This window comes from Lithobates pipiens, unplaced genomic scaffold (assembly GCF_037356315.1).
Source record: "Lithobates pipiens isolate NorthernLeopardFrog02 unplaced genomic scaffold, aLitPip1_a1.2 Scaffold_10, whole genome shotgun sequence".
Lineage (NCBI taxonomy): Eukaryota > Metazoa > Chordata > Amphibia > Anura > Ranidae > Lithobates > Lithobates pipiens.
This window is the reverse complement of record NW_027507686.1, coordinates 160,453,912-160,598,090: the sequence shown is the minus strand read 5'-3', so window position 1 is coordinate 160,598,090 and position 144,179 is coordinate 160,453,912. Positions and strand designations below refer to the sequence as shown.

Here is a 144,179-nt window from a genome sequence, read left to right as displayed (position 1 = left end):
TCCAAATCCCTATTGCACCCCATTATCTCCCCGATCAAGATCTGGGCACTTTCACTGGTAAAACGGGAATCTTCCTCCACATCACCTAGAAAAAAACAAAACAAACACACCATGTAATCCAAATATGGTGATATACATTGATGAGCTTACCGGAAGCTGTGTTCTCCGACACTCACCTGTTGTGGTGACAATTTGTCCAACCTCCACGATCTCTCCTTCCTCCTCCTCCTCCTGCTCCTGCTCCTGCTCCTCTGTTTCTTCTTTTGGAAGTTGCCCTTCTTTGGGAGGGGTGTGGTCCCTGGTGTCCTCATACTTGCCAAGTCTTCTCTCCCCTACGAGAATGTAAACAAAGATTAATTAGCACACAGAGGGCAGAAATAGGAATCTGAAACATTGCTTGGAAGTGTGGTACAATTGTGTTTTTGGGCCGAGTTACAAGGTGAGAACATTATTGGGTACACTTTGTTAAGCTGGAATACTTCCCTGCAGAATGATGTTTCATACGAACGAACGAAACCATGACCTTGAAAGTGGCCATTTTAAAATGCACAACATGAAATCAAAGCACATGGAGCAGTATGCAAGCAAGAATAATCATATGAACACACGACAACTACTTACTTTTTTTAAGAACACGCTTGATCCTTAGGTACTGCTCGTGCTCCCTCAGTTTCAGGTCTGACCAGCGTTTTCTCAGTTGATCCTTGGATCGGCGTACCCCAAAATTCTTCAGAAGACTCTTCACAACTTTATTCATGCTCTTGGCCTTTCTGATATTTGGGTTTGGGTAAGGTCCATACTTCCCATCATAGTCGGTCCTGTTCAATATGTCGACCATCTCCAACATCTCTCCAAAAGACATATTTGAGGCCTTAAATCTTGTCTTCCTGGATCGGGACGTTTCAGGCTCCGGGCTTTCCTCACCCTCCTCCTCGTTAGTGGAACTATTAGTGCGCACCTGCATTCTCTCCGCCATGTGCTCTCCCCACTGCGCGGGAAGCGAAAGGGCGGGGAATAGTCTGGAAAGAACGTCAGGGGCGGGCGGAGTTTCACGCATGCGCACTGTATATAAAACGCCACACATGTGTATCGTCCGTACGATCTGGGAGGAGAGTGTGAGTCACGGACGCGGCGAACGTCGAAACGAAGGTAACATTTTTAACTTTGTGCTTCACTAGACTAGACTGCTTGTATCTAGGTCGATGTTGGGACAAGATTAGGAGGGATTTTAATTGCATTATTAGTATTTGAGGGTTTGTCTTGTGTTGTGTCTTGCAGACAAAATTGACCCATTCAACAATGCCAACTTTATGGGGCTATTCCTCGAGCTCTACATGGAGATGCCCTGCCTGTGGCAGTTCCACAACAAGTTTTATAATGACAGATCAAAGAGCAACGCAGCACTGGAGAAACTGCTTGCTTTGGTGCAGATCAGGGTCCCCACGGCAGACATGACATATCTGAATCGCAAAATTGTGGCCATGAAGCTTACATATTTCAGGGAGAGAAAGAAGCACCTGGAGTCCTTGAGAGCAGGAGATCCAGATGCTGTTTATTACCCCAGGATGGTGCACTTTGACAGGCTGCATTTTCTGGTAGACCAAGGGATACCCAGGCCACCACTCTCCAGGCTTCCTCCAAGGCATCCTTCACCCCCAGCTGAGGCTTCTGATGTCCAACCTGGGCCTTCCGGGCAGCACCATGTGGTGGGGCCCAGCTTGAGACAGATATTGCATTGTTGAACATATTTCTTGTGTTACATTTAATGATGTTAACTAGATGTTCTTATTGATCAGTAAGTTGAGATTTCTCCAAGTGGTTTACATCTCAATAGACAGTAGTGACCAAAAATGATTGGGACGGGAAAGAAAAATGCTGGTGTCAGAATGATAGTGTGTTCTATTTGGTAACATTCAAATAGCAAAAGCCAGGAGCACAAAATGTTGTGATTGATGATCAAAAAACTAAAACTATGTCCCCTTTTCATACACAGGAAGACCTCAGTCAGGGGGAGGCTGTGGCAAGTGGCAGCCAGGAGTTCCACCAACACCCTCCTTTTCCTCCTGCCCCAGCTACAGGAGCCCAGCCACAGCCTGGAAGGATGCCTGGTGGGAAGTCACAAAGGAAGACCAGAGAGTGATGGCCTGGGTTGAGTCTGGTGTGCCAGAAGATGCAGCCTCTTGAAGATCACCATCCTGGGGACAGAAATGGCATCTGAATTTCCTGCTCTTTAGGACTTCAGGAGCAGACTTCTCTCCCTGAGATATCTACTCCTCAGGCCACCAATTTTTTTATATCTCATTTAGTTATGTCTGCCCTGGGGGCCAAAGGCTGCACCAAAGTTAAGAAGTTTCTCCAGTGCTGTGTTCCTAGTTTTATTTTCAAGCAAAAATTTTGTTTGATGAAATACTTGTTTGATGAAAATTTTGATGAAAATTTTGTTTGATGAAATACTTCTGTAATGTGTTTTCCTTCAAAAGGTAGAGTTTATTTGTGAGCAGGCAGGTACATTTCCAAAATACAAAGTGAACTAAAGAACAAGGGGTACCAACACTAAACAACCTCCTGTAGATTAAAAAAGAAAATGAAAATATAAAAAATACAATAATGTTGTTGTAAGTTTACACCCAAAAATAAAAATTAAAAAAAAAAGGAGATTTTTAGGGAATCCCCCCCCTCAAAAAAAACATCAAAAAAATAAAAAAATAAATCAAACATTGTGTAGATGTGACGCAAACTAAAATTGTATTGCTGAAATGGTTAAAAAAGAGTAAGCCCTTGTACACACGGTTGGAGAATCTGTCGGAATGAGTCTTATCGGACCGTGTCGTCAGATAATCCGACTGTGTGTGGTATGCATCGGACTGATTCCGTCCAAATCTCCGTCCGACCCAATTTTCCAACATGTTGGAAATATTTCCCGACCAACTGGGCCGGACGGACCTAATCCAATCATGTGTAGAGCATTTTCATCGGACCAAGTGCCACGCATGCTCAGATCAAATTCGTACATCAAAGCTATTGTCTACTAGCCTGAATGTAGTCCCATCGTAACAAAATTACGTCATCACGTTCTGAAAGATCAGATTTTTCGCCAACTTGGCCCGACCGTGTGTATGCAACAGTCGGACACAATCCGTCGGACTAAATTCTACGGGCAAAATCAGACGGATTTGGTTGCCAAAATCTCCGACCGTGTGTACGTGGGCTTATGAAATCCGTTCTGGAGAAGTGTGTGTGACTATGAGCATCAAAAGAAGTTGCTTCTTGCAGCATTGTAAAGAACAAGAGAATGCGCTTGATGAATGATTTTTTAACATTGCAGCGTGACGAATGTGCTATATCGCTTACGAGCAGTAGTTTTACCTGAACGAGCGCTTCCGTGTCGGAATTTGAATGTGAGCATGCGTGCCACTTGGTCCGATGAAAATGCTCTACACATGATCGGATTAGGTCTGACCGGCCCAGTTGGTCGGGAAATATTTCCAACATGTTGGAAAATTGGGTCGGACGGAGATTCGGATTGAATCAGTCCGATGCATACCACACACAGTCGGATTATCTGACGACACGGTCCGATAAGACGCATTCCGACAGATTCTCCGACCGTGTGTACAAGGGCTAAGCGGGGCATGGTGGTGAGAAGAAATTAGCAGTAGTACAAGCAACTTTCTGGAGGGGTGTGGTGTCATTCCTGTGTGCTGGCCACCGCTTCCGGGATTCAGATATGCGTCACGGGGACATGCATCTAGGTGCAGGCCCATAACTTTATTGGCGAATAATAGGAAAGCAGATGCAGATTTCCAAGACTGGACTAACAAATGTTTCTAGTGAAAGGCAACTGGTGTTTTCTATCAAGGTCTAAATGAGCCATTGACATGCATCACAGTTAAACTTAGGAATGTGTCTTTGCAAAGTTAAACTAAGTGGAATCCTTTCTTGTAGCGCAGAGTGGATTTGCCTTTAGTAAATAAATCCTAAAGTCCAAAATACCTAATAATTTGGGGTGCACACAGCAAAGTGCTAGAGAGAAATTTGCCTAATGGGGACACTAATTAGATTGACCTGTATTTCCCCAAGGAAAAACATTGGTAGGGTTTTACCCTCACTTCCTGTTTGGCTATGTGACAGACAATTTTCAGAAAAGGAACACACAGCCCAGCCTTAAAAGACAAGCAGGGATTCTAACACTCAGTCATTTTCCCTCAAATGCCCACAATTAGAATAAGATTGTTTTAAACTAGATTTTGGCTCAGTGCTCTAAATCAATGGTTCTCAACCCTGTCCTCAAGTACCCCCAGCAGGCCATGTTTGCAGGTTTCCCTTCATCTTGCACAGGTGCTTTAAATCAGAGTCAATGGCTTGCATAACTCCCAACATTTTGAGATGTGGGAATGAGGGACACCTACTAACAAATGAATGTAGGCATGGGGCACACCCCCTGCCACACCCCCTTAAAAGGAGAATTAACAAAAACAAGGTTAAAGCGGGAGTCCGCCGGGACTACGCGTTTTTTTTTTTTTAAAGCCAGCAGCTACAAATACTGCAGCTGCTGACTTATAAAATAGTGACACTTACCTGTCCAGCGCGCCCGCGATGTCGGCACCCGAAGCCGATCTCTAAATCGTCTCTCGGGTGCTGCCGCCGCCATCTTGGGTATGGGAATCAGGAAATGTAGCCTTTCGGCTTCATTTCCCGGTTCCCTACTGCGCATGCGCGAGTCGCGCTGCGCAATAAGGACGGTCCCTGCTGCCTCTGGGATCTGTGTGTTTCCCAGCAGGCAGCGGGGCACTTGCGGAAAGGGGTGGGCACTTGCGGAAAGGGGCGTAATCTACGCCCCTTTCCGCAGAGAGCTATCCCGGAAAGTGGGTGCAGATACTTGTACTGTACAGGTATCTGCACCCCCCTCCCCCCTGAAAGGTGCCAATTGTGGCGCCGGAGGGTTCCGATGAGCGGAAGGTTCACTTTAGGGTGGACCTCCGCTTTAATTAAATCCACAAGGCCTTTTTTACCACTACTATTCCTTTATATTGGCTTTTAAAATGTACAAATGCAGCCATTTAGAAATTGGATAAAAGGTTTAGCACTGAAAAAAACACTTTGAAAGATAAAAAGTCCATTTTATATACAACTATATGGATCAGACCAAAATGAGGGGGAAAGAGGGACATTGTTCCAAATCAGGCACAGTCCCTCGAAATCAGAGACAGTTGGGAGCTATGGGCTTGGTATTTAAGATAAATTCCCAAAACATGGCCTGTTGGGGGTACTTGAGGACTGAGACTGGGAACCACTGCTCTAAAATAGAAAATGTAATATAATGTAAAACAAAACAAGACTTGGAAAAGAGCAAGGAAAGCAAAAAAAACACATGTATGTTAATTTGAGGCACTGACAGAATATGGTTTTGTGGTCTGACCATTTTGCAGAAGAAATTACCAGGAGTTAAAAGGACTGTGCCCACAAACAGACAGTCTCTTAAGGATTTAACCACTTACCCACTGGGCACTTCCCACCCCCTTCCTAACCAGACCAATTTTCAGCTTTCGGTGCTCACATTTTGAATGACAATTATTCAGTCATGCAACACTGTACCTATATGACATTTTTGTCTTTTGTCCTTTTTCCACACAAATAGAGCTTTCTTGTGTTGTTCATTGATGGACACAGCATCTTCATCTTGACCTTAGGGTTATATCGCCCCTTTAGGAGAGGACTAGCCAGAAAGTGTTAAAAACAGTAACACTTGCACAGTACCACCCAGGGTGCAGTCCTACTGGCTATAACCCCTCGCACTGCATCCAGCAGCTCAGTTTTTTTCTGCCTATTGTAGGAGAAGGACCTGGCACCCGGTGGGACTATTGGTCCTGGGAATATTTTTCTTTTTTCTGCATTTTTGATTCCTGGATGATAAGCTGGATAATATAGATCCTGGTAGTCTCCCCGGCCTGGCCATTGAGCGTGAGCAGGCTCTAGCTACGCACTGGGTTGGCCTCTAAATGCCCCATCTGATCCAGGGGCGGCCGGTGAGCTTTATGCTCTGTGGCGCACATATGACTGGGCTACTGCTGTCTGTGTCACAGTATGCCGTGGCCGACGGGCACCCCATGCTGCTCAGATGATGGGTCAGTCTGTGGAATGCGTCCAGCAGTCCCTGCAGGAGGGGTAAGTATGGTTCCACCTGTCTCTGCAGGATGGAGCAGCTGGGCATTCCCTGGGAGGTCGACTAGAGGGTCTCTCCCTATCCCTTCTCTCCTCCCCATGCTATGGGCCACTGTGTGACTGGGCACGTGGGAGTACGGTGCACATACCTGGCCGGGGGGCCTTGGGGGGGTTCTGGGTCCTGGCAGGGGGCTGTGCTGGGTGTTGGGGGTCCGCTTGTCCTTTTCCCTGTTTCTGGGTCATGGTGGGGTGTTTGTGCTATGTTTGAGATGTGGGGAAGCCGCTGCACGCTCCACATCCATTTTCCTGGGGCCGCGCCCATTTTTTTGTAGCCAGAGCCAGTTTTTTGCCTTTCGAACATTTTCTCAGTGCCCGCAGAGAGGCTATTTGGAGCCTTGCTGGATGACATTATTAAGAATGTTACTGGGAGCAAGAGTATGTTGCTCCCACAGTTCAGAAAAGGTAAGGAGCCACGCCATAGGCAAGGGTCCTCCTTTTCCGCTCAGAAGCGGTTTTTCATCCGCCCGGGTTGACAGGTAAGCGTTCCCAGTCCGACAAGGTGCCTGCCGAGGAACAAAAGCATCCCTGGTTTCACAAGCCAAACAAGCCTGGGAGCAAATCTGTTACCGCATGAAGGTTTGCCGGCCTCTCAATATGCTAGCCGGACGGCGTTTTTTATGGATGTTCGTTTCTACTGGTTATATGTAAGTGCAATTTTTAATTGTTTATTAAATTAAGTCTACGGATTCACACTATGGTTGGCCTCTTTTCATTTGCATGAGCCTATGATTGATATATGGTTTCATACGCTTGCTGTGTCTCCGGGTTTAATGTTACTATCTGGCCATGGAGAGGTGACGCCGGTGGGTGCTGTTCCGGATGGTTTCTCATCTTACAGGCTGCAATAAGCTTGCCCTCTGGTAAGCGTTTTATCTAAACGGTGGTGGATCACGTGTTTATTGTTGTTTACTTATCCAGGATTTCTATTCACCTTGTGTCTTCTTGGATTCTATTGGATCACATATTGATTGCATGGACTTTTATATTTTTTAGTACACAATAGGTGATGTTTATATATTCACACATTTAACTAGATGATGTTTACATATTCATATATGTAACTTTTAGCACAGTTTTTTTCTATATTGTATTTCTGTTTTGTGTATATCTCACAAAGTTGAACTGCTGCTGGTTAGGGTTCACTGTGTTAGCACGGTATTCTTTTTTTCTCCACTACCAATTTGTAGCTCTCCCTTTTGACCTGGCTTTGGCACCGAGAGTCTTCACCAAGGCGCTAGCCCCAATTTTGGCATTGCTAAGGCAGCGAGGGATCGCAATTGTGAGTTACCTGGATGACCTCCTTCTGAGAGCAGCTTTCGCCTCAGAATTAAGGGAGGACGTGGCAATCACTATGCAAACTCTTCGGGAGTTTGGTTGGGTACTGAATCTACAGAAGTCGGTGTTGGTGCCGACTCAATGCCTAGAGTACCTGGGCTTGCTTCTGGACACCAAGGCAAGAGTCTTTCTCCCTTCGGACAAGCTGCAGACTTTTCAAGCTGCAGTGAAGTTGTTGGTGTCCCACAGGTGGCCATCGCTGCGTTTTTGCATGCGAGTCCTGCGTCTCATGGTAACCACTTTCGAAGCTTTACCATATGCTCAATTCCACACTCAAGTCTTGCAAAGGGAGATCTTGTCCAAATCGGACAAATCTCCATTGTCCCTGGAGTGTCAAATTTGGGTAAGCCAGCTAGTCAGGGATTCCCTGCTCTTGTGGCTGAGGTCACCGGCCCTTTGGTCCAGGAAGTCGTTCCTTCCTCTTCATTGAACACCAGCCTGACCAGTTGGGGGGAAGTTTGGGGTGTACAGTCAGCCCAGGGTCGCTGGACCCAGGAATAATCCCGCCTGCCGATCAACACGATCAATCACAGAGGCTGCCGGGGGCGCCCAGTCAGGAAGCAGCCGGACGACGCCACGGCGGTGGCGTATGCCAACCATCAAGGAGGAACAAGGAGCTCGGCTGCAACACTGGAGGTCGCTCACATTCTGCGGTGGGCAGAGCGGTGCGTACCGGCTCTGTCGGTCGTGCACATTCCGGGCGTAAAAAACTGGCAAGTGGACTACCTAAGTCGCCAGATGCTGGACCAAGGAGAATGTTCGCTACATCCGGATGTATTGTGGCTCCTTTGCCTAAGGTGGGACACACCAGATGTGGATCTTCTGGCTTCTCGACTCAAGCAGAAGGTACAGAGATTTGGGGCCAGGTCAAAGGATCCCTGGACGGACGCAGAAGACGCGTTGGTGGCCCCATGGGGGCATTATCGGCTGATTTATGTTTTTTCCCCCACTCAAATTTCTACCATGTCTGCTTTGTAGAGTGGAGGCCAAGAGGAATCTGGTAATTCTGATTGCTCCAGATTGGCCTTGGCGTCAGTAGTATGCTGACATAGTATGAATGGTGGCGGATGTTCCTTGGCGACTGCCGATGCGAGAGGACCTTCTCTCGAAGGGCCAATACTTCATTGTGCTTTACCTTCCCTGGCTTTAACAACATGGCTAAAAGCCAGGTGCTAAGGGACCGAGGTCTGTCGGATTTGGTAATATCCACTATGCTGAGGGCACGGAAGTCATCTTCTCGGAAGATTTATCGTCGTACGTGGAAGGCCTATATCTCAATGTGTGAGGAGATGGGGTGGTGTCCGCACACATACTCAATTTCCAGGATCCTGATGTTTTTGCAGCGAGGAGTGGATCAGAAACTTGCCTTAAGCACCATCAAGGGGCGGATATTGGCTTTGGCTGTCTTATTTCAGCGACCCTTGGCGACTCATTCATTGTTGAGTACTTTTGTTCAGGGGGTTCGACATGTGGCCCCTCCGGTTCCACCACCGCTACCTCCATTGGATTTGAATCTGTGCTCTCGGTTCTTCAGAAGCCGCCGTTTGAAAGCATTAGGGAGATCCCCTTATTGACACTCTCTCAGAAAGTAGTCTTTCTAGTGGTTATTACATCTGCCAGGAGGGTTTCTGAGTTTGCGGCCTTGTCTTGCAAGTCTCCCTACTTGATTCTCCACAAGGATAAAGCGGTTCTGTGTCCGCAGCCTTCGTTACTGCCAAAGGTTGTTTTGGCCTTTCATCTAAATGAGGACATTGTGCTTTCGTCCTTTTGTCCTGGTTTTGCATTCCTTGGACGTGGTCCAGGCTCTGTGGGTGTATCTGTCTGCAGCGGCTCCTTTTCGGAGGTCGGACTCGCTGTTTGTGTTGGAGGCTGGTCCGGAGAAGGGACTGGTGGTCTCATCGGCCACCATTTCTCGGTGGATCAGACAGATTGTGGTTCAGGCTTATGCCATAAGGAGACAGCCGCCTCCCTTTCCTGCCATGGCACATTCTACAAGGGCAATTGGTGCCTCTTGGGCTTTCTGACATCAAGCGTCCCTTTCCCAGGTGTGTAAGGCAGCGACCTGGTCGTCTGTTCATACTTTCACAAAATTTTACAAGGTTGATGTGTGCGCATCTTTGGATGCTTGCTTCGGCCGCAAGGTTTTGCAGGCGGCTGTTTAAGGTTGCAACTGCTCCGTTGAGGAGCTCTGGTTGTTATGGGTGGAGTTATTTTCTTGCTGTTCCCACCCCTCGTTTCTTCGACACTGCTTGGGGATGCCCCTAAGGTCAAGATGAAGATGCTGTGTCCGTCAATGAACAAAAGAGAAATTAGGATTTTTGTACTCACCGTAAAATCCTTTTCTCTGAAGTTCATTGAAGGACACAGGACCCACCCCTCCTATTTATGTTTGTACTGCTTTTGACGAACTGAGCTGGATGCAGTGTGAGGGATTATAGCCAGTAGGACCGCCCCCTGCGCGGTACTATGAAAGTGTTGCTGTTTTTAACACTCTCTGCCTAGTCCTCTCTTAAAGGGGCGATATAACCCTAAAGTCAAGATGAAGATGCTGTGTCCATCAATGAACTTCAGAGAAAAGGATTTTATGGAGTACAAAAATCCTATTTTCTTTTGGTGTTATTTAATCACCGCTAGGTTTTTTATTTTTTTTGCACTATAAAAGAAAGAAGACAGAAAATCCTGTAAAAAAAATAAATGCATTTTTCTTTGTTTCAGCTATAAAACTTTGCAAATTAGTAATTTTTCTTCATATATTTTGGGCAAAATTTATAGTGCTACATATCTTTGGTAAAAATAACCCAAATTAGGCCCCTTTCACACGGACGATCCGTTCAGTTCCGCCTGTCAGTTTTTCAGGCGGACCTGAACAGATGCTCCATAGAGGTCTATGGAGCGTCGGATGTCAGCGGTGACAAGTCCGCTGACATCCGACCCGCTCCGATCCGAAAAAGTGAAAAACTATTTTTCCATCTGTCATCAGATCGGATCAGGTGACAACGGACACTGCGGTCCGTCGTCACCCGATCTCCCATAGGGGAGAGCGGCGCTGTGACAGGTCCGTCCCAGCGCAGTGTGCAGAGACGGACCTGTCATCTTACTGCTCAGTGGAGATTGCTGAGCAAGCGGATATACACGGGGCGGATCAGCACTGATCTGCCCCGTGTGAAAGGACCCTTAGTGTATATTATTTGGTCTTTGTGAAAGTTATAGAGTCCACCAGCTATGGTGCCAATCTCTGAAAATTGATCACACCTGAAGTACTGATGGCCTAGCTCATTTCTTGAGACCCTAACAAGCCAGGAAAATACAAATACCGCCCAAATGCCCCCTTTTTTGGAAAGTAGACATTCAAAAGTATTTAGTTAGAGGCATGGGGAGTTTTTTGAAGTTGTAATTTTTTACCCACGATTCTTTGCAAAATCAAGATTTTTTTTGTCTTTTTTTTTTTTACAAAATTGTTATATTAGCAGGTTATTTCTCACATACAACATATGCATAGCACAAATTACACCCCAAAACACATTCTACTATTCCTCCTGAGTACGGCGATATCACATGTTTGAGACATTTACACAGCGTGGCCACATACAGAGGCCCAAAATGCAGGGAGCGCCATCAGGCGTTTCCAAAATGCTTCTTCCAAAATGTATTGCTTTAAGAAATCCTCTACATTGCAGCTGTGAAATCTTAAAAAAAAAGTAAAAAAAAAAAAAGGTCTGCCCCCCATACATACAAGGCCATTTGTGTCTGTTAAGGCTTTAAAGGCATTAAATGAGAACCCCACATAAAAAATACCACCTCAGTGGATGCTTAAGGGGCAGGAGGGGCTCGGGCACCCCAAAAGTTAACCACCTTGTTCTCATATTCAGGGGGACAAGGGCCTCTTCCACACAACCCGAGGCTGGGTTTGTGGGGAGCTGCAGACAGGGGGCTTTACAGAATGTGTAAAGCCGAAGTAGAAAAGATGTAGCTGGATAGCCGCACTCCGAATTATTCAACTTTATTTCAAAAATGTAATTAAAATCATAGCATCTAGGCTGGTAAACAGACTAACTGCACAGCCGCTGACATGTTTCACACCGAACACAGTGCTTAGTCATAGCTATGACTAAGCACCGTAAAAAATGAAATAAAGTTGAATAATTCAGAGTGCGGCTATCCAGCTACATCTTTTCTACTTCAGTTCCTGTTGCAAACAGAGCCAGCACCCTGTGGGATTGTGGAGACAGCTGTTTTGGGAGAAGTCATTACCTTAGAGCGGTAATTATTTGTAGTTAGAATGTGTAAAGCCCTTTAAACTAGTGGGTACAAGGTGCTTTGTGGTTGGTATTGGGCTGAGCCCAACATGCCCCAAAGGTAGCCGTATGTTGAGTGCATGTGGCCTGGTATGGTTCAAGAGGGGTTTGGCCACTCACTCTTCTTGCACCTTTCCTAGCTGGCCCTGTTGTATTCTCCTGAAAAGTTTGTGGTTTGGATTGGTGAAGGCAGCTCATGGCCTTTTCAGAATGGAGTGGAGAGTTCTCCTTTAAAAGCAAAAGCTAGCCCAAGAAAATCCAACGGATTGGTTGGGGGAGGGGCAAGAGTATTGTACAATGGAGTGGAGTGGGGAGTTCCCCTTTAAAAGCAAAAGCTAGCCCAAGGAAAGCTAAGGGATTCGAGGGGGGGAAAGAGCATTGGAGAATAGAGTGGAGTGGGGAGTTCGCCTTTAAAAGCAAAAGCTAGCCCAAGAAAATCCAAGGGATTAGAGGGGGGAGACAAGAGCATTGGTGAATGGAGTGGAGTGGGGAGTTCCCATTTAACCGATTCAGCCCCGGAAGATTTTACCCCCTTCCTGACCAGAGTACTTTTTGTGATTCGGCACTGCGGTGCTTTAACTGACAATTGCAAAAATTATTATTATTATTACTATAAAAAAATTGTTTTTTTTACTAGTATTGTCGGTGATTTGCGATTTTATTGTTTATTTTTTTATTTCGACTGCGACATTATGGCGGACACGTCGGACAATTTTGACACATTTTTGGGACCACTGGCATTTTTCAGCGATCAGTGCTATAGAAATGCATTGATTAGTGTAAAAATGTCACTAGCAGGGAAGGGGTTAACACTAGGGGGGCAATCAAGGGGTCAATGTGTTCCCTAGTGTGTTCTAACTGAAGGGGGGAGTGGACTGTGTAGGGGAAGAGGTAGATCGCTGTTCATACTCTGTATGAACAGATGATCTGTCACTTGTCCCCTCAGAGAACCACAAATTGTTTGTTTACACACACAGATTCCGCTTCTTCCGTGTGCCCTGAGCGATCGCGGGAGCCCGGTGGTGATTGGCACTCGCATGGGCTCTGTGGATAAGCAGGGGGCGTGTGTGTGCCCCTAATGGCAACAGGACGAAATGATGCTACATAATGTCATTTCGCCCAGCCGTGCCATTCTGCCACAGTACAACTGCGGCAGCTGGTCAGCAAGTGGTTAAAAGCAAAAGCTAGCCCAAGCAAATTATATGCATTAGAGGTGGGAGCCCATGCCGTTTAGGCTTTAAAAAAGGAGCTAGAGAAGCGAGAGAATTTTAGCATAATTTTAACACGATACATGTCACATGTTGGCAACGTAACATGATCATATGACCTGTGTGCATATCTATTAAAAAATTAAAGGTGAACCACCTTAAAAAAAAAAATGGCAAGATTAGAGGTGCATATACGTTGCTTAACATTTAATACAATTTTGGGCACGCAATGAAAAAACTCGTGAACGGGAGCAAGAGCAATGCTAATATGGATCTCAGTTCTAAACGTACTTGCAGGCGCAGGAGGCTATCTCTGAAAAAGCTACTTTATCATTCTATTTTGGACATGTTTGTTACTTGGGCAGTTGTTACAAAACTTCCTCACATCACCCCATAATATTGGCACCTCCATCTTATGTTAATATTGATTTGGAGATGCCGTGGCCCATGTCCACAGAGGTGCACAGATTGCATTGTCCCATGCGCCGAGATCGCAAGATTAAATGGTGGATTCGAGCTCTGTTACAGGCACACCATGTCGGAAATGGAACGCCTCACCATGCACCTCTACTAATGGTGCACTGCTTTAGTAGATCAACCCCAGTATCTCACAAAAGTGAGTACATTTTTGTAAATATTTTATTATATCTTTTAATGTGACAACAATGTAGCGAGTGTATAGCTCGTATAACAGTGTATATTTGCTGTCCCCTCAAAATAACTCAACACACAACCATTAATGTCTAAACCGCTGGTAACAAAAGTGAGTACACCTCTAAGTGAAAATGTCCAAATTGGGCCCAGAGTGTCAATATTTTGTGTGACCACCATTATTTTCCAGCACTGCCTTAACTCTCTTGGGCATGGAGTTCACCAGAGCTTCACAGGTTGCCACTGGAGTCGTCTTCCACTCCTCCATGACGACATCACAGAGTTGGTGGATGTTAGAGACCTTGCGCTCCTCCACCTTCCGTTTGAGGATGCCCCACAGATGCTCAATAGGGTTTAGGTCTGGAGACATGCTTGGCCAGTCCATCACCTTTTACCCTCAGCTCCTTTAGCAAGACAGTGGTCACCTTGGAGGTGTTTGTTATTATGTTGGAATACTTTCCTGCGGCTCAGTCTCCAAAGGTAGGGGATCATGCTCTGCTTCAGTACATCACAATACATGTTGGCATTCATGGTTCCCTCAATGAAATGTAGCTCGCCAGTGCTGGCAGCACTCATGCAGCCCCAGACCATGACACTCCCACCACCATGCTTGACTGTAGGCAAGACACACCTGTCTTTGTACTCTTCACCTGGTTGCCGCCATACAATCTTGACACCATCTCAACCAAATAAGTTTATCTTGGTTTTATCAGACCACAAGACATGGTTCCAGTAATCTATGGCCTTAGTCTGCTTGTCTTCAGCAAATTGTTTGCCGGTTTCTTGTGCATCATCTTTAGAAGAGGCTTCCTTCTAGGACGACAGCCATGCAGACCAGTTTGATGCAGTGTGCGGCATATGGTCTGAACAATAGGCACTGCTTGTTAGACATGTGCGGTTCGTTTCATTCTGAATTAACATTTCTGATTAATTTTATTTGGAGATTCAGAAATGTCCGAATAGCTGAATTACAATATAAACAAATTTTACCGAATGCTCCGAATAACGTAACACAATTCAGACTGAAATTTGAATCGAATTTTACATTGAACTTCAGTCGAATTCTAACTGCACATAATGCTGACATCAAAAACAGTGTGTATTATTTGAGTACCATTTCTAAATAATGCTGTTTTTGTTAAGCCAAAGGTGATTTAACCGCTCCCCAACCACCTCACGCAGATATACTGCAGCAGAAGGGCACATACAGGCAGAATCACGTACCTGTATGTTGCCCTTTAAGAGGCGGGTTGTGGGCGCATCGGGAGCTTTGTGAGCTTGATCGCGGGTCCTAGGTGCTTGATGTCCACAGGGATACCCGCGATCGTCTCACGGAGAGGAAGAATGGGGAAATGCTAATGTAAACAAACATTTCCCCACTCTGCCTAGCGACACTGTCACTGATCACAGCTCCCTGTAATCGGGAGCGGTGATTAGTGTTGTGTAACACATAGCCCCCCCCCCCACAGTTAGAATCACTCCCTAGGACACACTTAACCCCTACTGCGCCACCTAGTGGATAACCCCTTCACTGCCAGTCACATTTACACACTAATCAATGCATTTTTAATTACACTGTTTGCTGTATAAATGTGAATGGCCCCAAAATCATTCCAAAAGTGTCTGATCTGTCTGCCATAATGTCAAAAAATCGATGATCCCCGCCATTACTAATATAAAAAAAAATTTGTAAAAATGGCATAACGCTATCCCCTATTTTGTAAACGCTATAACTTTTGTGCAAACCATCAATACATGCTTATTGAAATTTTTTTTCTTTCACCAAATATGTAGAAGAATACGTATCGGCCTAAACTGAAATTTTTTTAATATATTTTTTGGGGATATTTATTATAGCAAAAAGTAAAAAATAATGTATTTTTTTTTTCAAAATTGTAATTGCTATATTTTTGTATATATCGCAAAAAATAAAAACCGCAGAGGTGATCAAATACCACCAAAAGAAAGTTCTATTTGTGACAAAAAAAGGATGTAAATTTTTTTAGTTAGTTAAAGTGACGCAGTGCCGAAACGCAAAAAGTGCTCTGGTCTTTGGCCAGCCAAATGGACCGGTGCTTAACCACTTCAGCCCTGGAAGGTTTTACCCCCCCCCCCCCCCTCCTGACCAGAGCACTTTTTACAATTTGGCACTTTGTCATTTTAACTGGTAATTACATGGTCATGCAATGGTGTACCCAAAGGAAATTTGCGTCTTTTTTTCCCCCCCCCACAAATAGAGCTTTCTTTTGATAGTATTTGATTGCCTCTGTGATTTTTATTTTTTATGATATAAATGGAAAAAGACCGAAAATGTTGAAAAAAATATATTTTCTACTTTTTGTTATAAGAAAAATCAAATAAACTCAATTTTAGTCATACATTTAGGCCAAAATGTATTCAGCCACATGTCTTTGGTAAAAAAAAAAAAAAAATGTCAATAAGCATATATTTATTGGTTTGCCCAAAAGTTATAGCGTCTACAAACTAGGGTACCTTTTCTAGAATTGACACAGCTTTTAGTTTATGACTGCCTATCTAATTTCTTGAGGTGCTAAAATGGCTGGGCAGTACAACCCCCCCCCCCAATTACCCCATTTTGGAAAGTAGGCTCCCTAAGGAAATTGCTGAGAGGCATGTTGAGCCCATTGATAATTTAATTTGATTGAATAAGGACAAAAAAAATAATAATAATTTTTTTTACAAAAAGTTGTCACTAAATATATAAAGATATATTGCTCACACATGCCATGGTTATATCTGGAATTACACTTCACAATACATTCTGCTGCTTCTCCTGAGTACGGGGATACCACATGTGTGGGACTTTTTGGGAGCCTACCCGCGTACGGGCCCGAATACAAGCACCATCTTCAGGATTTCTAAGGGCGTAAATTTTTGATTTCACTCCTCACTACCTATCGCTGTTTTGAAGGTCAAAAATGCCAAGATGGCACAAACCCCCCCAAATAACCCCATTTTGGAAAGTAGACACCCCGATCGTATCCAGGGTCTCCACAAGGACGACAGAGTTCATTGTTGTTGAAATGCTTGAACCGCAAGATCTGCTCGTATCGTGCCCTGGTCATGGAGGCAGAGAACACGGGCATATGGTGAATTGGGTCAGTGGACCAATATGACCGCAACTCACTCTTTTTAGTTATGCCAATGAGGAGAGATTGGCCCAGAAAGATCTTAAATTTGGAAAACTTGATTGGTTTCCAATCTCTGGGAAGGGAGGACTGGGGATTAGCGGTGATGTATTGACCAGCATACAAATTGCTTTGGTCCACAATAGATCTATAGAGATCTTCGGTGAAAAACAGCGAATAAAAATCAAGTGATGTAAAATCAACTGTTTCCACCTGAATATCGGGTGCTAGCAGGTATCTGGGCTGATCCCGCTAACACTGCATTTTTGGGAACCCTAAACTGCTGGGGACACTAGTATAGATCTGATCAGATCAGATATTGATCCGTTCAGATACTATATCACTAAGGGAGGTGTGTGCTGCATGCGTAGGTGTTAGCGGTATTGGCACTAACCTGACGCTGCCTGGGGCGACGCAGACCCCATCTGACACTAAAACCTAACTGATATCACCCGCTGGGCGATCTGGGGGTTAAACCTTTATTGGGTAATAAACGGCGGGTATAAAAAACAAACTAACTAGCGTCATCCGTAACATATATATGGTGATCCCAGGTGAAAGGGTTAACTAGGGGGCAATCAGGGGGTTAAAACCTTTATTAGGTAGTATATGGGGGGTACCTGACACTATAAAAAGCTGACGCTGAACCTAAATACTTACCTGGCCACCTAGCGTCACCTGTGACACTAATACAGCGATCAGAAAAAAGATTGCTTAGTGACACTGGCAACAGGGAGTGATCAAGGGGTTAAACCTTTATTAGGGGGGGGTAGAGAGTACCCTAGACCTAAAGGGGCCTACCACTAACTGCCCTAACACTTATATCAGTCACAAATGACACCAATGCAGTAATCAGTAAAAAAATAAAAACTGCTATTGGTGTCACTGTGACAGGTGGTGCAGGGGGGGGTTTTATGTGCCTATGTGTGCTAGTGTCAGTGTAGTGTTGGTGCAAACTCACAGTAGATGTCTTCTCTCCTCGGAAGCCGGAAAAAAAAGGCTTCACGAGGAGAGATGGCATCACTTCCTCTGCTTCTGTTTACGTTACAGAAGCAGAGGAAGCTTCTCATTTGCAAGGAGCAATCGTGAGGGGGTGGCCATGAATCAGTGGCCTCCCCATCAGGACGGATCGCTCCTGGAATGATGCCGACCACCTCGGGCACCGCCCACGGGAGGGGAGTAACGTACCCATAAGTTACTCTGCCTGCCTGTGCCATTCTGCCACAGTATATCTGCGTGAGGCGGTCGGCAAGTGGTTAAGTGGTTAAAGTTTCATTGTAATTCTTTGATGAAGATTTTCTTTTGTTTGTTCACTTTGCTGCATTCAAATAAACAATAATTTTTGTTTCGACCAATTTGAAAATGTATTGATTTGAACCTTTCGAAGCAAAGAAATTGGTACATTTGAATACCAATTCCAAATACGAATTGAAGGAATCAACCGAATTTAACTAAATTAAATAACTAGATTAACGAATCAAAACTAAACTAAACAAATTTTTCCGTCATGCACATGTCTACTGCTTGTCAGACACACCTATTGAGTTGAACTAGGTGCGATATTACAGGATTAAATCAGGCGGTGGGGAGGCGATATAACACCTCACTGCCTGTCTAATACCGTCTGAAAAGCACTGTGACTGCAAGGAGAGAGCCAGAGATCAGCACAGCGAGGATTTCTGCAGATCCTGACCTGAAATGAAAAACAGGTTCTTGCAGTGTGCAGGCACCGAAAAAAAAAAAATTTGGCTGGGTGACAGAGTGGCAGGAGAGCGTTGGGACGTCTCCTAAGCAATTCTCTACCACCAGTACCAAGCCCCCTATTGTACCAATGAGCTCCTCAGGCCCTCTTCTTCCAGTTCTTGCAGCTCTCCACACAAGCATCTGTCAACATGCCTCTCTAACCTTGTCAGCTTTCTTGGTGAACTGACAGGCTCAGAAAAGCATGCTGACAGTAGAGGCATCAAGGGCCTAGATAGAGACAGCCAAAGGGCCGGATGTGGCCCTGGGGCAGCAATTTGCCCAACTACTAGATTCATCTGTTTATAGTGGACTTCTGATGCCAGTGGTGCCATGGATAATGGTGAATGAACAGTCTCATTGATGGCATGGATACTGGAGAAACAAAAAAGAAAGGGAGGGGAGAAGGGACTGTTAGTAAAGGTACCACATCCCAGACTGAATATGCATAAAGAAACCCTAACAAAGAAAACTTACGGGCCTTTTAAGGTATCAAGTCACAACAATATTGATTATAATCAGATGTTTTTATTCCTATCACAAGAATTATATAAAAACGTGTTAATTGCTGTTCCACCTACTTATAACCTTAACATGCATAGATCTACCCCAGAAATCCCAATACTAATTTTAAAATTTTAATTATTTTACAGTACGATTTAATTTTTTGATTCAAATATGTATCCGGATAAGCAACATTCAAAGCGTTTCTGAGGTCTAAGCCTGCATTATCAGGAATAGTAGGGGAACTGTTATCTGCAATGCAAATTAAAGCATGTTTGGAAAATATCATAGTAACAATGGTTTACAATGATCGTATGGGGGTCAACAGACCTACCACCTGAAAAGCAACAACCCAATATTTCATTGATTACAAAATTAAATGCAAGGCAATATTTCTAATTATTAATGCCTACATCTTAGCCACAACAGGGGCCTCTTGGACCAGCCCAACTGGGAGCCACATGGTCCACAGGGCCACATAATTCGCTATCATTTATAAAAATATCATGATAAATACTGTATGTAAGGTGGCAAATTGCTTAAGGGCCATATACAGTCCCATAAATATGAATATGAAGTGTCTTAAAAGAGACGTTTGAGAATAAATTCTTAAGAATCATACTTACCTAGGTTGATGCACCATTGATCCAATTCTGCATCTATTCCCTGATGGCTTTAAGACTGAGAACTGAGCGATCAAAGACCACTGATTGCTCAGTCCTCATTGCTCTATGCTCCAATCTCCCCTGCCCCCCCGCGCTTACTGGAGATCTATGGAGGGGGCAGGAGCAACTGGCTGGGGCTCTCAGTGGCTCGCTGAGAGGCTGAGTCAGGTACCAGTCCAGGCTTCTGGGTGGATCCCGACCATATGGTTGCAATCTTTTCCCAGCGTGGACTGGCTCTGGGGAGTCAGCCGACAGCTGTCTTCAGCCCGCTGTTGGCTGAAAACGGGTCACAGGAATGTAGAACAAACTGCACTCCTGTGATCCACAGGTGAAGTACAACCAAATGAGCTTTGGCTGTACTTCTCCTTTAACGGTCAAATGTAAAAATCATATGTTAAAATCAGGATCAACAAAAAACACTATTTAAACAATTAACATCATACCATACTTCCCATTGTATACTGATAACAAGGGCTCCTTAACCACTTGCCGACCGCCGCACGACGATGTACGTCGACAGAATGGCACGGGCAGGCATATGGGCGTACATGTACGTCCCTGCCTTCCCGCGTGTGGGGGGCCCGATCGGGCCCCCCCCCCCGGTGCCAGCGGCGGTCGGTATCCGTGCAGGAGCGATCCGGGATGAGGGGGCGGCCATTCATTCATGGCCACCCCCTCGCGATCGCTCCTGACGAATGGGAGTGAAGCATTGCATCACTTCCTCTCCTGTAATGTAAACACAGGAGAGGAAGTGATGTAATCTCTCCTCTGTGTCTGTATTTTTCGTTCCGGCACCGAGGAGAGAGGATCGGTGAGTTGCACCAACACGACACTTCACAGTAGAACATGCCAGGCACACTCACACCCCCCCCTTTAACCCCCGATCACCCCCCAATTACCCCTGCCCCCCCAGTCACAGTGACACCAATTGCATTTTTTATTTTTTTTTGCATTGGTGTCATTTGTGACTGTAATAACTGTTAGGGCAATTAGGGTTAGCCCCCTTTAGTTCTAATGTACCCCCCTAACCCCCCCCCATAAAGGTTTAACCCCGTGATCACCCCCCGTCGCCAGTGTCACTAAGGCTGGGTTCACATTGCAGCGGTTTATGAGAACGGATGTGATTCGCACCGCACTGCAATGCAAATCACATCCGATCTCTGTGCGATTCGAGTTCAGCCATTCGCCGCACCCGCCGCAAATTCGCACGGGACCCTTTTTTGGGTCCGCAGCAGAATCGGATCGCATGGGTGTTCACACCATGCGATCCGAGTTTGCAGATCGCACTGCGATATGCGAACTGATCTGGGGGTGTCATTAACATTTCACTGACACTCCCAGCAGTTCGCATAGGGCAGTGTGAACTGCCGCCGGGAGGCATGCGATGCGGGAACCCGCCGCGGATTCGTGCCGTTCACGCATCACTCCAGTGTGAACCCAGCCTAATAAGCGATAGTTTTTCTGATCGCTGTATTAGTGTCACAGGTGACGCTAGTTAGGCAGGTAGGTATTTAGGTTCGCCGCAGCTTTTTATAGCGCCAGGGACCCCCATATACTACCGCATAAAGCCCCCTGATTGCCCCCTAGTTAACCCTTTCACCAGTGATCACCATATAACTGTTACAGGTGACGCTGGTTGGTTAGTTATTTTTTTATAGTTTCAGGGCACCCGCCATTTATTACCTAATAAAGGTTTAACCCCCTGATCACCCGGCGGGTGTCATTTGTGACTGTAATAACTGTTAGGGCAGTTAGGGTTAGCCCCCTTTAGTTCTAAGGTACCCCCCTAACCCCCCCAATAAAGGTTTAACCCCGTGATCACCCCCCGTCGCCAGTGTCACTAAGGCTGGGTTCACATTGCAGCGGTTTATGAGAACGGATGTGATTTGCACCGCACTGCAGTGCAAATCACATCCGATCTCTGTGCGATTCGTGTCGCACCCGCCGCAAACTCGCACGGGACCCTTTTTTTGGTCCGCAGCAGAATCGGATCGCATGGGTGTTCACACCATGCGATCCGAGTTTGCAGATCGCACTGCGATATGCGAACTGATCTGGGGGTGTCATTAACATTTCACTGACACTCCCAGCAGTTCGCATAGGGCAGTGTGAACTGCCACCGGGAGGCATGCGATGCGGGAACCCGTCGCGGATTTGTGGCGTTCCCGCATCGCTCCAGTGTGAACCCAGCCTAATAAGCGATCGTTTTTCTGATCGCTGTATTAGTGTCACAGGTGACGCTAGTTAGGCAGGTAGGTATTTAGGTTCGCCGCAGCTTTTTATAGCGCCAGGGACCCCCATATACTACCGCATAAAGCCCCCTGATTGCCCCCTAGTTAACCCTTTGACCAGTGATCACCATATAACTGTTACAGGTGACGCTGGTTGGTTAGTTATTTTTTTATAGTTTCAGGGCACCCGCCATTTATTACCTAGTCTCACTAGTGTACCCCTAAATTTTGGGGTGTCTACTTTCCAAAATGGGGTCATTTGGGGGGGGTTTGTGCCATCTTGGCATTTTATGGCCTTCAAAACTGTAACGCCCTTAGAAAGCCTGAAGGCGGTGCTTGGTTTTCGGGGCCCCGTACGCGGCTAGGCTCCCAAAAAGTCCCACGTATGTGGTATCCCCGTACTCAGGAGAAGCAGCAGAATTTATTTTGGGGTGTCATTTCACATATGCCCATGGCATGCGTGAGCAATATATCATTTAGTGACAACTTTGTGAAAAAATAAAATAAAATAAAAAAGTTTGTAATTTTCCCGCAACTTGTGGCAAAATATAAAATATTCCATGGACTCAACATGCCTCTCAGCAAATAGCTTGGGGTGTCTACTTTCTAAAATGGGGTCATTTGTGGGGGTTTTGTGCCATCTTGGCATTTTATGGCCTTCAAAACTGTAATAGGTAGTGAGAAGTGAAATCAAAAATTTACGCCCTTAGAAAGCCTGATGGCGGTGCTTGGTTTTCGGGGCCCCGTACGCGGCTAGGCTCCCAAAAAGTCCCACATATGTGGTATCCCCGTACTCAGGAGAAGCAGCAGAATTTGTGTGAGCAATATATCATTTAGTGACAACTTTGTGTAAAAAAAAAAAAAAAGTTTGTAATTTTCCTGCAACTTATGGCAAAATAATGGAAAATTCCTATCAAAATACTTACCGTAATTTTCCTTTCCTGATGGACTCCATGGCAGCAACGTGTGGGTTAAGTCCCGCCTCCACTACCCATAGGACACTACTCCCATAAATCTTTGCTCCCTGCCCCTGGCCGTGTTCGGTAACTAGCCTACTCCAGCCATTTGGGAGGGAACTCCTGCTGCCATGGAGTCCATCAGGAAAGGAAAATTACGGTAAGTATTTTGATAGGAATTTTCCATTTTCCTGACAGACTCCATGGCAGCAACGTGTGGGAAATAACTCGCCAAACACACCCGGGTGGGCAAAATGCTGAACAAAAGATTTATTTAACACTGTCGGCCGACAGGACTTTCAAACCAAAATCAACAGAGGATAAAGATGCTGGTTCAACACAATAGTGAGACATGAAAGTATGAATAGAAGACCAGGAGGCCGCTCTGCAGATTACATCAGGTGCAACGTGGAGCGAAGCCGCCCATGAGGTTGAGAGACTTCTGGTAGAGTGAGCTGTAACCGCCTCAGGAGGAGCCAAGCCCTTCTCTCTATAAGCCCATTGAATTGCCTGGACCACCCAAGCAGCGATGGATCTAACGGAGGCCTTGGCGCCTCTACTTTTCCCGTTAAATAGCACGAAGAGGAAGTCAGATTGACGAAAAGAAGCTGTAATATCCAGATATTGTTTTAGAGTAACTCCCAAATCGAGTGGATGTGGATCCTGACTTCCAGCAGAATTGAAGGTAGGAAGAGTGATTTCCTGGTTTTCATGGAAAACAGAGGTCACCTTGGGATTTGTCCCCAACATCGGAATTAGGACTACCCTATCTGTAAAGAAGGTGAGAAAAGGTTCCTTTGCACCTAGAGACTGAATTTCAGAGATTCTCTTTGCCGAAGTTATGGCTACCAGAAAAGAGGTTTTAAGGGTTAATTCTCTGATTGAGAGCGTTTTGTCAAGTTGAGAGAAGAAATCTAGAACCAATGGAAGGTCCCATTTGGGGAATCTAGGCTTCCTTTGTGGCCTAAGCCTGACTGCTCCTTTGAAGAATTGTTGGACCAAGGGATGATTGGCCCATGCGACTCCAGCAAAAGCTGAAATTGCTGAAACCTGGACCCGGAGAGAACTAACCGAAAGGGAGATATCCAATCCTGATTGCAAAAAGCTTAAAACGTCCCGGACTGTCAGGGTATTACAGGAACTGGACCTTGAAGACAAGTGATCTGCAAACTTCGCCCAAATTCTCTCATATACCCGGTTAGTACTGCTTCTTCGAGCACTAAGAAGAGTGGGAATGACTTCTTCAGGACAGCCTAAAGCCTTCCATCGTCCCCTTTCAAAAACCAAGCCTTTAGGCGCAGGTGATCCGGGCAAGGATGTAATCTCGACCCTTGAGACAGAAGATCTGACCTGGATGGTAAAGGTATTGGATCCCTGACACTGAGGAGCATCAGAAGCGGAAACCAGGGTCTGTTGGGCCAATAAGGGATTATGGCTATCACTTCTGCTGTCTCTGACCTGAGTCTCCTCAGGAACTGATGAATAATAGGAGTTGGGGGAAAGGCATAGGCCTTGTGGAACCACCATTTCTCTGTCAAGGCATCCACCCCGTAGGCTTGAGGATCCCTGTACCTTGAATAGTACCTCTCCAGTTTTTTGTTGCAAGGGGAGGCAAACAGGTCGACTTCTGGGGAGAGCCCCATTGTCAGGATCCAGTTGAACACTTCCTCGTGGAGAGACCACTCGTTGTTGTCCAGAAGTATCCGGGAAAGAAAGTCTGCCTGAACGTTCTGAATCCCTGGGACATAGGATGCTGTCAGATCCTTCAGGTTCCTCTGAGCCCAGGCCATGATCGGTTCCACCTCCTGGAGAAGGGATAGACTTCGGGTACCCCCTTGCCTTCTTATGTATGCCACTGCTGTGGTATTGTCTAGCCTGAGTGAGACTGAGGCTCCTGAAATCAGATGCCGAAAGGCTAGCAGAGCTTGAAAGGCTGCCCTTAACTCCAGGATGTTCGACACCGTCCCTCTGGAGGGGAGAATCCAGGTGCCCTGAGCCACTTCCGCCAGACAGTGGACACCCCAACCCCTGTTGCTGGCATCTGTTGTTATGGTGACCCATGAGATGGGGAGAATGGAATGGCAGTTGCAGAGATTTTCCCGTTGGAGCCACCACAGAAGGGAATTCCTCATGGATAAGGTGATCCGAATCAGCTGGGTTTTGCTGTCTGACCATTGATGAAGGAAACCCTTCTGAAAGGGCCTCATCCTCCACTGTGCCCACCTCACCATCGGAATTGTCGCTACCATAGTGCCTATAATTTTCAGGCACTGGAGAGCCTGGAGATGAGAGGCAGAGAGGGCTGGACGGATTCTGTCCCTGACCACTGACAACTTCTCTTCTGGTAATGAGATGGTGCCTCTGACAGTGTTGAATAGGGCCCCTAAGAACACCAGCCGCTGAGATGGGACCAGCTGGCTCTTCTCCAAGTTCAAGATCCACCCGAATTCCTGTAGGGTGGAGATGACCTGCTTTCTGTGTACCAGAAGTTGATCCTTGTCTTGAGCCAACAACAGAAGGTCGTCTAGGTAGTGATGTAGACGAATCCCTTTGGTTCTCAGAAGAGCTACCACTGCCAACAGTACTTTTGAAAATACACGAGGAGAAGTTGATAGCCCGAAGGGAAGGCAAGTAAATTGAAAATGGCTTTCGCCCACGGAGAAGCGGAGATACTGCTGGTAATTTTCTGCAACTGGGACATGAAAATAGGCGTCCTTGAGGTCTATGGAGACCATCCAGTCCCCTGCTTGGACAGATTGTTGAATTGTGGATAATGACTCCATCTTGAATTTTTCTTTTTTGATAAAACTGTTCAAGTGGGTTAGATCTATGACCGGCCTCAGGGCCCTGCTCTTTTTCCGGACCATAAACAAAGGAGAGTAGATTCCCATGCCTCGCTGAATGACTGGAACATGGATAATGGCGCCTTGAGCCAACAAAGATTCCACGTAGGCTAGAAGAATTAGCCTTTTTTCGTCTGAGGCCGGGAGAGAGGTGGGGACCCATCTGAGTCTGGGAGATTCCTTGAAGGTCCAAACATTACCTGAGGAGACGGTCTTGACGGTCCAGAAGTCTTGGATCGAGGCCGCCCAGACATGGCGAAAGTGGAAAAGACGAGCCCCCACCTGCCCTGTCTGAGCGGGCCCAACCTCAAAAGGATTTAGTTGGTTCCCTCTCTCCCTTCAAATCACTTTTTGTAGATTTTTTAAAAGAGGATTGTCTTGATTTCCAGGACCTGGAAAATTCATGGCCTGGTCTGTAACTGCGAGCTTCCCTGGCTCGTTCCTGGTACTGTCTCTTTGGAAAAGACCTTCTCTGGGCTTGCAAACGCCGGTCCTGGGGGAGGAACCCCGACTTCCCACCAGTGGCTCGGGTAATAGCCTCATCCAACTTATCGCCGAAAAGGGAGGACCCTTCAAAGGGGATGCGGCACCATACTTGTTTTGAGGCTGGGTCCGCCAGCCAAGGGCGGAGCCAAAGAGCCCGTTTAGCCGTAACAGAAGAAAGCATCACCCGAGCCACCAGGCGTATGATGTCGATAGAGGCCTCCCCAAGAAAGGCGGAGGCCAGCCTAAGCTCTTGGATAGGCGAGCTCTTAGCTGTATCTTCAGAGATATTTCTAAGTGTCTCATCTACACTATCTGTTCATATCTCCATTGCTTTGGACATAGCGGCCAGAGCTAGCGCTGGCTTACAGGCCATTCCTGCTGTGAGATACACTCTCTTCAAATCAGCATCAATTCGTCTGTCCAGAACGTCCTTAAAAGACACGGTATCCTCTAAGGGAAGAGTGACATGTTTCACCAGCCTCATGACTGCTGCGTCTACCAATGGCGCTGACTCCAAATGCTTCACCTCTTCTTCATTGAAAGGATAGAGTTTCGAAACCTTCGATAGCATGGAATTTTTCTTTTCCACCTTGCCCCATTCATCTGTGATAATCTCACCTAGCTCAGAGATAAAAGGAAAATTAATCTGATCCTTCTTTAATTGCTTAAAGAATTTTCTTTGTTTGGAAGGAGCAGCCACAGAATCTTCCCAGTTCAGTGTCTCTCTAACAGCTCTGACCAGAGGAGGCAGTAGAGCGAAATCAAAGCCCACACAGGGATCACTTTCATCAGAGTCACTGTCAGATATGGCAGCTGAGGGGTGGCTATGCGCAGAGGATTCCCAAGTATCCTGCAGCTGAGTCTCCCTTCCTGGAGAAAGTGGCGGCTCTGCCGGGGGAACATAGGACTGGCCCTCAATATTTCTGAGGGACTCCTTAACAACTTTTTCCACCAGGGTTTTAAGTTGTTGATCCGCGTCACCCCTTTCATTGGAAGCCTTGGCGTAGCAAGGATCGCATAAAGATTTTCCTGCCGGTACAAGAGCTCTGCACCCCCAACAGGCACTAGCTGAGTGACTAGATTGAGTCCTCGAGGAGTGCGATCTTTCTTCACTACAGTGTCCTGATCTTGAGGAGGAACCATAATGTTTAGATTTGGAAGAGGAGTGTCGGTGATGCGACTTGGAGGAGTCGCTCCCTCTATGAGAGCTGCGATGCTGTTCTGACCTGGAAGGGCTGAAACAAGAACAAGACAAGAAACCACAAGAGACAAGACATCAGGACAGAGCTAACAGATAATTACCCCTCCCCCACCAGACCTTCAGGTGAACATTAGAAATACCTTTTATGAGAGGGCTGGCCACAAACAGGCAGTAAAGAATCCATGTCCTCAGCGATATCCATACGCGCTGAAAAGATGACAAGGGATCAGTGCAAGGGACAGGGAAGGGATAGCCACCCTGTCCCAGAATGCCACTTACCAGTAGATGCAACACAGAGGCAGGGGGAAGTCACCGCAACAGCCCGCAAGCATTCCCAAAGCTTGCAGACTAATTCCCCGTTTAAATAGCCCGTCCCTGTGATGTCACCGCCGTACCTGTGCGCATGCGCGAAACAGCGGCAATTTGCCGCTATCGCGCATGCGCGAAACCAAGCCTCGATCTCAACCGCGTTCGCGCATGCGCAGTACGGCCGAAAACGCAAACCCGGAAGTAGAACGGCGGCTGGAACGTGGAAGAACCAGCCGCCATGCCTGCACATACAAACAAACAGAAACAAACGAAGACAGATAAAAAATACAAAAACTGCTGCCATAAGAACTTTTAGAACCTCTCACCACTCCCACCACGATCGATCACTCAGCCGAAGATAAGGTAAGATGACCCCGGACTTTCCAGGGGGCAAAACAGGTCACCTGCTAATAGCTGGCTATCCGACCAATGCGCAGCCTGCCTGCCAGTGGCCAGGACATGGGCTTCTTCACAGCGCCTCTTCCACTGCCCACTCCATACCCTGCTAATAGCTAGGGCTTAGCGGAGTAATGCGACTTTCCAGACCCAGAGTCGCAGACCGGCCGACCTCGATCGTGGGGATGATAAATCTTCAGGTAGAAAGACCACCTCTGGGTCCTTTGGAGGAGGACAAAAAAAGAACACGGCCAGGGGCAGGGAGCAAAGATTTATGGGAGTAGTGTCCTATGGGTAGTGGAGGTGGGACTTAACCCACACGTTGCTGCCATGGAGTCTGTCAGGAAATAAAATATTCCATGGACTCAACATGCCTCTCAGCAAATAGCTTGGGGTGTCTACTTTCTAAAATGGGGTCATTTGTGGGGGTTTTGTGCCATCTTGGCATTTTATGGCCTTCAAAACTGTAATAGGTAGTGAGAAGTGAAATCAAAAATTTACGCCCTTAGAAAGCCTGAAGGCGGTGCTTGGTTTTCGGGGCCCCGTACGCGGCTAGGCTCCCAAAAAGTACCACATATGTGGTATCCCCGTACTCAGGAGAAGCAGCAGAATTTATTTTGGGGTGTCATTTCACATATGCCCATAGCGTGTGTGAGCAATATATCATTTAGTGACAACTTTGTGTAAAAAAAAAAAAAAAATATTCAAGGGCTCAATATGCCACTTATCAATTTCCTTAGGGGGTCTACTTTCCAAAATGGGGTCATTTCGGGGGGTTTTGTACTGCCCTGCCATTTTAGCACCTCAAGAAATGAGATAGGCAGTCGTAAACTAAAAGCTGCGTAAATTCCAGAAAACGTACCTTAGTTTGTAGATGAATGAATGAATGAATGAAATATTTATATAGCGCACAATGCGAACTGAATCGCCTCTAGGCGCTGTGGCGAGCTTTGTTCATCTGCTAAAAGAGGAAGGTCTTGAGTTTTTTCCTAAAAGCCAGGTGATTTTCTTCTAGGCAGATGTTGATTGGTAGAGCATTCCATAGCCGAGGCCCTTGGACAGCGAATCTCCAATCACCCTTGGATTTATACCGGGCTTTGGGCACGAGGAGGAGGTTTTTGTTGGCTGATCGAAGACTGCGGTTTGGTGTGTAATGATTTATTTTCTCCATTAGGTATTGCGGAGCTTCTCTATGCAAGCATTTGTGGGTGAGGCAAAGGGTCTTGAACGTGATCCGATTTTTTACGGTTAGCCAATGTAAGCTCCTCAGTGAAGGAGAAATGGATTCCCAGGGTTTTTTTCCTGTTATCAGCCTTGCCGCCGTGTTTTGGATCAGTTGTAATCGCGCAAGTTGATATTGTGGTAATCCTATGTAAAGCGAGTTTGCGTAGTCCAGTCGTGAATTAATGATTGTTCCAACTACCACTGCTTTGTCATTCTTTGGGATAAAAGGGATGAGTCTGCGAAGCATGCGCAGCAGATGGTGAGATCGACTGACTACAGATCCTATTTGCGCATCCATTGACATTTGTGCGTCTAAAATAACCCCGAGACTCTTCGCTTTGGTCTTTGGGGAGATAGTCTGCCCAAAGACGGTTGGGGGAGACCAGGAGGTTTTGGTTGCGGGCTTATGATTTGGGTGTAAGATAAGAAGCTCTGTCTTTGATTGGTTCAGCTGGAGGGAGTTGGTGGTCATCCAGTCCTCTATTGATTTGAGGCAGTTTTCAAGTTGTTGTTGGTGATCTTTTTTTTCCATTGATCCGGAAATAAAGTTGCGTGTCGTCAGCGTAAGAGTGGAAGCAGAGATCTGAGCATCTGATGATTTGAAGGAGTGGGCGAATGTAAATGTTGAAGAGAACGGGTGACAACGGAGAGCCTTGAGGGACTCCGCAGGTGACTGCCCGAGTTTCGGAGAGGAATTTTCCTAGTTTCACTGTCTGTGACCGATTTCCTAGGAAGGACGCGAACCAATGGAGATCTATGTCTTGGACTCCGACTACTTCTGTGAGGCGGACGAGTAGAGTATTGTGATCTACTGTATCAAACGCTGCACTTAGGTCTAGCAGTACGAGGAGACACGGCTCTCCGTCATCTGCTGCTTCGAGGGCGTCATCCCAAATCTTGAGGAGAGCTGTTTCTGTTCCATGACCCGGGCGGAAGCCTGATTGCAGCGGGTCCAGGACTTTGTGAGTATCCAGGTGAAGTTGTAGCTGATGTACTACAGCTTCCTCCATGATCTTAGAAATGGTGTTGAGGCTTGTAATCGGCCTACGGTTGTTTGGATCCTGAGGGTCCAGGTTTGGTTTCTTGAGTAGAGGTTTGACGATGCCTTGTTTGAGGATGCTGGGAACAATCCCTTCGTGGAATGATCGGTTTATGAGGTGGGTTATGGTTGGAGCCACGATGTCGGAGCATTCTTTCAGTAGTTTTGTGGGGATGATGTCAATAGGTGAGGTACTGTCACGCAGTTTATTAATGATGTTTTTTGCGGTGTCTACGGTAATTGGGGATAGTGAAAATTTTGGCGGTTGCGGTATGTTGGTGCGGACATCCTCTTTATGTATTTGCTGGTTGAGGTTGGATGTTTTCTTCTGACCAATTGTTTCCCTGATGGTTTTGACTTTATCGATGAAAAAATCCGACAGTTTGTCACAGTAATCCTGGGATTCGCTTTCTGGGGGTTCTAGGCACACCGGATTCATTGATTGATTAACCAGTTTAAACAGTTCCCGTGGTTGGTTTGCGGCCGTTGAGATTGTATATGAGAAGTGGTCCTTTTTGGCTTTGAAGATTGCTTTCCGATAATTCTCTGTCAGACCTTTGTAGTTAAATAGGTTTTCCTCGGTGGGATTTCTTCTCCATGTTCTTTCCGCTCTTCTGCGTTCTTGCTTTAGTACGGAGAGGGAGCTATTAAACCATCCAGCATTTTTCTTCCTGATGAGAGCCCTGCGTTTTGGTGCTACCGAGTCTGCTGATTGCAGTAATGCCTTGTTCAGGGAGTTGAGTGTTTCCTCCGTGGTTTAAAGTTATTGTAGATATTTTTTTGGACAGAGTGGTTTTGAAGGCTTCGGAGTACAGTTTTTTATGCGATCTGGTCCAGTGCGTTGTTACAGGTTTCCGTTTTGCGTTGGTGATGTTGGTAGTGATTTTGAATTTGATGGCGTGGTGATCCGTCCATGGCAGAGTTATGTTGTCGAGTATGTTGACGTCGATGTTCTGTTTGAAAATGAGGTCCAGGGTGTGTCCTGACCCATGCGTGGGAGTCTTTATCAGTTGCTGTAGACCCAGTTCTTCTAGTTGATTGATGCAGGCAGTCGCGATGGGGTCTTTAGGCTCGTTTGCCCAAAGGTTGAAATCTCCGAGTGCCAGGAAATTTTTGAATTTTAGGGTGTGCATTGCAAAGGATTCCGTGAGGGGTGAAAGAAGATTGGACTTTGGTCCCGGTGGTCTGTAGCACAGTAGAATATGAGTGGTGTCATGGGGTGTTGGTTGAAAATGTAGCGTCAGGGTTTCCATAAAAGACACTGGGTTCTGAGATGATGGTTTAGTGAGATCCAGGTGACCTTTAAAGATCACTGCTAGGCCTCCTCCTTTTTTCCCTATCCGGTGTTCGGTTAGGATCCTGTAGTTTTCCGGCACAAATTCGGTGAGGATGGTGTTGCAGTCAGAGGTTAACCAGCTTTCGGTGATGAAGAGGCAGTCTACATTGTTCTCGATGATGAAGTCGTGTACTTCCAGTCTATGTTTGACTGCAGACCTGGCGTTAATCAAGGCGCAATCTAATTGTAGTGGTCGAGTAGATGTCTTCCTGTGGTTGGGAGCTGGTTGTCGTCCGGTTTTTAATAGTTGTTCTCTTTGAAGTATTTTTTGTATGGAAGATGGCAATGTGGTGTTGATGTTCCTTAGTCTGTGCAGAACTTCAGCTGAGTATTTGAAGTAGCACATGGTTTGTGGATGCTGTTGATGGTACTATGGGCCTAAGATGATGATCCTGATCAGGGTATTGATCCTGAGGTGGGGCTAGGTATCAGACTTGCCGCCGTGCTTGAGGCTATTAGCGCGCAAGTTGATCAGGGGATGCCTATATGGATGCGGAAGGAGTTGTTGTATTCGGTTGCTGGCTGTTCCAGCTGCCTTTACTTAAGGTGGAGGTCTCCGCTTAGAAAAGAAGTCTGGCTGTGATCTGGAATAGTCGTGATGTGACAACTTTTGCGCAAACCAATAAATATACAGTTATTGCCTTTTTTTTTACCAAAGACATGTGGCTGAATACATTTTGGCCTAAATGTATGACTAAAATTGAGTTTATTGGATTTTTCTAATAACAAAAAGTAGAAAATATAATTTTTTTTCAAAATTTGCGGTCTTTTTACGTTTATATCACAAAAAAAAAAAATCGCAGAGGCAATCAAATACCATCAAAAGAAAGCTCTATTTGTGGGAAGAAAAGGACGCAAATTTTGTTTGGGTACAACATTGCATGACCGCGCAATTACCAGTTAAAGCAGCGCAGTGCCAAATTGTAAAAAGACCTCTGGTCATTGACCAGCAAAATGGTCCGGTCTGAAAGTGGTTAAAGAACACTATAACCACCATGATGAAATTAAGTCTGCATGCTAATGTTACACTAATATAGAGCCCCCTTAATTGGCCTGGGCCCCTCCTGCTTCTGGGGCTTTTTACCATCAAAAAAAGCAGAAGAATTACATCACAATTCAATATACAGTGTCTCACAAAAGTAAGTACACCTCTCACATTTTTGTAATTATTTCCTTATATCTTTTCATGTGACAGCACTGAAGAAATTACAATTTGAATGTAAAGTAGTGATTGTACAGCTCATATAACTTATAAGTTTATAACATATAAATTTGCTGACCCCTAAAAATAAGTCGACACACAGCCATTTGTGGCTAAACCACTGGCAACAAGTACGAGTACACTCCTAAATGAAAATGTCCAAATTGGGCCCAATTATCCATTTTCCATCCTCGGTATCGTGTGGCTCGTTAGTATAACAAAGTCTCAGGTGTGAATGGGAAGCTGGTGTGTTAAATTTAGTGTTATCGCTTTCACTCTCTCATACTAGTCACTGGAAGTTCAACATGGCACCTCATGGCAAAGATCTCCATGAGGATATGAAAAAAATAATTGTTGAGTTACATAAAGATGGCCTAGGCCAGTGATGGCGAACCTTGGCACCCCAGATGTTTTGGAACTACATTTCCCATGATGCTCAGCTACACTGCAGAGTGCATGAGCATCATGGGAAATGTAGTTCCAAAACATCTGGGGTGCCAAGGTTCGCCATCACTGGCCTAGGCTATAAGAACCATGGGCTGCATGAGTGCTGCCGGCACTGGGAAGCTACAGGTCATTGAGGGAACCGTGAATGCCAACATGTACTGTGACATACTGAAGCAGAGCATGATCCCCTCCTTTGGGGACTGGTATTGTATATATACATATATATGTGTATATATATATATATATATATATATATATATATATATATATATATATATATATATATTAAAATAGAAAAAATGTGATGCGCTAATTTCAAACTATTCGATAATCGCAGTGAACCACTAATGTGATATTATAAAATTATATAAAGTGCAACTGTGCGTGAATAAATCAGAGAATGCCTCTGTGCATAAAATAGAGTGATAACTAGTGCATAGACCATAAAGTGACTCTATGTGCAAAAAACGCAAATTTACCATATAGACCAAGATGCATATATAGGCTGTGTAAACATATAATGTGTATATAATGAGGTAAAAACAGGTATAAAAAAGGAAAAAATATATATAAAATATTAAATATTAAATCCAAGTGACCAACGTGAAAAATGTCCCATACACAATCAAATCAAATCGTGCAATTCGGTAGGCACACTAAATTAAATGTGCAACGTGCAACGTGCTGGGCAATCAATCCATCCGTGATGATCCGTGCAAGAAATGCAAATGCTATGCAATTACCTCACTCCTGTGGGTAAACAGCAAAATAAGTAATGGACACCAGGATGATTGCAGGGACGGCTGTGAAACACAATCTTTAGAAGACTTCTCTAACTTCTTCATGGATGGTAGGTAAACTCAAGGAAATAGATTAAGGCCGCGTACACACGGGCGGACTGTTCGCCCAACTTTGTCCGTCCAACAGTTTCAGCAAACAGTCCGCTCAAAATTAGGTGTGTGAAAAAGTTACGAGGTGTAACGCAACGCGTCAGGGAAGGAATTTGGTGTCGCACATACCACTTCCGGTTACGGCCGAAACCGGAAGTCCGCGTCTGCTGCATGTTCTGCTGTATGTTTTCATGTAAGTGTGGTTTTTTCCTTTTAAATAAAATGGTTATTAATTACTACACATGAAAGCCCCTCTGTCTTCTTCCATTATATACCTGTTGGACATCCTGGAGTAATTGGGAGGGCATGCACTACATAGTGATATACAGTGAGACATTGACAGCGGTGGAGCAGTGAGACTGGATGAATAAGGAGCCAGCAGCTATTTTAATTATACACAGCGCCTATTTACCAGTTATTGGAGGTGAGAGGCTGGGGGAAATAGGTGGTGCACATAATAGGCACTGAAGTTTGCAGTGGATTGTCACTTCTGGAAATTATTTCTACACTTTCTGCATGAACTTTATTTTTGCAAGTTTTTCAGCCATCAGTGCATGTTTTTTGTGGACAATCACTTGTCAATATTGATCATTTTATACATAATCACTGGATTGATATTTTAATTTTTTCACCTATCTTCACTCTATATATATTTTTGCACTTGGATTATTTATGCAGATTCATATTTTTTGCACTATATATGCTGTATTTATTATCTAGTGGGATAGTATCTTATTTGCACTTTATTTTTGCTATCACTATTTTATTTTATATGTATATGCACTTTTAGGTAGCGCCGCATTTATTTATACTATTTTAAAAACCGGATATGGACGTCACTTCCGGGTTCCTACGCGTTACGTCGTGGAGACTTCAACTGGGATGTTTACACAGGGTACAGGAAGTGACTTATAGGTGTACTGGGCGGAGCTACGCCGCCCATTTCATTAGTATACCGATGCGCCGCTGTGTAGACCCAGTAATGTCAATAGTACACCTATAAGTCACTTCCTGTACCCTGTGTAAACATCCCAGTTGAAGTCTCCACGACGTAACGCGTAGGAACCCGGAAGTGACGTCCATATCCGGTTTTGCTTTATGCTGTCTGTCATATGTGCTTACCTCTACTTCGCTTGTGAGTAGTCTTAAATCTTTTAATAAAATTGATACATGTTTTAAATACTACACTATGGCGGTTCCTCTTAATCTATTTCCTTGAGTTTACCTACCATCCATGAAGAAGTTAGAGAAGTCTCCTAAAGATTGTGTTTCACAGCCGTCCCTGCAATCATCCTGGTGTCCATTACTTATTTTGCTGTTTACCCACAGGAGTGAGGTAATTGCATAGCATTTGCATTTCTTGCACGGATCATCACGGATGGATTGATTGCCCAGCACGTTGCACGTTTAATTTAGTGTGCCTACCGAATTGCACGATTTGATTTGATTGTGTATGGGACATTTTTCACGTTGGTCACTTGGATTTAATATTTAATATTTTATATATATTTTTTCCTTTTTTATACCTGTTTTTACCTCATTATATACACATTATATGTTTACACAGCCTATATATGCATCTTGGTCTATATGGTAAATTTGCGTTTTTTGCACATAGAGTCACTTTATGGTCTATGCACTAGTTATCACTCTATTTTATGCACAGAGGCATTCTCTGATTTATTCACGCACAGTTGCACTTTATATAATTTTATAATATCACATTAGTGGTTCACTGCGATTATCGAATAGTTTGAAATTAGCGCACCACATTTTTTCTATTTTATTTTTCCAGTAGTGAGAGACAACTCATTCAGTGATTGCTGCTTTTTTCACTAGCTATTTTTACCTTGTCATAATTTTTTCCATAGAGCGCAGAAGTCTTTAGATACACATATACAGTGGTGTGAAAAAGTGTTTGCCCCCTTCCTCATTTCCTGTTCCTTTGCATGTTTGTCACACTTAAGTGTTTCGGAACATCAAACCAATTTAAACAATAGTCAAGGACAACACAAGTAAACACAAATTGCAATTTGTAAATGAAGGTGTTTATTATTAAAGGTGAAAAAAAATCAAAACCATCATGGCCCTGTGTGAAAAAGTGATTGCCCCCCTTGTTAAAACATACTATAACTGTGGTTGTCCACACCTGAGTTCAATTTCTCTAGCCACACCCAGGCCTGATTATTGCCACACCTGTTCACAATCAAGGCATCACTTAAATAGGAGCTGCTTGACACAGTAAGGTCCACCAGAAGATCCTTAAAAGCTACACATCATGCCGAGACCCAAAGAAATTCAGGAACAATTGAGAAAGAAAGTAATTGAGATCTATCAGTCTGGAAAGGGTTATAAAGCCATTTCCAAAGCTTTGGGAATCCAGCGAACCACAGTGAGAGCCATTATCCACAAATGGCGAAGACATGGAACAGTGGTGAACCTTCCCAGGAGTGGCCGGCCGCCCAAAATTACCCCAAGAGCGCAGCGACGACTCATCCAAGAGGTCACAAAAGACCCCACAACAACGTCCAAGGAACTGCAGGCCTCACTTTCCTCAGTTAAGGTCAGCGTTCATGCCTCCACCATCAGGAAAAGACTGGGCAAAAATGGCCTGCATGGCAGAGTTCCAAGGAGAAAACCACTGCTGAGCAAAAAGAACATCAAAGCTCGTCTCAATTTCTCCACAACACATCTTGATGATCCCCAAGACTTTTGGGACAACATTCTGTGGACCGATGAGACAAAAGTGGAACTCTTTGGAAGGTGTGTGTCCAAGTATATCTGGCGTAGAAGGAACACTGCATTTCATAAAAAGAACATTATACCAACAGTAAAATATGGTGGTGGTAGTGTGATGGTCTGGGACCGTTTTGCTGCTTCAGGACCTGGAAGACTTGCCGTGATAAAAGGAACTATGAATTCTGCTGTCTACCAAGAGATCCTGAAGGAGAATGTCCGACCATCTGTTCATGTACCCAAGCTGAAACGAACTTGGGTTCTGCAGCGGGACAATGATCCTAAACACACCAGCAAGTCCACCACCGAATGGCTGAAGAAAAACAAAATGAAGACTTTGGAGTGGCCTAGCCAAAGTCCTGACCTGAATCCTATTGAGATGTTGTGGTATGACCTTAAAAAGGCCGTTCATGCTCGAAAACCCTCTAATGTAACTGAATTAGGACAATTCTGCAAAGATGAGTGGGCCAAAATTCCTCCAGGACGCTGTAAAAGCCTCATTGCACGTTATCGCAAACGCTTGGTTGCAGTTGTTGCTGCTAAGGGTGGCCCAGCCAGTTATTAGGTTTAGGGGGCAATCACTTTTTCACACAGGGCCATGATGGTTTGGATTTTTTTTCACCTTTAATAATAAACACCTTCATTTAAAAATTCCTTTTTTTGTTTATTTGTGTTGTCCTTGACTATTGTTTATATTGGTTTGATGTTCCGAAACACTTAAGTGTGACAAACATGCAAAGGAACAGGAAATGAGGAAGGGGGCAAACACTTTTTCACACCACTGTATATATATTCCCCCCCACACATTTTTTGTAAATATTTTATTATATATATTCATGTGAAAATGCTGAAGAAATTACACTTTGCTACAATGTAAAGTAGTGAATGTACAGCTTGTATAATACAGAATATAGAATACTTTAGTAATCCCAAAGGGAAATTGGGAAATTGTTACAACACAGACACACTTAAGAAAGACAACACAAGATCACAACAATAGACTGAACAAGATGCAAAAAGGCTATAAGAAAATTGCCAAGACCCTGAAACTGAGCTGTAGCATGGTAGCCAAGACCATACAGCGGTTTAACAGGACAGGTTCCACTCAGAACAGGGCTCAGCATGGTCGACCAAAGAAGTTGAGTGTACGTGCTCAGCGTCCTATCCAGAGGTTGTCTTTTGGAAATAGACATATGAGTGCTACCAGCATTACTGCAGGAGGTTGAAGGGGTGGGGGATCCGCCTGTCAGTACACAGACCATACACCCCACACTGCATCCCAAATTGGTCTGCATGGCTGTTGTCCAAGAAGGAATCCTCTTCAAAAGATGATGCACAAGAAAGTACATGGATTACTGGAACCATGTCCTGTGGTCTGATGAGACCAAGATAGAATTGTTTGGTTTAGATGGTTTCAAGCATGTGTGGCAGCAACCAGGTGAGGAGTACAAAGACAAGTGTGTCTTGCCTACACTCAAGCATGGTGGTGGGAGTGTCATGGTCTGGGGCTGCATGAGTGCTGCCGGCACTGGGGAGCTATAGGTCATTGAGGGAACCATGAATGCCAACATGTACTGTGACATACTGAAGCAGAGCATGATCCCCTCCTTTGGGGACTGGGCCGCAGGGCAGTATTCCAAGATGATAACGACCCCAAATACACCCCCCAAGACTACCACTGTCTTGCTAAAAAAGCCAAGGGTAAAGGTACTGGACTGGCCAAGCATGTCTCCAATTTGGACACACTTAGGGGTGTACTAATTTTTGTTGCCAGCGGTTTAGACATTAAATGGCTGTGTGTTATTTTGAGGGGACAGCAAATTAACACTGTTATACAATCTGTACACTCACTACTTTACATTGTAGCAAAGTGTAATTTGTTCAGTGTTGTCACATTAAAAGATATAATAAAATATTTACAAAAATGTGAGGGGTGTATTCACTTTTGTGAGATATTGTGTGTGCAATATATATATATATATATATATATATATATATATATATATATATATATATACACATACACACACACACACATATACATACATACAGTCACACACACAGTAACACAGTATCTCACAAAAGTGAGTACTCCCCCCCCCCCCACATTTTTTGTAAATATTTTATTATATATATTCATGTAACAATGCTGAAGAAATTACACTTTGCTACAATGTAAAGAAGTGAGTGTACAGCTTGTATAATACAGAATATAGAATACTTTAGTAATCCCAAAGGGAAATTGGGAAACACAGACACACTTAAGAAAGACAACACAAGATCACAACAATAGACTGAACAAGATGCAAAAACACAACAAAATTATTAATAACAGCCATTAACACCAAGTAACAAAATTAAAACTTCACTACAAATAAAACATTTATACAATTAAAATACAACATAGAATAAATAACACAAATTAAAATAACAGGCAAACTACCAAATACAAATAATAAACCACTTTGGGCCGGTTCACACAGGGGGCGATGCGAGGCGACACGACTTGCCGCGCCGCGACCTGCCGCGACCTCAGTGGCGACTTGCAAATGACTTCTGTATAGAAGTCAATGCAAGTCGCCCCGAGGTCGCCCAAAAGTAGTACAGGAACCTTTTTTCTAAGTCGGAGCGACTCAAGTCGCTCCTCTTAGAACGGTTCCGTAGTACAGAACGGGGGCGACTTGTCAGGTCGCGGCACGGCAAGTCGTGTCGCCTCGTGTCGCCCCCTGTGTGAACCGGCCCTTACTCTAACACCACTCCAGATAATAACCAAAACAATACCAGCATACTATAAAAACAACACAGAACCCTGATCATAAACAACCAGAATTAAATCTTCACCTCCAGCCCTCACTGAAAAGAATTATTTATCTTGATCGCCAATGGCAAAAATGATTTCCTATGTCGCTCTGTGGTGCATTGTGGGTGTCAACAATCTGTCACTGATGGTATGCCGCAGACTGACCAGCGTATTGTGGAGTGGGTGGAAGGAGTTGTCCAAGATAGAACATAACTTGAACAACATTCTCCTCTCAACACTGTAAAAGACTCCAATTCCAATCCAACAACATCACTGGCCTTGCGAATCAGTTTGTTGAGTCTGTTGGTGTTGGACACCCTAAGCCTGCTTCCCCAGCATGCCACTGCATACAGGAGAGCGCTGGCCACCACAGACTCATAAAACATCTTCAGCATCGTCCAGCAGATGTTAAAGGACCTTAGTCTCCTCAAAAAGTAGAGGCGGCTCTGGCCCTTCCTATAGAGCACCTCAGTGTTCTTGCTCCAGTCTAGCTTATTATCTATGGTTACCCCCAGATACTTGCAACTCTCTACTACCTCCACATCCACTCCTCGGATAGAGATTGGGGTCACTGGTGGCTTCCTCCTTCTGAAATCAACAACCAGCTCCTTTGTCTTTGTCACATTTAGATACAAATGATTAACCTCACACCTTGTGACAAAGTTCTCCACCACAGTCCTATACTCAGTCTCTTCCCCGTCCCTGATACAACTACCGCAGAGTCATCATAAAACTTCTGAAGATGGCAAGACTCTGTCTGGTAGTTTAAATCAGTGGTGTAGACAGTAAAAAGAAGGAGAGAGAGAACTGTCCCCTGTGGAACACCAACAGTGTAACAGTGTAAATTTTCTGTCCCCTCAAAATAACTTAACATACAGCCATTGATGTCTAAACCACTGGCAACAAAAGTGAGTACACCTCTAAGTGAAAATGTTCAAATTGGGCCCGATTAGCCATTTTCTCTCCCCAGTGTCATGTGACTCCTTAAACTGAGCTGCAGCATGGTGGCCAGGACCATACATCGGTTTAACAAGATAAGTTCCACTCAGAACAGGCCTCACCATGGTCTACTAAAGAAGTTGAGTGCACGTGCTCAGCGTCATATCCAGAGGTTGACTTTGAGAAATACATGTATGAGTGCTGCCGGCATTGCTGCAGAGGTTGAAGGGGTGGGGGGGGGGTCAGCCTGTCAGTACTCAGACCAGAGAGGTAGAGCAGCGCCGCTCTGAGAGTAGTATGTCTATTAAAACATGGCTTTATTTATAATTTAAAAGATGTGCACTCACATTTGAGTAGATAAAAACAGGCATAATAGATCTCCATGGCCGTCCTCAGCTATCATCCGGTGTGTCTTGCTGGGCTGTAGTAGGGGATCAGACCCCAGTCACTTCCGGTGGTGTCCGTCGCTCTGGGGTGTTTGTGTCCAACAATGAGTACGTCAGCAGGTGGAGAACGTCAGCAGGTGGAGAATATCAGCCGCTTGAGATCGGAGGGCGTAGCTACAGTGCTTGCATTCGGCGCATGTGTGCTCCTTCATCAGGCATATCTATCTATCTATCTATCTATCTATCTATCTCTGTATATTTACATACATCATGGCATAACGACTTGAAACATAATGTTATGACCTGCTCCAAAAGCTGCCCACCTCATCTCCGGAAACTCCAGAGCATTACAAGGCAGGAAAGCAGCCCAACAAATGACCACTGTGAATAATCAGTGGCAAACTTAAAAGGGAACTCCCTGTCTAAAATGGAATATGGCTCACCATTGATTGAATAGGGAACTCAACGGTGGACTATGGATGATGTTAGACAAATGAAAGCACAGCCCAGTGAACTCCATCCTCAATACAAAAACATTTACATACATTTCAAATAACAAATATTTCATTGTAAACTGGATACTGGGGAGTGTGCTGTGTGCTGGACTGCAGATGCCACTGATGATGTAGATAATTAAAATGTTTTGCAGGAAGGATGTGGTCCTTGTGAAGGAAGCAAACCGGATACATGGTTACACTATAAAGCATACCTTATTGAACATACTAAGCTGCAGAAGATAGTGTACAATCAGGTTGAGGAGCTCCCACTGCTGAAATCTCCTGATGATGATTGGACAAGCAGTTGTCAGGCACAGCTTTATTTTAGCCTAAGAGAGAGCAGAGACAAAATCAGGGTAGAATACCTTTAAATACAGGTAGGCATGATAATATGCTAAATGATGCAGGTAATTGGTTCCACATTTTCTAATGCATTATATATCAGTGCCTAATAGCTAAAGAAAAGAATTCAGAGTGCAACGGGTGGTAGTAAACACAAATTCTATGTTTAAAGTAGAACTAAAGGCAAGTTTTTTTTTTTTTTATTTTGGATGGAGTAAATGAGGGTTTTTAACTCTCAATAATATTTATGTATTTTAAAAATATATTGCATGTATACTGTATATTGCTTCCTAATTTGTATGTGTGTAGCGCCGGTACTCCTGAAGAGTACGCGCTATGTCTGTAAATTTATTTTTTTCCCAAGACTATAGTTGAGTCTTGGGGTTAATTGTTCTAAATTGTGGTTTTGGCATCAGTTTGGCTGGGCTGTACTAATGTTCTGCCTGGTCATAGGTGTAGGTAGCACCTTTGACAGGCATTGGAACGCAGTCTGGTTGGACGCATTGGGTACCAAGCTCTCTCTCTGAGCCAATCAGTGGGTGTGTTGTCTCTCTGTGTATTCCAGGAGAGGGTACTTAAGGTGCTGAAGTCACGTGGTTCTCGGTTCCGGTCCAGAAGTATGTTTTGACTCCATGGTCCTGGTCCTCCTGACCAGCCCTCAGGGGCCCTCATGGCATGGGGTGCGGATCCATCCGTTTCTGAGTGTTGGAACTGGCTAGTCTGAGGCACAGTAACTGGAAGGAGGATTCTAAAGTGGTCCGGTGCCATCTTGGGTTTTGGAGAAGCCCAGCAACTCGTCATGCAACCAGGGGAGGACTCTTTGGAAGAGGGCCACACACAAGGCTGGCTGCTCGGTAAGAGCCTGGATGCTGAGCTGTATGGACACTAATTGAATCCCCATTTCTTACGGTATCGCCAGACCGGCTGCAAGATACTGGTACCGTAAGAAGGTTCCTGTTTTCATTCTTCGGTTACAACTAAGTTCCTGTGAGAGACTTTCTGTGTTCATCTAAAAGTTTGCAACCAAGTCTGTGGCAGAGACTTTGCTAACTTTGAGTCATTTGTCAGCTGCTAAGTTCATAAACCAGGACTTATCCGACAGTGGAAATATCCAGTTGCGAGTGGCTATTCCCTGGATTACCTAGAGAGAGACATTTATTAAGTGTCAGTAGTATCAAAGTGCCTGAGCTTCCATACCTATACCCTCTATTCCCAACTGAGAGACTGTGTTTCTGTTCAACGTTTTAAGCAAATAAAAATTCCTAAAATAATTCAAGTGTCGGTCTCTGCAGTTATTGGGCTATCAACCTTGGGAACCCCTAGACAGGAACAAGTTACAAGGCGGAGGAGGTAAACGGTAAGCCCAAGAAAACCAGCTGCTCCTTCGGGGGTCAGTCCTACATTATGATCTTTGCATATCTTCTCGATATAGTTGAGGTCTTTTAATTTCACCATGATTTTTTTTAAGAGTTTGTGTATTAATAAAGTATATATGTTATATTTAAATGTTCACAGAAGCCATCCTCTCATGTATTATGAATAGAATGTTGGTGGGCTTGCTGATCTCTAATTAGGCTTTTTCTGGTTGGGTTACATATTGGTCTTTACCGGGAGCTCATCTACTTCTGACTTTGATCCTTTATGCAAATTATTATGGACATCAGCACAATTATGGCTGCCCATCAATATCTATCTCTGATTGCTAACTATCGTATATGTTAATTCAGATCTATTTGTCTGTTGGTATCTATCTACCTAGGTCCATTTGTGTCTATTTCTGTTGTTATGTTTGTGCCAATGCCAAGCTCATTATCAGTGTAAATCATTCTATGAATATTTATGTTCCTCAGTAACAGTGCCAGTCTGTCTAATAATGCAAAACCAGGCATCATTGTCAATTAGTCTACATCTGTGTTAGAGCCACTGTGTCTATCAACCAATGCCAGAATTTCCATCAATTACCTGTTAATCTTCCAAAAATAAATCAGCATATCTTTCTGTGTCCTATGTATGTCTGTTTTTGTAGCACTTAACCCTGAAGGAGCTACAGTTTTTTTGGGTCCCTTGTTCCTGTTCTCACCACTTTGAAAATAGCACCATGCACTGTGACACTCCTGGCTGGATGGGGGATATTTACTGCAGATGTACTGTATATGCAGTACCCTGGTTCCAAACAAGACATGAACAACAGTAATGACACAGCAAACAGTTAAACAATGGCAAGAAATATGCTGCAAATAGGTGAACAAAAGCAATAAGTATACCACAAAAACAAACATTTGGTGTAGAGAGCAACCCCATCTAAGCCTTATAGTGGGGCAATCCTAACTACGCCACCATATAGTTCAGCAATCTATAACATACCCTCTCTTTGCTGCTGGCCACCTCATTGGTCACATATGTCAGAGTGCTTAGCATATGGTCCCTTTAAAGGCCCTGGCACTTTGATACCTACAGGCAACACTGTTCCTCTTTTGTCAAAATGTAGTGGGGTCTGGCCAGTGGCCTCTCACCAACTTCTGTGGTAACAGGTGTTCCCCCTCTGTTTTCTGTTGGCAGCACAACCGGGCAGTTCCCACAATTCCCTTCCCCTTGCTCAGGCAGTAGGCTCTGTTAACATATATGGCACTCTCTGGTGTTCTAGGACATCTGGCACTGCTCCTCTCTCCCTCTAAGGTGCGGTATGGTCTGCTGGAAGCCTTAAGCATACTCAGTCCCTCTGAAAATCCTCCATATTCACTGTGTCTACAGCCTGGGAAAAGTAACAGAAAACCACCTCTCCTCTGAGCCCCAATGCCTTGTGGGATCTGTATTTTCCTTTTACTCAGTCCATAATGCAACTTAGGCCGCGTACACACGCGCGGACTGTTGGCCCAACCTTGTCCGCTGAACAGTGTTTGGGCGGACAGTCCGCTCGTGTGTGGGGCTTCAGCGGACAGTTTCAGCGGACAGTTGGCCGAACAAGGTCTTACGGAAATTCCGAAAAACTGTCCGCTGAAACAAGGTTTCAGCGGACTGTTCGCTCGTGTGTAGGCTTGTTCGGCCAACTAAGTCTCGCGCATGCTCAGAAAGGATTTCCACGTCGGAAGGTTGCATTGCAGTGTATAGGACGTCGTATTTTTCGTCCCGTCGTACGTGCCGTTCACGTCATCGCGCACGGTTTCAGCAAACTGTTCGTCCGTCGTGTGTGGCCATGTCCGTCCATGCTAAGTTTGAGCGGACTGTTCGCTCAAACTGTTGGACGGACAAAGTTGGGCCAACAGTCCGCGCGTGTGTACGCGGCCTTAGTCCATTTGGATCTACTTTTCAGGCAGTCCACATTCCTTTCCTATACATTATCCTATTGGGCAGAGAGTGGGCTTAACACTGACTGTGCACAGTTCTATAATAGCAATCTCATCGCTGAACAGACAGAATCCTCTCGACAGAAGCATTTGTCCAAAATATCTCTCTGCAACATAAATATATATGGGGAGTCTATCTTTGTCACAAAGCACAATTTGGCTTAGTCTTTCTGTTTATACCTGCCCATTTATCTGCCTATAAAAAGCCAATCACTAAGGTTGAAGACAAAAGAAAGAGAGTAAAAGTAAGAGAATGGATTATCATGCAAAAGAGCAGCTAGGATCAAAGCTGTAAATGGATATTTGGAGTGAAGAAGAATTTTTCCTCCCTTTTAAGATTAAATCGTCTGAAATGTGTATTATACATATCTGTCTGGGGCACCTTGGTTTTTGGATTCAGTGTGGTTTCTTATTATGTAAAATCTGCAAAGTATTTAGTTGCACTGCATTGTGCTAAACCAATATAAATATAAATACTTGGATCATAGACCGAAAGTGTTGATGCTTGTCCCCCCCTTCATGTACCTGTAATAGAAAGGTACATGAACCTGTTTATGTTTGCACTGGGGAATTAAGTGCCCACACTGTACACTCCTTCCTCAGTACACTCCTTCCTCAGTGCACTCCTGCCCTCCCTCCCTCCCCAGCCACTGCTCCCATCACACTGACTGGCACATGGCATGGCTGACCTTGACAGGGAACTGAGAGACGAGTGCCCCATCAGGTCTGCTTCACTTTTACATAGTTAGTAAGGTTGAATAAAGACACCAGTCCATCCAGTTCAACCTGAGTGAGTGTCTACAATTGTCCCTATTCCTGTACATTCTACATTGCACACTCACATTGGTCCCTGCCCTCAAGGGGCCCACAATCCAAGGTCCCTATTCATATACTAGGGCAAATTTTGGACAGAAGCCAATTAACCTACCTGCATGTCTTTGGAGTGTGGGAGGAAACCGGAATACCCGGAGGAAACCCACGCAGGCACAGGGAGAACATGCAAACTCCAGGCAGGTAGTGTTGTGGTTGGGATTTGAACCAGTGACCCTTTTTACTGCTAGGCGACAGGGCTAACCACTACACCACTGTGCCGTGCCACTTTTGGTTGACAATGCATGGGAGTGGGTGAATCCATAGCCGCTATTCAGTCGAATAACGGTTTTTTCATCTGCCTCCTGCTGTGCACTGTCAATCAAAATGAAAGCAGACCTGATGGAGAACTAGTCTCTCAGCTACACATCAGTATTTACTGCCTGTTCCTTGACTGTTGCGTGATCCCAACCTGAAACCACTCGTTACCAAACTTTGGCTTGGTTACTGACTATGCTTCTGCTTGATCCCTACCTGCTACTGGACCACTGCTTGCTCACCTCCTGGTGGGGCGAACCTGAGGACCATGACCTGGCACTAGCATGCAGGGAAACTCAAACCATCATCAGGATCTCTGGCGAAGTCCGAATAGTGGTTGGATCCTGCACCTTGGGTGAGCCCATGTCATCCTCCAAGGTGTCCTGTTTGTGTACTTACCTCAAAACTTTTTGACATGTGAACGAGGGAAACTTATTAGCAGAAGTATGTAGGCATAGGAGAATTATAACAAAAAATAAAAAAGATTCGTTAAACCCACAACTGCTTTTTTTTACCACTACATTTCCATTATATTGGCTTTTTAAATTTACAAATGCAGCAATTTAGAAATTTGATGAAAGGTTCGGCACTGGAAAACACTTTTTAAAAGACAAAAAGTGCATTTTATATACAACTATATACATCAGACCAAAATGAGGGACAAATGAGGATGAAAGAGGGACAGAGGTACATGTGTATGTTTTGTAATCCTCAAATAAAGCTTGTTCAAAACAAAAAAAAGAAGGGAGCCGAACAATGTGCTGAATCACACACACCACACTGCCCTCGGCAGCTGCCTGACACAGCACTTCAGCAGCTGTATGTTCCTGTATGAAAGGAGCCTAAGGGTTAATGTGCACACCTCTGTTGTTTTGTGAGATCCCCCATAGGCTGGGAGGATCCTTACTATCCAGCTATGAGCCATTAATATGATGAAGGGGGTAATGTTAGATGGATTGATGTTATCTTGAGAATTTGTAGAAGGCATGTCCTAAGTCAAGAGGAAGCAGAATGTCTGAAAATAGTACAGGCATACCCTACTTTTAAGTACACAATGGGTATTATTTACTAAAGCTGAAAAGTGCAAAATCATGCTCACTTCTACATAGAAACCAATGAGCTTCTAACCCCAGCTTGTTCAATTCAGCTTTGGTAATAAAATCTGGAAGTTCATTGGTTTCTTTCAGAAGTGAGCCTGATTTTGCATTTTCCAGCTTTATTAAATAATACCCACTGTGTACTTAAAAGTGGGGTATGCCTGTATACATGCGACTACAAGGCAATATACTGTTGGGACGTTTTCACCTTTCTAATGTATATTATGCTTTCCAATGTTCTCTTATGATTTTATCTGACAACATTATGTCGATTTAACAGGTAACCTATAAAAAAATGTAAAGCATTGCCTATGGAGATTTTTAAAGAAGTCCAGCCTGAGCTCATTTGGCTGGGCGTCTCCTATGGGTCACAGGAGTGCAATTAGTTTTGCACTCCTGTAACCAGTTTCAAGCAGAAAGTGGTCTGAAGTCCACTCTCTGCTGACGTCACCACGATCAGTCATCCCGACTCTCGAAGTCTGGATCCGCCAGGTGCCTGGACTGATAGGCGTCTCAGCGAGCCGCTGGAATGGCTGCTCCCCGCCCCTCCACAGCTCAGTTCTCCAGTGAGTGTGGAGGAGCAGGAAAGCTGCTGATTGACAGGCAGCAGCTCTCTGCTCGTTTGGGGGTTCTAAGTAATTTTCTAGCAAAAAATACTATTTTAAACTTGTAAACAACAAATTTCAGAAAAAGACCTGGTCCATAAGTTGACCGTAATAGCTTGAAGTTGATTCTCCACTTGCAGCTCCCTAATCTCTTACATAAGTGTTTCTGCAGGGGCCCAGCCTTTCCACCACTATCCTCTTCTACCCCAAGCATGCAGTGGCAGTAAGCATCCTGTGCAGCTGGGACGAGCCGTGATTGTTGGGGAAGGGCTGGGCTATGTCTTATGATAGTGTAAGCCCGCTTCTGCTTGCTGCACTTCCTCAGGTTGTCTCCTTTTCTTTTGGTCAGGACAACAGAAAGTTCTGAGAGTGGAAGAGCAGCAGAACATTATGAGGACCGTGCATTGGCAGTAATAAAATGCATTGATATAAAGCTGTTGGTAAACTGGACATTTCTATCTTGCAATCAAATTATGTTGGCAAGAGAAGTTGGTGGAGGAGAGTGGAGAAACATTTATTTCCCAAAACAAAAAATGAATTAGCAGGTACAAAAATATATGTTTATTGCAATTGTCAAATAAATATTCCTAAAGTGTGTAATGTCCTCAGCTATGCCTATTTCACACACACTACAGTACTCACAAGGGACAATTCAATAAGAGATTCATAATACATTTCTCGCAATGCAGATGTATTTAGAAGCCTAGCACCAAATTTAGGAAAACACTGGGACATTTTCATAGTTAGTAATGACGGGTGTCATGGGGACGGATAGCCTCATGCGTATCGATGCCACGCATATGCCGCGTCCTTTTTGGGCACCGCTTGGTTATCGCTGTATTTTTCCGTCTGGCTGATGTACTGGTGGGAATAGGTTTGACGCTATTGGCGGGCAGACGCTTCCCGCCCGTTATCACATTTGCGTGACATTGGTGTGTTCAGCCCTATTTGACTAGCCCACCTGGGCATCCCCACTCACAGCTGACCAGATGACCGGTCTGCTTCACTGCACACCAATACTCTGTACCTGCTACTAAAGGGTAATTCTATATGTCACGGTCTGTTCATGCTCTATTATTTCACGCCTTCCACTTTACACCTACACTGATTTCCCATGAACCTCACCTAACAGGTGTATGTTCCTTCAGGATTCTTCAAATGGTACTTGTTCACTTTTTTTCTGGTTTGTTTATACTTTTTCACAATTTTCACTGGTCCACCTTATTTAACTTCTATCTCTGGTTTGCACACTATCCAGTAGGTGTATTTTTACCTACGCCTTATCTCGTATTTTTAAGCCACTCTCTTTCACCCTTTCTCCTCTACATATTCCAATCTTCTCTGCACTTGGCAGTGCTGTTGGGTTTATTGTATACAATTCTTTTGATTTATCTTGCAGATTTACTTGCCATCATTGGCAATATACTCAATACACTACATTTGTTCACTGGTTGGGGACTTTTCGGTTTAGGCCTGTTGTTACGGGCGGACCTTTACACCTCAGCTGCAGGGGAGGCTTGATGTGGTGACTCCTGCATACCAGGGTCTTTCGAGTTCAGCATTCCAATGGGATGTAAGGTTGTGGACTTGATTATCTCTTTTTTCTATATAAACCTCTTTACATATAATACTTGCCATATCATGGGCTTTTTTTGATTGAGAACATCTGCCATTACTTACAGATATATTTAGCATCTGCTCCTGACGAAACGCGTCGAGCTTTTGAGGATGTAACCCCTCACATTTCCATCAACATCTTATGAATTTAACTGTATATTACTAGGTCTATTTTTATCATACTTTTGAAACGTACAATTATTCCCCTGTTATGGTAATCATGTTTTACATCCTGTTTATATGTATGCTATGTACTCTCTAAGATGTATGCATATGCATTAAGTAACTATTTGTCATATACAACGTTACGCAATTTGACATTTATGTGCAATAAAAAATTCTTTACTTTTACGTTGTGTTTGAGCCTACCTCATCTAAAATCCCATACTCTTTTATTATTTATTGTTGCAACAAAGTCATAAGGAAGTATTGGAGATATAGATAGATAAATAGATTCCCTGACTATAAAACTCTGCCACCTCACAGGAGAGATGCATGCGACAGTTGTTGTGACAGATTCATCAATATCTTATTGACACGTAGGTGTATCTATCAATCACAATTGCCGGCATTTGTTGCACTACCGTGAGGCAGATTTCTAATGAGTATCTACAACATTCTTTATGAATTCCAGGGATTGTGTCTCTGCATACATATTTATGGTTGCAAACACAAGAACAAATGGAGTGCTGGATTCAGACTTTCTAAAGCCTCGTACATACGATCGGACTTCCATCTGACTTTTCCGTGGATTTTTGTCCGAAGGGGTGTTGGCTGTGAACTTTTTCTGCATACACACGGCAGAACTTTTTCAGCCAATATTCCCCAAATCACATGGTTTTTCAGCTCTTAAGCCGCCACCCTTTGGGCAACTTCTGCTATTGTTGTCTGATCTTTGGCATTGGTTCTGAGCATGTGTGTTTGTACTTTGGACTTTAGTCCGATGGGCTTGTGTATCGATCGGATAACCCTCCATCAGACATTTGTTGCCAGAAAGTTTGAGAGCATTCACAGCAAACATTTGTCTGATGAAAAACCGAAAACAATTGTCCGATGGAGCATACACACGGTCGGATTGTCTGATAAAACATGTCCATCGGACCGTTGTTGTCAAAAAGTCAGATCGTGTGTATGGTCCTTTAGAGTCACTGAAAGTGTCACTGGGAACACTTGCTCCAACTCTATATAACAGGACTCCCCTCAGCAGCAGGGAAAAGACCCAGAGTTGAGAATCCACATACATACAATCCAAAAGAGAACACAAAACAAACATCCAAGAGTCCAAGGTTTTTATGATAAAGTTTATTTCTAAAAGATAAAACCAATGCGTTTCAGGGGCCAAACACACCCCCTTCATCAGGGCTTAGGCATTTTGACCATGCTTAATTGAACTCAGGTAAGCAGACACCAAAGAGATCTGAACTGCAATTTTCTGCTTGGAATAGTTTCAGAAGGGAAGGTTAGGCCAGTGTTAGTGAATACTGCAAATACTACAGTATGTGTGTTTATGCCCTGAAACACAATCTTCATCACTTAAAGTGATTGTAATGTCTTGTTTTTTATTTTTTTTCTATAAAAATAACAAACATGTCATACTTACCTGCTCTGTGAAGTGGATTTGCACAGAGCAGCCCAGATCCTCCTCTTCTTGGGTACCTCACTGGCTCTCCTGGCCCCTCCTGTCAAGTGCCCCCACAGCAAGCAGCTTGCTATGGGGGCCCTGAGCCGATCTGCAGCTCTGTGTGTCCATTCAGACACGGAGCCCTGGTTCGGGATAAAAATATAAAACCTTCTGCCTTTACAACCACTTTAAATCCTTGTACATTTGTTCAGTGATCTCATGGAGCTGTTTGTATATTCATAGTTGCATCATTATGGTACTATTTACATATCTGGCTATGTCAGTATATTAACAATTGTCTCTGTGAATGTCAGTCAGTATGAGACTGATTTCATCTCTGCGGATATGTTTCTATTGTGTCAGTATGAGACTGTCTCAGTAGCAGGGGCACAGATAAGGGGGGGTATTAGGGGGTCCAAACCCCCTCAGAGGATCCACACTCAGCTCAGATAGTTGTGCACCCAAAACACTGCTGCTGCCAATCCTGCTACTTGTCAGAACTCACAGACAGGCTCATCTCAAGTTACATGACAGCTGAGAAAGGACTCTGTTCTCTCTGAAACGCCTTGTCTGGTGAGTGGATTTTAAGGAGACGGGGAGCTGTAATGGGGGCAGAGATCTGTACTAGGAGATGGATCTGTAATTGGGGGAGATCTGTACTGGGCAGGATCTCTATTGTGGGAAGGGAGATCTGTATGGGGGGGGGGGGGTAGGCTTGGGGGGAGGTACATTTTTTGTTGTACTGTCTCAAAATTTGCACGCTATGCACTCCTGACCCCTGTGCTCTGTATGTTGCACACTCCTGACTCCTGTTAGACTTTTGCATCTGACACAGTAATTAAGGAATATTTTTGGGTACAATGACTGTGCATATGTTGCCTTCTGCAGAGTGAGTAGGCTAAAGTTTTAGGCACTGCCCAATATTAGTGCAATTTGGTCACCCCCACAATTCACTGAATTAATTTCCTCTAGATATCTCTGGCTGAACCTTCCCTTCAGGAAAACAAAGTGATCTACGGCTTTGCTCTCTAGACATTGTTCTGAAATCAAACAAATATCCTGCAGTGCTGCACATGCCATTATACCACCAATGCATATTTTTGGCTCCAAAGACCCCAATTACAGCCTCGCTGTGCCCATCAATTGCAGCCACTGTGTCCCATCGAATGCAGCCACTGTGTCCCATCGAATGCAGCCACTGTGTCCCATCGAATGCAGCCACTGTGTCCCATCGAATGCAGCCACTGTGTCCCTTTAAATGCAGCCACTGTGAAATCATATGCAGCCACTGTGTTCATCAAATGCAGCCTCAGTGTGCCCCATCAAACACAGCCACTGTGCCATATCAAATGCTGCCAGTGTGCCCCCTGCCCGTCACCTGTACTTACCCTGTCTCTGTGGCAGTGGGACAGCTCCCCGATGTCTTCTCCAGTCCTCTGCTATGATTGGATTCCTGATAGACGTCCAATCACAGCGCCTGTTGTTTCAGCCAATCAGATGAAGGGTAACATATATGCGCACCTGATTGGCGGAGAGGCGGTTTAGTGTTAGGAAAGCAAATATTAATTTGCTTTTCTAACACACCTGAGTGACCTGTGAGTGCCCAGCATGACGTTAGCACCTGCCTTAATGGTGTGAAATGCATTAGTGGTTTTATCCCTGCTGCATGGATTTGCATCAATAAAGAAATAGTTTTTCATCGGAGTGCGGCCATCCGGACTTTTGTTCTGTTCTTTTCTTGCATATGGTTGCATATTGAGCAGCACCCATACCTGAGGAGGGAGGAGATTGTTTGGAATCAGACACCTGGAGCGGGTTTTTCTATTTTTGCTGTTTATGTGTCTAGAGGAAGGATGGGGGTGGGGCTGGGCAGGTCTAGGCATGTCTGTCTAAAAAGGAGAGGAGGGATAGGGGTGGGCATGTAGAAGAGAAGAAAAATGTTTTGAGGAAGTGAGAGGCCCCCATGTGGTACAGTGGGCTTCTGATAACTGTGACAGCCAGCCCAAGTACTCACCTGACTGGGACCACAGGAAACACGTCATTCGTTTAGATCTGGCAGCAGGAAGGGCTTTGAAGTGGTTGTAAACCCTGTACAACCACTTTTACCTACAGGTAAGCCTATAATAAGGCCTACCTGTAGGTATTTTGAATGCAGATACAGTGAATACCTCCTAAACTATGCAAGTTTAGGAGATATTCACTGTATCTGCATGTGCCGACGCCATCAGCACGTGCGCACTGAAAAAACAGCTCGCTAGTGCTGTTTCTTCAGCTGCTGTCATATTACCAGTGGCTCCTTTGCGCATGCGTGGGTGTGATGTCATCATGGTTCTGGCCAATCACAGAGCCGGAGCGTGCTAACCCTGAAGTAACTCCGGGACAACATGCCGCCTGTCACAGCGGTGTGCCGGGAGCGCTACAATGGCATTGTTCTATTGTGAAGTATTTCATAATGAGCTAGTATGCATGGATACCAGTGACGGCAACCCCCCCCCTCCCATGGGTCGGTCAGGTGGGCAGTCACACAGCTGTCGACAATCGCACGCTTGACTTCTACAGCGCCATATCTATAGAGGTCACGCATTGCCTGCGAATGCACGATGCAGTCTCTGGGACTTGTAGTCCCCCTGGGACTGTACAGGTCAGGCTCAGTATACACACCGGGGACTGTTGCTCCTCTCTGCCCATTAAGGATGAGCTCCAGCGTGTTCGCACACTCCACATGCAGAGCCCGACAGGAAGTTGGTGTAGCGCTGCGCTAATCACAGGCAGTGAGAAATTTCCTGATGTGCAGCTGCAGAGATTGGGCAATGTCTCACTGCCTGGGATTAGCGCAGTGATGTGCTGACTTCCTGGCGGGCTCTGCACGCGCAGTGTGCGAACACGCCGGCGCTCATCCCTATCATTAATACTCTGCGCGGCTCTGATCAGCAGCTCCTCCTCCGTAAAGCTCTGCTCTCCCAGGGGGCCACAAAGCTCTCCAGCACCCGAACCACTTGTAGGACAACCCCGACACAGATAGGACACAGATTCTGGCAACTGGGCCGTACTGCTTGGTGAGGCTCTGCAGCTCTGGGCCCAGGCTCTTGGCCGTGATGTACACAACCTCCAAGGACAGAGCAGTAGGAGCCCATCACCTTGCTGTCCCCAACCTCCTAGGGCAATGGGCTTGCTTCTCCTTTCGACCAATCGAGAAACGGGTCTCAGGACCCGCTTCCTGATTGGCCAGGAGGAGAATCAGTGTGACATTAGCGAATATTGATTAGCCACTGCTGGTTACATTGATGATGCTGACCAATCAGAATCAATCTGGTTTGCCCTGAAAATGCTGAAGGAAAAAAAAGAGCAGAGAGTTCAAATTCTTAGACCGTTGATGCTGCTGCATGGTGGGCTCTGAGAGTTGGGCATCCCTGGAGGTAGGCACAGTGAGGAGCAGGAGGAAAGTTTTGATGTTCACATTTATTAATTCAAAGCAAATCTTTATACTCTTCAATGAGGCTGCTGCTGTGAAAATATATCAAATCAAAGATTATTTATTCATATTATAATAATAAAAGCCAACTAGGGGAAGAAGGCTCATATCAGGCAAAACAAATTCACTACAACCAAGCAGTTCACAGAAAAGCTTCCACAATATGCTAAGCCTCCTGCGGCGCATGCGCCACGAGAAAGAAGCTCCTTTGCCCTAACGTAGCGCGTGCGACTCAGCGGCACCGCGCATGTGTACGAGTGAGGTCATGCTCCATGTGCGCAGGCGCCTTGTTAGAGTGCTTGTGTCGCGGGAGAGACTGAGAAGATGGCGGCGGCTGTAGAAAAGATGTAAGTGAAGGAAATGGGAGAAAGTGAAGTGGGTAGGTGGCGGAGTTAAGGAAAGAGAGAGGCGGCTGTTCCCAGAGCGGGAAGGCAGGGCTTTCTTCAGAGAGGCTACTGACATAGAGGGAGTGGAGAGTGTGTAGTTGTGAGGCAGGCTGGGACATGTTGTACCTCCATGTAGCACTACAAGGCCCAGCTTGTTATCCATGGGTAGAGAAGAGCGGCGCCCCCTCATGTAGCCCTGACACAGAAGTCATGTGACCGGCACTGTGGGTTCTCCATACAAACCTCTCCCGGGGCTGTGATTGGTGCATTGTGATTGTTATGTAGCAAAGCATCCCATACATAAAGATAACAATGTTTACTGTTCACAGGCAGCGATCACTTGTGTCTGAGACAGTCCGGGGAGAGGAAGCTGCCTGATCCCCCGGCTACCCATTGTTTACCTTTCTATCAATGGCCGATCTGTGCTGCCACATCCAGATAACCACTCCACTCACTCCTCTTATATACCAGCACTCAGTCCTGCTATATGTTTCTTATAGTATTACATCCGCAGGCTGCTCATAGACCATTCATTAGACTTGTCAAAAGAATTTACTTTTAACTCTACACAATGATTTTTTTATTTTTTTTATTGCTAAAAGTACATATAGTAATCTGCAATATCCCTACATATTGTCTTTTCACAATTTGTTTTACTTTAAAGTGGATGCAAAGGATGATTTGGTGCAGTTTGTCTGCACTAGGGGTGCAGCGCACTTTACTTGGTGCCGGTGTTCTGTAAAAAGAGCCAACTCCTCAAAATCTCCAATTACGTCACTTCCGGTGACTCTCCAGCAGCAGTAATTGCAGATTTTTGACAAATTGGCTGTTTTCGCACAACACCGTCAGCATATACACTATGGCAATGTTTCTCAAGTACCCCCAACAGGTCATTTGTTCAGGATTTCCCTCAGATGAAACGGATGTGGTAATTACTAAGGCAGTGACACTGATCAAACCACCTGTACAAAATACTGCAAAGCCCGAAAACATGACCTGTTGGGAGGAACATTGCACTATGGTGTGCAATATAATAAGTGGACATTGTTAGTCTGCCCGCTAGTAACATGGCCGTCTCCAAGGCGGCAACAGCTTTTTTTTACTCCTTAGCTGGTATTCTTTGAAAACAGCCAACTCGTAGTGTATACAATGCCAGTGTTCTGTGTAAACAGACAAGTCATCGAAATCTGCAAATACTGCTTGCCGGAGAGTCACCGGAAATGACATAATTGGAGATTTTGAAGAGTTGGCTCGGTTGGCTTTGCTTTCTCATTGACTTCTATTAGGTCCTGTTGTTTTGGTGGTTTGGTTTTGTTTACGCTTTCTGAAAGCGTACCAAAGATGCAGCATGCAGGAATATTGGTGCGCTTTTCATAAAGTGCACCAAAACCGCAGGGCCTAATAGAAGTCAATAGAAAAACACAGTTAACCTGCTCGAAACCCATGGGTACATTGAGCCGCTCCCCACAGTGCGGTCAAACCTCAATGCATCGGTCTGAAGGCAGCCTAAAGGTTTTTTTTACCTTAATGACATACTGTGCATTAAAGTGGCTTTAAAGACAGAAGGTTTTTCATCTTAATGCATTAAGATAAAAACCTTCTGTGTGCAGCAGCCCCTCTAATACCTGATGTCCATTTAGATTCAGCAGTGTTGCACAAGTGACTCGGCTGTCCACGACTCCCCTCCTCATTGGCTGAGAGAGCTCCTGCTGTCAATCAAAGTCAGTCAGCCAATGAGGAGAGAAGTGGAGTGGGGCCGGACTACGGCTTCGTGTCTGAATGTACACAGGGAGCGGTGACTCGGCTCGGGTGTCACCATAACAAGCCGCTTGCTGTGGGGGCACTCAACAGAAGGGGAGGAGCCAGGAGCACTGAAGAGGGACCAGAGAAGAGGAGGATCTGGGCTGCTCTGTGCAAAACCACTACACAGAGCAGGTAAGTATGATATGATTGTTATTTTTAACAAAAAAAACCAAGACTTTATCACTTAAAAGTGATAGTAAAATCTTTTTTTTCTCTAAAAACAACAAACTTCTATATTATACTTTCCTGCTCTGAGCAGTGGGTTTGCACAATGCAGCACAGATCCTACTCTCTTCTTGGGTCCCCCTTTGCCTCTCCTGGACCCTTCCTCCTGTTGAGTGCCCTCACAGCAAGCAGTTTGCAATGGGGGCACCCAAGCTGAGTCACAGCTCCCTGTGTCCATTCAGGCACGAAGCCCCCATTTGTCCTCTCTCTCCTAATTGGATGACTGACTTTCACAGCAGTGGGAGCCAATGGCGCTGCTGCTGTGACTCAGCCAATCAGGAGGAGAGTCCTGGATGGCTTAGGCACCCGTGGACATCGCTGGAGAGAGATGGGGCTTAGGTACGTATTAGGGGGTGCTGCTGCAAACAGAAGGTTTTTTATCTTAATGCATAGAATGCATTTCCAGTACCTATCCCATTCTAGCTCTGTGAGTAGACTGATGTAAACGGACACAAGTCTGTATCCATCCATCCACAAAGCTATCGCGGGTCTACCAGGCACAAAAAACAAAAAAAACCTGACATCCATCCTTTTCTACTCCAATTCCACAGGGAATCAATCACAGATTCCCCACTTAATAAAGCAGAGTGGGAAATAGCCCTTAGTCCTGGTTCACACCAGTGCGATATCGCGTGTGATTCTCTGCGCACTGCAAGTTACATATGCGATTTCAGCCATACAGATAATATGGCTGAATTCACATCGCATTCGGACCAAACTCGCACAGGACCCTTTTTTTGGTCCACACCAGAATATGATCGCATGGGTGTGAACACCCATGCGATCCGATTCATTTCCGAACTGACAGTTTGCACTGTGATATGTGAACTGATTTGGGGGTGTCATTACCTTTCTATTGACACTCCCAGAAGTTCACATAGGGCAGTGTGAACTGCCTTTGCGAGTCAGGTGCAATGCTGGAACCCGCAGTGGATTTGCAGTTTACCCCCATCGCACCTATGTGAACAGGGACATAAAGCTTATTTAACTAATGTCAGTTGGTAAGTTAAGTGTTTCAGCTGGTTCTCAAAAAATACCGTTAAATTCTTTCCACTTATCTACAGAAAGGGGCAGTTTATTCATGTTTGGACGCTATCTGAGGGTTGTTCAGAAGCTTATATTAACAAAAAACATGCTATATTGCAATTTGCAACTTAACAGTCCCTAGATGTTGTGGTTGCAATCATTTTCTTTTTTTTTTTCAGGCCTTTTCTTCATTTCACCTGGTAATACTACAAACAATACAGTCCCTTTAAGGCTATGCTTATTTATGGAAGGGGCCGTATTTGTCACTCAGGCTGGATTTAAAACCTTGCTGGCTTTATTTATCCCCATGACATGGTAGATTGATGATGCTAGTAATTTACACCAGAAACATAGGACAGTTTGCCAGTTACACTGCGTTTTTTTCCCTAGATCAACAGATATTTTTTGTACCTGCTGAAAATACTGTTAACTTGAAAACTGAGAACTAATTCAAAACTCATGTTTTAGGACTGGTAAGCTGCAATGTACTACGTTTTTGTTTTTGAGTTAAGATATGCTTTAAGGCTGGGTTCACACATATACTAATTGGATGAGGTTGTCTCTGCATCCAATTTGCATGACAGGCAAGTGTGGCTGGCTGTAAATGGAGCTGGTTCACACATGTCCGGGGTGGTAGCGGTCCGTATTTAAAGCGGGATTCCACCCTACAGTGGAACCTCTGCTGATCGGATCCCTCCCCCCCTCCGGTGTCACAATTGACACCTTTCAGGGGGAGGGGGGGTGGAGATACCTGTCAAAGACAGGTACTTTCACCCACTTCCGGGCATAGACTCCCGTGGGAGTCTACGCCATTTCCTGCCCTGCCGCGCTGTCTGCTGGGACACACACGGGTCCCAGTGACAGCGCGGAGATTTCCTATTGCGCGGCTCACGCATGCGCAGTAGGGAACCGGGAAGTGAAGCCGATTCGCTTCACTTCCTGATTCCCTCACCTAGAATGGTGGCGACAGCAGCCGAGGGCTGAGCGATCGATCGGCCTCGGCTGCCGGCATCGCTGGAACGCGGGACAGGTGAGTGTCCATTTATTAAAAGTCAGCAGCTGTAGTATTTATAGCTGCTGGCTTTTAATATTTTTTTTTTTGGTGGAATCCCTCTTTAAAAAAGGGTCCGGTGCGTCTTTGGGTCTGGTTTAGGTGCGAATTAAGGCTAAAATTCAGACCTGAGTCACGCCTGAATTGTTGTACAGGAATGCATCGGACCCCAGGCACGAACCAGCGGCTGCACATGTGTGAACCCGGGCTCAATCTGAACTCTGGGTGAGTCTGGGTTTACACTGGTACAACAAACGCTCTGACATTGGGAGCTCATGTCGCATGACATGTGAAAAATCAATATTTCCCTATGAGAGCCTAGGGAGCAAAATTTTATCTTGTTCATTCAAGTCGAAAGGGAAGTAGGACCGATGTTGCAGGGAAAAGTAGGGTGACAGTCATGTTGTACCAGTGTGAACCCAGCCTCAATCTAAACTACACTGATTAATGCCGTTCTGTAATCATTAATATATAAAATGTATTTTTTATTGCAAGCAGTATAAGTACCTGAATTTGACTTGCAAGCAGCCTCTTGCAGACCCAGTATAGCAGAGCTCGCATGGAAGGAGAGACGGTCCATAGAAGGTGACGGTTGTATTGCAGTGCAAGATGCACACTAAATGGAGGATAGGGCTAAGAGAGAAAGATAACTTGTCAGTTCTGCACAGAGCAGCCTCCCACTGTTCTTGTAAGTTATGCCATTGTATACTAATATATCTATGTATGTAAATTGTTTTAACTGCAGCATTGGTGAACAATATTACAGAGATGCCATGGAGCAATGCCACAATTACAATGCACGTTTGTGTGCAGAACGCAGCGTTCGAATGCCTTTCTTGGATTCCCAAACTGGGGTGGCTCAGAGCAACTGTTATATATGGATGGAGAAAAGGCACAGAGGTCCAGGTATGATATTGCAAAAAAAATAAAAATATATACAATAAATCTGGTAACCTGCTAATGAGCACACTGCATCCATCCAGTATGAATTGTGTCTCACAGCACTTGATTGTCAAAGGTACATTTACCACTATTCCTGGAAATTGCCTAGGGGAATTGTATTGGACAGCACACCTCCTTACACAGCAGAGCTCAGAGAAACATTCTTTGAAAACACTGAACTGAACATGGGTCACAATATCCTGCCAGTCAATGTATTTTTCTTATAAGGGCTCTTCTGGGTGCATGCTAACTTCATTAGTGGATTCTGCTTTTGGGTCTTAGAACTTGATATACAGCATTCATATTGTACACTCTATATTACTTTGCAGCCATAAGATGGGAATAGGATTTCTATATATGGTCGGTATAGAAATCCTGATGATGCATTGGAGGGCTGAATCAGTTTCTCTATGATCGGAGTCAGCCGATTTCCAAACCAGTCACAAGAATTGGTCATTCTCCTTTTTTCCTTAAATGTTCCAAACTAAAGCCAGAAAAATAAAAATAGTTACAAGGTTTTATGTAAATTAAGTATATCTGTCTCTTGAAATGAATGCTTGGTTTAATAGGAGGGGCTATAATAAGTTTGTATAAAACCAGCAGACTTGCCAAAAAAACAAAACAAAAAAAAAAGGTTGTGTGTCCAATCATGAAATGGATAATTTAATTTTATCGTGCTCTATTGTAATAAAGGTACAGCTCCTGGACAGCTTTATACGTATCCATCTCGGCGGTGGCGTAAGAGGCGGAGGGCACACCCTCCTGAGGACCCAAGGCTTACATTCCCTTCTCTGAAACCAGGTAATGTCTGTTTTCATACTTTGGGATATGTCAGTAGCAACAGTCTGACACCTCTAAGGTCATTCAAAACGTTGTATAATACCTGCAGGTTACCTTCCTTTGGCATTCCCATAGACTTGTAAATGTGTAGATTAGTTTTTATGGCCATCAGAAGTTGTATAGCTAATTTACATGTAGATGTTCTAAAGTAGAGCTCCAAGCAGACAGGCTATTACATAGATGAAATATACTGTATATGTGGCTAAGTTTTACTTGTCAAAGCTTTTGTCGCATTTTAAAAACAGCATAGCTGTGTCATTCATTCACAGTACCATCTGACAAAGCATCAGATGGCTTGTAGTTCTCAGTGGACTGCAATGGCAAATATAAGTGTCATTGTAGTTAGTTTACAAACCCAGCAGCTTTCAAACTGATAGCTTGCACAGAGGTGTGGGTTGAAAACTAAGGTTTGTCTGCAGGAGCCTGACATTGCACCATAAATCCACTGATCACAGGTGCAATGCTTTGCAGGCTTGTGCTGGGAAAAAAAATACACTTTTTTTTTCCCTGCAAATATATGTGCAAATATATTTTTTTCCCAAAAGTTGAACTTTGGCTTTAATCGAGATTTCTACTCTTTTGGAGGAAAGTGGAATCCTTCTGTTCTTGTACCCATACACCAGTTATGGATAAACTGTTGTACTTTTTAGGAGGCAATCATTCTAATCTTAAGCCAGCAGTGAGCTTCCTTTTGATATTAGAAATCGTCAAAAATAATTAGGCCCAGCTATAATTTATTTAGCTATATTAGCCATTTGGCTTCTAAGATTTCTTGCGCACCATCATATGCTTTATGGCAGTAGGAATCCTGCTCATCAGCTGATGGCCATTTTTCAGCGGATTCCACTTTAAGTAACCTCTTGGTGCGTTTGACTCAAAGAATGTCTCATACATGTGCTTTTTAATGCACAGTTTTCAAATACACTGCCATGGGAGAATCGTGGTGGCTGCTATTACTTATAATTGTTAGCTCCCCACAGGAATGCATTGGCTAGTTCCTCCACCAGTCACTACCCTGCAATGAGCATAGAGATGAGAAATTCTGACACACATATACAGGATGGACAGCAGGGCAATAATGTACAGTCTGTAAATAAAAATAAAGCTGTCTATTCTAAAAGGAAAATTCACAGGAAAACCCTACTGCTTAAACTTGTCATATCATATTAGGGGGTCTTTTAGGTTTGGTGTTTTAGGCTCGGTTCACACTGGAACTGGCTGCGGATCAAACAGGAACGCTGCGTGTCCCATTCTCCATTTCAGGGGTGAATCTGGGCCTGAATTTGGCCCTGAAATTGAGCCAAAATGCACTGCACTCCGCAGCCGCCCCGGAGATATGTGAACCGGCTCCATAGAGAGCTGGTCATATTCTCCTGCTATGCGAATTGGATGTGGAGAAACTCTCAACCAATTTGCATAGGTGGGAACCCAGCCTAAATGGATTAGGTCACATAAAACTGATTTTATTTTTTACAATACTGGAATGAGAAATTACAAGTTTTGTCATCTGTGTATTCAGTGGCCAAATCTCCCTGGCAGGGTGTTTTGGTGCTTCTGTTGAATTCTTCTTCAAGGTGTACACTGAGACTGTTATAAACAGGCAACATAAAGTCAGAAATCCTTGCACCTTAAAACATCTTGCCAACTGTTTTTTACATTACAATGAAATCTTTTAACTTCTATAGCTTCAGGTTTGCAGCATGCCATTTTAGCCTCCAGTAAAAAATGAGAGCGGAATTAGACTGATTGGAGTACAGAAAAGACTGTCTAAATGTGTTGTGTTTTTTTTTTTCAGCTGACTCAGAACAGATTCTGAAGAAAGAAGGACTGATTCCACAAGATGGCAGCAGCTTAGAAGCTCTCCTGCGAGCAGAGCCCGTTGAGAAGAGAATTGTCCCTGACCCTCGTGATGATGACAGTCTTTCAGAGTTCCCGTCTGTTACTGGCCGAGCACGGAAGGTACAGGCATGAAGCAGCGTTATGTAGCTAGCAGGATTATTACAGTAAATTCAGGAGGCTGACACGTCGCCTGTGGGGAGGAAACAATGAGGTCATCCTTAATATTATATTTTTTTTGTTTACTGTTTTCAGATATATGGTCTGAATGCAGATAAAACAACTCCAGTTTAAATTTTAGACCTATTTGCGTATTTTCCGTATATGCAAACCTTTTCACCCTATAGTTAACTTGGCATAGTACTTCTTCTGTCCATGCACATACATATTTGATAAACAAAAAGGATGGCAAACTTGCATGTCAAATTGGTTTTAGGTCAAAAGGATCAATACCACCGAAAGCAATTTTATTTTATTTTTGGGTGAAAAGCATTCAGTCAAATTTGTGTTTTATAGCCCCTAGAGACTTCATCAGTGAGATTTTTTTTTTTCCCCCCTAAACGTTTCTCAGGACAGCCACCTTTTGAGACCTTGGCTTCTCCCTTCACAGGTTAACACTGCTTTAGCTTCAAGATTTAAGCTCCTCCTGCCCCACTGGACCCTCAGTTTGTTTTTTCCTCTGGGGGGAAGACATCACTGGGAACCAGAGCTGATCAGCTGGGGAGGTTGAAAGCCGGTTTTTACTGTGGGCTCTCCCTATCTCTCAATTTTTTTTCTGTTGACGGAGCCTTGGAAAAGTTATCGTTGGGACCGCCACTTAGCAAACCCATCTTCTGCTGAGGGTGGGGAAGAAGCTTCAGAGGCCCCGGTCTCATTCTTTCCAGGGGGGGCATTGTCGGAGGTCCACCGTTCCCCACGTTCTGTGTGGCCTGTGAGGGAGCTTGAGGCTGCACCGGAGGACATAGTAACGTTCCGTCCGGTGGGGGTGTGCACTTCTGCCAGGCCGCGGCTTTCGATTCCAGCCGCGGTTTGAGAGAGGGCCAGGCTCTGGCTGGTGTGAGCCTGTAAGCGCTTTAGATGTCGGCGAGCGGCTCAGGAAGGTGGGACCACCACAATCCTCAGCAGGAGATGTCTGGGGCAGATGCGGTCCAGACTACTCCTGGTAATGTAAAAAGTAAAAGTAAACTGGAGGACTGCAATGCCCAGCATGCCCTTTGTGCAGTGAGCCTGAGGAATTGCAGTGCCCAGCATGCCCTTTGTGCAGTGAGCCTGAGGAACTGCAATGCCCAGCTAGCCCATTTTTTCAGTTTGTTTCAGCCCCAGGCTGGCCCCCCCACCAGTTCAGCAGAGTATTGCACCTGCGTGCCGGTCTTATCCTCAGCTAATGAAGGGGCTTGGGGGGGGGCACTAGTGAAAAGCTGAGGAGGAGCCAGTTAGCACTTCTACAGGCTCCTAGGTGGAGTCATAGGGGAGAGGGGTTGGATGGTGAGCCCTCTAGATCCTCTTGCTACAAGCTTTCCCTCGAGGGGGTGGAGGATCTCTTGGGAGACATCGGTACCACCCTGGGAATCCAGGAGAAGAAGCAGCTATTGCTCCATGAACAAATGTATCGGGGCCTGGGGGAACAGAAGAAGTTGTTCCCGGCCCAGGAAGGTCTGATAGAAGCCATCAAATATTGGCCACATCTGGGGAGGAAACCCTTTCTTTCAAGGGCCCTGAAGCCTAGGTTTTCTTTTACACAGAGGATGGCCTGTCAGTCAGTAGGGTACCCAGACTGGATGCAGCCTTCTATCAGGTTTCCAAGCATTCAGACCTTACCTGGGAGAGATCCCATGGACCTGCTCTTGAAGGACACCTGGGACTCTAACTTGGGGCGCACATAGGGGCAGGAACCCATGCTCTTGTGGGGGGGGGGAGGGGGGGGTTGGGTGCCTCGACTGATACACGGCATATGTCTGCCCGATCCTCAGCCCTAGTCATCTCCGTTTAAGCTTGGCGGTAGGACAGTGCATCCAAGGCTTAGCTCTGCGGGATTCTCACCGAGGGCTTGTTTTGGTTAGGTCCTGGTCTGGAAACCGTTTAGATAGGATGGCTTATGGGTGAGAGTCCTTTCCCGTCTGGTGTAGTACCAGGAAGCAAGCAAGGAATACGTTTCATATGATTGGCGTTACGATTATTCAGGACTATTGACTCGGTTTTTAGGGATGCTGTGTGGAAGAGTGGAAAACCTAGAATTAGATTTGAAACATTACAACAGGCAATAGATAATGGGGGAATTGCAATACCTAATGCAAGACTATACAATTGCAGCATTGGCATGGCTGGGAGTGGACATGCAGGACCACTGAAGATAATATCCCAATTTACCCTTTAGCTCAGTTAATAGTAGCTCACCACTTTTATAATAAAATTTCCCACTTTTTATTCATAAGGTATGGGAAGCAGTGCGAACTGTTACTCGGCATAAGGGCTTCCGGATAGACTTCTGGAATTTTTAGATTGGGGGAAAAAAACGGTATACAATTTATTTTTATTTTTTTGTATAAATTGTATGAAGGGAATGTTTTACTTTTAATACATTAAAAGACTATCAGTTAACGAACAATAACTTCTATCAGTACCTCCAATTACGCCATACATTACAAATCCAGACCTCAACTACAATAACAGTATAAATATTCTAAAATATTATAAAGGGTTTTTCGGTAAGCTGCAAGGAATGAGGATTAATAGACCTTTATTCTAATTTACAAACCGTAGAGAATACTGGAAAACAAATGGTTTTTGTTTGGCAAAGAGACATAGAGGATCTAGATGAGGAGAACTGAACACGGTCCCTGGAAACACAGACATCCCTCTTGCCCTCCCAAAGGCTATCTCAGCTCTTTATTTTACATAGGGCTCATTATACCCCACGTAAACTTTATGCTTGGGGAAACTTTATAACACCGCTATGTCCTTGATGCTACGGAACTCTTATCCACGTGCTTTGGCGTTGTCCAAAGCTTCATCGTTACTGGGAAAAAATATTTATAACCCTACATTTATTCTCCACTGAGATAACAACAGGGATGCACAAACTTGCATTATTGGGAATAATCCCCGATGAAGCTTTACCAGTAGAGATGCATGCTATGTGAATAAGATTCTTATATTTAGCAGGTAAAGTTATTTTACAGTAATGATCATCTGTTGATCCTCCAACCCATAAACAATGGGGCGAGAAACTTACTCAAAAGAGAAAAATTAACATACAAGCATAGAGGTACACCCCAAAAGTTTGAAAAAATATGGTCATGTTAGATAGAACCTAGTAATCAACTATATGATGGTCTACCCAGCGGAGAGGAGTGAAGGCAGAGGAGATGGATGGGAGCAGAGGTGGGGATGGGGGGGGGGAGAAGAGTATAAGAGAAGAAGTTAGTACGTAAAAGAGAGATAATTGGATGCTGCGTAGAGGAGGTTGCCATAGTCTGATGCTTGATATCGGGGTGAACAATTTAAAATTTATCCATGTCTCTATGTAATATTATGTTTTGTTTGTTATGCTATTTTAGGTGTCCTTTTATGAAGTAGTGAAATCTATTCACTGCTTCATTCTCCGGCATTCACAGAGGAAATCTTTCTCCCCTGTGTGCCAGTTTATAAAGCGGAGTAGATCGCTTCACCCTTGGAGAAGTGAAGCGATCTACAAACGCTTCTAACACTGGAGAACGGCCCCTAATACTGGAATCTCGTGAGACTTTACGAGATTACAGTACTAGAAATTCACCGATACACAGAGATGTCAATTTATTAAGCAGTGATAAATTATCACAGCTCAATACACTGACACACGGTGCGATTAATGTTAGTAAAATAAAGCGTCCCCCCTACATAATATATACATGTATACACACACAGACATTATATATACATGTATATACACACACACTATATATATATATATATATATATATATATATATATATATATATATATATATATATATATATATATATATATTATATTATACACATATGTGTGTGTGTATATATCATATATACACACATATATGTGTGTGTGTGTGTGTATAATATATATATATATATATATATAATCAGTGCCTTGCGAAAGTATTCGACCCCCTTGAACTTTTCAACCTTTTGCCACATTTCAGGCTTCAAACATAAAGATTTAAAATTTTTATTTTTTGTGAAGAATCACCAACAAGTGGGACACAATTGTGAAGTGGAACGAAATCTATTGGATTTTTGAAACTTTTTTTAACTAATAAAAAAATGAAAAGTGGGGCGTGCAAAATTATTCGGCCCCCTTGCGCTAATACTTTGTAGAGCCACCTTTTGCTGCGATTACAGCTGAAAGTCGCTTGGGGTATGTCTCTATCAGTTTTGCACATCGAGAGACTGAAATTCTTGCCCATTCTTCCTTGCAAAACAGCTCGAGCTCAGTGAGGTTGGATGGAGAGCATTTGTGAACAGCAGTTTTCAGCTCTTTCCACAGATTCTCGATTGAATTCAGTTCTGGACTTTGACTTGGCCATTCTAACACCTGGATACGTTTATTTGTGAACCATTCCTTTGTAGATTTTGCTGTATGTTTGGGATCATTGTCTTGTTGGAAGATAAATCTCCGTCCCAGTTTCAGGTCTCTTGCAGACTCCAACAGGTTTTCATCCAGAATGGTCCTGTATTTGGCTGCATCCATCTTCCCCTCAATTTTAACCATCTTCCCTGTCCCTGCTGAAGAAAAGCAGGCCCAAACCAGGATGCTGCCACCATCATGTTTGACAGTGGGGATGGTGTGTTGAGGGTGATGAGCTGTGTTGCTTTTACGCCAAACATATCGTTTTGCATTGTGGGCAAAAAGTTTGATTTTGGTTTCATCTGACCAGAGCACCTTCTTCCACGTGTTTGGTGTGTCTCCCAGGTGGCTTGTGGCAAACTTTAGAGGAGACTTTTTATGGATATCTTTGAGAAATGGCTTTCTTCTTGCCACTCTTCCATAAAGGCCAGATTTGTGCAGTGTATGACTGATTGTTGTCCTATGGACAGACTCTCCAACCTCAGCTGTAGTTCTCTGCAGTTCATCCAGAGTGATCATGGGCCTCTTGGCTGCATCTCTGATCAGTCTTCTCCTTGTCTGAGCTGAAAGTTTAGAGGGACGGCCAGGTCTTGGTAGATTTGCAGTGGTCTGATACTCCTTCCATTTCAAAATGATCGCTTGCACAGTGCTCCTTGGGATGTTTAAAGCTTTGGAAATCTTTTTGTATCCAAATCCGGCTTTAAACGTCTCCACAACAGTATTACGGACCTGCCTGGTGTGTTCCTTGGTCTTCATGATGCTCTCTGCTCTTTCAACAGAACCCTGAGACTATCACAGAGCAGGTGCATTTATACAGAGACTTAATTACACACAGGTGAATTCTATTTATCACCATCAGTCATTTAGGACAACATTGGATCATTCAGAGATCCTCGTGAACTTCTGGAGTGAGTTTGCTGCACTGAAAATAAAGGGGCCGAATAATTTTGCACGCACCACTTTTCAGTTTTTTATTTGCTAAAAAAGTTTAAAATATCCAATAGATTTCATTCCACTTCACAATTGTGTCCCACTTGTTGGTGATTCTTCACAAAAAATTAAAATTTTTTATCTTTATGTTTGAAGCCTGAAATGTGGCAAAAGGTTGAAAAGTTCAAGGGGGCCGAATACTTTTGCAAGGCACTGTATGTATATGTATGTATATATATATATATATATATATATATATATATGTGTGTGTGTGTGTGTGTATGTATATATATAACAGGGGGACATGGTTACAGTGTTGGGGGGGTCTGAATGAGGCATAAGGAAGTTAATTATCTTCCTCTTTCCTCCTCAGATCCCCCCCCACATTCTCTCTTCACTCCCCGGTTCTCCACGTCTGAGCTGGTGAATCGGGGAGTGTGAATTCTGACACAGATCGCCAGTGAAGCGCTGAGATCCCAGCTTCATAAACTGGCCGTTACTGTGTCATTCAATGAAGATTCTCAGTGTGTGCAGATAATCGGCGGGAGAACAAATTCAAACACTTCTCCCCCGATTATCTCTGGTTTATAAACTGTTTATGGGCTGTGATCAGCGGCGATCCTCTGGATCTCCACTGATCACTGCTTCATTAACGGACACCTCAGTCCGAGAGGTGCAAGGTTTGTTTTTGTGTTTTTCTATTTTGATACTGTATAGATTAATTTGATATAATTTATATAATTGATGAGGACTGTAAAAAGGGGTCACCGGCTTGAATTTTCAAGCTCACCATCCCCCTGCCCGCTCAACACCAGTTTGCCAAGCTCCACAGTAAAAGCGTTCGCCTTACTACCCTCCCTGAAAAAATCCTAATTATCGTGTCAACAGTGGCTTTAGTAGCTGGCACACCATACTAGCAGCACTCAAACCATAGGTGGAATCAGTATGCTGTTTTAAAAGGGTATTCCTGGTCCTGGAAGCTTGGGTGGAAGCCATCAAAGGATGGAAAGACCCAGTGAGGAAATCCTTATTTTCAAGGGGAGGTAGAGGAGCCAGTTAGCACTTCTTCAGGCTCCCAGGTGGAGTCAAGTAGAGGGGTTGGACAGTGAGTCTTATATACCCAGTGCTATAGGCTGTCTCGCTTCGTGCCTTCCCTGAAGGAGGTGGAGGATCTCTTGGGAGCCATCCATGCCATCCTGGGAATCCAGGAGTAGAATCTGTTATCACTCCATGACCAGAGGGATAAAAGTGTCAGAACAGTGACTATTGGGCTAGCATTTATGCCTACCAACACTGAGTTTCTGGGTTCGCACCCCAAACATGCCACTTCATATAGAGAAGGTCTGTTCTTCTGTTTAAATGCATCCAACTCCCTGCAGTAGACTGACATAATTTCAGCCTAGGCCAAAGTCACTAGACTAGAACTGAAGGGGTCCGTTCTTTAACCACTTCAATACAGGACACTCCCCCCTCCCCCCCCCCCCCTTCCTGCCCAAGCCAATTTTGAGCGCTGTAGCTTTTTAAATGACGATTGCGTGGTCATACAGCACTGAACTGTACCCAAACAACATTTTTTTTATCATTTTGTTCCAACAAATTGAGCTTTCTTTTGGTGATATTTGATTGTTTGCAAACAAAAACCAAAAATTTTGGAAAAAAACTAACTTTTTTTTTTCTTTGTTTTATAAAATTTTGTAAAGTACGTTTTTCTCTGACGGGCAATGATGGGGCACTGATGGGTGGCAGTTATAGGCGACACTGGCAGGCATTTATGATGGGCAATGATTGACATTTATGGGCACTGATTGGCATGTCATGGGTGGGCATCCTCGGAGGGACTGCACTGTTAAAGTGGTTCTGCACCTAAAAAAAAAAAAAAAAAAAAAAAAAAAAAAAAATTAAAAGCCAGCAGCTACTAATATTGCAGCTGCTGACTTTTAATAAAATCACACTTACCTGTCCCAGGGTCCAGCGATGTCGGCGGCAGATGACGAGCGATCGCTCGTCTCGCTGCTGCCCCCGCCGCCATCCTCTGTCAGGGAATCTGTCGTGGCTTCACTGCCCGGTTCCCTACTGCGTATGCGCGAGTCGCGCTGCGCGTCTCTTCTGGTCCCCCGCTGTGTCCTGGGAACTGTGTGTTTCCCAGAACACAACGGGGGGGCGGGGCATCTGCGGGGGTCTGCGGCGGTCTGCCCGGAAGTGGGTGCAGATACCTGGATTATCCAGGTAACTGCACCCCCCCTCCCCCCTGAAAGGTGCCGATTGTGGCACCATAGGGGGGGAGGGGATCAGATTAGCGGAACTTCCCCTTTAGGGTGAAGAACCGCTTTAATCGCTCAGTGCAGACCTCCCTTGTCAGGAGAGCAGCTGATTGGCTCTCCTCTGCTCGCGCCTGTCACACGCGATAGCTGATACTCAGCTTTTCCTGTTTACACTGCGATTGGACACAGTTGATCAAGTGGTTAAGCACCTCCATCAAAGGGACTTTACCTAGATCGGCATTGTGGTGTGTCAGGTTGACACACCATACCACCAATCTCCACGCTGTGTCAGCTTGTTGTCCTGTTGGACGTCTTATGACACTCAGGATAACTGAACCACTTCTTGGCTGTCAATCTGCTATAGGCTGGGTGGGAAGTGGTTAATGTAGTCTTAAAGGCTTAAGGTTTTTTACCTTCATGCATTCTTTGAACCTGTAGCTATAAAATCGCACTACTTCCACGTGATTTTTAAAGCTGTCGGTCAGTGTGATTTTTCATGTGCGGCTTGCAGACATCTGTGCAGCGTAATGCACAGATGTCAAGTCGCACATGAAATCTGCAAAAATTGTGCAGAAACCTTTTCAAAGTCAGTGTCACACCAATTTGAATAATTCCATTGCCAGACACAGGGTGTAACTTGATATTCCACTATGATCTCTCAAATTGCATGACAAGTCGAACCGGTGTGAACAGGGGCTTAACCACTTGCTTACTGGGCACTTATACCCCCCTCATATCCAGACCAATTTTCAGCTTTCAGCAATGTCACACTTTGACAATTGCGCGGTCATACAACACTGTACCCAAATTAAATTTTTATATTTTTTTCCCCCAAATAGAGCTTTCTTTTGGTGGTATTTGATCACTTGTGCGATTTTAATAAAAAAAATAAAAATAAAAAAAAGGACCGAATTTAAATATTTTATTTTTTTGTTTTAAAATTTTATAGCGGTAATTTTTGTCTGTCATTGATTCTGAGGTGGCACTGGGCACGATAGATGACACTGGTTGGCAGTGATGGGCACTGATCGATTACACTGATAGGCAGCACTTCTAGGTGTTACTGATTGGCACCACTGGTGGGCATCGATAGGTGGCACTTGTGTGTACTATTGTTCGGTATAAATGAGGCATAATTGCCTCTTCCTCTTATGGACCGATGTCCCTTTTAAGATAAGCGGGTGATCGGGAATTCACATCCGTGCTGTGGCCATCATTCGGCCATAGCGCGGATGTCAGGTGGTTAATGTAATTTGATAATGTTGATTTTTTTTTTTTTTTTTTTAATCCTGATGCTTTATTCTGTGACATGTCAAAAAAACGTTATACTTGCGTGTAAAGTTGCTGAAAAGTCCTGCATACTCCTAAAAGCGAGACCTCTTTTCCTTATTTCCTAACTTTTATCTTGAGTGTTCCCACCTTCTTTTGTGTAAGGTATAGCCTGCCATCTCCTGTTTTTAATATAAATGATAAATCTCCAGCAGGGAGAAAGGAAGCCCCCCCCCCCCTTTTATTTATTTTTTCAGGCAAGGGTTTGAGATGTCACAAATTTATACAAACAGACATTAAAAGTACATGTAGTTCACATCAGATATTAAATTGGCATACCAGTATTGTAGTTCACTTCATGAGAATGCATTAAGTGTATCTAGGGTTGTGCACAACCGGGACACTAGGGCCACCATATAAAAGTAGGTAGACGAGCATTAAGCTTAGGCATACAAATTCCAGCTAGAACATTATCGGCTAAATTAAACATATCAATTTTTGTGATAAATTTCACATTATTAACCTGTCAATTACTAAATCAGCTGGGGCCAAAACCAGGAGAAGCCAACCACCTACCCCATACCTTCTCAAATTTGGAAAAGCTGTCCCTATGCTGATATATCAGCTTTTCTAACCTCAATGTTGTGCCCATCTTTGCAAGCCACATTTGAGGTGAAGGGGGATTAACGGAAGTCCAATGAGGTCAAATGAGCCTACAAGCCTGAAACAATTCTCTGGATGCAGCCTCTTCAACACACATATCTGCTATTATAGTATCAAGCAAACTTAGTATACAGTGTTTAGGATCCATGTCAATGTAGATCTGAAATGCAGAGTTCACCGTAGTAACCACGGCATTCCAGTAGTGATGAAGCGTCGGGCACCTCCCATAGCAAGTGTATTAAGTCCCCTACGTCCCTGTTACATCTAGCACATATGGGGTCAGGGTGTACGCCCATGGAATGTAGCCTGAGTGGATTACAGTGAACCCTAAATAGAATGTGTATAATTGTGAGATTAAGAGAGCACCTCCACACTGCCTCCTGAGCCTCCTCCCATTGGTCTCCTGGGATATTGGCCAAGTCCCTCTCCCAACTTTCACATGCAGAGCTAGGGAATTTCTCCAGATATACTCCCAGGAACATAGCATAGCAGTTGGATATGAGGCCTTTGTTAGAATGGGATTGCTGCATAATTCCAAAGACTTGGGTCGGTGACATCTCAGAGGTCCCCAGAGACTGCTGAGCATTCACTGCATGTTTCAATTGCAAATAATAGAACCTATTCGAGGCAATGCCATATCTAGACTGTAATTGTGCAAAGAAGATTAAATGACCATTAGTCATGATGATATGTTTGATATGGTCAGCCCATACCCTTGCCACATGCTGTAACTTGGCCAATTCGGGGAAGGTTTGGTTATCCTAAATAGGACTGTGCCTTGCATAACCCGTAACCTTTTGTAGTTTATTCTCCTGTATTTTGTATATAAGCCTGTAAGTTGGGTACTGTTTATTTGGTTTAGATAAAAGCTGCGCCTCTAGACCCTCAGCTAAGTTATTGGTCCCACTAAACTGCAACATTACAGACAGCGTGGAGTCATGAGTTCCATCCTTGGAGGCTGTCGTCCTTGCTAGGTCTCCCAAATGTTGAAGTTGAGACTCGATGTATTAGAGCCAGGGGTTCGGGAGAGCCAGGCCTCCCCTATACTTTGGCTTCTGCAGTTGTTCTTGTTTAATTCTAGAATTGCCACCTTTCCGCAACAGGGACTGGAAAATAGTGTTGACCACACAGAATTTTTTTTGCGTGATATGCATCAGGGAGTTATGCAGATGGTAGAGAAGCTGAGGCATCAATCATTTTGACCAGATTGGACCACCCTGCCACAGAGAGCCATAACTTGGTGAAACTCCTCTTTTAATATGGAGTGCATGTGCAGACCCTGAAACTAAACATCTGTGTTTGGGGTGGCCTGATTTCCCAATAGAAGATACAGTATAAGAATTCCTTTGTTGTTTTCTGAGAAGCACATTAAAATGATGGCTGAATGAGGTTTTTTTTAGTGTTTAGTTTAAACCTCTGAATGCCCGCGATGTCAAGGAGTATATACTATCTGCACTAGAATGACATACATGCTTTACCGTACTCATGTATTTACAATGCTTTTCATTATACATTTTTATTCCTATTTCTCATGAGACAAACTTACCGGTAATCATTGGCAGTCAAGTTTTCTATTCACAAAGAGAATTGAGGCATTTCTGTAGAATTTTATTTGTAGTACTCAGATTAAGTGTGTTTTTAATTTAGGTTGATATCGTCATTTACAAAGTATATTTCTCTTTGTAAAGTGAAGTAACATTTATAAGTGCATCAGTCATAACAATACAGCTTGTTATTTTCATGACTACCCACTGATGATTTAATCTTGTTGAAGCCCTATGGGGAATCACATGCTCATTTGAGACTCTAGTCACTTTCCAGTAAGCATAGCATCTGTTTGAACATTTTTTTTTTTTTTTTCCTCTCTGCTTCAGATAGGAGTCTGAGCTGAAATGAATGCTGTACTATGTTGGCTAGGAACAAGTATGTAATAGCAAATGCTTTCCAGTGCCAACATGTAAAATATTTAGAAAATGCCTTGAATGGTAATTTAAATAGGATAATGTGCTAGTTTACAGTACACTATATAGAAATGCAATTATTTTTGTTATATTTACTATCCATGTTCAAAAAGTGTGGTGTGTGTGTTTTTTTTTTTTTTTTTTTTTTTTTTACTTGGTTCAATTGGGCTTCGCTTGTAGAACAGCAGTGAAAACTACAAGCTTTTATGAAGCTTTCACCAACCTTTTGAAAAGGGTTCAGCTTCTGTTTGGAAATGCAGATCTTGGTGGGAGTACTGATTATCCCTTTAAACAAGCTGCTAGTAGGTTTCAGTAGACTTTAACCACTTCAATACCTGGCACTTTTACCCCCTTCCTGCCCAGGCTAATAATCACTGTCACACTTTGACAATTGTGCAGTCATGCAACACTGTACCCATAAGAAATTATCATTTTATTTCACCCAAATGGAGCTTTCTTTTGGTGGTATTTAATCGCCACTTTTTTTTTTTTTTTTTTTTGCTTAAAGAGGAACCTGCAGTCTGACATTTGTAATAAAAACATCTTTGCCATTCTGAAGCTTCCCTCCAACCACTTTGCATATTTTATATATACTGGGATTTTGTACTTGCCAAATATGCTGCAGAAATATCCCTCCACTAAGTCTGGGTGCATCCCTTTTAAATGTGGGCAGTTGAAGCTGCTGCCTGTTCACTTACTGTATTTACACAGAGGCACACCTCCAGCTCTTCAGCTCTGGGCTTCTTATGACCCCCCCCCCCCCCCCCCCTCCACAAGAGAGAGAGCTGTGCATGATGTCATAGGCCTAGGCTTTTTACCAGACATGAAACAGGAAGTGAGCTGTATAAGGTATTTACTGTTAGAAAAAAAGTTTTACTATCCAAATTTAAAACGAGCAGAAGAAAAAGTGTTTTCTTTGTTTCTGTTATAAGGTTTTGCAAATAATCTTTCTTCAGAAATTTTAGGTCAAAATGTATTCTGTTACATTTCTTTGAAAATACCCTAAATCGGTGTATATAATTTAGTCTGCAGGAAAGTTAGAGTCCACAAACATGATATATGTATCTGAATCCGTTCAATCTTGATGTACTGATGACAGCCTTTTCTTGAATCTCATTTCTTAAAGCCCAAAAACTGGGACAGTACAAATATCCCCAAGATTACCCCTTTTCGAAAAGTAGACGCTGAAAAGCATTTAGTAAGAGGCATGGCGAGGTGTTTTATTATTATTTTTTCTTACCACTTCAGCCCCGGAGGGATTTACCCCCTTCCAGAGCACTTTTTGTGCTTTGGCACTGCTTCGCTTTAACTGACAATTGCGCGGTTGTGCGACGTGGCTCCCACACAAAATTGGCATCCTTTTTTTTTTTTCTCTCACAAATGGTGTTCTTTTGGTGATATTTGATCACCCCTGCGGTTTTTATTTTTTGCGCTATAAACAATAAAATAGCATCAATTTTGAAAAAGCATTGTTACTTTTTGCTATAATAAATATCCCCCAAATATATATATAAAAAAAAATGTCCTCAGTTTAGGCAGATACATATTTTTACATATTTTTGGTAGGAAACAAAAACGCAATAAGCGTTTGGTTTGCGCAAAAGTTATAGCGAATTGCATTGATTACTGTAAAAATGTCACTGGCAGTGAAGGGGTTAACCACTAGGACGGGTTAAGTGTGTCCTAGGGGAGTGTTTCTAACTGTCTGGGGGATGGGCTTGTGTGACGTGGACACTGATCGCTGCTCCTGATGACAGGGAGCAGATGATCAGTGTCCTGTCATTAGACAGAACGGGGACATGCTGTTACATCAGCATCTCCCCGTTCTTGAGCTCCGTGACACAATCACGGTATCCCTGCTTGTGGCAGTACGGGTACGTTACTTTGCCCAGCTGTGCCATTCTGTCAGCCAATATATATGCCGACAGCGGTCAGCAAGTGGTTAACTTACTGTCACCAGTAACTGGTGACTGTATGTAAAGGGGGGAAAATATATATATATATATATATATATATATATATATATATATATATATATATATATATATATATATATATATATATATATATATATATATATATATATAAATATAATTTTTTTATGACTTTTTTTCTTTTTTTTTTTACACTGTGGCCATTGTCACTATAACACTGTACTACTTTGGGGAAGTGGATTTTTTTTTTTTTTTTTTTTTTCACTTCATCACTTTTATACCAATGAAATTAATTGGCATAAGCAACCATTTTTACTGAACAAAACTGTGTCTTTTGTTGTGGTTAGCTCTGATTCGTCAAAGCTAATTACATGGTACAGGCGAGCTGTGATTTGGCCCTGTCTGTACCAAATGATCATTGTGGTCAATCATAGCTGGCAATTTAATTGTATACAATAGATGGCATGAAAGGAAGCCATCCATTGTTTACAACTGTTAAGCGATTGGTCAAAGTGATCATGACACTGGCAGTGGGCTGGTATAGTGATTAGTCATTGGCTGTGTCCGATGGATACAGTCAGTGACAGATCACGCTGCTGCATGGTGTCTTTTGAGTGATCGTCCTATGACATTCAATCAGAAGGAAGAAAATCTCGCCTGGCCATCAATCTGCTGTAGGCCAGGTGGGAAGGAAGGTGTAAGGGAAAGAAGCTTGTTTTTAAAGTGAAATCTCTCTATTCTGTGTTCAGCATTCCCAAACTGGAGCTAAATTGTACCTTACAGGCTGAAACAAAGCTTGCTGAAAGCTCTGTAAAAGTTTTCTGTTCACCCGGCTCACATACAAGTTTAAAGCCATATTAATTCCATAAACACAAAAATTCTATATATTGTAGCTTACCAATTCTTTTATTTAAGTTTTTCTAGGTTTTCTTTTCCTTTTCACCATTATTTTCATCTGTTAATCCAGCCAGTGAGTCTTTTTATTATGCAACCTCCTTTTTAACAGTTCAAAAGTGTCAGTTGGTGGGTTAAGACAAACCATTTAACCACTTCAGCCCCGTAAGATCTGGCTGCTCAATGACCAGGCCATTTTTTCGATGCGGCACTGCGTCAATATAACTGCCAATTGCGCGGTCGTGCGATGTTGTACCCAAACAAATTTGACGTTCTTTTTTTTTTTCCCCCCCCCACAAATAGTTTTCTTTTGGTGGTATTTGATTATCTTTGCATTTTTTATTTTTTGAGCTATAAACAAACAAAAAAACCCCCACAATATTTTGTACTTTTTGCCATAATATCCCTAAATATTTAACCACTTCCCGCCCGGCCTATAGCAAAATGACAGCCAGGCAGTGGTTCAGTTATCCTGACTAGGCATCCTATGACGTCCTTCAGGATAACCGCCTCCGTCTGACACATCGCTACATCAATCTCGGTAAAACGCCTCAGACTGAGGGTACTCGCATTAGCTCTGGGCGCGTGCCCCTAGTGGCCAGAAGGAAAAGCGACTTAAGATAACGTTGTTTCGCCCAGCCATGCCATTCTGCCGTAGTAAAACTGCAGCGGCTGGTCGGCAAACAGTTAAAATGGAACTTTACCCATAACAACTTAATAAAAAAATAATGTTCTTTGGTAAAGAACATACATTCCACATTAACATTTCTGCTCCAGAAATTAGTGTGTGCTTTAAATTACTTCCAGCATTGTTTTCTCTTGCTGCCATTTTGCTGATGTCCAGAGTCCCTGAACAACAGTAAATCACAAAGCAGAACTAAACCTGTCAATTTAACAGTTACATTCCTGGAAATCACATTTGCTTGTGTCCTCAACTAAACTGCCAAACCAGCAAATGGTTGGCCTCCTAACTGATCAGGTGCAGCACCATGGCAGTTGCAGATCAAACAGAAGCAGCTTCCTTGGCTGTAAATGATAGTAGGGCTTAAAGCAGAGTTTGAGTTCCACCCAAAAATGGAATTTCCGCTCTTTGGATTCCTCACCCCCCATGTTACATTTGTCTCACACTTTCGGCAAAAGATCGCCACAGTATCCGCTGCAATCTACGCCATGTCTGGCCCCTCCTCCATCTCAACCCCCCCCCCCCCCCCCCGCTGTCTACTGCGAGATGCACATATCCCAGAAGACTGCAGGGACCACTCAGAACGCGCAGTGTGACTTGCGCATGTGCAGTAGGGAGCCAGGCTGTGAAGCCGCAAGGTTTCGCTTCCTGATTCCCTTACTGAAGATGCTGGCGCTTCCACCCGGAGCCGTGGGGTTGGTCTGCTTCAGATGAGGCCATCGCAGGCGCCCAGGACAGGTAAGTGTCCTTATTTTAAAAGTCAGTAACTTCAGCATTTGTAGCTGCTGACTTTTTTAATTTTATTTTTTTGCTGGGGGAACTCGGCTTTAATTCCACTTTAAGGCTGTCAGCGGTTTGGCCTCTACAAACTTGGCAGTGCCTAAAAATGGAGAGCAACTGAGCAGGTGCAGAGCAGTGCGAGACAGTGTATTATTAGATTTTAAACTATATAGATGCTTTTTATTGTTATACCTGCAAAAGCGGCCAACCTGAAGTGATCTAGCAGGACTTAATTTTCTGACTAATGTTCCACTTTAAAGGCAAACTTAAGATGGATTTTTAGTCAGAAAATTAAGTCCTGCTAGATCACATCAGCCTAAAGCAGGGATATGCAATTGGCGGACCTGCAGCTGTTGCAAAACTACAAATCCCATCATGCCTCTGCCTCTGGGTGTCATGCTTGTGGCTGTCAGTCTTGCTATGCCTCATGGGACTTGTAGTTCTGTAACAGCTGGAGGTCCGCTAATTGCATATCCCTGGCCTAAAGAGTTACTGCAGGTCCTCTGAGCTTCAGGTAATATACAGCACACACAGAATTTAGTAGCATAATTATTAATGTGAAATGTATGTTTCTTGCTAAAAACATAATTTTTTTATCATGGTTATGGGTAAAGCTCCACTTGAAGTCGATTTTTTTTTTTTAAAAACCTTGTGTGCTGGAGTGCTATGTCTTTACTGCAATAAAATACATGCCTGCTCACATCCCTCCGTACAAGGTACACTGAGCTGCACATTTGCAACTTGGCTTACATTTCCAGCACAGTGCTAGCGTGTCATGATGACTAACTCCTGTACCTGAGTTACATCATCTCATGCCTGCAAATCAAGAAGGCAGAATTCCAACCCCCAAAAGAAGCCAAGGAGAAGCTGTCGGCATGGGTGAGGGACCTTGAGCATATCTGATCGTTGGAGAGGAGATTAGTATTTGCAGCTGTAGCTCTACTGCTTAAACTCTGGCAAGGGTTCTTGCAATGCTCAACTTTTAAAAATATATTTGTGACAGCGCTGCAATAATATACCAAAATACAACTTTCCAGTGATTAAAAAAAAAAACAGTATGAGAACTATAAAATGATGATGCTACAAAAATATTATGCCAAAATTCAAACTTAAGATGAAAAAAATAAATACAAAGTCCAATAGTCAATGAGAAATCCTGAACAGTGGTTCTTCTAACAAAAACCTATATCCTGAGTGTTCCCATCACATGCAATGGCCGCTCATCTCAGTTATGTGACCCCTAGGGGTCAAATACGCTTTTGTGCGAATATGCCTTTAAAGGAAAACACAGTCAATGGACGACATGGGTCTCATCCACTGTACTCCTTTCACGTTTTTAAGACCAGTGTTGCATATGAAAGAACAAGAAGAAAAAATGCCTCCTATAGTGCAGTATCTGAGGGGTTAAATAGTAAAACCTCCACCCCAGCTAGCAATAAACTCATTTATTAAAACGATAAAAAGCATGGCATATAAAATTGAGAACACTGAAAAAGAGGAGCACACCAAGACGGACTATAGCAGTACCCAAACAGGATTTACATCATAAGTTAATCTCTAATAATTTTATTACTCAAAACATATATTAAATACATATAAAAATTTAAAATTGCAGACATATCTTCATTTACAGCTGAATAATCACAGTTGTACATCATGTCATATATGATGGTTGACACGTTTCGCCGTTAGCTTCTTAGAACCACACATGTATGACCAAAAGAACCTTAAATGAAGGAAAAATATGGGAGAAGCAGAATGTAAGCAAGCAGAGTCATTAAACAGCATGATATGCCTTAATGCACAGACATACTTATGCCTTGCGTCAATATTTGTATGTAGAATATTAATTTGAATTAAATAAGGCTGAAAACACCATAACTTGCATATGTACAGCCCCCTAAAAAGACCAACCATGCCAAGTCAGACCGTAGCGGTGTGTTCCCCCTGAGGGTGAACAATCGGGGGTAGAATGGATGGTTTCACATTCAGGACCTAGGTAAGTGTTGGGATAAATCTAATAATAAGTCAAAAAATACAAACCTATATCAAAAAGTGCCTATAGTAACTACTTCAATCCAAAACTTTCAACAAAGGCATAAAAAAAATATATATTTTTTTTATAGGAGGAGGAAAAAAAAGGGGGGGGGGTACTTACACCTTTGTCAGAGACGAGGGCTTCAACTAGGTGGCTTGGGTGCCCTGAGACCCTTTAACTACAAACAGACCACCTAGAAGTTCCAGATACAATTTATTTAATTACATACCCCCTCATCTTAATTCATACATAAATATAGAAACAACCAACAATCAAAAGACAAAGAAAAATGACAAGGGGTATTACCCATTAATGGCCACCAGGGGGGCTTCTTGCAAAAGGCAAATTCCTAGGACTAACCTGATCTAGCCAAAACACATCTGACAAATATCCTATACAGGAGAGGACAATGTAGATCCCACACATGCAGAGTTCCACTATAGAAAAAAAGACAGAATATGTCCATTAACATTAGAACAAAAGTTAAGTCCATAGAAAGATCCATCAAGGCTATCAAAGAATGCAAAATGGTCACCTGCAAGGTCCATCCACACAGCATATACACCGCTCACTAGCCAGCTCAACCACCACTGCTTAAATAAGTGCATTGGCGCCAAAAAGACCACCAGATTAGCTAATTAGTGAAATCGCCATCAGGTGGATACTAATACTAGTGGATACTAATGAAGGACAAGTGGCATCCGCAATGGCGCACAATAATAGCGTATAGGCACACGCTTATGAATCATGCTCACTGGCGCACAGTAATAGCGTGTAGGCGCATGCTTACGAACCTGGCGCACAATGATCTCGCCAATGTGCGCGCCCATCGTATATGGCGCCCCACTCATGCGCATGAGCCTGTATAACATTGCACAATGCACCAACAAGCCTACCCTGCGCCATTGGTGTCCCCATGGAAAGCGGACACCATGCGCACTGGCGCACAAAAAAATAATAATGCATTCACTTATCAGACAATAAGCCCCATAAATGCGCATATGGTATGTGACACTGTACACTGCACCAATACAAGGGCGCTAGTACCACAGCCATGCGCATGCACTCTCATCAGTTAGAAAAAACAAACAGCACGCGCATAAGGGCAACAGGAAATATCACCCCGCCAGGCTTACAACAAATGACCAGCGATTTCCATAATGGCTATAAAAGATAAATTGCACTGATCAAGCCCAGCAGCTTTTAACATGACTAGACTTCCAGAACGATCAATGGAATTTATCGGGAGCTTACTTGTATGACAACCTAAGTTAACTTGCCAGATCAAACCAATCCACAGCACCCTACACCAAAGGGTGATAAATCATGGTCCCCCAAAAACCACCACCGCAGCGTGGTAAAGGAGGGTATAACAAATTGCCCACCCATCCCGATATTGTCCAAACCAGATGAGACTCCCCAAGTGAAAAAACAGGTCCTGTAGATGCAAACCATCATATCCATATAGCCTACATAATAACATAGGAATAAAGAAATTCCAAACAGAGACCTAGCTTGTGTTTACCTTCTTATCTCGCCCATATCCTGTACAACATATATACAAATAAACAAAGAAACACAATTTTCTTAATAAACAATGTACATTCTATTTACATTTATTAGTAGATTCACATCTACAGAAAGAGCCCTCCGACAACAAACCAACAGATTGTCAACATCAGACTCTAGCTTTAAAAATGAAACCGACTGAAGAACATAGAAGCTACTTTATTGACTTTATCACAATTTGATCAATCAAAGAAACGATCTATAGCTGAGGGAATCGTTCAGGCCCGGTGCTTTAGTGGCATTTAGGTTAAATATCCAACTAGCTTCGCGTTGAACCAATTTTTGGTCGATGTTACCGCCCCCTAGGGTTTTCATTGACCCTTTCCAGGGCTGTAAAACAAACCATAAAAGTGTCATTTTTGTGTTCTAATGCCACATGCCTCCCTATCGGGGTGTATAGCACATTCTTCCTAATATAATAGATGTGATCATAGACCCGTCGCCAAAAATTCCTAAATGTCTTTCCAATATAGAATATATAGCATTTTGCAAATGTGGTTCAAACTATACCTTTTAGTCTGACAGTTGGCAAAAATGTCATATTCTAAACCTCTCCATTAGGTAGCCTGTAGGAAGAACTTTCTAACATCCAGCCACAATATTCGCACTCGTGGCACCTGAACATCCCCACTGGCTCATCCTCACTCCTTGTCGCTTCCTGAAAATGAGTGTGGACCAACCTATCTTTTAGAGACTGGCATTTCCTATAGGTGATTTGGGGGACATCCCCAATATATTTGTTGATAATACGATCACCCTTAAATGCCAGTGTCTATTAACCACTTGCTTACTGGGCACTTAAACCCCCCTCAGTCCCAGACCAATTTTCAGCTTTCAGCGCTGATGCACTTTGAATGACAATTGCGCGGGCATACAACACTGTACCCAAATGAAATTTTTATCATTTTTTTCCCACAAATAGAGCTTTCTTTTGGTGGTATTTAATCACAGCTGGGAGTTTTATTTTTTGCTAAACAAACAAAAAAAGATGCAAAAAAAAAAATCATGTTTAATAGTTTGTTATAAAATTTTTGCAAACAGGTAATTTTTCTCCTTCATTGAAGTGCGCTGATGAGGCGGCACTGATTGGCTGCACTGGTGGGCACTGATTGGCTGCACTGGTGGGCACTGATTGGCTGCACTGGTGGGCACTGGTGGGCACTGGCGGCACTGGTGGGCACTGATAGGCATAGTTAAGGCGGCACTAATGGGCAAAGACGGGCACAGATAAGATGGCACGGATGGGTGGCACTAAGGGGCACTGATAGGTACCACTGATAGATGGGCTCTGATAGGTGGCTCTGATGGGCGGCACTGATGGGCACGGATATGTGGCACTGGGGTGCAGCACCTTTGTTGAGGCAGATTGTGGGCACTGCTGGGTGGCACTGTGGGCACTGCTGGGTGGCACTGCTGGGTGGCACTGTGGGCACTGCTGGGTGGCACTGTGGGCACTGACGGGGGGCACTTATTTTTTTATCATCTTTATTGATGAGGGGGCAGGTGGGCACTGGCAGGGCTGGCCGTGATCGGGACTGATGTCCCGATCACGGCCGCCGGTGATCGGCTTTTTTTTTTTTCTCCTCGCGCTGTCAGCGCGAGGAGGAATAATAGCCGATTACCGGCTCCGTTATATCACATGATCAGCTGTCATTGGCTGACAGCTGATCACGTGATAAGGGGTCGGGATCGACCCCTTGCACGGATCGGTGATCAGGCGAGTCTCGTAGACTCGCCGATCACAGAGCGTGCCGTGCGTGCCCCTCAGGGGGCGCGCAGGCCGCTCGTGCACGGGACTACGTCAATAGACGTAGTCCCGGCAAAGGAGATCCGCACTGTAGCCGTCATTCGGCTATAGCGCGGTTCTCAAGTGGTTAATTACATCCAGCAAACTCTTATGATTACACGAGTACGTCGTTATTATTCTAGTGATGTAACTGTTTATTCTGATGTTTGTCTTTATCAAATATCTTTTCAAGAGCTTTTTTAAAGGCCTTTTTGAGAATGGATTTACTGTAGCCCCGTACGCTGAGATGATTTCTCAGCGAGTTAGCTTCAGCTCTAAAAGAGTCTCCAGTCAAACAGTTTTGTCTGAGATGCAAATATTGTGAATACGGGATACTTTGGATTAACGGTTGAGGGTGTGAGCTTTCGGCATGGAGTACAGTATTTCCCGCCGTAACTTTTTTCTATTCATAGTTCCATCCTCTTCCTTAATGATTGGTAGGTCCAGAAATGGCAAGGAACTAGAACTACATTCCATCATGAATTTTAAATTCAATTCATTAATGACTAACTGATCCATGAATCTTTGTAGATCTTCAATACTCGCATCCCATACCATAAAAATATCATTGATATACCTGTACCAACATTTAATGTTGGCCAGGTATATCGATAAATCCTGAATGGAAAAGAGGCTCCCACCCCCCCCCAGGTACAGGTTGGCGTACGATGGGGCACAACATGTCCCCATCTTTGTAGATCTTCAGTACTCTCATCCCATAAAAATATCATGAATATACCTGTACAATCTCACTCTGAGTCGATCAGTCCACCACTAGGGTCCACCTCTACTAGTTTTGCCACCTCTCACATGGCTTCATCTGGAGGAGACTTTCTATTTATTTTTTTTCACATTATGCAATATCACTGAAAGTTATATTTTGGTATATTATCATTGCAGCGCTGTCGCACGTAAAATTGTATATAATTTTTTTTTTTTGTGTGAGCACAATAGTGACAGCTGCAGCAAAATTTGAATCGCAATATAGTTGTCACTTTTTATATAACTATCAAAAAATGTTGCTTATTAGCACGCCACTACTTGCAATTTTTATCATGGTCAACCTTTATTTACTTATGTAAGGGCTGATTCACACTGCGTGCTTGACAGACATTTTACAGCATTGTAAAATGTCTAGCACTGTAAGGACACTTGGGCTGGATTCACACCTAATGCAGTTTTAGTGCTTTTTGCATTTTGCAGATTTGTACTGCAGTCCATTTAACATGGTTTCCTATGGAACACGTTCTGCAGAGCAAATCTGCAAAATGCAAATAGAACAAAAAATGCATAGGTGTGAATCCAGCCTTAGGAAGCAATTGTTTCCTATGTTTCCCATTCACACTGCAACACAGCCTAGGGCCACGCTGCAGCGTGCTGCAATAAAATGCAGACATGCTACATTCATAGCACAATGTACAAAACTGCATGGCACTGTATACAGTTAAAGTGTATGGTTTGTGCACTTCAAATAAAGTTTGTACAAAAAAAGAGCAGTGTGATATGTTAAATTGCTTACCACACTCCCCCCTACTGCAGCCAGCAACAGACAGCTGCTGGAGTCGTAAAGTGCCCTGACAGCTGTCTGTTGTGTGAACCAGGCTAAAGTTGGGCTGTTACTGATTAAAATTTTCGTGTTCGACTAAAATTTTTTTTTTATCGATCAACTAATTTCAATCAATTATAACGCACATACAGATCCAACTACATTTAGCTGATCTCCTTGGATTGCAACTCAGCATTAGTCAGTGGTAAATGTGGTATACACTATATACAATCCAACACTAGTTAGTTTCCACAATCCATGACTTAACTTCAAAGTTCACACAAATAAGTTTTAAATTAAAACTGTTGCACTGACGTAAGTAATTTTTTCCTCCACCTCTGGTTTAACTAATCACTCTCATCTTATGGCATGCACCCCTGTACAAACAGGTGGTCATGCAAGCGGGTATCAAAAGGGTTAACGCAGACCATAAACTTCTCTCACGTCTCCTTAGATCTCAGCAAGGACGCCAGGTCATGGGTAGAAAGAAAAGATCTAAGTGCTCACCGCTTAAGTATAAGATTTAATTTTTGTGTTCAAACACAAACTACTCACATAAAGATGATAAAAACACAGCATGTAAATCCGACAATCGTGTTAGTTCCATAGGGCAGCAGTGGGTGACATCATGCTTAGCTCCTTCCCCGTACGAGTTACGTTCAATCATAACTTCAATGTCACCGGACTCCTCCCCCCTTCCCTTTGCTAGCAGACGGAGGCACTTGGTGAAAGGGGGAGGAGTCCAATGACGTTGATGTCCGTGATGTCACCGGATCTCCGATGGAATTCTTTTGATCGATAGAAATTTTATTGATCAAACAAATTATTGATTTAATCAAGGAATTTTGATTTCCAAAGCCCTACTTTAAAGTGTAACTAAGTCTACAATACTTATATCTGGTGCAATGCCAGCAGCTTCCTTACTTCACCCAGGTGTTGTCTTCTGGCATCTTGATTGGCCTGTGTGGGATGACCTAACTCCCATGCATGAATGGTAGTTTGTTCATCCTGGCACAGACGCCAAGCTGATAACATAAACTGAGTTGCACAGTGTACATCCTACAGAAGACTGCCGGCAGGCAGGTAAGGTTTATTTGTTATCGCAAAAGTGATATTGCATGTCTGTGATGCAGTGAAGAGTCTGCCTGCTTGTAATTTTTTTAGACATTAGTTCCTCTTTAGATATTACAATCCATCTAAATCTGCTAGTGCACCTAACTTAACCCTCTCCACAGGCGTACAATACTGCTGTTTAAAGGTGTCTCCATTGATCCTCCAATGGACTGGAGACAGTCCAAGGTGGAAATGTGTTATTGACCTGCTCATCAAGGTACAAATAAAGAGAAAAGGCATAAAAAAACAAAACAAATGCCGCTGCCACATTTAAAGTGGATGTAAACCCAATGTCATCCTTTCTAAACTACTGCCATAGGGGTTATCTATAAGGATATACACGCCTCCTGCATGTTTCTTTACTTGTTAAATGTCTCCCCTCTGTTTTGAGAACCGAAAATCTGCAGATTCTGTGGGTAGGTCAGTTGTCTGGAGCTCGGTGGGTGGAGTCGTGATGTCAGTAGTCTCCCCGCCCACCTCTACACTCTTATCAATATGCATTTTTTCCTGTGTATTTCTTACACTGAACTTCTGCTATGATCTCTGACATCCAGTGAAAAGACAGGAAAGTAACCACATGACTTCAGCGTGCCCAATTATGCTGAGGTGGGGAACATCCAATCCTGGCAGAGCAGCAGAAGAAAGGAGTGGGAGGGAATTAAAAAATAACATGTCTCTTAGGCTAGTGCACAAGATATACAGCAAGAGGGAGGATTTGACAAAGTTTTTCTGTTTGTCAAGATTTATCTCACTGAACAATAAGAGGATTGCTCAGAGCTGGATTAACTCTTTGTGGCAAGACTGGGCTCAAATGATAGGAAATCTTATACTCTACATTATGACATAAAAAAAATAAAAATAAAAAATTCGAGTTTACATCCACTTTAAAGCTTGGGTGGCTGCAATATGTTAAATTTTTCAGAGTTTAATACTGTTTTCTTATGTAGCAGATGGAATCTTAGTGATTTGGCTGTTGGCGTTACATTATTTATGTGTTATGTTTTGTTTTGTTTTTTGTTTTTTGTTTTTTTGCATCCAATAGCGAATTCTGGAGCCGGAGGATTTTTTGGATGATTTGGATGATGAAGATTATGAAGAAGATACTCCAAAAAGACGAGGGAAGGGTAAAGCCAAAGTAAGAGTCACCAGCATTATTCCTTATTTTAACCATAATTTTGATTTATTCTAGTATAAAAAACAAGGGCAAAGTTCGGAGGGAAGTTCTGCTATAAAATGATTTTTCTGAATGCATATTCTAATTTCAACACTATTATTAATGTACATTATTTTTTGATTTAATTTATTTTTCTTCATTGACCTTGTTTTTGAATCCAGACACTCTTGCAGTATACCATAGCCAGGTTTTGAGGGTTTACTTTCATGGATGTCAAAGCAATACAGTTAAATCAAGCCTGTGATTGGATAGTAAAACAGCAGCAGTTTACTGATGGGTGCTCTCTGATAAAGGCTTACAATGCTGCTCCTTCCGCTTCTGTGATCTAGTGATCTAGTGTTAAGCCTAGTACAAAACACACGTTTTTTCCATTCAACCCAGCAGTGGGTTGAACAACAAAAAACTGAAAGCTCCGGTTGGAGCTGTTGTACTAACAATCCGATGTTAGTACAGTAATCTTTTATGCTGTGCTATTGTGTTCTGACAGGGGGACGGCCCCCCTGCCAGAACACTCCAGTCATCGATCTCAGCCATTGACTGAGAGCGCTGACTGGGAACCAGTGTGTAATGCTTTGTTTAACTGTAAACATCATTAACCACTTAACCGGTTCCCGACCAGCGCACGCCGATGTACGTCGGCAGAATGGCACGGGCTGCCATATTGGTGTATAGGTACGTCCAATCTTCAATGCCGCCCTGCCCCCGTGAGTCCGGTTGCGGGTCCCGCGGACTCGATCGCCGCGGGCATACCCGCGATCGTCTCACAGGACGGCTGAATGGAGGAAATGCCGTGTAAACAGCATTTCTCCATTCTGCCTAGCAACTAGTGACGCTGATCTCTGCTCCATGTGATTGGAGCAGAGATCAGTGTTCACTAAATGAAAGCCCAGCCCCCCCACAGTTAGTAACACACCCCTTAACCCCTACACTGCCACCCACTGGTTAACCCCTTCACTGCCAGTGTCATTTACACAGGAATCACTGCATTTATATAGCAGTGATTACTGTATAAATGACAATGGTCCCAAAAATGTGTCAAAAATGTCCGATGTGTCTGCCACAATGTCGCAGTCACAATAAAAATCGCTGATCGCCGCCATTACTAGTAAAAAAAAAAAAAAAAAAAAATTAATAAAAATGTCATAAAACTATCCCTATTTTGTAAACGCTATAACTTTTGCGCAAACCAATCAAACGCTTATTGCGATTTTTTTTTTTTTTTGTTTTGTTTTTTATTTCTTTTTTTTTTTACCAAAAATATGTAGAAGAATACGTATCGGCCTAAACTGAGGGAAAAATCTTTTTTTATATATTTTTTGGGGGATATTTATTATAACAAAAAGTAAAAAAATGCGTTTTTTTTTTTTTTTTTTTCAAAATTGTCGCTCTATTTTTGTTTATAGCGCAAAAAATAAAAACCGCAGGGGTGATCAAATACCACCAAAAGAGAGCTCTATTTGTGGGGAAAAAAGGACGTCAATTTTGTTTGGGAGCCATGTTGCACGACCGCACAATTGTCAGTTAAAGCGACGCAGTGCCGAATCGCAAAAAGTGGTCTGGTCTTTGACCAGCAAAATGGTCCGGTCTGTAAGTGGTTAAGGACCAAGCCCCCCAAGCCCCTTTCAGAGATTTGTTGCTTGCAAGTTAAAAACTGTGTGTTTTTTTTGCTAGAAAATTGCTTGGAACCCCCAAACATTATAAAAAAAATTCTAACACCCTAGAGAATAAAATGGCGGTTGTTGCAATACTTTCTTTCACACCGTATTTGCGCAGTGGTCTTACAAGCGCACTTTTTTGGAAAAAATACACTTAAATTAAAAAATAAGACAACAGTAAAGTTAGCCCTTTTTTTTTTTATATTTTGAAAGAACCTGTCACGCTTCAAAATTGTGCCAGCTCGTGGAATGGTGACAAACTTTTACCCTTAAACTCCATAGGCGACGTTTAAAAAATTCTACAGGTTGCATGTTTTGAGTTACAGAGGAGGTCTAGGGCTTTAATTATAGCTCTCGCTCTACCGATTACGGTGATACCCCACGTGTGGTTTGAACACTGTTTTCATATGTGTTCGCTTCTGCATGCGAGCTTGTCAGGACAAGGTGCAGTTTAAAAAAAATATTATTTATATATATAAATCTATATCTATATCTTTTATTTTTACACGGCTTTAAAAAAAAAGTCACTTTTATTCCTATTACATGGAATGAATGTAAACATCCCTTATAATAGAAAAAAAGCATGGCAGGACCTCTTAAATATGAGATCTGGGGTTAAAAAGACCTCAGATCTCATATTTAGACTAAAATGCAGTTAAAAAGAAAGAAATTGTCCTAAAAAAAATGGCGCTTTAAAATCTGTTTTGACGTAGCTTCCACCCTGCATTTTTATGGAGACTGGTGGGGGCCATCTTTCCCTCGCTCATCTCCATGCCCAGCAAGGGTGAAGATCCGATAGCCGCTGCCGACGGCTTCGGTAAGCGGCGGAGGGCATCGGAGAGCGGCGGGTGGGGGCAGGGCCCCTCTCCCGCTGCCGACAAAGGGGATCTTACTGTGAATCTGCCGCCAAGACCACTTTTATCTTAAACCGGACTCTGAAGAAGAGGATATCAGGGTTATGGCAGCTAGCTATAAATTTGGTGTTATCGCTCTCTCTCTCTCATACTGGTCACTGGAAGTTCAGCATGGCACCTCATGGCAAAGAACTCTGAGGATCTGAAAAAAAAAATTGTTGCTCTACATAAAGATGGCCCAGGCTATAAGAAGATCGCCATGGCTCTGAAACTGAGCTGCAGCACAGTGGCCAAGACCATTCAGCGGTTTAACAGGACAGGTTCAACTCTGAAGAGACATCGCAATGAAGTTGAGTGCACATGCTCAGCATAATGTCCAGAGGTTATCTTTGGAAATAGACGTATAAGTGCTGCCAGCATTGCTGCGGTTGAAGGGGGGGCCTGTACACAGCCTGTCAGTGCTCAGGCCATACACTGCATCAAATTGGTTTGCATGGTTGTTGTCCCAGAAGGAAGCCTCTTCTAAAGATGATGCACAAGAAAGCCCACAAACAGTTTGCAGACAAGCAGACTAGACATGGATTACTGGAACCATGTCCTGTGGTTCGATGAGATCAAGATAAACTTATTTGGTTCAGATGGTGTCAAGCATGTGTGGCGGCAACCAGGAGAGAATTACAAAGACGAGTGTCTTGCCTACAATCAATGTTGGTGGGAGTATCATGGTCTGGGGCTGAATGAGTGCTGCCGACACTGGGGAGCTACAGTTTGAGGGAACCATAAATGCCAACATGTACTGTGACATACCGAAGCAGAGCACGATCCGCTACCTTTGGAGACTGAGCCGCAGGGCAGTAATCCAACATAACCACCAAAAACACACCGCCAAGATGACCACTGCCTTGCTAAAGAAGCTGATGGTAAAGGCGATGGACTGGCCAAACATGTCTCCAGACTTAAATGGAACCCCACACATCTGTGGGGCATCTTCAAATGGAAGGTGGAGGAGCGCAAGGTCTCTAACATCCACCAGCTCCGTGATGTCATCATGGAGGAGTGGAAAAGGACTCCAGTGGCAACCTGTGAAGCTCTGGTGAACTCCATGCCCAAGAGGGTTAAGGCAGTGCTGGAAAATAATGGTGGCCACACAAAATATTGACACTTTGGACCCAATTTGGACATTTTCACTTAGGGGTGTACTCACTTTTGTTGCCAGCGGTTTAGACAGTAATGACTGTGTGTTGTTATTTTGAGGGGACATCAAATGTACACTGTTATACAAGCTGTACACTCACTACTTTACATTGTAGCAAAGTGCAATTTCTTCAGTTGTCACATGAAAAGATATAATAAAATATTTACAAAAATGTGAGGGGTGTACTCACTTTTGTGAGATACTGTATATTTTACATTGATATGCTCCTTCGTTTAGTTATACTTTCCTCTTTAAATTTTTACAAGGAGATTTTTTTTTTGTTTGTTTTTTTTTCCAGGGAAAAGGTTTAGGTGGTGCCAGGAAGAAGCTGGATGCAGCTGCACTGGATGACAGGGACAAGCCATACGCCTGTGACAGTGAGTCAATTTCCTGATGATTCTATTTAATTTTTTACGTTCACTTGCCCAGTGTTATAGTTCACTGTTTGATCTGTGTTTCAGATACCATCTTCTTCCTTTACTGGATGCTTTTTATTTTATTTTTTATTTTTATTTTTTTATACTGGGCATGTGTAAATCTTTCCTTCTTGTCTGCCTTTTTTCTTTCTTAAAGGGGTTGTATCAGAGTCATAGTACTATTTGGTATACCTTTCTCTCTCCCCACCCCCCCCCCCCCTTTTATTTTTTTTTTATTTTTTTTTTTTTAAATTAAGTCTGTCAATATGAAGATCAGTACTGAAATACTGCTTATACAATAGTTGTTGTCTTTTATTATCCCATTAAATATAGTATTGCTACAGTGTTTCAAACTGACTTTAAAGTGAACCTGTGTTGTTGTATTTATGCAGGGCAAATCAATAGGTTCACTTAGCAGACACTTTCCCTGGTTATATATGCTTCCTTTCCTTTCGCTCCATTTGCCTGTGGGAGTGCAGAGAAGCAGCTTTGTAAGAGCTCCGGTTCTCATAGCCCTGACATGACGAGTGGTGCCTTTTGAGTGGTCATTCAGGCATCTAGTGCTCCTCTAGTCTGGAAGTAAAGGGTAAGGCCCTTCTTCTAGCAGAGGAAAATCACAGAGGGAAACATAATCAATGGGCAGGGGGCAGCAGTTTTAGCAGACCTATTGCTCTGCGCTACATGGGCAAAGTTCAGGTTCACTTTAAAGAGATCTGTCTGGTAATAGCTTGTGCTTTACAGGGAAGGGTTTCTCTTGTCACTTGTGCAAGCATTATGCCTTTATAAAATATTGTAAGGCGCAAACTATCAAACCTATGCTAATTCTTCTTTCTATATAAGTAGTATGATTTCTTAATAGGTCTAGTTCTGGACTTTTCTTTCTTGTTAATTTGACCTAATTCGTATGGCTGGTTTAGTAATAGCATGACTTAATAAAACATGCAGGACAACTTGAACACGATGGACGTAATCATGCTCATTTTTGCTACTACAGAAGATCTCTTTAGATACGGAAAGGAAACAGTCACTTTAACAGTCAGACAATTATATAGGCTTATTCACTAAAGTAGTCCATAGAGTAATCAACATTTAACGTGTAATGGCTAACAGCAAACAGATTTAATTTTTGCTCTAATCGTATCGTTTAAAACATTTTTATTGATTCTTGCTTTTTTTTTTGGTGGTTTTGCCCTTTAAGGCCTGGTTTACACCTATGCAGGTTGCAGTTTGCATATTCCAGATGCATTTTGCATTTTTCAATACACATTTTTTGATCCATTGAAGTCTATGGAACCAGAAAAAGTCAGTTTCCATAAAATGCACAGATGTGAACATGACCCATCGGGAACTATGTTAAATGGACTGTAGTGTTTCTTCAAAACTGAAAACGCACTAAAAAATGCATAGGTGTGAACCAGGCGTAAAAGTTTTTTAAACAAGTGTCATTGCTCTTAGTTTCGCTAAAGGCAAAACCTTTTTTCTTTTTTGGATACAGTAAGAGAGGGTTATAACTCCTGCCAGTTTTTTTTTTTTTGCAATCTCTATCCCATCAAGGATATTTCCCTTCACTTCCTGCCCCATAGCCAAAATGGAAAATGAGAAAATCCCTCCAAAGTGACTTTATCTTGGTGTGTCACCGGAACTAGCATCCTCATTGGACAATTTCCCCTCTATTACTGTTCTAATGTTAAGCCAAAATTTGGGTTTTTCTATCACATTCACTTTCAATAACCGTAAACAGGACAAATAGGGTGACTCTCCCAAATGGAGCCACAGACAGCAATAAAGCCCAATAAGTGTTCTAATCCCTGTCCACTCTATCCAAAGCTAAAAAAAAACTTTCTTTATCGTACATCACAAGACACAGAGCAGCCATAGTAATTACTATGTGGGTTATACACCACCTATAGGTAAATAGACACTGGCACACCCAAAGACAGAAAGTCACCCTCTATATAACTCCTCCCATACATAAAGTACCTCAGTTTTTTCACCAGTGTCTCAAGGTGATGATCACAGTGGATTGAAGTGCTATAATATGGATAGCCCTGTTTGAGAAATTCTTGCCAGGATCACGGGGCTATGCAGTCGGATCCATTCAAAATGGCAAGGCCAAAATGGATGGTATCCGAGCCTCGAGGAAGAAGCAAGATTTTGCCTGTAATGCTCCTCTTTAGAGGGCTGGACCCTGGGATCCAGGCCCTTGGATACATGACTAAATCAAAGGTTGTCCTTGCAGGGTGCTGTACAGGTCCAAGGGTGTGGACCCCAATATGCAAGGGGGACCCGGTCCTTGAAGGTCTGTTCAAAGACCCTGCCCGCCGTGATGGTTGATGATTGGGTTTGGCTGTGATTCCAGCAGAATCCTGCGGTGGAAATGGTAGTTTTTTTTTTTTTTTTTTTTTTATAAAAAAAAAAAGCAAAGAACCTGGGAAAGGAACACATTTGGTTCACTTCAAGGGTTTTCTTGAGTAGTGAAATGCCTTGCTTGTTTTTCACCACTAGAGGGTGTATTGTAACATACCTGGTGTTTTACGTGTCATATTTTCTGTGTCTAGCAGCGCTCCTTTGGACACAGCATTACCCCCTCATCCTGGTCTGCCGAGGCCCTGGGTCCGCCTGCCTCCTAGCTCATGGCACGCAACTCTCCCCTCAGAGGCTGGTTCCGATGACGGGAGCAGTATCCCCTCATGGGAACGCAGCCCCTCCCCCCAAAGCTGTCCTGATAACGGAACCGCCTCGTCCACGCCGAAGTCACAGTTAAAGGCATGCCTACTGGGCATTAAGCTGAGCAGTGATAGCAGCATTGTTTTGCTGGACTACAGCTCAGCAGTGGATGCATGTTGTGAGTACCTCCTGCATTTTGTGCTTAGGACTATGTCTTCCCGAAAGAAAGGTGGGGGAAATGCAGCAGGGAGGAGCACAAGGCGGCCGCTGTCAGGATCTGAAGATCCAGTCATGCTTCCACAGTACTATCCTCCCCTGAAAGGCCAGGGGCAACTGGCCAGTCTGAGCCATTGAGGCTGTCAGGCATAGTGGCTACATCCAACATTTCAGCGTCTGAATACGTCACCAACATGATTGCGTCTGTCTCCCAATCCAGGAAAAACGCAAAAGGTCCTCTTCTCCCCCTCCTGTTCAGTTTTGGAACAGGAATGGGCAGATAACATTGAGGTACCATTGGGTGACCGGGAAGAAGGGCAGACAGATGACTCATCTTCTGAGGGCTCAATCTCAGGGGAACCCTTCTCAGCCTTGTAATACCAAAAAACTGCTGGTCCAATCTTACTTCACCATATAAGTTGCCCCCGGCAGAGGTGGCCGAGGCCCCATTTTCTTATTTGTGGTCTTTGAGGCCTTCACAGGGCCCACATGCCTTCCCTTTACACCACTGCTGGAGCAACTAATATGTGCAGACTGGGATCACCTAGATAGGCATTTTCTCCCCTTTACCCAATGGAGGAAAAATTCACTAAAAAGTGGAGTATGCTAGCAGTGGATGCTGCAGTTTCCTCTGTAAATAGGAGTCTAACTTGTCCAGTAGACCATGTCCAGGTTTTTAAAGATCCAGCCGACAAGAAGCTGGAGTCTTTACTTAAAGCCTCTTTATTTATAGCTAGGTCAGCAGTACAGCCTGCAGTAGCAGCGATAGGGGTTTGCCAATCCTTAAAAGACCAGCTCAAGCAAGTCATTAAAGTGTCCCTGCCCAAGGGGAAGCAGCCCGCGAGTTGGCAGAGCTGTCAAGGGCCTTATGTTTTGCTGTGGACACCCTTAAAGATTCTATTCAACAGGTATCCCTCTTATCTGTGCATATGCGCAGAATTCTCTGGTTGAAGCATTGGCCAGCTGAGTTGCCATGCAAAAAGCTATTGGCAACTTTTTCTTTTCATGGGGAGCGGAGATGACTTTGATAAGTATATCCCAAAAATTTCAGGTGGTAAGAGTGCCCTTTTACTGGTTAAAAGGAGTTAGACGTCCTTCATTTAAACGTTCTTTACCAGCACCAGTTGCTGCAGCCTCCAGGCAGTTTCAACAGCCTCCGCCGTCAGGTTCACGAGGTAAGCCTCAAGGCCAGAAGAAGCCCGGGGGGGGGGGGGGGGGCCAGAAGCATATAAAACAATCCTAAGGCCTCCTTATGAAGGGATGGCCCAACTCGCTCAAAATGAGGGAAGGCTTCTGCAGTTTTCAGGAGCCTGGCAGGAAGAGATCCAGAACAGATCCAGAACAGATGGGTCATCTCCACAGTATCTCTAGGCTACAAGCTAGAGTTTCGGGAGTTTCCACCATTTCTGTTTCTAAGATTGAATGTTCTCACAGACCCGTTAAAAAGAAGGTAGTTGTTCCAGGCACCGGACCCGTTGATATCCCAAGGTGTGATTACAGAAATTCCAACAGAGGAGCAGGGCATGAGTTTTTATTCAAATTTCTTCATGGTGCCAAAACCGAATGGAGATGTCAGACCCATTCTATAGCTCAAAGATCTAAATCCATTCCTAACCATCCACTCCTTTCACGTGACGTCAGTCGCGTCCTCTCTGAGGGGAGGAGATTTTCTAGCATAGACATCAAAGATGCATATCTGCATGTGCCAATCTAACCCGCTCACCAGAAATTTCTGTGATTCGAGGTGGAACAGCGCTAATTTCAGTTTTGTGACCTTGTTCTTCAAGTTAGCCACCACCCCTGGGTGTTAAAGATTTTGGCACCGTTATTGGCAAGATTACAGGTCCAGGTTATATCCGTAATGGTATACCTAGACAACCTGTTGCTTATAGATCTGTTGGGTACACGGCTAGACTATAGTGTGTCCAACATGGTATTTGGGGCACCTGGGTTGGATTCTCAAACTAGAGAAGTCAGCCTTATGGCCAGTTAAGCCCCATACACAAGGTCGGATTTTCCGACGGTAAATGTGCGATCGGATCATGTTGTCGGAAAATCCAACTGCGTGGGGGCTCCATCTGACTTTTTCAGTCGGATTTTCCGAAGCACAAAGTTTGAGAGCAGAATCTAAAATTTTCCGACAACAAAATCCGATCGCATAAATTCCGATCGTGTGTAGACCATCCAGACGGACAAAGTGCACGCATGCTCAGAATAAACTAAGAGACGAAAGCTTTTGGCTACTGGCCCATTTATAGTCCCGACGTACGTGTTAGACGTCACCTCGTTCAGAACGATCAGATTTTCCAACAACTTTGTGCGACCGTGTGTATGCAACACAAGTTTCAGCCAAAATCCGTTGGAAAAAAACCAATGTATTTTGTGGTCGCATTGTCCGACCGTGTGTATGGGGCATAAGAAGGCTACAATACTTGGGTCTGGTCATAGATGCAGTCCAAGAAAAAGTCTTTTTGCCACAGATGAAGGTCAGTGCTATGAGATCTGGTCCCATGTTTTCAAGGGAAAGAAGGATCCCTCCATTCTCCTTTGCTTGAAGTTGCTAGGGAAAATGGTGGCTTCGTTAGGAGCTATTCCCTATGCCCAATTTCATTGGAGACTGTTTCAAAACAGTATTCTGTTGGCTTGGAACAAGAGAATCTAAGACTTGGACTATCCAATGTTTCTGTCCCCAAAGGTGTGCCAGAATATCAATTGGTGTTTGATGGCCAGAAATTTGCAGAAGGGGAAATCCTTTTTGCTAGTAGCCTGGAAGGTAGTAATGACGGATGCCAGCCTCTTGGGCTGGGGAGCTGTTGTGGAGGAGGCCACTGTCCAGGGGAAGTGATCAGAGACCAAAAGAACCTTACCCATCAACATTCTAGAGATTCAGGCAGCGCGTCTAGCTCTAATATCTTGGACTTTCAGGTTGCAGGGTTGTCCTGTCAGGATACAATCCGACAATGCCACAGCTGTGGCTTACATCAACCACCAAGGGGGTACGAGGAGTCAGGTGGCCCAAAGGCAGGTGGACCATATTCTGGCATGGGTGGAGAAGCATGTGCCTTTTCTGTCAACGGTCTTCATTTCAGGAGTAGAGAATTGGCAGGCGGACCTCTTGAGTCGCCCACAATTGTCCCTGGGGGAATGGTCCCTGCAGCCCAAGGTTTTTTTTCAGCCATATGCCAAAAGTAGGACATGGATCTATTGGCGTCCAGGTTCAACAAGAAGTTGGACAGCTTTGTGTCTAGGACAAGGGATCAGCTCGCATTCGGGACGGATGCGCTAGTGACCCCTTGGGATCAGTGTTCGCTGATTTATGCGGTTTCCCCAGTTCAGCTACTACTGGGTGCTTCTACGCAGGATCGAGGAGGAAGGGAAGCCAGTGATGCTGGTAGCCCCGGCGTGGCCCAGAAGATCCTGGTATGCAGAGATCATAAGGTTGGCAGTAGGGAAACCATGGACTCTTTCATCCCGTTCAGACTTGCTTTCGCAAGGACTGGTGTTCCAACCTGCCTTGAATTTTAAAGGATCTGGGGCTTTCGGGCTCAGTGGTGACTACCCCGATGCTAGGAAACTGGCTTCTAGGGCCATTTTTTTATAGGATCTGGAGGTTCTATGTTTCCTGGTGTGAAGCTGAAAGATGGCATCCTCAAAAGTATGTCGTAGGAAGAATTCTTGCCTTCCTACAATCAGTGGTAGAAATGAAGCTAGCCTTAAAGGTCAGATCTCGGCCTTGTCAGTATTTTTTTAAAGACCGATTGCTTTGCATTTTTTGATACCTGCCATTATACAAGGGGTAACTTGTATAACTCCCCGTCAGGCGGACTTTGTGCCCGTGGGATTTGAATCAATTTTTTTTCGGTCTTGTGAAGACAACCCTTTGAGCCTTTGCACCATATTCCCTTGAACCTTTTTGACAAGGAAGTTGGTTTTCTTTGTGGGAATAACTTAGGCAAGGAGAGTGTCAGAATTGGCAGCTTTTTCCTGTATACATAATTATTCATAAAGAACAGGTGGTGTTGCGTCCTCACCCAACCTTTTTGCCTAAGGTAGTGTCCAGTTTTCACTTGAACCAAGATGTCTCCCTGCCTTCTTTTTTTAACAGAACCTCACTCTAAAGAAGAAAATGTGGTGAGAGCTGTCGTGATCTATCTGAAGGTGACGGATCAGATACGGAAGACTGATTCTTTGTTTGTGCTACCAGAAATGCCCAGGAAAGGGCAAGCAGCGTCAAAATCGACTATTTCTCAGTGGATTCGTCAGGTTCAGGCTTATGGATTGAAAAGAAAGGTTCCACCTTTCTCTTCCAGTGAGTGTGTCATGGCCAGTGCGTCACCAGACCTCTATGGCTCAGATTTGCAAGGCTGCGATTTGGTCATCGGTACATAAATTTACTAAATTTTACCAGATGGATGTCAGGCAGCTGGAGGATGCCATTTTTCGGCACAGTGTACTGCAGGCAGCAGTATATTTCCTCACGTCTGATGGAGGCCGGCTTTCATATGTGTCTCCCTCCCCTCAAGGGCTTTGCTTTGAGACATCCCACTTAGTAATTGCTATGGCTTCTCTGTGTCCCGTGATGTATAAGGAAGAAAATAGGAGTTTTAATACAGCTTACCTGTAAAATCCTTTTCTTGGAGTACATCACGAGACACAGTGGTCCCTCCCCTCTTGCTGGGATATACATTGTTTTACTACAAAACTTGAGATACTTCCTGTATGGGAGGGGTTATATAGAGGGGGACTTCCTGTCTTTGGGTGTGCCAGTGTCCATTCACCTATAGGCGGTGTATAGCCCACATAGTAACTATGGCTGCTCTGTGTCCCGTTATGTACTCCAAGAAAGGGATTTTACAGGTAAGCTGTATTAACAATCTTATTTTGTTTTTAGTGGCACTTTTAGCATAGCATAACATATAAAATGCGTTAGAGCATGATGTGATTTCCTAGCAATAGCCATTGTGATTATTGAATGAACAGGAGAGCAGCCAAATTGTTAGAGTGAAATTATTTCCTTTCTGCTTAATTTCTCTATTCCTGCGATGACAGTTTTTTGTGGAGGCTTTAAAAAAGAAAAAAAAGGTTGCTTATTTTTTTTTTTTTTTATCGAAATGTGAATATCTGATGTGATACTATTTCCTAGGAAAATGTTTTACAGCCCTCTGCCATGCGTGTTTTCTTTTATAGTAAAGGAACTTGTTTTATGTAAGCACTAGTTGATAGGTGTGTGTTCCTTTTAACAAAATGTTTTCCAGCATGCTTCCTGTCCTATAAATGCCAGTGGCCTATTTTGTAACAATGAAATGGGCTCTCTGGGGATCTGTTAATGTTGTATGTTCTATGAATCATTTATCTTAGGAAGCAATCAAATGACTAATGCCTTTGTGCTCAAGTTCCTTAATTGATTTTGTTAAATTAAATGAAAATTGACAATTCACTGTGCTTTTTATGTCAATTTGGTTTAAAGACAGATCAACCTGAAAATTTATGGAAAACATTTTAATCTCAGTGATTGTTGTCGTGCTCTAACGTTCAATCTTGCCGTTTTACTAAAAAGTGTTTCTACACTGTGCTGTAACTGTAAACCTATTAAATTGTTTAGGCCTAATTTGGCAATAACTATGCCAAAAACTGCAACCCACTGCCAACCAGTATTCTTGTACAGCTTGCTGGTTGTTTAATGGTTCATATGTTTGGCTTCGGCATCCACCAGCTGCTTTTTCAGACTTGACTGTGTTAACGGCCAATATATTATGATTTAGCTGCTTAATGCAATCATCTACCGATATATGGATATCTTATGTCTGCCATTGAAATGTTTGTTTTTCAAGAAGTACAGTGCTAATTATCTTTCCTTATGGCTAATTCACACTATATCTGGTGACAGATGTTTTACAATTTTTCTATGTGATCCATTCACACTTCAACCCAGCCTAGTGCAGGCATATACATTTTATTGCAGCACATCATGCTGAACCACACAGCAATATAAGGCAGCGCAACACATCCCACTGCCATACATTGCAGTGAATAACGTGTACATGTTGTACACTTCACATAAAGTTTATTTTTTCCAAAAGGCAGCTGTGAGATGCGCTGAATCGCACATCACGCTCCCCTACCGCAGCCAGTAACAGAGCGATGAATCGCTCTAGCTGCTCTGCATTGCAGTAAGTGAATACAGTCTCATGCATGTAATATTTAGTGGATAAAAGTTGTGGAAATAATTCAGACCATTATACTATCAATTTAAGTGGAACATAGACACGCGATGAGTCACTATTGGGCAATGAGCCCATCGGTTGGATTTCCATTGCCACCCAATGCCCCCTGTAGATGCGTGATGCTGGCAGTATTTTGCCGCACTTCAGCATACAATGGGGACATTTATCAAGCAAATTAGGGACACATTTAACCAGGATGTCTGTCGGTTAACTTACTATTTGATATGGTAGTTGTGTTTAGTTGCAACCACTAGGCCTGTAATGACAGCAAACTGGGGCAGCTTTGCACAGGTCTGCAAGAAAATTACCACTAGAGATGCAAGATTTTTCTTAAGATGAACATTTCACTGAAAACAGACTCGCAATTAGAAAACGGTGAGGGGCAAGTTATTCTATAGCAGTGCTGAGGGGACATTTATGAATGTAGCTGCCCAAATTACCACCTTATGTGCGTTTCTTTTCTTTCTTTTTACCTCCAAATTAATCTAAAAATGACCTTGTTACTAGGGAAATGTTTTACTCATTTTGCGACTAGTTATTATGGATGCAAAAGCTAACAACATAGTATGATCTTATTCTATCCATTTAATATTGCTGCTATAAGATATTTGATAAATTGTGTTGTACATGGAATTTTGGAGATTTTAGTTTAATATTTTGCTTCTCACAATTGCTTTGTATTATATGCACACCGCTGCTGTATGTCAGAGGCTTAGTGTGAAATAGGAACTCCTATCTGTGCCCAAACATCCAGAAACCAATGAGATACATATAACAGCTGCGAAACTCGGGCACCATCTGTGCTATAGAATGCAGCTGTATGAAAATCTGTCACATTGAACCGTAAGGAGGCTGCAAATTGCCAAACATAAATAAGCATTTATATGTAATTTTCCTAATTTTCTCATAACCATTTTTTTTTTTTTTTTGGGAAACGAAGTTACTAGTCTCCTGCTGAGTATTGTAATTTGTAAAATGAGAACGCTGTCACACTATGAAGTTCGATAAGCTTATTCACTTTATAGTTTCTTTATAAGGAACAAGTTGCATAATCACCTTGAAGTGGCATCAGTCTAACAATCTTGCAAACTAAAGATAAACCTTTTGTTTTTCTACCAGTTTGTGGTATTTTGTGTCCTACATTGATACTCTCTTGATCATGTTTTGCATTCAAAAAATTGTTTTGGACACATTTATCTTGACACAGACAAAGGTCTATAAATGTTAAAGTAGATCTAAACCCACTTATTAAAATCTTATATAAACTAACATATTTATGTAATTTTAAAAGCTATTTGCTAAATGGGCATAGTTTATCAAAATAATGCCTGGTGATTCTTCAATGAAGGCCATTATTCAGGCACTTTGTGTCATGGCATGACAGCTGTCTTTTAACTCTGCTGCTGCTTTTTTATTCTGTCACATGTTGCCCCTGGTAAGGACTACAGGTTGGCCATACCTACACACATTCTGCAGGCATGGTCCACGGTTGTCCAAGGTATATAAAAAGGAAGTTGCTAAAAAAGAGGAACCACAACCATTAAATGAAAAGGTATTTGTAGTCAATACCCAATCAGTTCTGCTTCTGTGTTTTCTGCATTTATAATGCATGGAGTATCCAGTAAGCACAGTGACATTTTCTAGGCCTCATTGTAGTTGGTGGGTAGAGCTATGAACCGGGGTTCAGAAGTTTTATTGCAGCAGTCCCCAAGAGAGCTGGAAGCTTCCGCTCAAGATTTAAGAATGAATATGCATTTAGTTTAATAATGCAATTGCCAAATGCAGGAACATTCGTGGGTGATCACTGCTTTAGTAGAGAGCAGAGCAAATGCTAGTGAAGGTATTGGAAATGTTTCAAGAGTTTAATGTCCTAGTATCTGTGGTGGTACTCTTATTGTAAAGATGAGTAAAATGATGACTATGGGGAGCATGTTTTGATTGGGAGGGCTAAATGTAAAGAACAAATGTATTGTTGTTTTTTTTTCTGTATTGTTCTGTACTGCTATTTTCTTAAAAAAGGTAAACACATGTCTTTAGTAATTTGGGTTTTTAAGTGCTAATTCTAAAGAGCAGAAATAAAATGTACTTTGCTAGTCAGATCAGTGCAAGACAAACTCTGATTGTTATTGGTTACTGCGCTTAAGAATTAGCATTTAGGAATTTGTGTATCTACAGCCAAAACTTTTTGTTTTTAGTTTGTACAGTGTGGTGAGGGGATCCCCTTCAAGTTTTTTTTTTTGTTGTCTGTGTCCCAGTTAGGGAAATTTTTAGTCTTCCTGTCCTTTATTGCCCCAGCCACCGAGCTTGTAACTTCCCCTCCTGTAGTTTTGTTTTAGCAAGCAGGGATGTGACTACACATCCCTGCTTGTAGTCGCATCCCTGCTCACTGAAGTGATCTCAACTGCCTACTGCTAATACATCTTCCAATGACAGGCCACACACACACACACACACACACACACACACACACACACACACACACACACACACACACACACACACACACACACACACACACACACGCACCCCTCCATTTCCCTAGGCATTGCGGGAAATGTATGTGACATTCAGACATCAGAAAGTCCTCCTCCCGGGGGCCCAGAAATGACAGAGTTATGAGGGACATGATGACATAAGAGAAAATGACAGAAAACTGGCTGTTGCATGAAAAGTGAGCAATTTTTATTAACACTTTTTTAGTGATTAATAGAGCCTAGGGATTTAAGCTTTTGAGTTGTCATAAGAATGGCAATAGAGAGGAAATCTTCCAACAAGTACATTTGTTCAGTGAAGACTAAGTGGGCATATTACTTTATTAATCTCCCCAATTGGGATAAAGATGGCATAAAGGAAAAAAAACGAATATACTTTTTTTTTTTTTTTTTTTTTATCATTACCTATTCTTTTGAAAATAAAAATACAAAAAACCCCAAAAGTTTTGGCTTTAGATATACTAAAGTGTATGTAAACCCTAACAATTTAATTTAGCTCCCCTCAATCTGTTTAATATACTAAGGAAAGACTGTTGTGTTATCTGCTAAGTGCCAAAAGTACTTGTTTTCCTGGCAGTCTTGTGAGCTGTGCTGCTGTCTAGCTATACATTTCTAAAATTCTTCATTGTATAGTGTGCATGGTATTTCCATATTGCTTTACCACTTCACCTTTATCTACTTCCTTTTTTGTATTTTGTTTAGATAATTTACATATCTTTTGTATACCTAATTATAAAAACTAGTGTCCACAAAATATGTAAGTGCCGAGTGTTTGGTTTTATAAAAATGTGCTTGCATATGTGTTATTGCTTCACGATCATTTGGATAATTCTAATATATCTAAAGGAGTTTCTTGGAAGGTGGTTTGAGTTAAGCTCCTGCACTTGTCGCACCCTTATATCCTTGGTGCTCCCTCGTCTTCATTGTTTTGGAATGCAGCTTCCCTTTAAAACTCCTTGGTCGACTTTCTACAGTCAAATATCTTTTTGCTGCACTTGCTCTCACTGCTCTTTGTTTAGGTAGTCTACTCACTTCTGTCTCTATTTCTTTCTTTCTTCGTTTCAGACAGTTACAAACTAAAGCAAACTTCGAAATTCTCCGAAAGAGGTAGTTGAACTTGCTCGCTTGTGGCGCTAGTTTGCCATTTTTCCAACTTTTCCCGTGTTCCTGGCGCTGAAGCTTAGCATGTTTTGTCTTCTTTCAACCATGCCAGCCGCCATTAATGTGGTGTCTGTAAACTTGTGCCATCTGTCCATCATGCCCCCATTTAATTAATATATTAATCTCCTTCTTGCCTGGCGCACTGGTTCTGTATAATATGCACATGGTTACTGTGTGTGTGTAGTAGGATGATGTCATTTGATGGTAGCTTTCAGTTATTTCTTGTGAATGCTACATCACATGATAAAATGGCATATTCCATCTTAAAGTGGACCTTGAAGCTAGTTTACAATTTTGCATAAATTAATTCCTAACATGTCACAATATACAGCAACATTACAGTTTTCCTATAAAGTTGCATTATATCATTAAAAAGCAGTTCTTGAGCTCCAGCCAAGTCGCTTTGCATAAGCTGAGATTCCATCTTTCTGACAAGAGAAAACATCCTCGGTCTCCACTCCCTTAATGATCAGACTGCTACATTGTAACTTTTTAGCAAAGTGAGCGGCTGCAGCATGGGGGTGAACAATGTCAGACAATTGTGAACTTGGCCAAGAACTGCACAATCACCATAATATATATGGCTTTATCTCTGAGCCAGCATCTTGGTCCAAGAAGCAGATGCTGACACTGGATGATGCCTGGAAAAAGTCTGTCCTTCTGATAAAAGTATCTGAAGGTATTGTCAAGAGGAGTACTGTGATCTCAGCAAGAGCTAATTAGTAACTGTAAATGTCCTGCATCATTTAGCATGAAAAAATTAACCTCATGCTAGGTCCACTTTAAACATTGGTTTGTTTTATTCATGAGTCAGATTGTTTTTGTAATTGTGCCATTCTCCCTTTTCTGCTACTTTTACAGAGCCATAATAACTTTAAGCACCTTTTCAAGGAGTAAAACGTGTCAAAAGCTTTTCAGAAATGTTCAGAGGATAAATCCTAAGAAAGCCATTAGATGTCTGCATTTAAAACAGCTCTGCTAATAGTGTGAAAATCGCATTGTATTTTATACTGCAGGCTTTTTTGTGAGGTATCGTGGTGCTTCATAATAACTTGGACATTTAGTGTTTCTTTTATTATCCATTTTGGGACACAGGAAGTCATATACTCTCTAGTTACACTGCTGCCTACTGGAGAATTGGACACTGGGAAAAAAAATGTAGGCCAGCCAAGAACAACCCCTCCCATTCTCGGCATCCCTCAGTTTTATTATGCTGAATCACTCCAGTCCTTTATGGGATGGACCTGCCTTTTGAGAAGTTGCAGTATTCTGCCATCACTCTAAACTCAAATTATGTATAATAAACACCACTTTAAAACTTGAGGATCAACCTGTAGCCACTAATAGTGTAGTCCCCAGGCTAGGATTCTTTACCGCTCCTAAGACTGATAAAATCTTTCTAGTTAACCTGCTGTTCAGTTGTCTTTAAGAAAGACGTGAAATGTCCTGACAAGATATTTGTACCTCCCAAGCATTCTGTACTGTTTCAGGGGGACTTTTCGTAAAAGTGGGCTGCCCCTCCTAAGGATCTAGCAGTATCCTGTCTACCATCCCAGTGGAGGATGCACCTGTCTTTGAGGACCCCATTGACAACTACTAGAGGTCCATTCTAGAGCTCTGTTCTCCCTGGCAGGTCCTGCACTGCAATTTGGTTTTAGCTGTAACCTTGATATCCATATCCTGACTGGTTTAAGTTTATTAGAAGGGATCTGATTACCATGGCAGTTGATCCTTTGGTCAAAGAACATTAAACACTCATGCGTGCAGGTTTCTGCCACCTCACGGACAAGGTGGTTGCAGGTCTCTCGTCTATTTACCATATGAGTGTCTAGACAGAGTCCTTTCTCATGTTCCCTAACTGAATGTTGAGCCGATGTTGAAAAACAAAAACAAAAAACACTTAGCCTTTGAGGGATAGTACTTTATTGAGTCTGCCCTGGATGCTCACATCAAGGATGCAGCAGATGGCAAGAGTACTCCATTTTCCTCAGCCAAAGAATCCTATGACTCAATCTGAGAAGAATCACCCTTCATTGAAGGATAAGAAAAGTCCTTTTCATTACTCCTCAATCTCCAATTCCAGACCCATGTCCAGCCCATAAACCTTGTAATTCCAAAGCCCTCAGTTAAATCGTTTTCGGCACTAGGGCGTGCCCCCACTTTCTGATGGGTGGGTCTGAGATGCGTGGGAGCAGGAGGTCGTTTCCAGGGGTAACAAGCTAATGTTTCGCTCTTAGCCCTCTCCCTGATTCATTGCTTTCAACCTGCCAATGTCAGTGCACCAGTTGGCAGTCCCCAAGCTGAACAGGTGCATCTGCCTTATCTTGGATCTTCAGCACTGAAAGTCTCCATTCAGGCCCAGAAATCCTGCACTGAATCCACCAGGTCTGACACTCCTATTGTGGCATAGCTAGGCTGCAGAGAAAACCGAATCATTTTTGATGGGCAGTATAGCCCTGACCTTGCAGAGGTTTGTGTGCACCCTGATTCTTCAGAAATCTGTGCTAGAACAGACTCCTCACTTGAAATACCTAGGTTTAATCCTAGACGCAGCTCATGCCAGTGTTTTTTTGTTTTTGTTTTTTTCTTCCTATATTTTGGAAGATTCTCATTATGAAAACCAGCCTATTGGGCAAATGAAGAATCCAGGGCCCCTTGCCAGTGCAGGAATCTTGTCTCCTGATCAACATTCTGGAACTTTTGGTTTTTGCCTGCAGCTCTGGACCTCCCAGCTTGAGGGCCATCCTAGCTGAATTTAGTTGGACATTGCCACAGTAGTGGCATCCTTTCCTGGAACTTTGTTTCAATCTTGTCAGCTGTTTACATCCCAAATGTGTGGCAATTGGCACTTGGAGGACTGGTCTGTGTACTTCGAGGTGTTCAGACCTGTGTCACAGGTAAGGGACGCTACATGTGGACCTCCTTGCCTGCAAGTTTAACAAACTGGACAGGTTTGTCTCTAGCTACAGGGATCACCTAGTGCAGGGATATGCAATTAGCGGACCTCCAGCTGTTGCAGAACTACAAGTCCCATCATGCCTCTGGGTGCCATTTGTGGCTGTCAGTCTTGCTATGCTTCATGGGACTTGTAGTTTTGCAACAGCTGTAGGTCTGCTAATTGCATATTCCTGATCTAGTGGATGCTCTGGTGGATCAGTGTACATTTTTCTATGCCTTTCCTCACCTTTTACAACTACTTCCGCATCTGCTTTGCAGGTTCAAGAAGGAGGACATTCCAATGATCTTCAAAGTTCCAGATGTGTCTGGTACTCCTAATGGATAAAACTCCCAGCAGAGGCTCCACAGATGGGCCCTTTTAGATCGACAGGATCTTCTGTCTCGTGGATCTATTTACCATTCTGCTTCACGGTCATTGGCTTTAACAGCAAGAGACTGTTGAAGTCTAGATGGATAGAGACATTTTAATTTTATTTTTTCCACGCTGCTAAGAGCTAGAAAGTCTACTTCCTGCAAAGTTGATCACACATGGAAAGCATAATTTGGTGTAAGTTGAGTGAATTTCCACCCAGGCAAATCTTTCATTTTTTATACAAATGGTTCTGGATCAGGATTTGGCCTTGAGCACTGTTAAGAGTCGGGTCTCTACTCTTATATTATTTCAGAGATTGCTTGGGGTGTCTTGCGTGTAGCTCCCCCCCTGTTTGCTCCCCTGCGATGTAGTGGGGTCTGATTTTGGAACACTGCACTTCAGAAACCACACTTTGATTCTGTTAGGGCTATTCCCCTTTCCACACTTCACAAGGATGCGTTTCTTGCTTCTATCACCTCCTAGAGGATAGTGTCTGAGCTTGGAACCTTATTCTCTTTTTCTTTTCTGGTCTTGCATGCGGGTAAGGTATGTTTCGAGGTCCAGAACTTTTAAGACATCGTTCTTCTGTCCCTCTGTCTGGAACTAGTTCAATAGAAAGATCTCCCTACATTGCCTGGATGTAGCTCAGGCTTTGAAGATTTATCAGCCACTGCTTCTTTCAGGATAAAGTTGCTCTCTTGATGTTTAGACCTCATCTAATTGCCAGCTTTTGGCATAAGGTCCTTCAGGTGGCTCTTTTTGTGGTGCAGGTAGTCCCCAGTTTTTGTTTTCCGTAGGCCTGTTAGCATTTTCTTTAGTGTTGCCTACCTTTCAGTGTAATGGCTTTTGGATGTCCTAACAGTATGACTTCTTGTGCCAGCGTCCAATATTTAATAAGAAACAATATAGCCTGACAGTATATCATGGAATCCTGTGTCCCTTAATGGACTTCACAAAGATTTTAATGGTAAAAGCATCCTTTTTTTTTTTTTTTTTTTTTTTTTTAGGAAATAGAATTACACAATACAGTAAAGTAACCCTTTTTCATGAAAGCATCAAGTCCCATGTACATTATGTTCAAATGTACACTAATGAATTTCTGCACTGAACACAGTTTTTTGAAACCATACTTCTGTGTTTTTGAACACATACTTCTGTTGCTTTTTATATATTTTCAAAATAACTGTTTTATTTTGAAAACAATCAATCTTTATTAGGGTTGCTTTCACACTGTTCAGCTGGAAAAAAAAGGTAAAAGCTCTTATGCATTTTTGTGCGTTTATTGGACTCCTGACTCCAATCATGCAGCTGTAAAAACGTGGACATGTGACTCGAAAGTACCAAAAAAAGCAGTTTTTGGTGCTTTTTCTATTTAAAATCAGTGGGAGTAGAGTTTTTGGTGCGTTTTTGAAAAACACACTGCACTTGTGGGCCACTGGTGTGAAGTGTTCCATAGACTTTAAAGGGATATATTTTTCTTCCACTTCAAACACATCAAAATGGATCAGTGTGAAAGAGCCCTTAAAGTGTATAGTGTTTTTATATTTACAGTATATAGTATTTTGTTTAAATCTACAGTGTTACTTATTCTTTCTTCCACATTTATCTACCCTTGCCTGTCGGGCATTCTCCACAAACATGCCCTTGCCCCAGTAACTTATTTGTTTTACTTCTAAAGCAATCCCCAGAGTAACTTGCTTGTGAATTTCACACATGGAAAAGGAAACCGCTTAGATGTTAAAGTTTTATAGGTTGAATGTCAACTATGGAGTGTTTGTAATTGTGAGCATCAGATGCATCTAGAAAAAAAAATATATATATATATATATAAAGAAAATCTAAAGAATGCCAAAGATGTCAAATGATGAAAAGAAAAAAAATGGGTTGTCTATGTAGCCTTGACCCCAGAGAAGAATATAAAGGACATTAACATGAAAGATTCTTTATTATCAAAAGCCAGGGTTATAGTAATGCTACATATTTGTTTTTGTCACATGGATCACTTTTTTTTTCCCAGCACAGGAGTTCTATTCTCAATTTAATTTATAAATTAATTACCAAGATCTGTTTATAGATGGTCATAGACCTCACTGGTTTTTCATGGATCAAGCGATTATCCTCCTGTCTCTGATCAGCAAAGAAAAAGCTTGACATTTCACACTATGTTTATAAATTTTGGTCAAAGCTATTTTATATGCCATTAAAAAAGCTAGTTCAGTTGGTTTCAAGGCACACGTTTGCTTCTGTGGATATAAATATACAAACTTGGTGCTCCCAGGTGTGCATGTGTATGTATGAAGTAATGTAAAAGAAATACATTTTGAGTTTTTGGTTTGAGCCAGCATGTCCAGCCACCCACTGTGACTCGATTTGCCATATGTGTAGAATGTAAAGAGTTGAAGCATTCTGCAAGGCATTTAGAATTCACTCATTTTAAATGCATATTTATTTATCGTATATCATGGGACACGGAGCCTTAAGTAATTAACCTCCCTGGCGGTATGATTATTTCAGATTTTAGGTGCTGAAAGCGGTACCATTATTTTGCGTGGAAATTTGGAGTTTTATATTGTAGTCCTGTAGTTCTTAGGAATAACTAATTTTAAATCTGTCCAAACCAGAGTCTAGTAGACATCCCGGGTATGATGAAGTTTGAAAAATTAAATCATAAATTATAATATAATAACTATAACTATACCAAATAATATAACAATAATAAAAATGATTCAATATTGTAATCAAAAACACTGAAATTTGCTCAGTTGCAGAATTGTCACTGTCATAACTTTTCAGTATTTGACGGATCTCCCCACAAATCAATATCGCTCAATTCTGCGAGTGATTCTAATTTATTATCGCTGTTTTCTAGCTAGTCTAAAACCATTTTTGATGGAAAGGGACAGTTTTGGTTGCTATGGACAATCTCCAGTTTCCAGGCAGAAAGAAAAGTTTTTATAATATAAAACTGCATGTAGGACACTGGAGAAACCACTAGGGACAAAGGGGATGTGAAATATTTACATACAGCATTGTAATCTGTAAGATTACATTATACTGTATGTAATGTGTGTGTGTTTCACTTTATGAATTTGGAGCCGTTCTCCGTCCCCGTGCGTCGCAACGCTTGCAGGGAACGGAGCTCGGCTCCGTGATAGATCGAGCGGAGGACGGCTCGCTGGTACAGCAGGGGGACATCGCTGGATCCAGGGGACAAGGTAAGTAAGCTCTCCCTGAATTCAGCGATGCGGTCCCGAGTCTGGCTCGGGGGTTACCACTAATGGTACAAAATTTTCATCCAGACTCGGGAATACCACCAGGGGGTTTCATGGGTTATAGGCCACCTTCAGGTGTTGACTCTGGTAAAACCAATCGAGGAAATTTACTCAGTATATAACCCCTCCTCCTTCCAGGAGTACATCAGTTTTTTCGCCAGTGTCTAAGGTGTTGGTCACGAGAGAAGATGTGCTCTGAGGAGCTCCAGGAGGGATCCATACTGGATTTAAATAGCCTCCATAGGCCAGATCCATCCAAAGTGCCATTGAGGCCTAAAGGGATGGTGCCTGGGGCCTCGTATCCAAAGCATGAGGTTTGGCCTGTAACGCCTCTTTGTAGGGCTGGACCCCAGGAACCCATGGCTTGGGTCTTGTTACATTATGTAAACTTCCTGATTGGGTGCTCTTTACAGGTCCAAGGCAGTTGGAACCCCGTTTTAGGGACCCTGTCTTTGAAGGTTTGCTACACAGCCCAGCCATGATGGGTGAAGGCTGGATTGTCTATTAATTAAGCAAATCCTGTGGCGAGGATAAGGTAAGGGAAGAAACTTGGGTATTAAAAGCATCTATGTATTTCTTCCATTAGGGAGAAAATGTTGTCCTGCCTTCCCTCTCCACTAGAGAGAGTCTATGCACATACCTTACTCTGTTTTCTTCACTGTAAGCTCAGTCAGTGTCTGGTTGCAGCAGCATGTGGAGGGAGACTCTGCAAGGTAAAAGAAAGCTGCAAAAATGTTTTCTTCTCCCCCCTGGTGGGACCAGAGGGTTAGGGGAACAACAGCGCTGTACCCCCTTGCATTACTTCCCCTTCCCCCGCTGCGGGGGGGGGGGTGAGGAGGTCCCGCTAATACTTCTACCTTTTTTACTATGTCTGTGCCTACTGCTGGATGGGCTCTGGCTCCCCTCCCTCCCCCTCATGTTGGGACTGGAGTCTGAAAAACCCAGTTCGCAGGCGTGGGAACATTTTAAATAGAAAAAGGGGTGGGATTTTTTCTTGGAGGGGGCAGGGCCTAAACGCAGTGCTGTGAACGTCCACGAGGACGCACGGCAGGCTAAAAACGGATAAATACCACAGCTGTGACAGTCTCTCCTCGGCTTATGAGGAAGAGACAAGCAGCCTGCAACACAAGGACATGAGCTGTGGGACACGTATGGGTTGCAAAACTGGCATTCCTAATACAGGAACAACACTCTTTCCCAGTACTAGGCTGAACTTTATAGCGGCTTTATTAGTCATGACTATTTTTACCAATTAAGTGCAAATTTGTATAGTGCCTCTTTTTTGTATTTAAGACTATGCCTGCCAAAAAAAGTCACCACAAAAACCAAAAAGATTCACCCCCAGGCGCTAGGATCTTGAGTCGCATTTCTGTGCTGTCATCTTTGCCTGAATTACCAGTTATGGCAAGCAAGGGTGAACCATTGGAACAAATTGATGGTGCAGCTGCTTCTCACGTCTCAGCCCCTTTATTACGTGACTGAAGATGCCCTTTCCTCCTCCCTGCAGGGTCTGGAAGAAAGATTAGTGGCTTTAATCGCATCCTCCATTCAAATGGATAAGAAGTGGGCTAGATCCCCTTCCCCCACTTCAGAGCCTTTGCAAGGAGAACAGTGGGCACAGGATGAGGTGTTACCCTCAGTCGATCAGGAGGAAAAGCAAACCGATGATTCCTCTAAGGAGGAAACAATGGTAGATTAACATTTTTCAGCCTCTCAATCTGAGAAATTGCTGATAGAAACTCTTATGGAGCTGGTTCGTTCTACTTTCACTAACGCTGAGTCCCCTGAAAGCTCGGCTTCTTCCTTGGGTTCCTTAAGACCTACTCATCCTTTGCATGCTTTTCCTGCACGTGCATTACTAGAACAGCTTATTTTTGCTGAATGGGATCACCCAGATAAGAATTTTCTCCCTCCTAAGAGATTTTCAATTCTCTATCCTCTGGAGGAGAAATTCTTCAAAAGATGGAAAGTACCAACAATTGACGGTGCGATTTCCAATGTGAATAATAGCCTAACTTGTCCTGTAGACAATGCACAGATGCTTAAGGACCCAACAGATAAAATGTTGGAATCCCTGCTAAAGTCTGCCTTTTCCTTGGCAGGTGCCGTTACTCAGCCTGCAGTCGCTGCAATAGGAGTCTGACAATCCCTAGGATCCCCTAAGGACCAATTTAAACAGGCACTTAGAGAGCTTCCTGCACAACAAGCTCGAGATTTGCCTGAACTACCAAAAGCACTATGCTTTGCCTTGGATGCCATTAAAGATTCTATTCACCAAGTGTCCCGCCTTGAGCTTGTGCATATGTGTACAATCATGTGGTTAAAATATTGGTCAGCTGAAGCACCATGTAAAAACCTCCTAACTGGGTTCCCCTTTTATGGGGAGCGATTATTTGGAGAAGATTTTGATAAATATATCAAAAATATTTCTAGTGGGAAAAGTACTCTTGCCAGTCAAAAGAAAGTATAAAAGCATTTGAACAATCTCTTTTCCCTGTGCCAGGGGCTTCTGCCTCTAGGCAGTGGCGATGGCCTCCGCCATCAGACTCTAGAGGAAAACCCCAGGGTCAAACCCAGACTCAAAAGAAGTCCTGGGGTCGGAAACCTGCAAGGCAGAATTTTAAAGCCTCATCATGAAGAGGCAACCCCCTCACCAAGGTGGGGGGAAAGACTTCTGCAGCTTTCAGTAAATTCAGGACAGATGGGTCATCTCCAAGGTAACGCTGGGGTACAAGCTGGAATTTCGGGACATTCCACAGTCTAGCTTCCTGAGGTCAAGCATTCCCAAAGATCCAGAGAAGAGACCATCTCTGTTTCAGGCACTAGACCGATTAATATCTCAAAGGGTGATCATACAGATCCCAACAAAAGATCAAGGTCTGGGATTTTATTAAAATCTTTTCATGATACCAAAACCAAATGGAGACGTCGGACCCATTATAGATCTAAGAAATCTAAATCTGTTCCTGAAGATATGCTCCTTTTACATGGAGACGATTAGGTCAGTAGTTTCTATCCTCCTAGGAGGAGAACTTGTGGCGTCAATCGACATCAGGGATGCATATCTGCATGTCCCTATATTTCCCGCTCATCAAAAGTTTCTGCAGTTCGAGTTAGAACAGCAGCATTTTCAACTTGTAGCCCTGCCCTTCGGGCTAGCCACAGCACTCCGGGTGTTCACTAAAGTGCTGGCCCCACCTCTAGCCAGGTTAAGAGCACATGGCATAGGTCGCAGCGTACCTAGATGATCTATTGCTAATAGATCTGTCGGTGGCTCGTTTGGAGCAGAGAGTACGCGCTACAACCAACTATCTGAAAAGTTTGGCTTGGCTTTTCAACCTAGAGAAGTCTTCATTAATACCACTAAAAAGGCTGGAGTACTTGGGTCTGATCATAGACACAGCCCAGGAAAGGGTGTTCTTGCCTCAGGCAAAGATCAACTCCATAAGAGAGCTTGTGCGGATGGTTTGGTAAAATGGGGATCTTTTCATGAGGTCACTAGGAACCATGGTGGCTTCATTTGAAGCAGTTCCCTATGCCCAGTTTCATTCAAGACTGTTGCGAAACAGTATCCTGTCTGCTTGGAACAAAACAATTCAAGCGTTAGAATTACCAATACAGCTGTCCCTAAGTGTCCCAAAGCCTCACTTGGTTACTAACCCATAATCTACTGAAAGGAAAATCCTTCAGACCGGTCATTAGGAAAGTGGTAACGACTGATGCCAGCCTTTCAGGCTGGGGAGCAGTACTAGAAGAGACAACTGTCCAGGGACAGTGGTCAAGAACCTTGCCCATCAATATCCTAAAGATTCGGGCAGTACGTTTGACTCTAAAGACCTAGACTTTCAGGTTACGGGATTGTCCTGTCAGGATTCAATCGGACAATGCCACGGCTGTGGCCTGTATCAATCACCGAGGGGGGCACCAAAAGTCTCTCAAAGCAGAGAGAGGTGAACCATATTCTAACTTGGGCAGAAAGGAATGTTCCGTGCCTTTCGGCAGTCTTCATTCTGGGAGTAGAGAATTGGCAGGCGGACGACTGAAGTCGCCAGTGGTTATTTTCAGGGGGATGGTCTCTTCATTCCTACATATTTCGGCTCTTTCCTAAAGATGGGGGACTCCGGACGTAGATCTTCTAGCGTCCAGGTTCAACATGAAGTTAGTCAACTTTGCGGCCAGAACAAGGGATCTATTTGCATGTGTAACGGATGCGTTGGTGACCCCATGGGATCAGTTCTCACTGATCTATGCATTCCCCCCCCCTATTCAGTTGCTGCCAGGACTCCTTTGCAGGATCCGGCTGGAAAGAAAGCTGATAATTCTGGTGGCACCAGCATGGCCCAGAAGGTCACAGTATGCAGAAATCATAAAGATGGCAGTGGAGGGCCCATGCTCCCTCCCATTATGGCCAGATCTGCTCTCTCAGGGACCGATATTCCATCCTTCCTTACGGTCTCTAAATTTAGTGGCTTGGCTATTGAAACCCACATTCTGAAGAAACGCGGGCTTTCCGGATCAGTTATCTCTACCATGATTAATGCAAGGAAGCCAGCTTCCAGAACTATATATTATAGAGTCTGGAGAGCCTAAGTTTCCTGGTGTGAATCCAAGGGTTGGCACCCTCGGAGATGTATCATGCATAGAATTCTTGCCTTTCTACAATTAGGGGTAGAAATGAAATTGGCTTTGAGTACTATTAAAGGCCAAGTCTCAGCTTTGTCAGTCTTTTTTCAAAGACCACTTGCCTACTCATTCTTTAGTCCAGGGTTTTATACAAGGGGTAACGCGGCCTAATCCGCCCTTGAACCCTTGGGACCTAAAGTTTTGTCTGTGTTACAAAAATAGACATTTGAACTCGTAACATATTTCCTTTGTCCTTTTGACAAGGAAATTTGTATTTTTGATTGCTATATCCTCAGCAAGGAGGGTTTCAGAATTGGCTGCTCTTTCTTGTAAAGAGCCATATTTTATTTTTCATGACAGAGTGGTGTTACGCCCTCGTCCAGGTTTTTTGCCAAAAGTGGTCTCAGGTTTTCCAAAACCAGGCTTCAGGGAAGAAAAGTCACTACATTGTCTTGATGCGGTGAGAGCAGTGAATATCTATTTAAAGGCAACTGCTCATATTTTTAAGACTGATGTCTTATTTATTCTGCCAGAGGGTCCAAAAAGGACAGGCAGCGTCAAAATCCACTGTCGCTAAGTGGATTCGACAAGTGTTAATTCAAACTTATGATTTAAGGGGTAAGATTCCCCTGTTTCAAGTTAAGGCACACTCTACTAGGTCTGTTAGTGCTTCTTTGGCAGTGCATCTCCAGGCCTCCATGGCTCAGATCTGTAAGGCCGCAACTTGGTCTTCAGTGCATACATTCACAAAATTTTATCAGGTGGATGTAAGGAGGTATGAGGATATCGCCTTTGGGCGCAGTGTGCTGCAAACAGCAGTATAGAGCCTCAAGTTTGGGGTACCCTGCGGGTTGTGTCTCCCTCCCCTCAAGTAGCATTCCTATGGGACATCCCATTAAGGCTCTGTGTCCCATGATGTACGATAAGGGAAATAGGATTTTTATAACGGCTTACCTGTAAAATCCTTTCCTTGGATTACATCATGGGACACAGGTCCCTCCCCTCTTTTTTGGGGTTTAAGTATATTGCTTTGCTACAAAAACTGATGTGCTCCTGGAAGAAGGAAGGAGGGGTTATATAGGGAGTAAACTCCCTTGATTGTGTTTACCAGTTTTAACACCTGAAGGTGGCCTATAACCCATTAAGTAATTACTTAAGGCTCTGTATCCCATGATGTACTCCAAGAAAAGGATTGTACCAGTAAGCTGTTATAAAAATCCTATTTTTGGTGTTTTAGCTTTTCATAATCTGGTTTATAGTACTAGCATTTTTACACATTAAAGGCTATGTTTACCTTTTAAAAAAATAAATAATTGCACAGTTAAGAAAAAAGTGCATTTTTTTTTCCCTCCAAGGAGCCTGCAGAGCATTGCACCCTCGATCAACAGATTGCAGATGCAATGCCAGGCTCCTTCAGACTCTCAGATTAGCTGTCTTGTATCTCTGATACGGGCAGGCAGAGCAGGAAGATCAATGAACTATTAGGACACTCACAAGTGTCCTCGTAGTTCATTGAGAACGACAAGTGGTACTTTTCACTCAGGAAACTGTGAGTGAATAATGCGGTTGTGTGGGTGGAGCCTCGCACAGGTGCGCTTTTTCAAATTGTGACAGCAGGCATGGGGAGAAGATACTTGTTAAGTGCCAGGCATATCAGGCGTTAATCTCCATGCAATGAGATTACTGCCATAAAACAATTCTTTATTTCTTACAATAAAGGTGGTTGTCCTTCACAGCCTAAAGGAGATGGAATATACTAAGTTACTGTTTTTGATCTGTTTGGGTGTAATTATTGTTTCCAGCTAAGAAAAACTGATCGGTAATGGCTAAGGGTCCACACTGGGTGGTCTGTTCTTAGTAATGTATAGTATGCATAAGGGTTGATTGTAATATGTTAGAAGCTTGCAGTCTGTGATTCTCACTCACTCTCATTCCCAGTCCCATCCAGGCTTTGCTACTTCGTGTTAACCCCTCTTTAGCTGGAATGATTAGAAAATATTTTGTTGGCGTTTCAGCTTTTTCATTGCCTGTTCGCTCTATTTGCTCTAATTGTTGTCTTTGACCAGTTTTACTCCTTTTTGCGTTCTCTTTTACTTTACTTCCTTTTTTCCCCTCTCAGTCTGTGGAAAGAGATACAAGAACAGGCCTGGTTTGAGCTATCACTATGCACATTCTCATTTGGTTGATGAAGAGGGTGCAGGAGCAGAGGACAAGGAGGATTCCCAGCCACCTACCCCTATTATGCATAGAACTGAGGAGCAGAAATGTAAGTTTTGATCTCAATTCATAATTTGTTTATATACTTTTGTTGTTGATTGTCTGCACTGCTACTCATCCAAACATATTGTTTTGTTATCTTGAAAGTATGCTTGATTATTCGTGTATACATTTCTGATGTGTCACTTAAATCAATACATCATGAAATGTCTAACAATGATTCAATAGCGGTGTGACTGCACCAACAAAAATATTAAATAAATATAATACAAACATGCCCTCAGAAAGAAATGACAGGAATCCATAAAAGTGCTTGTGCAAAAAACTGGACCAATTGTGTATCATAAGTCAGCCCTCAAATCTTCCACTCACATTCTGCAAGTGGAAAATGAGGGCTGTTGAGGATGCAGGGCGGAGGGGGGGGGGGGTGGAGGCGAGCAGGTAGGATTGAATGGAAGTCCTTCTCCCAGCGACTGCGGAGGGGAAGAGAGTCGGCTGGATGATCAGAGCGCAAGGAACGTCACTAACTGCTTTCATTTCAATTGCTGTGTGTTCCCTGCACTTGCTGTTGCATACAGCCCCGCCTCCTGTCAGTCTTCCCATCATACACATGAAGATGGAACAAAGCTGATCATAGTGAAGTCCCATATTGGCATTCAAAGCATTTATTGAAAAAGTATTGCACTTATAAACATAGGCAGCAAGCATGTCTGTGGCACTAAAATGAAAGTCAAACTTCCGATACCAGATCCCAAAAGGGCTGCACATGCATGGTACTTCATGTGTCGTACATCCTAGCTCCCCCTACGTCTAAGGCCTCTTTCACACGGGGCGGATCAGTAATGATCCGCCCCGTGATGATCCACTCGCTCAGCGGGGATCGCTCCGTTGTCCCTGCTGAGCCGGCTGCGGACAGGGGGGTCTCCGCACACTGTGCGGGGACCGCCCTGTCAGCTCTCCGCTCTCCTCTATGGGGATCGGATGAGCACGGACCGTGTGTCCGTGTTCATCCGGTCCGCTCTGCAGACGGATAGAAAAATAGGATTTCCCTAATCGTCTTTCAGGACAGCCACTATGAGAGATAGACTCCTCCTCTTCCTCTGGAAACACTGCGCCAGCCCATAAATTCTTACTTCCCCTGCCGGACCTCAGTTATTAGTGTTTCCTCCGGCGGGGAGACACTGTGCAAGGAACTAGGCCGATCAGTCGGGGAGGCTGTGGCCATTTTGACGTTAAAGAGCCCGGTGGATAGAAGCAGGGGCTTCGTTTTAAAAAAGCCGGGTTCAAACCGTTCACAACCAACGTCCGCGTGGCGGACGGGACGAACGGTTTACTTACCTTCACCAGGTACTGCCACCCCTTCCAAGTCGAGCGCGGCTTCAGGTCGTGGGGGACTCCTATCGCGTCTACAGGGACGCAGCTGGCAAGCCGTTCGGATGATTTCCCTGTACGGGGGTACAGTCCGCCTCCTTTTTTTCTTGAACCGAGCGGGCCGAACGACGGGCGACGTCGTATCCGGCGGAAAACTAAGGCTTGACCTCGATCGACTTCCGGTTCCGGGTCGTGGAGCTGATAGGAGGGCCGGGCACCAGCTGGAGATGAGTTCAGAACGCGCGCAGGCAGCGTGGAACTCGGTGTTAAGCAGCCACCTGCAGTCATGTCGGAAGCCGAGGCTCAAACGACCGACTCTGTCTCCAGCATTCCTAAGGTAAGAGCGCCCTGGGGAGGGGTTCTCTTTATCTAGGATCCCCCCACCCCTAATGTATGGTTCTATCATGGGTGGGGGGGCAGACCCCCTGGGTGGCCAGGGGGGAGGGGAGGCGCAGATCCCTTCGTTTTATAAAAAGGGTCTAGTGCACTCCCAGGGTTGTATCCAGAGCTTTTGATTGACTCTGTTTTTTTCTGTTTTTTTCTTTTTCCTTTCTTTTAGAAAGCTGCGGAAAAGACTAGGTCTACGCATAGCTCTAGAAGGAAGTGTGCCTCCTGTAGGGACATTTTAGGGGAATCTTGGACCAAGGTGTTGTGCAAAGGCTGTATTGACTCCCTTGTTAGGGAAAGGGAATCTGAACAGGAGTCAGGACTAGCAGCTTCAGTTAAAGAGCTCTCGTCCACCTTCTCTTCTTTTAGGTCCCTTTTTGAAAAATTCCAGCTTCCCACGGGTCCATCTCCCCAGGATACAACCCCACCTCTAGCACAGAGTTCTGCCCCGGTCCAACCCCCTAGTGTAGGGGGGACAGAGGTTGCAGGCCCTTCAGGGACAGATGGGGAACTTCCAGACAGTTCCTCCTCTGATTCCGAGGAGGGTTCCGAGGGGGACCAGGATGGGTCCAGGAAAGCCTCCAGATACAAGTTATCCCTTGATGAGGTAGAGGACCTCTTAAAGGCAATTTATACAACCCTCGGTATCCAGACGGATAAAAAGCCCCTTACCCTGCATGACCAAATGTATTCTGGTTTGGGGGAGCCAAAGAGAAGGGTGTTTCCAGTACACGATGTGTTAATGGAAACAGTTAAAAAGGAGTGGCAGGATCCGGAGAGAAAACCCTTTTTATCCAGATCCCTCAAAAGAAGGTTCCCATTTTCAGAGGACCCGGCATGCCTTTGGAATAAAAGTCCCAAGTTGGATGCCGCTTTCTCCCAGGTCTCCAGACACACAGACTTGGCGTTTGAAGACATGGGGGCCTTGGCAGATGTCATGGATAAAAGGATTGACTCTCTGCTTAAAAAGACGTTGGACTCGGCCATTGGCAATCTTAAGCCTGAAATGGCAGTTACAGTTGTGGCTCGCAATTTAGAGCACTGGCTCTCACAGATCCAACAGCATATTGAGGCAGGTACAGATAAGGAAACCATTCTGTCTTCCTTCCCTACTATGCTGCGAGGGATCTCTTACATAGCAGATGCCTCTGCTGAGTCCGTCCGCATGTCGGGCAGAACGGCGGCTCTAGCCAATTCGGCCAGAAGGGCCCTCTGGCTAAAAACATGGCCAGGGGATAATGCCTCCAAGATAAAACTTTGTGGGATTCCCCTCACGGGGGACCTCCTTTTTGGCCCAGGGCTAGAGACGGTTCTAGACCGGACAGCGGACAGGAAAAAGTCCTTTCCTCTCAAACGGAAAATCCCTGTACCAACAAAGAAGGGGTTTCGTCCGCAGGGGCGTAGTGAAACCTCTAAACCAGAGACAAAAAAGAAAACCTGGCCCCAAAAAGGCAGGGGCAGAGGAGGGGCGATTTTTCGCCCTCCTATCCAGCCCAGTAAAACCCAGTGACAGTCCAACTACAGTGGGAGGAAGACTGGGGGCCTTTCTTCCACAGTGGGAAGCAATATCCCCCAATCAATTTATTTTAGGGGTAATAAGAAGGGGGTACCTCTTAGAATTCCTAAGACCACCCCCTCAAAGGCTCCTTGTCACGCATCTACCCAGGTGCATGGTAAAGGCCGAGGCCTTGCTAGAAGCTCTGAGGGAGTTAGAGAATCAGGATGTTATTCGCAAGGTCCCGAGAGCAGAAGAGGGAAGGGGGTTTTATTCTCACGTCTTCATAGTAAAAAAACCCTCAGGGAAGTTCAGGCTGATTCTGAACTTAAAGCCTCTAAACGCTTCAGTGACATACAAGAGATTCCGCATGGAATCGATCTTTTCAGTAAAAGCGCTCCTGCCCCACAACTGTTTCATGGTGTCTCTGGACCTAAGGGACGCGTATTTGCACATCCCTATAGCGGAGGCCTCGCAGAAGTTTCTACGCCTTGCCATAGATCTGGGCGGGGAAACAATACATTTTCAGTTTCAGGCCATGCCATTCGGGCTATCCTCTGCACCCCGCATTTTTACCAAGGTCCTGGCAGAAGCCATGGCCTTTCTTCGACTCCAGGGGGTATGTGTAATTGCCTACCTGGACGACCTGCTTCTGTTTGCAGCATCCCCAGCTCAGTTGGTCAAGGATCTCAATCTAACCAAAAGGGTCCTTACAGACCTGGGGTGGCTTCTGAACTTGGAAAAATCCAGCCTGATCCCCTCACAACAGATCTCCTATCTAGGTTTTCTGTTGGACTCAACACTGTTGAGAGTTTTTCTGCCAAAAGAAAAGGTACAAAAACTGGACAGTGCGGTGGCCTCTCTTCAAAACAACCAGCTGGTTTCCATAAGGGTTCTGATGTCAGTACTAGGTCTCCTTACATCCACCCTTCCAGCAGTACAGTGGGCAGGGCTACACTTTCGTCCCCTACAAACCTTCATCCTAGGGGTGTGGGACCACAGTCAGGAGGCCCTAGACACCCTGGTACATATTCCCCTCCAGGTAAAAAGATCCCTCTGGTGGTGGAGGAAAGTGACAAATCTGTCGCAGGGTCGTCTGTGGCTCATCCCGGTTTCTCGGGTAGTAACCACAGATGCAAGTGGAAAAGGTTGGGGGGCACATCTGGGTTCCCTTCTAGCCCAGGGCACTTGGGAAGACGACGAGTTGACTCGATCGTCCAATTGGAAAGAATTGAGGGCAGTGGGACTAGCCCTCAGATTCTTCAAAAAGGAGCTTCAGGGTCACCACATTCAGGTGAGGTCGGACAATTCGTCCGTAGTGGCCTATCTGAACAAACAGGGTGGCACCAGAAGCGGAACCCTGTTGTCTTTAGCAACAGAGATTCTGTCCTGGGCCGAGACCTACACCCTTTCGCTCTCAGCCGTTTTCCTGAGGGGAGAGAAAAACGTAGTAGCAGATTTTCTCAGCCGAAAGAAGCTGAGGGAGGGCGATTGGGTTCTCAACCAGGAGGTCTTCAATCTCATAGTAAAGAGATGGGGGTCTCCGGAGGTGGACCTGTTCGCGTCCAAAGACAATGCAAAAACCCCCTGTTTTTTCTCCCTAAAAAGGGGAGAGGGAGCTCTAGGGGTGGATGCCTTGAGCCAGGATTGGCATTTCGGAACTTGCTATGCCTTCCCACCTCCAGTGTTGTTGCCAGCAGTTCTGAGGAAGTTTCAGATGGAAAACACATCTCTGATTCTGGTGGCTCCACATTGGCCAAAGAGAGCATGGTTCTCGGTACTAAAACGGTTGGCGATAGAACCTCCCCTGCTCTTGCCCCTTCGGGACGATCTCCTCTCTCAGGGGCCAGTCCTATGCCCACAGGTACACCAGTGGAAGTTAGCGGCCTGGCTACTGAGGAGGGTTTGTTAAGATCTAAAGGATTCTCAGAGAAACTAGTTTCTACCCTTCTGGACAGTAGGAAGAAGGAAACTCGCCAGATCTATGAAAGGGTCTGGTTACGTTTCAACAAGTGGTGCGCAGAGAGCTCTTTCTCTGTACGAAGCTCCTCCGCAGTGTTGGAATTTTTACAACGTGGGGCAGATAAGGGGTTATCCATCAGTACCCTTAGAGGTCAAGTATCAGCCCTTAGTGTTTTTCTGGAGGATCATTTGGCTACCAATCCATGGGTAGTCAGATTCTTTAGGGCCCTGTCCAGACAGAGACCGGTCCAGGGTCTGTCTTTTCCCAGATGGGATTTATCTTTAGTTTTGCAGAGTCTAACTGGACCCCCCTTCGAACCTTTGAAGGAGTGTTTTCTGAGAGAGCTTACTCTGAAGACAGTATTCCTGGTAGCAGTAACAGGGGTCAGTGAGATGGAGGCCTTATCAGTTAGGGCTCCCTTTTGTGTTATTTTTCCGGATCGGATAGTTTTAAAGACCGATCCAGCCTTTTTGCCGAAAGTGGCATCCAGCTTTCATAGAAGCCAGGAAATTGTTTTGCCCTCTTTTTGTCCCAATCCCTCCGGTGAGAAGGAATTAAGATTTCATTATTTAGATGTTAGGAGATGTATCCTACACTATCTGGAACTGACCAAGGCATTCAGAAGGTCAGATTCCTTATTTGTGTTGTTTTCCGGGGCCAGGAAAGGTTGTAAAGCGTCCCGGCGCACTATTGCTAGGTGGCTCAGAGTAGCCATTGAGCAGGCTTATTCAGCAGCAGGGAAAGAAATCCCAGTGGGTATTAAAGCACACTCCACTAGAGCTATGGCAGCCTCCCAAGCAGAAAGAGCAGGAGCTACGCCAGAACAGATCTGCAAAGCAGCAACATGGTCCAGCTATTCCACCTTTGTTAAACACTACAGAGTGGATCTGGTGTCGGCAGGTGAGCAAACCTTTGGGCGGAAGGTTTTGCAAGCTGTAGTCCCACCCTAACTGGTAAGTGCTCGCTTATCCTCTCATAGTGGCTGTCCTGAAAGACGATTAGGGAAAATTAGAGTTACGCTTACCGGTAACGTCTTTTCCAGTAGTCTTTCAGGACAGCCCTAGTTCCCACCCGAAAATTGGGGGGAGTCTTACAAAGACCAGAGCGCAGCAAGATAATAGTATTTGATAAATATGTTATTAATGTGTTCTTGTGTCTCCCCAGCTGGCCGGAGGTATTCTCGATATAACTGAGGTCCGGCAGGGGAAGTAAGAATTTATGGGCTGGCGCAGTGTTTCCAGAGGAAGAGGAGGAGTCTATCTCTCATAGTGGCTGTCCTGAAAGACTACTGGAAAAGACGTTACCGGTAAGCGTAACTCTAATTTTTCCTCCGTCTGCAGAATCGGACTGTTGCGGAGGAAATCGGGTGTCTGCGGATGTTCATCCGCAGACACCCGCTATCCCATAGGGATGAATGTATGCCCGTATTTCATCCGCAAACGGATGGATGAAATACGGACATAACATCCGCATGTGTGAAAGGGGCCTTAAGCTTCTGGTAAGCCCACATTTTGCTACACTAGGATGGCGTCGCCCCTTTCTCTCTGGGAGTTTGGACATTTCCCTTCTCCGGTGACACCTCTGCATACATTTATATGAACTAATTTTCCCCCCTTGGTAAACTGAACTTTTTGATTAACTTTTTACACAAGCACTTTAACTGTTTCCACTGTCATTTTTGTTTCTGAGGGATTGTTTTAAGTATATTTATGCAATAATTTTTTTGGGCCGTTGCATTGCTATTGAAACATTCTGTACATGTCATGTCATGATGTATTGATTTATGGTAAACATCAGCACTGCTACAGGTATTGCTTTGTTTACACATGTTGTAAATTATTAAGCTCTACACTTTGTTTGCATTTTGTGATACTTATTATTTATTTATTTTTTTACCCAAGTATTGTGCTAGTAGCTTTCTATTATTTGGTTTGTAGCGCATGAGTTTTTTTCTATTGTCCTATTGTATACATTTATACAATTTTGTTCATTGACTAAGTCAGTGGCTAGGAAAGGGATTAAAGGATCACTAAAGGCATTTTTTTTTATTTTTATTTTTTAATAACAAACATGTTCTACTTCTCTCCACTGTGCAGCTCGTTTTGCACAGAGTGGCCCCGAATCTGTTCTTCTGGGGTCCCTCGGTGGGCGTCTCGGCTCTCTCCTGCAAGGACTCCACAACTTCATGCAAGCTCTCTCGCATGATGTGGAGTGCTTGCGGGCGCGCTCCAGTGATACAGCTGGTGGCCGTAGCCTTTCACTGTATCACTCAGCCCCGCCCCCTGGCACACAGCGTCATGGGATGTGATTGACAGCAGAGCGAGCCAATGGCTACGCTGCTTTCAATCCATCCACTCTAGCCAATCAATGGCCAGAGTGAGCGGCGAAGAGGATGTTGGGGGCGAGCACGGGACTTTCAAAGGGTTAGGCAAGTAAAATGGGAGGGCTGGGGGAGCCGGCATTGTCAGATGTTTTTTCACCTTAATGCATAAAATGCATTAAGGTGAAAAAACTTTTACCTTTACAACCCCTTTAACCAGTACAATCAGGCACCTAGCATTCTCAGGAAATTGGCAATGGCAGGTGTGATTTTAGTTTTTTGATTTTTATTCCAACCCCCCCCGATCCATATATGTACTGTATGTTTTGGTTCAGTGACTCAAATTATTGAAGCCAGTGGGTCAGCTTAACAGCCAGGCATCCAGCATTTTCTGAGCTTACTGATAAACTTAATACCGGGTATGTTAACTATAAAGCACAATATCAGGGAGACTGCTTAACAAACAGTTTAAACGGATATATGAAGAGTATGTTATTTGTATTTTATTTGCCAAATGATTTATTATATTCAGCTAATTTTGGGATCGACCCCACTGTCAGACAGCATATTCAAGTGACCTTATTAGATTTTTTTTTTTCCACATCAGTGTTTCTCATGTGGATGTCTCCATTTTCAGTAAGAAGGATGTACCATGGATATGTAAATTCTGTGTGTTAATATATAGACATCGGCATATGCATTTTTTTTTTGTTTGTTTTTTAATCAGTCTAAAATCAATTTTTTATTTTTGTGTATCTGGTATTGGCACATCTTATGAACGTACCCTAAAGTGCTTTGCTACACATATTTTGTTGAATCTATAGAATATTGGATGTGGGCACATGAGCATAGATCCTGTCTTCCCTTTTGCAGTTGGTGATAATGGTAAACAGGACAAATACGTGAATCTCCATAATGAAGACACAAACCGCAATAAAAACTGACAAATGTCCTAATCCCTCTCCACGCTATGCAGAATAAAAAAATAAATGTTTTTCTTTAGTTATACTTAAACTAGTTTATTTTACGGTCACCACCTAGGTTGCTGTGTACTCCTCTTCGCACACGCTTACTCCATTTCTTCCATGCTACTCCGTGAGTCCTATATATGGAATATCCTCACTGATGGCAATGACAGAAACCAGGTGCAAGGGAACCACAACAAAAGTTTAGCAAAGATTTCGCTCTGTCGTGGAACTCAGACATATAGCTGTGCTTCACTTGACCCCTCTTCTTCAGCAACACCCGATTTAGAGTTCAGTTAGTCAGTTTTGCAGCTGTGGCCTACAATAATCGCCAGGAGTCGTGCAGCCTTGAAGGAAACATGCCAGATCATCTCGTGTATGTGGAAACACTGTCCACCGATCTTTGCTGTCCACATTCCAGAAGTGGGCAATTGGAAGGCGGATTACTTCAGTCATCACCTTCTGAAGTAAGTGGAGTAGTCCCTTCACACCATCTTCAGCTTGATTTGTCAGGGTTGGGGGGCACTCTAGATGTAGACATCTTGGTCTCCAAATTCAACAGTCACCTCTGTGTTTAAGACTCCACTCACTTCCCTGGATGTACTGCAGGCTAATTTATACCTTTCCTCCAGTGAAAATCCTGCCTTTATTGCTCCGTAAGATAGAGCAACAGAAGAAACCGGTGATTCTCATTGCATGTCTGCTGAAGCCCAGATCTTGAGGGACAGAGAAAGGAAAGTCACTTCCAAAAAGATCTACTATCACACCTGGAGATCCTTCTTTGCCTGATGTGAACTCGGGCACTTCAGTTTATGATTACTCTGTGCTTCCTATTCTGGCTTTCTTTCAATTGGAACCAGATCTTGGCCCTTTAGCGCCCTTTAACTGGTTCTGGACCGCCTACCAAATATATACTGCGACAGGGCAGCCAGACTGCGCAAAATCACATACCTGGATGTGATTTTGTGCAAGTGATCTGGGGCCCGAGTGCCACTCCTGCTGTGATTGCACACAACTGGATGGTCGCTGGGACCCGCTGATCATCCAGAGGGAAAGGCTGAATGGCAGACTGCCTATGTAAACAAGGCAGACTGCTGTTCTGTCGAGGAGTAAAAAAAGAGATCTTGTGTTTCTGGTAAGCAGAAACACAGATCTCTCTTCATCCAGTCCACCCACTCCCCCCTGCAATTAGAAAGCATTCCCTAGGAGCACACTTAACCCCTTGATCGCCCATTGTGTTAACCCCTTCGCTGCCAGTGTCATTTAAAAGTGGCAGTGCTTTTTTCTTTTCTTTTTTAATTAGCAATGACTATTGGTGTTACTGGTTCCCAAAAAGTGGCACTTAGGCTACTTTCACACTGAGGCACTTTACAGGCGCTATAGCCACTGGAGCAGTGCACTTGTGGAACGTTAAATAAAAGTATGGGCAGCGCCACCGAAGCGCCTGCAAAGCGTTGCGGCAGTGGTGCTATTTGGGTGATAAGCCTTTACGCCGACGCCCCCACGCCTCAGTGTGAAAGTGCCCTTAGTGTCAGAATAGAATGTCGCAGTCCCACTAAAAATCACTATACGCCGCCGCCATGAATAGTAAAAGCAATTAAAAAAAAAATAGTCCATAAAAATATCACATAGTTTTGTAGACGCTATAACTCTTGCACAAACCAATCAATATACACTTATTGGTATTTTTTTTTACCAAAATATGTTTTGGGATACATGACCTAAATCGATGAAGAAATGTGATTTTTAAAAAAAAAGTTTTATTGGGTGTGTTTTATAGCCGAATGTAAAAAAATACTGTGTTTTTTCAAAATTGTCTGTTTCTTTCTTTTTTTTTTTTTTTTTGTTTATAGCACAAAAAAAATAAAAACCACAGAGATGACCAAATAGTACCAAAAGATAGCTTTATTTGTGGGGAAAAAAGGACATTGATTGTCAGTTAAAGCAACGCAGTGCCTTATCGCAAAAAAATTGCCTGGTAAGGAAGGGGTAAAACCTTCCGGAGCTGAAGTGGTTAAGGGGTGGATTTCCGCCTTGTTCATTCTTTTCCAAAAACCTCTGGCTTTGTTTTCCCTTTGTAAAGACCTTTTTATTCAAGTTTTCTTAAACCAAACCACCCCTACAGAACCCTGCGCTTCAGTTGGATTTTAATTTTGGTTCACTGCTCTGCAGGAACCACCCTTTTAACCCATCGAGGAAACTCCCCTTGAATGATCTCTCTTGCAAGGTAGCCTTCTTGTTGGCCATCATGTATAGCAAACGTGTTTTTGAGTTAACTACTCTCTTGTAAGGGGCCTTTACTCATTCTTCGCAAGGACAAAGTTCTCTTGTGCCCGGCTCCAAAGCATCAAAAGGAAATTGCTTTGTCTGAATGTGGTCAGAGCCATCAGTCTACTTCAAAGTTACAGCTTTTGTCAGGAAGATGGACTCCCTAATAATCCACCCTCAAGACCTGACCTAGGACATCCTGCTTCAAGATCCACCATTGCTAGGTAAATAAGACAGCTTAACTTAGCAATGTTCTCATTCTCCCAACATGCTATAGCACGTTTACAGTCTCTTAAAGTCTCCAGCAGCATGTCCACATTCTGATAATCTCTTGTATCATTCCCATAGTCCTTGCCTATATCCTGTGTCTGCTGTCTGTGACAGTGAATACTCACTGAATTTTATATGTGGCCCTTTGATGTGTGGGCTGCACTTGAGGCCCCCCTTTCAAGAAGGTTGGCAACCACTGCCCCAAATGACAAAGAATCTCCTGTACTAAGATGTGCTCTCTACTAGATCAGTAAGAGTTTCCTGGGTATCCCAACATTAAGCATCTTTTGCTCAGCTTGGTAAGGTCACTAGTTGGTTTTCTGTTCATTCCTTTTCAAAGTTCTGCCAGGTGGATGTCCAATCTTCTGCAGATGCAGCTTTCAGCCACAAGTTTTTTGCAATTCTACAATGAATTGGGTTTGGTTGACCTTTTGTTTTTGTTGGGCCTGATGGCACAGTTCTGTTTGCCTTGTTGCTCACCCTTCTTATTCATTGCATGGGGACAGCCCTCTGTCTAAAATTTTCAAGAATGTGTCCTGTACTGTGAGATTTAGACCAATTTTACACTGAGGCAGTTTTCAGGTGTTTTAGTGCTAGAAATACCACCTGCAAAGTGCCTGAAAACTGCCTCCCATTCATTACAATGGCTGCTTTCACACCCGGGAGGTGCGCTTGCGGGATGTTAGAAAAAGTCCTGCAAGCAGCATCTTTGGGGCGGTTTGGGAGCGCTGTATACAGTGCTCCCAAAATGTCCTTGCCCATTGGAATGAATGGGCAGCGCTTTCAAATTGCCTTTTAAAAGCACTTTGAAAGCACCCCAAATCGTGCAGCAGTTTATTGCAAATGCGGCCGCGGCCCCAGTGTGAAAGGGGTCTAAGATGAAAAGAATTTTGACTTGCCTGTAAATTCCATATCTCGGAGTTCAGGCCACAGACCTCCCTCCCTTTTTTCTTCTTGTTGCTCTGCATTGCTTGCTAAAAAAAACAAAAAAATGGAGAGCTCACGGAGTGGGGTAGGTTTATAGGGTGATGCCTGGGTGGTGGGGAGTTTACTGGTAGCTTGTCCTCAAAAGCTTCCCCTGTGTCCACTTTAAATCACCACTTATAACCTAGGGTCTTTGAATATATGAAGCCTGTGCCTTGTACTGTACTTGAATATGACAGGTAATCCCAAATTTCTAGTTTTAGGGCATGCAAACTCAATAATATTACCCAATTTTTGGTAAAATATAAATGGGTTGCACCAAGTAAATACCTAATTTGCCACGCCTTAAAACTACACATGCTTGTGACTCAGTGACAGACTTCAGCAGCCCAAATTTTCCACAGGTAATGCTTTAACAGCCACTACAGGTCATCCATATAGAGTTGACGGTCGAGAATGGATATTGAACATAAATGGCGCAATCAGGGTTTTTGGACATCGTTACCCCCGATGCATGTGTTTATTTTGTATATGCGTTGCATGTAGGTTTTGAGGGCTTGGGTGTACCTTTTTTGTTTTATCACATTGTCTTTTAAACTCCTGATGTCTCATCTGTCCTCAAATTAATCTCACGTCATTAGCGTCTTCCCTGGCAGCAGCCAGAAAAGTGATACCTGAAACCAAAAGTGACATTAAACATGTCACTTCCGCATTCCTTGCAGCTGGGGGAGATCAGCAAAATGGAACTTGATGCCCTCACTGGACTCCACAAACCTGAACAACTTAAGACCCATCTCATTGCTCCCATTCACCTCTAAACTTCTAGAACGCTTAGTCTACAACCGTCTTAGCTCCTACCTCAGTGAAAATTTACCCCTTACAGTCTAGCTTTCACTCAGCACTCCACGAAAACTTACTAAAACTCACTATTTACTAACTTCTAAAACCAACAGCCAGTACTCCATACTCCTACTACTTAACCTCTCTGCAGCCTTTGATACTGTTGACTACCTGCTCCTTCTCAACAAACTACATTCCCTTGGCCTTTTAGATTCTGCTCTATCCTGGTTCTCTGCCGATCTATCACAGCACTCCTTCAGTGTCACTTACAACTCTGTCTCCTCTCCATTGCTCCTTTCTGTGGAGGTCCCCCAAGGCTCTGTTCTTGGACCCCTTCTCTTCTCTATCTACACCTCCTCCCTTGGTCACTTGATAACTGCCCACGGCATCCCAAAACCACTTATACGCCGATGACACCCAAATCTATCTGTGTACTCCTCACTTCACTCCTTCAGTCTCCTCTTGCATTACTAACTGACATATCAGCATGGAAGTCGCACCACTTCCTTAAACTAAATCTCTCTGAAACTGAGCTATTAACCACTTTAAAACGGGTTGTTTTTTTGCTAGTAAATAACTTAAAACCCCCAAACATTATATATTGTTTTTTTCTAACACCCTAGAGAAAAAAATGGCGGTCATTGCAATACTTTTTTTTTTTTTACACCGTATTTGCGCAGCAGTCTTACAAGCGCACTTTTTTTGGAAAAAATTCACTTTTTTGAATAAAAAAATGACAGTAAAGTTAGTCCAACTTTTTTTTATATTGTGAAAGATCATGTTACGCCGAGTAAATTGATATCAAACCTGTCATGCTTCAAAATTGCGCCCGCTCGTGGAATGGCGTCAAACGTTTACCCTCAAAAATCTCCATAGGCGACGTTTAAAAAAATTCTACAGGTTCCATGTTTTGCGCTACAGAGGAGGTCTAGGGCTATTATTATTTATTTTATTTTTATAATTATTACTCTCGCTCTACCAATCGCGGAGATACCTCACATGTGTGTTTTTCATATGCGCACGCTACTCACGTATTTGTTTGATTCTGCGCACAAGCTCTTGGGGGCACTTTAAAACATTTTTTCTTATTTTACTTGATTTTATTTATTTTTTCACAGTTAAAAAAAAAAAGTCACTTTTATCCCTATTACAAGGAATGCAAACATCCATTACAATAGAAAAAAGCATGACAAGTCCCCTTAAATATGAGATCTGGGGTCAAAAGTCCTCAGATCTCATATTTGGACCTAAATGCAAAAAAAATTAAATTATTTGTCATTTGAAAAAAAGACAACATAAAAATGTGCCTTTATGATGTATGGGCAGAAGCAACGTCGTTTCTGTCCTGCTATGGTATAGAGACAGGTGGGAGCCATCTTAGCCTCACTTGTCTCCATACCCAGCAATGTGAAGGACCCAAGCTTGTTTACAGTGTTAAATTTGCCTCCAAATGCTCCAGATGTCAATCCAATCAAGTAAATGGGATGCGTTATCCATGGGGGGCACCACTTTACAACTTACAGGACCTAAGGGATCTGCCACTGGTGGCTTGGTGCCAGATACTACAGCATACCTTCATAGGTCTAGTGGCATCCATTCCTGGATAGGTCAGGGCCGTTGGAGGCAAAAGGGAGACCTGCTCAATATTGGGTGGGTAATCCTAAAATTATAGCTGATCAGTGTATTTAGACATGTTATTTACCTGTTAAAACATTCCTTGAATGAAAATCCAGAAGCCCCATGAATGCAGGGCACCTCTATCTTGTATGAAAGCAGTGCCATCCATCAGACTCGGAGCTGTCACTCAGGTCACACTTGATAGTATCCCTTTTCCTTTCTCCACTGGCTGCTGGGGAAGGGAGAGTAATTAGATGCTCCCAGAAGAGAAAAGGCTATGACATTCAACAAGGGCGAGGGGTCTGTCCTAGAGAATTGACTAGAGCAAGTTCAGGGGTACATTGCAAGGAAAATTGCTTTGTGTAAGCACTTAAAATGTTTTTAATTCTGTGTAGGTAAAACTGCAAATTGTTACGTTGACTAATGTGTATCCCAACCAAACTCAAGTTGAAATGGTCACCTCTGTGCTTTTATTCTGCCCCTAACCACTATGACTCCCTGCATAGTTTTCTGCCTGCCCACTGTGTCATATTCATATTTGAACACTCAAAGGCTAGACAGATTTACAGGCAGAGGAATGTGAGAAATGCTTTTTGCTAGAGTAGCAATTTGCACCCTAATCCAATGATCAGTTTGTTGGTTCTTATTTAGATAAAATTTTAGGTCTTGTAATCTGTGCACGGTTCCTACTTTCTAAAGCTTCATATCCATCTAATGCCATTTTTTTTCTTTTTCCCCATTTAGCTAAAAAGGGTCCAGATGGTCTAGCATTACCCAACAATTACTGTGACTTTTGCCTCGGAGATTCAAAGATCAACAAGAAGACAAGCCAGCCGGAAGAGCTGGTGTCTTGCTCAGACTGCGGTCGCTCTGGTATGAGAGGCAGGGGAAAAAGGAGGGTGATACAATGAGCATCTTCAGCTGTGAGAATTCCATAGTGCAGCAACTGCCTGCTGCCCAAGAAGAATGGGTGGTGTAGACTGTCTGCAGTTTTTAAGTTATTAACAGATTGTCTGAGACGCTGAGCATTGTGCGTTCCCCCTCCCCTTACCTTTTTAGCATTCACCTAATTTTGTTAGAGACAGTTGATCATTGTACAGGAGATGGTTATTTATACATTTTAATATTTTGTGGTGCAATAAAATGATATAAACATGTAAAACTATTATTTCTAATCACCAAATGCTTGCAAGGTGAGAAATTCAGCAACAGTAATCTGACTATGCAAATGTTGATAGCGATAGCATATATTAGAAATTAATCCAGAGGAATTCCAACAGCTTGGCCCCTAAAAAAAAAATAATACACAATACATATGATAAGTGTTTAAATGTAGAGAATATTTTACATTTTACATTTCACATTTCAAATGCATTTGCATTGCTTATAGCAGGAAAGTTAATTAAGCCATATAATGAATGAGAGCCAGTTCAGTGCTTTTTAACAGCAATACTCATGTTCTCTTCCCAGAATTAAGTGTAAAATGTGCATATTATCAGCCATTATTAATAAACAAGGATTTGCTTCTACTGAAAGTGGAAAACATGACCTGTATGTTACTTCCTAGGACCAGGGTTTACATGGTTATGTAGGCTGAGATGCATAAAATTACGTGGAACAATTCTGAATGATTTACTAAGCAGCAACACACCACTCACCATCCTTTATCAAATGTTTGGGGGGGATTGCTGCTGCAGCGATGACTGAGGGATAATTTTTTCGGCCTACGATTCTGAAGCTGGTAAAAGTAGTCAAGGTATCTGAATAGCCACTAAATTACTTTTACAGGCAGCGGAAGGAGGCCCCCCCCCCCTCCACTGCTGCCTTACCGGGCTCCTCCGAGCAATCAGGGAGCCCGGCAAAAATGCAACCTGTGGCATCTGGTTCCTGAGAGACAGGGAAAGAAACCAAATACGTTCATTCCACTGTGTGACGTCAGAAATTGGAAATGGCAAGGATTTGGTCACGTCCGGTTTCAGTGTCCTGTAAACAAGCCATCACCGGCTTGTACAAGCATCAGATCAAACTGATCTTAATTCGATCTGATGCTTTGGATGGGAGAGGTGAGATCTGTGGACCAATAGACTGCAGATCTCTCCCATAAAGAGGACCTATTACTGCGCATGATATCACAAGGAATGCTGTTCATCTCATGTGATAGCAATAAAAGTGCTGGAAAAAAATAATTCTATTAAAAAATATAGTTTTTTTGATTGCTCTACACACGTGAGGCATCGTCATGAACGTTATAGTGAGAGCAATAACTCAAGCACCAGACCCCCTTTGAAACTCTAAACTGGTAACCTATAAAAGCTAATAAAGCATTGCCTTTAGAGTTTTTTTTATTATTATTTATTTTTTTAGCAGTGTAGTTTGGCACTGTTTCGTCAGTAGGCGCAATTTGTGAGTGTGATATGTTGGGTATCTATTTACTCAGTGTAACATCATCTTTTATAAACAATTTGGTATTTTATATTGTGTTTTTGTGCATTATAATTCACTAAAGTGTGTTTTTGCCCAAAAAATTGCTGTGCAAATACTGGTTCAACACTATTTTGTTCTCTTGAGCCTCTGCTTAAAAAAAATATCATCTTTGGGGGTTCTAAGTAATTGTCTAGCAAAAAAATGTAGATTTGTACATATTTGATAGAGCTGCAAGATTCTGGTCAAAATGAGAATCACGATTATTTTACTTAGAATAAAAAGATCGCGATTCGCTCACGATTCTTGCAGCGTAATTTTTTTTCATAGAGATAGTGAAAGAGGTTGATGGATAGAATAAAAAGCATTTGCTAATTCTTAAAAAACAAAAACAAAAAAATCATAGCAGGCAGCTCACATTTCGCCAGTGCCACTCAATGCTGCAGTCACGCTTGTGCTGGTGCGCTGTCCCGAAACCTCTGGAAAGAAGAAACATACTTGCCGACCAATCACATTCTTCTTTGCTGACATCAGATGTTTCACACAGGCTCTGGCTTCCCCTCTGCTCCAAAACAGGCAACGTCCCTGGGGGCACCATCGATCGCGGCACATGCTTTTAAACTGACAATTTACTGAATGATCAGAATCGTTCATATACGGAGTTGCGATCGTGGCAGGCGGAGAATCATGATTCTTCACGATTAATCGTGCAGCTCTAATATGTGAGAAGTTTCAGAATTGGCCTAGGGCTGAAGTGGTTAAAATACCCTTTGTAAAGGTACGTTATTGAATTTAGCTACAGTCTTCTTTGAGTTGTCTCTCGTTGTTGTGGGCTGCTTGGAGTTATAGAATGCTTGTAAACAAAAAGCATTATCGTTGCTTTTCAGCTAAAACAAAGTTATAACGTGAATTGGAAGGCTATAAAATTTACCACTTGACGTTCGGGCAAATCCTAACATTTACAAACATGTAAAAATCTAAATTTTTTTTTTATTCTTTTTTTATTAGAAAATTAGAACCCCCAAACATATATTTTCTGAAAGCGAAGGCCATGGAGAATAAAATGGTGGCTATTGCACTTTGTTACAGCACACAATATTTGTGCAGTGCTTTACCAAACGCAAATTTTTAGGAAAAAATACACTTTAATGAATCTTAGTGAACACCATATATTACCCAATTTTTTGGGTAAACTATAAATGTTATGCCGAGTAAATACCCAACATGTCATGCTTTAAAATTGCACACGCCTGAGAAATAGCAGAAAAACTATGGTACATTAAATTATCAATATTGTATGAATAAAAGCATTTATAGGTTACCAGTTGAGTTGAACAGGAGGTCTGGTGCTACAATTATTGCTCTCACTTTGTTCACTTGCGTAAGGTGTGACCGATTACAGATGCATTCAGGACCTATTTGCGTGTGAGCACGGGGGTGGCGGTTGCGCTTGCGCTTTTATGCATTTTTTTTATTTCAATTCATTTTTTTACCCTGCTTCCTTTTTATTATTTTTTTTTATTCAACTCATTCACTTAGTTACTCTTTATGGAGAGTTCTGGGGTCTTTTGGGCTTTTCAAAGACTGGTTGGTCGGCTCCTTTACTAGCTGGTAATGGCTAGTAAATCAACAAACTGGAAGTGATGGATTCCTTGTCTCTTCCCATTTTTCAGGACACAGATTGGGGAATGGAAGTTCCTCCAATGCAAAATACATCATTGGTCCCAGGCTTTCCTGGTAGGCACTGGGGGGGTGGCTCCCTCCCATCCCATGTTGGTGATTGGGTGACTGTAGAGCCACAGAGATCACTTTTACACAAAAGCGAATTGCCAACAAAATTTTGCTGCCTGGATCATGGCTGCAGCTACAGCCATGATCCAGGTAAACAGCTTCTGGATAAGGCCATATAAACCACCCAGTAGAGATCCATAGATCATTGGTTGATATGTTTTAAATAGAGACAGGTGGTTTATGGATTTTGAAGTAAATGGAGCTCTTTTAGACATAAACTAGGTATGTGGTTTTGCATGTAATTTGAGAATTCTGCTACGTTCTCATTTACAACCTACCAATTTTTTACTCCTTAATCCTGTCCCTTAATTCAGCATAATATTAAATGTACAGCTTCAGTGGCCCCGCACAGCGGCTTGACAAAGTCTGTGCTTGGCCCACACGTATGCCACACTCTGATCAGTCCTTTGGAGAGCTCATACTTTGTGTTTCAGTGAAGATTGGACATTTCATAAGAAGCAATTTCAGATGCTGGTTCACTTGCATGGGCCCAGCACAGAAGATTTGAAAAGCAGCTGTTGCACCACTGACATCTCGCTGAATTGAAGACAGGTGAGGATGAGCAGGGGGCAGGAAGTTTAGTCGAAATTCCACAAGCCTGCACATCGAACACAACTTAATTACTAATAATCCCATAATGGTAAAAATAAAATAAAAAGGTGGTAAATCTGTTGAATTTTTTTTATTTTTTTTTCCTGTTTGTGACCTAGCAGCAGGTAAGTCGTTAGGTAAAAAGCTGGCCACACACTCTTCACACTGTACAATCTTTAACAGATTTACCAGCTACTGGGTTAGGGCAAGGGCCTCCCTTATTTTGGATATCAATGTAATACATTGTTCATATGGTAAATTTCAAAGGGACTGATGGTGGGTTTGATTTTCCTTTTGTGGTCTAGACTAAAAATTGTGCAGTTGATTTTTGTAACTGGATAAATATAAAATGCTGCATGCTGTTGTGTAATCTTGTGTTCAGCCAACAGATTGAGCTCTAGTCATCTTTTCACATCATTCACGTGACTACTTTTCAGTTGTTCTAAGAAGCCCATTTTTTACAGAACACAGTCATCAAAGCAATGACTCATACCTAGCCTAGAGATTTCTATCAGACAAATATAACTGCAAAGCATGCTGTTCCCCTTTCCTATCTCTTTAGATTACCCACAGTACTTCAGGAAACCTTTATCCTGTAAAATAAAAGGTTTAAATGTATAAAAAAAAGTTGAATAACTGATATAACACAACAAAATCATTATAGTTTACCTTTTAAGAAGGTTGTAAAGAGACTGTACAATCAGATTGCGTGGCAAACTTCTTGGGTCTGCGGTGCTTAATTGCAGATGGTGTTTTATGTTCTGATTTCTCAGAATAATACCACACTCTTATTACATATGTATGGGCTATTATTCTATAATGGCATTGTGTTTTAATGAAGAAACAAGCCTAGTTTCTTAAAACGAACAATTGCAGTTAGACAAGCTGATTATATTTAAATGGTTATCCAGTTTTATGTAAAATTTGAGTTAAAGCTGCACTCCAGGTTATATTTGCATTGTATACTCGTGCATACTTGCATGATGTACATGATTTGCATACTTATGCATAATGCATGCTTGCATGATGTAAGTATGCATTATCCATACCTGATGGACTGCTGGGAAAGCGCTGTAGTAGTCGGCACTACTACAGCAAATGGCTACAATCTTTTGGGTCCTGCTCAGGTTTTGTTGCGACTGACCAGAAGGGGTCAATCAATTGGCACTACCATCATACATAGAATACCTTGTATTTTTTTAATGAATACAAGGTGTTCTCTGATTGGGCGAGGTGGAGATGACGTTCCTGCCCTTACACTCGTCTAGTATGAGCAATGCATATTTACTAGACTGGAGCTATGTAAGTATGCAATACAAATAATTGCTGAAGTTCAGCTTTAACGAGCAGCAAAACTTCAATATTTGTGCACTTCAAGGCTTGACACCTAAGGAGAATATGCTACTTCTGGGGTAGACTTGGTTTCTGTGTAGAGATCACTGTTTTTTTTTTCCATTAACACCATCCACATGACAATGCCAAATTAGTGACTCATTTGTAGAACATGTAACAGTTTCTTCAGACAACATGGAATACAGCATTGATCCCCTTATACAATGGAAATTGCTGCGTTCAGAACACTGAATCTGGTCAGATTGTCCTGTCCATTTATCTCCTGTTTACGGTTTGATTAAATTTTGTCTGTGGGTCGCCCACATTTTACAAACCCACAAAAGGATTTAGTCAAGGGTACACCTAATCAGTAGTAGATATCTAAAGATCAATCACTCTTTACTGCACTTTAGTTTTACATTTACATATTACAGAAAGTGTCAGGTTTAACTGAAACCAATGCAGGCCTAGGGTTTTTTTTTTAATTGGCCTGCATGTTTGTGGTGAAATAGTGCCTAAATTTCATAAACAAACTATCCATATGGTAATAGTTTTGAGGTATTGCCATTAAAGAACCTTTTCCTTTTTAAATATTTCTCAATTTGTGTTTTTTTTTTTTTTTTAAGAGCTATTTATTTACATAGTTGAAACTTTTAAAGTTGTATACAATTTCCCATTTGTCAGCTGTAGATGACATTTGTCTCCTTCAGCCATTGGGAGAAGCAATGCCTGATCAGTAGTTAAATTGGAAACCAAGAAGAAAGGGAAGCCAACAGGAATTATTGAAGGTGTTGGCACCAGGTCCAATATTTGTACCCTATTTTATTTGGAAGTCACTAGCAAAAAACAGTCATTTGGTGTTCCAACTGCTGCAGCTACTTACTCTGAGTGATGCTGTACTTATTTGTTCATCAAAAATGGGCCATGATTGAGGTGAGGGAGCAGGGATTTTGCCAAAGAAAAGGTATACGTATTGGAAATTAGCGTTCAACTGGGTAGCAGGGAGCAGATGGTATTGCTAGGAGGGATTAGGGATTTTAAAGAAAAACTTATGTAGAACAGACATATTTGCAAGGGGTGTACTTAAATGTCATTTTGTTTCTGTGGAAAGAGCTTTTAACACTGTTCATTTGTTTCATTGTTGTAAAACATTCTTTGCATCAAAATGAAGAGTCGCATTTTTTAAAAAGAACAGGTTATTTTTAATGACTGCAGCAGTTTATATTTATGCTTTATGGACTATGTTATACAGAATACAAGTAATCTGGCTATCATACAGGTCCACTGGTATATCTAGTTTTCCTTTGTGATCACCAAACCCTGGAAAAGGGTAGTAAAATATGCCAATTCAGCTTTTGCTGTTCTGATCAATCTCGCCTAATAAAAATAAATTACACTCATCCCTACATAATTTTCAAGGTATATTACCATATTTCCGTTTATCACATGTAGTCCAGATCTGGTAATATGACCACATGATAGTGTATTTCATTTTAAAAGTGTGACACCATAATAAAGCTGTCTGCAATCATTTGGAATAGTCTGAGCCCCATTTCTCTTGCGATCGTAGGACATCCTTCCTGTTTGCAGTTTACTGCAGTGATGATGGCTGCTGTGAAGACTTACCGCTGGCAGTGCATTGAGTGTAAATGCTGCAACATCTGTGGGACATCTGAGAATGATGTAAGTAAATGTTGTTTAACATTAATTGAATATAAAGGAAACTGAAGAAAATCTATAAGTTGCAAATACTAACATTTTGAAAACACTGGATTCCTGGCTGTTGCTGAATTCAGGACTTAAGTATTTTTAAATAAGCATGCAGCAAGTGAAGGGGGGACTGATCTGCATACGTTTTCTGAGTCTCTGTCTCTAAATATTAAAACCAGAGCATTAGTATCAAGTCCAGGCAGGCAGTTAGCTTTTTTCAAGAGATGAATCAATGGCAGGCTATGAGTTGTCACTGGCCTCTGTGACACTGTAACCACATGTTCTGATGTTTTTTTCAGCTCGGGAAAACATGTTAAGTAATGAGAAAGAAAGAGAACCTCTAACTTTATATTTAAAGAGCTGCCCAACAGGTCATATTTTCCTAGGAAGACAGTAATCCTAATGTAAGCATTTAAGCAAACAACAAAACCTCTAAATACAGGAGTGCTGATTAATAAATGCAGAAACCCATAGTAACCAATCAGGATTCACTCTGCTAAACTGATAGGATTACAAGGTAGAGTTTGACTGGATGACATGGGTTATTGCACTTAAAGCGCATCACTTAGTTACCACTTTATGGCTGTTCATCTTGGCATTTCATGTTGCCTCAGACATGTTCTGTACCAAGTTTTTTTTTTGTTTTTGTTTTTTTTTTTGCTTTTCAATAGGATCAGTTGCTATTCTGTGATGATTGTGACCGTGGATACCATATGTATTGCCTCTCTCCACCAATGGCTGAGCCTCCTGAGGGTGAGTATATGCAAATTTTCTTTTTTCCCCAATCATGGCAGGATTTTTTTCTTTAAATGAACATCCATTATTTTATTTTTCATTTTTATATTTAATAGCTTGAAAATAATTATAAACTCAAATAGTACACTAGAACCCTCTGGCCAATATAGATTGTTTTTAATTTTGAAAAATTTTGCTTTATAACATAGTCACCTAACATAGAGGATGGGTGGTGTCAAGATACCCAGTAGATAAAAGCATTGAGATAGCATGATTTTTTTTTTATTGTATATTCTTAATGGTGTCCTATCTTTGTGTTTTTATATTATCAGAAATATTTTAAAGATTTTTTTTCTCTGCTCTTTTAGGAAGCTGGAGTTGTCATTTGTGTCTCGATCTGCTAAAGGACAAGGCTTCAATTTACCAGAACCAAAACTCCTGACAGATCCATAAATAACATCAATACAAAGCGCAGGCTGCAGAGAAGACCCCATGGAATTGATTACTGAACACCTTATGGGGGAGTGTTTTTTTTCCCCTTAATTCTTTATCCCGTATGCGTGAACATACACACATACGCATGAACAATGTGTTATTTGGCAGTTCTTATTCATTAAAAACATGTAAAGATTTAGTATCCTAATCACTTTTAATATCACATTGTCTTTATTAATGGACCTTTTGATCTCTTGTATGGCAGAAATTCTATATAAACATTTTTATCATGGTCCTTAAAGATTGCTAAGCTCATTAACATTTGTCTAGGCAACCTGTATAGGGATGTCTTCAGTTCTTTAACCTAAAATGTCAGTGAAAGATGATTGTTGGAGTGAACACCGAAGAGAAGATAAAATGTGCGGTCTTTTGCTGATTCTATTTAGTATTCACTGTAAAGATTCTTCAGTATTGCTGCCACTACCTCCATGACATTTGGTGAACCTTCTGTGCCTTTTACTTTGATCTCCCTTCAGGTAGTGTAAGAGTGCCATGTACCAAGTTTTTTTCAGTAGCTTACAGCTCTTTATTTCAGCTCTAGTGTAGCTGGATATAAAAGCTTGGCACATACGTTACACAGAACCAGTCTTGGAATAGACCAACAAATACAATAAATGATCATCGTTACAAGCATTGCTTATATCCTCCATAGAGTTTTTTAACCATCCTTTCCTTCCTTCTCAGGGTAAACTGGTGTGTATAGCATGAGAAAATAGCTGTATGTAATTTTCTGCTGCAGGTTGATCAATAATAAAGCTATTGGCCTCCTCCCAAAGACTTCCCCTCACAAAACCAAACTTGCTGCTTCTCTGGGGTCTGAAAAATCTGCAGATTTTTGTTTTTAATCCTGTCAGCATTGGAAGATGTGGTGATATTCATTATTTTTCTAGACTATACATATATATATTTTTTTTTACATACTGACCCGACAGGGCTTTGGTTAAGCAGCCTGAAGACCCCTCTTACACTTCTGCTTTTTAAGAACTTTAGGAACATTTACAGATGACTCTTAAAGTGTAAATGTGCATTTTGGTCATGTTAAAATGCATAGAAAAACATCAAACTTGCATAAAAAATGCATTGCATTTTATGAACCGCTTTTAAAGGAATAAAAAGATGAATATATATAGTACATTTACTCTTTCAGTAACAATAATTTTTCTTGCTATATTGCACATACTTTTTTAGGGTCCATGCACACTTGACTTAAATGCCACTTCTACAGAAGTTTTGTCTGTAGAAGCAGCTCAGTGTTATCCTATGTGTCCATGCACATTAGAATGTTTAGAGCAGTGTTTCTCAACCAGGGTTCCACGGCAAAAGGACAAAAAACTTGCACTGTGCTAACCTATACAGGCACAGCCCAGACCTCCCCCTCCCAGCTATTTCCTTCTCTCTGCCATTAATTATGCTCCCACCTGGCAATACAGAATGCAGTCTGGGCCACCTGCCTGCATCCTGCCAACCAATGATATCATTGGTTGCTAAGGACAGGTCGGGCACCCTGCATAGCTTTCTGTATTGCTGATGGGAGTATCGATAGTGGCAAAGAGGGGGTCCGGCCAGTGCTCTCTCCTCTCTGTATAATTGAGAGAGAAATGCTGCCTACTCTTGGAGCCATCTAAAATTATGCTTTCTGATTCCTAAATCCAAATGAGTGGAGGCACCTCGGAGATGAGACTCATCCACTGCAGAATAGATTTTCAAAGCAGCTGTCAAATATGCAGAGCCCACAGATCAGACTGTATGTGGTTTGGTTGCCGTCCCCTGATTCCTTCCTATGCTGCAGGAGGGGAGGGGGAGACACCGCTTTTACCTTCTCCCCTGCTCTCTCCTTTGCTGGTGTCACTGCACCTGTATTTATGAGGGATGTGGTGGGATGAAAGCTTTTGTGTTAGGAGGGGGCATTTGTAGAAGAAGGAAGAACATATTTTGCGTTGAGGGGGGATTTGGGCTACCAGGGTGGTTATGGGGGGGGAGAGAATTTGCAGACTCTGCCTCACAAACCACACTTTAGGGCTTGTTCACCCCAGGTTTTGGTACAACTTGATTAATAATTTTTATTTTATTTTTTAAGCAAATAGGTAAATCAATAAAAAAAAAAAATGCATGAGGTAACATGCAAAAAAAGTGCGCTCGGGCATATCTGGTGTGAACAAGCCCTCAGGTTGGTGTAC

The 144,179-nt window shown here is 43.3% G+C and overlaps 1 protein-coding gene across 4 annotated transcripts; it reads left to right on the top strand.

Annotated features, from left to right (window-relative positions):
• Positions 1 to 55,139: 55,139 nt before the first annotated feature.
• On the top strand, positions 55,140 to 142,635 carry DPF2 (double PHD fingers 2). 4 transcript variants are annotated; one of them, XM_077458653.1, is made up of 12 exons: positions 55,140 to 55,259; positions 60,149 to 60,309; positions 61,039 to 61,146; positions 62,981 to 63,144; positions 88,074 to 88,166; positions 92,208 to 92,286; positions 104,990 to 105,031; positions 118,410 to 118,556; positions 133,672 to 133,800; positions 140,633 to 140,745; positions 141,444 to 141,525; positions 141,876 to 142,635. In XM_077458653.1, the coding sequence occupies exons 1-12, from the start codon at positions 55,237 to 55,239 to the stop codon at positions 141,947 to 141,949; spliced, it is 1,215 nt and encodes a 404-aa protein (XP_077314779.1). In that variant the 5' UTR covers positions 55,140 to 55,236; the 3' UTR covers positions 141,950 to 142,635. The 4 variants fall into 4 exon arrangements, with proteins under 4 accessions (XP_077314779.1, XP_077314796.1, XP_077314803.1 ...); XM_077458661.1 differs by having other exon boundaries at positions 55,150 to 55,259; positions 60,170 to 60,309; XM_077458670.1 differs by lacking the exon at positions 104,990 to 105,031.
• Positions 142,636 to 144,179: the final 1,544 nt, after the last annotated feature.

Excerpts from the sequence above, each read along its gene's own strand:
- DPF2 (XM_077458653.1), top strand. The coding sequence starts at position 55,237 with ATGGCGGCGGCTGTAGAAAAGAT. Across the intron at positions 60,310-61,038 it reads GAAAAGGCACAGAGGTCCAG|GTACAGCTCCTGGACAGCTT; the intron begins GTATGATATTGC and ends ATTGTAATAAAG. Across the intron at positions 92,287-104,989 it reads CAAGCCATACGCCTGTGACA|ACAGTTACAAACTAAAGCAA; the intron begins GTGAGTCAATTT and ends TCTTCGTTTCAG.